At 33.1% G+C, this 102,997-nt stretch overlaps 11 protein-coding genes and 1 long non-coding RNA gene across 18 annotated transcripts in view; 9 read left to right on the top strand and 3 right to left on the bottom strand.

Annotated features, from left to right (window-relative positions):
• LOC100787725 (ras-related protein RABA3-like) overlaps window positions 1-369 on the top strand; it is a 2,196-nt gene extending 1,827 nt beyond the window's left edge. The window contains 1 exon segment of the mRNA NM_001252771.2: window positions 1-369. This exon segment is cut by the window's left edge and continues 258 nt beyond it. Within this exon segment, the coding sequence (NP_001239700.1) occupies window positions 1-199 (199 nt within the window). The 3' untranslated portion in view covers window positions 200-369.
• Window positions 370-6,721: 6,352 nt separating this feature from the next.
• LOC100776680 (AAA-ATPase At2g46620) lies at window positions 6,722-8,715 on the bottom strand. The gene has a single exon (XM_003520832.5). It carries the CDS (start codon window positions 8,417-8,419, stop codon window positions 7,031-7,033), a length of 1,389 nt encoding a protein of 462 aa, XP_003520880.1. The 5' UTR covers window positions 8,420-8,715; the 3' UTR covers window positions 6,722-7,030.
• An 8,021-nt stretch (window positions 8,716-16,736) lies between these two features.
• Window positions 16,737-18,518, top strand: LOC100788269 (uncharacterized). Its single transcript, XM_041014251.1, has 4 exons — window positions 16,737-17,109; window positions 17,199-17,462; window positions 17,715-17,874; window positions 18,143-18,518. Exons 1-4 carry the CDS (start codon window positions 16,894-16,896, stop codon window positions 18,319-18,321), a joined length of 819 nt encoding a protein of 272 aa, XP_040870185.1. The 5' UTR covers window positions 16,737-16,893; the 3' UTR covers window positions 18,322-18,518.
• Window positions 18,519-23,290: 4,772 nt separating this feature from the next.
• Window positions 23,291-24,178, top strand: LOC102664793 (arp2/3 complex-activating protein rickA). Its single transcript, XM_006577289.2, has one exon. It carries the CDS (start codon window positions 23,291-23,293, stop codon window positions 24,176-24,178), a length of 888 nt encoding a protein of 295 aa, XP_006577352.1.
• Window positions 24,179-26,166: 1,988 nt separating this feature from the next.
• LOC100788796 (cytochrome b5) lies at window positions 26,167-29,954 on the top strand. 2 transcript variants are annotated; one of them, XM_006576164.3, is made up of 4 exons: window positions 26,167-26,324; window positions 26,438-26,542; window positions 29,210-29,276; window positions 29,389-29,954. In XM_006576164.3, exons 2-4 carry the CDS (start codon window positions 26,456-26,458, stop codon window positions 29,658-29,660), a joined length of 426 nt encoding a protein of 141 aa, XP_006576227.1. In that variant the 5' UTR covers window positions 26,167-26,324; window positions 26,438-26,455; the 3' UTR covers window positions 29,661-29,954.
• A 10,107-nt stretch (window positions 29,955-40,061) lies between these two features.
• LOC100789327 (rho GTPase-activating protein 3) lies at window positions 40,062-43,758 on the top strand. Its single transcript, XM_003521772.5, has 5 exons — window positions 40,062-40,838; window positions 41,736-41,856; window positions 42,140-42,259; window positions 42,485-42,715; window positions 43,015-43,758. Exons 1-5 carry the CDS (start codon window positions 40,366-40,368, stop codon window positions 43,561-43,563), a joined length of 1,494 nt encoding a protein of 497 aa, XP_003521820.2. The 5' UTR covers window positions 40,062-40,365; the 3' UTR covers window positions 43,564-43,758.
• Window positions 43,759-44,987: 1,229 nt separating this feature from the next.
• On the top strand, window positions 44,988-53,884 carry LOC100789850 (probable protein S-acyltransferase 12). The gene is made up of 5 exons (XM_003521773.5): window positions 44,988-45,642; window positions 45,736-45,862; window positions 45,971-46,056; window positions 46,582-46,647; window positions 53,523-53,884. The coding sequence occupies exons 1-5, from the start codon at window positions 45,094-45,096 to the stop codon at window positions 53,637-53,639; spliced, it is 945 nt and encodes a 314-aa protein (XP_003521821.1). The 5' UTR covers window positions 44,988-45,093; the 3' UTR covers window positions 53,640-53,884.
• A 6,975-nt stretch (window positions 53,885-60,859) lies between these two features.
• LOC100777218 (CBL-interacting serine/threonine-protein kinase 9) lies at window positions 60,860-67,828 on the top strand. Of its 3 annotated transcripts, XM_006577290.3 has the most exons (14): window positions 60,866-61,258; window positions 63,715-63,786; window positions 63,936-64,043; window positions 64,152-64,223; window positions 64,744-64,797; window positions 64,908-65,033; window positions 65,133-65,222; window positions 65,374-65,496; window positions 65,584-65,691; window positions 65,989-66,105; window positions 66,236-66,292; window positions 66,942-67,016; window positions 67,255-67,333; window positions 67,424-67,828. In XM_006577290.3, exons 1-13 carry the CDS (start codon window positions 61,016-61,018, stop codon window positions 67,330-67,332), a joined length of 1,323 nt encoding a protein of 440 aa, XP_006577353.1. In that variant the 5' UTR covers window positions 60,866-61,015; the 3' UTR covers window position 67,333; window positions 67,424-67,828. The 3 variants fall into 3 exon arrangements, with proteins under 3 accessions (XP_014629545.1, XP_014629544.1, XP_006577353.1); XM_014774058.3 differs by lacking the exon at window positions 65,133-65,222 and having other exon boundaries at window positions 60,862-61,258; XM_014774059.3 differs by lacking the exons at window positions 66,942-67,016; window positions 67,255-67,333; window positions 67,424-67,828 and adding an exon at window positions 66,621-66,908 and having other exon boundaries at window positions 60,860-61,258.
• A 5,667-nt stretch (window positions 67,829-73,495) lies between these two features.
• On the top strand, window positions 73,496-76,103 carry LOC100790385 (3-ketoacyl-CoA synthase 1). Its single transcript, XM_003521774.5, has one exon. The coding sequence runs from the start codon at window positions 74,389-74,391 to the stop codon at window positions 75,979-75,981; it is 1,593 nt and encodes a 530-aa protein (XP_003521822.1). The 5' UTR covers window positions 73,496-74,388; the 3' UTR covers window positions 75,982-76,103.
• Window positions 76,104-78,652: 2,549 nt separating this feature from the next.
• LOC106798122 (uncharacterized) lies at window positions 78,653-80,120 on the top strand. The gene is made up of 2 exons (XR_001387630.3): window positions 78,653-79,198; window positions 79,320-80,120. It is a non-coding gene; the product is annotated as an uncharacterized lncRNA (long non-coding RNA).
• Window positions 80,121-80,422: 302 nt separating this feature from the next.
• LOC100790907 (heterogeneous nuclear ribonucleoprotein Q) lies at window positions 80,423-87,375 on the bottom strand. Of its 4 annotated transcripts, none has more exons than XM_003521775.4 (9): window positions 86,984-87,375; window positions 85,317-85,754; window positions 85,094-85,210; window positions 84,842-84,982; window positions 84,574-84,750; window positions 81,558-81,762; window positions 81,159-81,337; window positions 80,965-81,050; window positions 80,423-80,879 (listed from the first exon to the last, which is right to left on the bottom strand). In XM_003521775.4, the coding sequence occupies exons 2-9, from the start codon at window positions 85,716-85,718 to the stop codon at window positions 80,735-80,737; spliced, it is 1,452 nt and encodes a 483-aa protein (XP_003521823.1). In that variant the 5' UTR covers window positions 85,719-85,754; window positions 86,984-87,375; the 3' UTR covers window positions 80,423-80,734. The 4 variants fall into 4 exon arrangements, with proteins under 4 accessions (XP_003521823.1, XP_006577354.1, XP_040870186.1 ...); XM_006577291.3 differs by having other exon boundaries at window positions 86,836-87,266; XM_041014252.1 differs by having other exon boundaries at window positions 80,965-81,337.
• Window positions 87,376-89,578: 2,203 nt separating this feature from the next.
• On the bottom strand, window positions 89,579-98,274 carry LOC100791439 (probable L-gulonolactone oxidase 6). Its single transcript, XM_003521776.5, has 4 exons — window positions 97,466-98,274; window positions 90,880-91,135; window positions 90,597-90,698; window positions 89,579-90,497 (listed from the first exon to the last, which is right to left on the bottom strand). The coding sequence occupies exons 1-4, from the start codon at window positions 98,147-98,149 to the stop codon at window positions 89,752-89,754; spliced, it is 1,788 nt and encodes a 595-aa protein (XP_003521824.2). The 5' UTR covers window positions 98,150-98,274; the 3' UTR covers window positions 89,579-89,751.
• Window positions 98,275-102,997: the final 4,723 nt, after the last annotated feature.

Genomic DNA, 102,997 nt, shown 5'->3' on the forward strand with positions numbered 1-102,997 from the left:
TGAGAATGTGGAGAGTGCCTTTTTCAAGTTGCTGGAAGAGATCCATAGGGTTATCTCAAAGAGGTCCTTGGAATGTGGTAATGGGAAGGCCAATGCAGACAACAATCTTGCCACTCTTAAAGGGTCAAAAATAGATGTTATCTCAGGTGCTGAATTAGAAATTACTGATATGAAGAAGTTGTCTTCATGTTCTTGTTAAGATCTAAGTAAAAACAGAGCGAGAGAGGAGTGAAAAGTACATGCAGAAATTCCTTTCTGATATATGTATACATATAGGGGTAATGTGGTTGGTGAGGATCATAGATTTCATCTGTTTCTTGCATGCTCAGAATTATCCTGTTTCAATTTGATTATGACTTATTACAGCAACAGCAATGAATTTTATGTTTGTTTTTACCTCCTTTTTTGAAAAAAAAAAAAAAAAGAAGTTACGAGCTCATTTTTATTTACCTTTTGTGAGTGTCGTAAATCTACTGTGCTATCGTGTGTAATTTTCATGGATAAAAAAAAAAAACTAGAATTGGCTTGTTGAGTCCTGCTTTGTGGATTCCAAATTTGACCCAAAATATATGACTGCTAGGTTGGGCTTTGGGCTTTAGTAAACATAAGCCACACTTATATACTGCCAATACAAAAGGGACGCAATATCAAAATAACAAAACGAAGAAATGAATTAAAAAATAGTTTATACGCATAATTAGTGTAATTTTTTTAGATAAACATTTAATAAAAAAATTATCCTGATACCACATTATATTAATGAATAAGATGATGTGACAATAATAAAGTGAATGTATATTATATGTCTATGTAAAAAGAAATTACACTAAAAATGAATACAAATTAAATTCATTAAAAAAATCTATAAGTTTAGATCATTTTCTTGACCTAACCGTCTGGCATGAATGATGCACTTACGTTTTGAATATAAAATTTGTTCAAAGCATTCATTAGAAACTAGAAAGTTTCAATTATTCAAGTAATATGCGTATGCGTGGCCAGTGGTACCCATAATTTGATGACTGCCAAGCCAACCGACCTTGATGGAAATGGGACTATTCATTTCAAGTGTAAACAAATACTAGTTGTTTACTTCCGACCCAAGCCGTTCTAATTTGACTTCATTTCGTGTGCATCTTGCATATATTCTACACCCATTTCTTTTCAACTTACGCACTTTCTGAACTTGCATTTGCATTTGCATATATCCCTTTCCAAAACGATACGTCAAACTTTAATAAAAAAAAAACCTTCTTCAAATGGTTATTCAATTATGAAAGGACAAGAAAAACAACATATGAAGAAAATAAGTGACCCAATTCCTCTGGTGAAAACTTTAAAAGAGAACAAAATTTAAATCTTAAATGAAAAATTAAAATCAAAACCATAGTATAAAAACTAAAATTTAAAAACATTATTGCATCTCTAATTATTATATATGTGGGTGTAGAATTTGACAAAACAAAAGAAAAGTTGTGTGGACGTCGCCCTCAAATATTATCTCTGCTACGACTTGACTCCGAGTTAGTTTGGTGCGATTTTTATGGTTTCGTATTATTTAATGGTGAACTAAGAACTCGTTGAACAATTAACCCTCGTAGACCATACCTTAAGTATATTTTCATCCTTCAAGATTAAGCAAAAGGAGCCAAATATAAGGATGGGTTAGGTATTAGTATTGTATAAGCAATACATGGTCATAAATCAGTCGGAAACAGCTGAAACATAATAAAACACCCAAGGTTCGACCTAAAAAACAAAGGAAAGAGAAGAAACACCCAAAGTAGTTTTGACAATGGCCCGTTATTTAATCTCATTCATAATACAATTTGTCATTTCTAATTGAAAAATAGTAACTTTTCATGTTTGCATTAATTTTCTGTTCAGTTTGTGTTCCCACATTTATAGACAGCACGATGCAAGTTTGCTCAAGTGTGCCTGATATTCTACAGTGATTTTTCTCTTCATTACTCTTAAAATTATTGAAATTCATTCTCTCTTTCTTTCTATTTAGTTAATTAATATATTTGCTTTTGCTATCAAAACAGTACTTTTAATACACTTCTTATTATTAGCTAAAACTTATTATTTATAGAAGCTAAAACTTATTAGAAATCATAAAATTATATTTCTTATTTGATAATTTCAGTTTATTATTTTATAATTTTTTAATAAATTTTAACCAATAAAAAATATGTTAAGTGTAACTATAACTTTTCAAATTAAAATTATCATTACTCAAATCTAATTAGTTATCTTTTTCTATCTTTACAAGATAGAGAATTTTTTTATTAATTTGCAATATTTATTATATATTTTGATAAAAATAGTTTATACCAAAACTAATTTGAAGAAAATATTATAAAAAAAAACAAATTTTTCTAAAAGGTTCTCAACTCCTTAAATAAAATAATAAAAATAGTATATATTTTTCTTCTTATTCATGTGTGTGATTGATACTACAGTTTAAAGCCGCGACTACATCACTAGTTCACTACATATAATCTTGTATAGTTTGCAAGCAATATTGCATACTTAAATGCATAGCTACATTGTTTCCTTGAAGTTAAATGAAGGTTGAAGTCTTTGTATATATTTTTCTTCTTATTCATATGTTATAATTGCGAAGGATTCACTAATTTTGTCTAATCACATTTTTTTCTTTTAAAATACACATGTACCATAAAATAACCAAAATGAGTTTTTACAGCAATGAACAATCATCAATTTTTTTACTAATAAGAAAAACCATTGCTTTCAAAGTAAAAATATTTTTAAGTCCTCCCAACTTTATTCCAAACATTGCATTCAGTATTAATCATAATGTTGATATTTGGCTAACATTAAAATGGAAAGTATCATTGCCATTTGTAATGTAACATCAATTTTTTGTTTTTGGATTGATAAATGTTAGTGATTAATTAAAGCAACATCAATTTTTAATTGATAATAACCTTGTAGTGAGAAAAACTCAAAATATAAGGTTTAATTTGCTTATATAATTAGGCTCTTAATTATATTTTAAGATTCAATTTAGTCATTTAATTATTAAACTATTCTATTTACTCTCTCAATTATTTAAAATGAAATAATTATTTCATTTTCATTAAATTTGTTAACTATTTGATGAGAATTTTTACTTTTTACACTAGTTGTCAACACAATCAAGATAAAACATTATATTTTTTTAAATGAATTGTTTAACAAGTGAGATAAAAAGTTCAATTTAAATAAAAATTGAGAATATTTTTTACATTTTGCATTAATTATATTGACAATCAATGAAAAAAATATCAATTTTTTTCAAATAATTAACATATTTCATAGAAAATAGTATAATTGTTTCATTTTAAACAATGGAATGATCAAATTGAACCTTTTAATAATTAAGAGATTAAATTAAATTTTAAAATATAATTAAGGGATCAATTATATGATTAAGAAAAAAAATTGTCATTAATCATTTTAAAAATATATTATATTGCTTTGTTTTATTTTTTATATATTAAGAAGTCGTACTATTTAAATAATGAAGCTATATTTTAATATTTTGCACTTAATTACATTTACTTAAGTATAATTATCTTGTTTGTCCCTAAAATAAAGAACAATTACAGCTCATAACGTTACCTGTCAGGTCATGTACACGGTGGTTTGGGGAACACTGATGAGTGATAGTGATGGATGCCTCGTCTTCAATTACTGGCCAGAACCTGGTTTGATTCCGGTTGGTGTCCATTTCATTTCTCAAATCCCAAAGAGGCTATGCAGGGTTGTAAAACAACACCATTTAAATTAAATCAAGTCACATTTGAAACCAAATCACACTTAAAATATTTAAATGATGTAAAACAAATTTTTAAACTAAGTTGGTTTAATTCTGTTTATTTTAAAAACTGATTTTAATTAAGTTAATTTTGGTTTTAAAACTAGTTTGATTTCTATTAAAAAAATAAGCTATGCACACCCTCAAGGCTGATGATCTTCTAATTTACAACTCCAGCTGGCCTGATGTTGAAAATTGCTTGCTATTCATTATTGCTTTAGGAGAATGAAATAAATACCGCGGCTTAATCACCGGAGAGAGAGCAAAAATGGTTGAGCATGCCATGATCAAAATTAAAGAGCTGAAAGGCTCTTCCATTACATACTGTCATTTTGCATTATTAGATTGTAGGTCTGGTTACATTAATACGTTTAGATGGAAAAGGAAATTATTACTCCATTGATTACTACGTCCAGAGTCCAGAGGTACTGAAGAGTGAAGGCTGAAACGTGAAAATTTATTACACTTCTTTCCCTTTTTCTCTTGTGTAGGTGAGCTATAGTTCCCTTGATCTTGTGTTCGTTCACTTCGTTGGTTATTTGTTGATCTACAATTTTTGACATGTATAAACTATAATGGCGAATTCAGCTTATTTAAGTTATAGTTGCTTGGCTTATTATCTCTATTAATTTAAATTAACAAATATTTTGTGAATTATGAGACTATTTTTATATTCAAGTAAAATCTTAGAAAATAAATTAACATTATGATATATGCTTGAAATCATATAAAATACATGCATAAAAAGAATTTAAAATTAAAATACCATTCTTTGAGAGAAATTAAATTATAAGGTTTAACCACACTAAAAAATTAATAATCTAATTTAATATATGAAAAACTTATTGGTAGTAGAATATAGTCTTGTACGCGCGGACACACACGTCTCATCTCTCTTTATTCCGTCACAAAACTACAATCAGTGAGTTTGGCGGGGAATAAAGAATACGTAACCAAATCAAATAAATATAAATGGTTTGAAATTGTTAGTGGACCAATGCTTTAGAATATAAAAAGGGAAGATGGAACAAGGAATCATATGTGACACTTCATAATACGATTGCATGTCAATATGTCATAAATTAGTTGAACACTATTTAACTTCAAGTGAACTAATAGGCTCCGGAAAGAACAACTACTGAGATTTTCTGATGGTTTTTGTCATATAATTAACTATTTAAGGCGCCCCTTATGAAAACGTAAGAGCCTAGTTCACTAATTTAGTCATGTGAAATTGGTCTCGTGCATGATATTTCTTGTGATTAGTTGGCTGTTTCTGTAACTAAAGAGAATAGAGATGGACTTCAGCAGAAAAAGCAGAATAAGTACTTATAACCACGTTGGGAGAAAATAAAAATGGAGGAGTTTGATCGTTCTCTGACTGAAAACAAGTCGTTGCACCAAATTATTGGCAAACTACGTTATCTGAAGTTAAAATTAAAATTTGACTACGAGAATGTGTGTTTGTGGCATATAATTTGGTATCTAACAACATGCTTGCACCATCATATATTTATAGTACTGTAGGACTCTCCAACATGCATTTTTAACCATACTTTTTAATATTGACTAACTAAAATCTATTGAAAGTCACAATTTGTGAGTTTTAATTTTTATCTAATAAGTTTCACTTATAATTTTTATATATTTTGACAAATTTAAATTAATAATAAAAGAGTATGTTAAAAATTATGTTTTCAACACTTTTTTGTATTTATAAAGACGACAGACTAAAGTATATTTGCCTTTTAATTTATTTTCCATTTCCATAAAATATATTTAAATTTCTTGATATATTTCAAGGTTCACGTGGAGGAAATAAGCCGATTACTTTAAAAAAAATTTCACTGTCTTACATATGCAAGGAGTAAAGGTTCTGTTTACTTCATGATAATGAAACCCAGTACTTGTTATATACGTTGAAATAGACGTGCATTAAATTGACTGCTAAAGCGTGAATACTACTCCCTCGGCTTTTATATATTTATCACATTAAAAAATACTTAATCTTATTTATAAGTTATTAATTAATATATTAATAATTATTTTTCAAATTTTGTCCTTTATATTATTTTTAATACTTTATTATTAAGGAAGTTTATTTTTTGTATTATTCACCTATTCTTCTCACTTCATGTAATTAATAAAAATATGAGTATTTTTTTAAATACTGCATTTTTTTTTGTCTCTCATATTATCTTCTTTCTCATATTATTTATGTCTTTTGTAAGATGATAATTTAGATTAAATATTTAATTAATTATTAGTAAGATTAGTTGAATGTATAATTATATTAGAATATAATTAAAAATTTCTTTTATTTTCAGAAATATTTAATGATTTAACTTTTGTTTCTTAGTCATTCAGTTGAAAGTAATTGATATATAGGATCCGAAGGAGTATGTTTTTTCCTTTCAATTTGCATACCACCCTTCACTAACAACAATAGCAAAGATTAAAAAAATTATTGTGATAGTTATCAAAAAAAACAAAAAAAAGATTGTCGTGAGTTATACTTATGAAAATAGTAATCGATCGCTTTATGACCTGTTCATCACAGGCATATATGTAATATGTAATGTAAATGAAACAAGAAACCAATGCTTCCAAATTAAGTGTTTGTTTAGAAATGAATTATTCAAGAAATATAATATTTTTATCTTTCAAAGTTTTCTCGTAAAGTAAGCTAGCAAAAAGAAGTGTAATTATTTCTAACTATGTAACTAAGCCAAACACCCTTTACGGACTTGATGTTAACCCAGATAATTGGAAAAACAAGATGGATTAACACATAATTCTGATAATGAGAAAGTGAGAAAAACCATTTTTGAAAACAGAAAAACAAAACTCTATTTGGGTTGGGGGAGAAAAAACATTTCAACTGGGCTTGAAGGATTTTGATTAGAAGAAGTATATTCATGAAAGTGGACTCAGAATTCACCAAAATGGGGAAACAAACACTACAGGATAATTTTGTTTTGCGCAAATTGTTTTCATATATGGAATCTATTTCTAAAGATTTACACTTACAAACCCATGCAAATCGCTCCAAAAACGACAATTACCAACACTTTCCAATGAATAAATGCTGTGACTAATTCGGCTATGAACAAAAAAGAAGAAGAAGAAGAAGAAGCTTGCCCCCAAATTGCTTTCTTTTGAAAGGGCATATCCCCCGGAATGAAGTGCAATCGAGAACATTGCTTATTCTTTTTCCAATGGGCTTGCGGGGGGCAAGGAAGCATTGGACGACGAAGATCTTCTAGTAACCCTGAAACTGAAAAAACCGTACAGTTTCCGCAAATCCTTAACCGTATGGAAAGTCTCACCGCACACAACCCCGTCAGGTTCATCCATTTCATCGTCCTCCGTCTGCCGTCCGATCAAGCCGCACCCCCTCCCATCACCGTCCGTTTGCAAGGCGGTGATAACCGATTTAATAGCCCGACTCGGTGAGTTCCGGTTTGCTATCATCAACTCACCGATTTCAGCGGGACTCAAACTCGCCCCGTTTTGAAAAATCTCCTGCACCTGAGGAAACAACTTATGCTCCTTCACCCCAAGGTAACTACTCGCAAGCGTCTTAAACGCCGAAAAATCACAAAGCGGAAAATGAATATGCACGTCGACCCGACCCGGTCGAAGCAGGTTTGGGTCAACATGCTCCTTCGTGTTCATCGTGAACACCATAACCCTCTCTTCAGCGCAACACGAGGTTAGAAGCGCGTCCATGAAGTTCAGTATCCCCGACGCGCTTATTCTTGCCGTTTTCTCCGCGAGGAACCGGTCCAGGTCCTCGATCACCACCACCGACTTCGGCGTCGTTTGCAGGAGGAGCGATTTCAGATCCGAATCGCTGGAGATTTTGCAGAGGTCGATGTCGTAGACGTCGTAGGAGAGGAAATTGGCCATGGCGGCGACGAAGCTCGATTTTCCGGTGCCGGAGGGACCGTAGAGGAGGAAGCTCCGTTTCCAGACGCGGCCGAGGCGGTGGTAGTACTGCTTCGCTCTGAGGAACGATTCGAGATCGGATTTAACTTTGCTTTTGAGATCCGGCTCCATGGCGACGGTGTCGAACGTGGAAGGATGCGTGAACGGAACGGATCTCCAGCGTCGGAAGTCGTCGGCGATGTTCATGAAGAGAAGCAAGTCGCGCTTCCCTCGCTGGTCGATTTCGTCGGCGACGGCGTGAATGTGCTGAAGGTAAGGACGGAGGATTCTCCGCTTGTCCACCTTTCTGATCTTGAGAAGAAAGGTTCCGGTTTGGTTGAACCAGAAGAGTGTGGCTCCGAGAAAATGGTCCTCGATAGTTTGGTTTGGGCCGAGGCAGAGGACGATGTCGTTTTGCTTCTTGCCAGTGATGAGGTTGGCGAAGTCAGAGTCTTCGATGGAAGGTAGGGAATGTAAGTAGAGGGAGACCTTCCTGTATAGGTGGTTGTGCTGCGTCGTGTCGTTGAGTTCTGGGACTTTGAAGAACTGGTACACGTGGAACCAGTCTTCGATTCTTCTCCATAGCTTCTTCGCATGCCCCGTCTGGAACAGCGTCGCCCCAAACGCGATTAAAACGATGGAGGTGAAACTGAAAAGAATCATGGTGATCGGGGACCAAAACCTCAAAAGACCATGTTTGGATTCTGGGAATGGCTATTCAGAAAAATGAATTAATTGACTTTGGTGGGATAGAGAATGCCAAGGAGAGGAGAAGGGGTAAGTTACCCTCTTTTTATTGCAGCATAGCATTATCTTAAAATAAATAAACATGTTATTGATATATTCTACATTACTATTAAATATTCACAAAGTGAAATATAGTTACAGTATAAAACGTGAATGCATAAATCTAATTAATTTTTTTGTTTTAAGTAAAATAAATTTGCTTTTAAAAGTTGATGTTCACTTCAAAAGAAAAAAAAAAGGTAAGAATTGTAATTACTTATTGGAAAATTTCAGAATAAAAAAACTTATTGGAAAGTTAAGAAATTAGTTTAAACATTTTTAAATATTTATGAATAACATTAATTATTACAAAATAATTTGTTATTAATAATTATTGTATGAATATAATGTTTATAGATATAGTAATTAATAAAAAACCTTCATAAATAATATTATAATGTTTAATTTGTATGCACCAATATAAATATTATTAATTAAAATCACCACTTTCAAAATCACTAGTAGAACAATCAATAATCTTACCATAAACTACAATCTATTATTAAATGATAACCTTTTTTCTACAATATCAATGCATTTTAATTAAATTCATATTAAAAATATTTGTTAAAGGCTTTGCTGCTTTGTTGTTGATTATATGTATTTTTAATTTCTTATTAAGTAATTTAATGTATTTTTTATTAGCTTCTGTATACTTTTAAGTATTTTTAAAGAATAAATAATTCATATAATAATAGCTTAAAGTTTTTCTAATATCATGCATAATAACTTTATTGACATTTATAATAATTATATTAAAATTTAAACTAAAATAAATTCTAATTGATTAATAATATAGAAGATTTTGCATTGGTGGGTATGTATATTAAATTTTTAAAATCATTAGTAAATTTAAAATAAAAATAAATTAAAGGAAGTAGTAAGTATTTTATTAATAATAGTGAATATTTCAATTTATTAGACTGAAATAAATTAAAAAGTTAAGTAATTCAAATTAAGAAAAATTTATGAAAATAATTTATTTGATTCAATACATGTTATATTTTTTTTCTTCCCAGATATGTAGGAATCGAGCACCAATACACGTTATCTTTATTATCTTTATTCATATGGAGTATCCAAGACTAATTTTATATAACTAAATTTTATTATAAGTAAATTTTATTATAAGTAAACATTTTTAAATATATAAATTACATTATTATTATTATTAAATTTATATTGAATAATTACTGTTAACATATAGATTATATTTTATATTTATGACAAATAATTTATATTGTGATACAATACTATTTTTTTATTATTGATATTTTTTACAAAAATATAATAATTTAAATTAAAACTAAAAATATTAAAAGAGATAGGATGTTAAGAAAAATACGCTATCGTTGGAGAATGACTTTTTTTAACCTCTTATTTCCTTTGGTTTACTATTTTTAATTTTATTTTCAAATTAAATTTTAAGAAATTACTATTAATTAAAAATAATTTTATATCACAATATAAATTATTTATTATAATTTAATTTTAAAATATAATTAACTGGCATGCACAATGGAAATACATCACGCTTCCTTCTTTTTAGAGTTCGTGTCATGCATGGACTTTCATTACACGTTGGAGTTCCATTGAAAATTAATTTGGTTCAAAGTTTGAACTTAGTTGAACAATAAACTAGCACTTTCTCAAATTTCTAAGGGTATTATTGATCAGTACTTTTAAGGGATATTATTTAAAGAAATAATATTAAAAATTATGGTTTAATAATATTTTTTTAAATAAAAATTATCTTTTAATCTATTTACCATCATTCTTAAGAAACTGAGGTCCATTTGTTCGTTTGTTCATATCGTGAACTTTCCATCCCTTTGGTCTCCTTTCGGCTTTATAACAATGAAGTTTTATTTCTCCTTTAATTTGCTTGTTTTTCCCAGTGAGGACTCCATGCATATTCCATATTAATATATTTAATAGCACTCCGTCGGTGCTTATTTTTCTTAATCTATTTTTGCTTTCTCCTTTTAATTTCACTTTCTTTGCTTTTATTTGTTGCTATAAAGAATGTATCTATCTTTTTTTTTAATTAGTCAATTTTCAAAACTTTGAAAGACATTTGTTAAAATGCATGAACATGACAAGAAGGAAAATAGCTGATAGTATCGATGCATATTATTTTTATATCTTAAAGGTTAAGATTAAATTCTGAAAGGACGTTGTGTCATTTACACTGTGTTTTAAGCAGTAAAATTTACGCTTAAGTGCTGAAACCAAAACTTTGATTAGAAATAACCTCCTAAATTGTTGATTTGTTGGTATCTTTTGATATGTATAGTAGGAAATTATTGTTTAAAGGAACTATCCATTTTCTCCATAATATGCTCACCTGTCATTAATGAAATAAAATCCTTCAACTGGGCATTTGGGATTATGGCACAGCCGCTGTTAAGGATTTATTCTATTAGTGGTCTGAACTCTGAAATAGTTTTTTTTTAGCCAATTATAAATCATCATTGATTTTAGCAAAGATATAATACCTATATATATGTACCCCAAACACCATCCCAGATGAAAAAGTATGCACATTTATTTCAATTATACTTTAAATGAGATTCATTGTTAACTTAAAGCATGAGAGCATTATCGCAAATATTTCACTTAAGCATAAGAGTCTTTTCAATTTGAATTGAATCACTCATATTTCAAGTACTAATGTTAATGTCCATTCATGATTGTACTAATGTTACAAATGAAATGCATATTTAGAATTTTGTTTATATTTTTTCTTCATTAATTAAAGACTAACTTATCAATACTTTGCACGTTTAAGGATGAATTCCATGATTCACTCACTTTAAAAAGATAAAAATAATCTTTATTTTTCATTTTAATAAATTTAAAAATATATAAAGTGTAAAAAGTCATATGAAATAATAAAAAAATTTAAAAATATACGTATAACATAATAAATATATAATCAACATAAATGAAAAAAAATAGACTAAGTTTAACAGTTAAATCGAAGATGATCAAGTTAGATCTGGATAATTTAAAAAAATGATAAAGTAAAAAATCAGTACAAATCGATGGTAAAATAAAAGTTTTTTTTTCAAATTTTTTATTCTGATTTTTTAAAATAAGTACAGACTCACATATTAAATTAAATTAAATTTACGAGTGCAATTAAAGATCTAGTTTCGGGCACTTAATTATATTGGCCATGTTCCTTACTCCTTAATTATATTGATTTTTAGTCAACTAACGCCACCCAGAAAAATGCTTCCAAAGTCACTATTACAGAAATTGGAATACATCTTGTCAAAAGGGTTAATGTCCTACCTTAAAGTAGGAATTGATGGCATCTTGTCCTAATTTTGAACTCCTTTATTCCCTTGGTAAGCAGCACACGAATATCATAAATTGTAATATAAAATCCGAGAGTGCCATTTTGATTTTCGCTTTCCACACAGATAGGCAACTTTCATAGTAGGATTTGGGATTGGCATTTGATAGCATCGGTTTGGTGCAGTGAGAAGTGAAAACCGATGTAGCTCTTTCATGCATGACGAAAATTAAGGTGCTAACTTAGACTTGTTGACTCGTTTAGTTTGGTAATGCCTTTAGCTTATCCTTCCTTCCTAGTCTCATGTAGGTTGATTGAGTCACGGATTAATCGAATGCTATTAACAAAATTAACTACAATATTTTTATTCAAGGAAAAATTACACTAACTTTCTCATACATATCTTTTAAATTCAAAACCACATCCCCTATAGCTATTAAACATAAAAACACTCACTTACCACCAAAATAGTATTCTTCTTCATCTGTATATTGTTTGAATACCAACCTTTCTTCAAAGAAACTAATAATAAACATGAAGTACAAGGAAAAATAAGAGAAATACAAATATTTTAATATTAATAGATAACAAACACAATGATGATAGCTCAATATTAACGTGACCTGATAGGATCAATAAATAATTATTAAAATAAATCCTGATATCATAAAAAAATCAATATCTAATTTAATTATATAAAACCGAATAATTAGTATAAGATAAGAATTCATTAGAGAAAAAAAAGATACAATTTTTTTTTTTACTATATCCGTAATTGACATGGAATACTTAACAAAATTTGTCTCAAATCAAACTTAAGAATGTATAACAAAATTAGGCCCAGTCTTGATCATACTTTTGATTTAAACTTTGCCACGTCTCTTCCTATTCAAATTCTATGTTTATGTGACCCAACAATTTGTGGATGTAATAGCCTGGAATTTAATATTATTGGGTTTGTTTAATTTCAAAGTACTTTGCGTCTTGTTAGAAGTTGAAAGGCTTATAATGTAAGGGTATTGTTAATCAATGTTTAAAAAATTAAGAGTTTTTTTTATTAAAAATTATATGAAAATATATTTTAAAATTATAAGAAAATACAATTTTTTCATATTCTAATAAAAAAATTCCTTTCAACTCCTTTACCATTGTCTTAATTGCCTTAAAGACACTAATTAACATTTATCATAATATAATAGACTTATAAATACTCTTTTTCTTGTTGTTAATGTATCTTTAATGTAAATATTTAATTTGAGTTTTAAACTTTTTTTAATGAATCTTTTACTGTCACAGGATTTAAGAATAATAGCTAATTTTTACTATAATAGAAGAATTTAATTTAGGTTCTTAATTTATTTTTAGTCTACCGTGTTTTATCTTTTTACTCATATAATAACCTTTATTTTGATTTAAAAATTATTTTTTTAATGGTTAAACAACTTTATTTGTGGAGGAAAACATGCATAAACACACACATGACCCCAGGCACCCATTTTTTATGTTTAATAGCATTTTTAAGATGATACTGTAAAATAAAAAAAACAAAAAAAAAACAGCATTTATAAGATTGAAACCACTGACTATTTGATTGGACTCTTAGAAATTGCCGATAGGCATCGTGCCATTGCCATATGCTTTTTTGAACTGCTTCTGTCTGGCTTGTGCTTTTGTCCTAAGCAGTTCAGAAAAGCAGAAAATAAAACTTGGATTGTACCTGATCTCCTGTCCGTACCACAGTTTTGTTCACGGGGGCATGGAATCTTCAATCCTGTTTTTGTTGATACGTATGATTCAGATTCTGCAAATCATTTCAATCATGAAATCAACAGTAAACCCCATTAAATGCAAACCATTGTATCAGGAGTGGTGACAAATGTATGTGAGGGGCGGAGCCTGCAAAAACGGACTTGGCTGTTTTCAAAACCCGTACAGCCCATTGTTTGTTTTTCAAAGAGTTAATACACAATTTAGTTCTTGAGATTGTATCTGTTTTGTATATTAGTTAAATTTAAAATAGTCTGTATCTTTGCATAATTATTGTAAAATAGTTCTTTCGTTAAATTTTAAAGTAACGCTGTTAGTGAGATTAATTTTAGTGTCACGTGAACGATCCAACGTGACACTAAAGGATGACGTGGCATGGCACGTGAACGTGCCTCTTAAAAGATGCCACGTCATTTGATGATAACAAATTGATTAAATAGGTAATTTAGTCTCTGACTTTGTACCCATGTTGCATATTAGTCCCTAACTTAATGAAAAATTCAAAATAGTCCCTATCTTTTGCATAAGTGTTGCAAAATAGTTATTCCGTTAAATTTTAAAATAATGTTGTTAGTGAGGTCAATTTTAGTGCCACGTCATTTGATGATGATAGAATGAGTGTCTTCTTCAAATCTGATGGTTCTAAACCAATTGAGACATATATACGAAAAAGAACTCACACACACTTGCACAAATAAAAAGAATCAAAAATCCACAGCAACAACCTTATTTTTGTAGCCGTCAACACCAATGGACGAGGTCTGCATAACCATTCTCTTTTCCTCTTTTTTTTTCTTCAATTACCATAAATGTATCATTCCGGGTTTTTATTTTTTTTTGTTTTCTAAATAGGAAGAGAGAAAAAATCAAAGGAAACAAAGTGGAGGAGAAAATAACAGAGGAAGAAGAAAAGAAAGAAGAAGAGAAAAAATTACAAGAATCAAAAGATGATAAGGAATCCAAGGAGGAATCTGCGCCGCCAGAAATCGTGCAAGGCACAACCTTTGCAATGCATGGACACTTTAAGCACGATTTCTGGCATCTTTTAAGTTAGGGACTATTTTGCAACACTTATGCAAAAGATAGAGATTATTTTAAATTTTTCGAACTAATATGCAACAGGAATACAAAGCCAGAGACTAAATTGTCTATTTACTCATTTTGTTATCATTAAATGACGTAACATCTTTTAGGAGGCACGTCCACGTACCATGTCACATCATCCTTTAATGCGAGGTTGGATAGTCCACGTGACACTAAAATTGACTTCACTAACAGCGTTACTTTAAAATTGACTATTTTGCAACACTTATGCAAAGATAAGAATTATTTTGAATTTAACATTAAGTTAGGGACTAATATACAAAATGGATACAATTTCAAGGACTAAATTGCCTATTCACTCTTTTTTCAAATCTAAAAGTTCTTGAAATTGTTATTTCCACTCACCCTCTTTGCTAATACACTCCCCTTTGTTTGGTTTTATTAAAAATACCCCTGACAAATACACTCCCCAATCCCCATGTCACTCGTCACTATGACCTGGGCTGTGTAGCGTTCTTCTTTTCAAGGCTTCAAGGTCTAATTTTGGATTGAACGAACTTGGTTGTTGGGGGTTATTCTCAATTTCACTCTCGTTTATTTGTTGGCACTTGGAACCTACCATGACATCATCATCATCATGTTTGAGTTCGGTGCCTATTCAATTCTTTTTTTTGGAAAAAGCAAAGCAGGATAGGTTTGGAGCCTAGGTGTGAAAAAGGGTCAATTTTGTTGTTGTTGGCTTTGGTGCACGGGGCAATGGGAACTACAATTTCAAATGCATGAAGCATCATTCAATTTGGCTAGTTTCGAAGTGGTCTACGGCAATTCTCAATGCCTGCAAAAAGCTTCAAAGGGCATATTCCCTTGTTTTTGTCACCGAAGACAAGTTTGGTGCCGTGAAGGAGAAGAAATGGTGTTTATGGTTTCGCCTCCGTTAATGTGGAGGAGGCTGTGCGGGTAGCGCAAGGAAGAAGAGGCGCATGGGGATGGATTTATTCGGCGATAGATGAGTTGTGATATTGCTTCCATGACCAAATGTGGTGCAAGGCCCTAGTTGCGGTAATGCGACAACGGTGACTTGAAAGTGTAACGATAGAAGAGGAAGATGGGGAAAATAAGAGGGGAAAAAGGTAAATAAGAGGGGCAAATAAGCTAGGGATATCAAAATTTTCGGGGGTGTAAGAAGAAAAAATTGAATGCAGGAAGCAAAGGCCTAACCCGAGATACTCCCTCGCTCCATTAAATTTGGATCATAGCGTTCACAGAAAAGGAAATTAGCATGTTAATAACCTTTGCTCATATTTTCGGTATTGATTACAGAAAATATGAGGAACGATATTAACTTATGATAATTATCGCGAATAAAAAAAAATAATTAAAAGTTAACAGTAAAATATATTTATTGTAGAACAAACAATGAAAATAATTCTTTATTTTAAAAAATGATCTTTCAAAATATATTTATCGACATCGTAGAATAGGAAATATATATTAGTATTCAAAATTTAAAACCTATTACATAAGTTTTCACAATATGTAATTCATCAGGTAAATTAGCCTTTGGAATTTTCTAATATTTTTTTAACTAATTTAAAATATATTTTAAAAATTTATATGATAATGGGCATTATATCTTTTTAAGATCAATTTAGTTATTTATTTTAAGTAATAAAGTACCCATAGAATAACATTTTAATAAGTTTAAATGATCTTGATTTTGTAAAATTAAGTTGATTAAAAACGAGTAAAATTAAAGTAATTTATATTTTGGTACCTATATCTAAAAAGTTGTTTTGACATTTTTGTTTTAAGATAAAGTTATTTTGACACATAAAAGAGTAATCACCTCAATACACCACATAACATAAAAATTTTACTTCCAATCAAATAGGACTTTCAGAACTAAACTCTTGTTTACTTAATAATAATACTCGTTTGAATTGTGCATAGACACAAACAGGCTAGTTCTGTGTTTTTGCACACAACTGGTAGGAGTAACATTTTAGAAAATAACATTTTAAATAGTTGAACTTTTTTCTTTTCTTTTATAACAAAGTGGTTAGAAGAAAGTGACAACACATTCAATGCAAACCACAAAGAAAGCTCAGTGGAGGGAGAGTAACATCTTAGGCACAAGTTCCTTATCTTTTGCAGGGTAGAACCTCAACCCTGTCTGGCAGTCTTGCACTAATTAGGCTACTCTCAATTTCTTCTCCTTCACTCTCAGAGAACTCATATGGCCGCCACACTCACTCTTCTAAAGCTTCCAATCCTTCCTAACAAGCCATTACTGCCACGCCCATCAACCTCAAAACTTTTTCCACTTCCTTCCATCTATTCAAAATTAAATATCCCAAAAGATTATATTGTTTCTCCTAACAACATCGATGCTCTCAAGCCTGCCTTTCTTTCCCTCTCGGCAATCACATTTCCATTGTTATTAGAAACCAAGGCAAGCAAGCATAAATCTATTATCTAGCTCATCCCATTGTTTGATTTGATTTTGTGATGGTGATGATGGGTGTCGTGTTATTGGCACAGGATGCACTTGCTGTTGGTGGAGAGTTTGGGATATTGGAAGGAAGATCATTTGCTCTCATACACCCCATTGTGATGGGTTCTTTTTTCTTGTATACACTGTGGGCAGGGTACTTGGGGTGGCAATGGCGGCGAGTTAGGACTATCCAGAATGATATTAATGACCTCAAGAAACAAGTCAAACCTACCCCAGTCACCCCAGATGGGAAACCAGTGGAAGAAGCATCACCATCACCGGTTGAACTCCAAATACAGCAACTCACAGAGGTAGGTAGTCAAAGTGTATTGAAACAATGCATGTCTCTCTAATGAAATATATTTTTCCAATTGTGCAACTGACCCTGATTTATATCATTACATGAACAATTAGACAATGTCACTGTGTGTGTTTGTTTCATTAATTTCTGGATGCTGGATTATAATGGTAGCCAATAAAACAGTAAAATGCATGGAGCTAATCATGGAATGCTAAATTCTGAACCCGATGAAGCATCTAATTTGTTGGATACTCATATTCAGGAAAGGAAAGAGCTGATCAAAGGTTCCTATAAGGATAGACACTTCAATGCAGGATCCATACTTCTAGGATTTGGGGTGCTTGAGTCAATTGGTGGAGGAGTCAACACATGGTTTAGGACAGGAAAGCTTTTTCCCGGTCCACATTTATTTGCAGGAGCAGGTAAAGATTAAATTTGCATTTGATGAACCAAAAACAAAGAGGGTAAAGATAACACAACTCGGTTTAATTTCTACGCTCCACTGCAATGAGAAAAATTATGGTTTCTGTCATTTTTAAAATAATTATTATATAAGATAATAAATTTACTGTGATAGTTTATAATTGGATAATAGTATAAAAATCCTTTATACAATTAGTGCTTGCACTATTTATTATATGCATTGGTGGTAAAAAAGTTGGTAATTGTTGTGTAATTTTTGCCCTCCAGCTATTACCGTTTTATGGGCACTGGCAGCAGCCCTGGTACCATCAATGCAAAAAGGAAATGAAACAGCCAGAAATCTTCACATCGCGCTGAATGCAGTAAACGTTCTGCTCTTTGTGTGGCAGATTCCCACTGGAATTGACATTGTGTTTAAGGTGTTTGAGTTCACAACATGGCCTTGAATGTAAGAATCTAAAGTGTAAGTTCCCTGGTATTTTTACTTTCAATTTTGCTTTCTGGCACCATCAAATAATTTTGACATTTTCTACTCTCCTTTAGCCATATGTACCATGATTAAGTGCCAGACAAGCATTGAATAATTGCATTACACCATTCTTTAGTGTAAAAGTTGGCATATAAAGAACTTCTTACATTCGCATTCTTCTGCAATTGAATGGGTAGTGCTTGTCGTCTTGCACCTTGCTTATTCGGTTGGAAATATTTTAGAAATAGTGTTGGAAGTAATTAGCAAAAGTTGCAAATTTTCAAATTTCTGAGGTGCAGGGACCCTGACTTTAGATAGATATTTCTGATGAAATACGTCTAAGTATACGCTAAATATGGATTTATGCTGTTACAACTTCTTTCACCGATCATATATGTTGGGGGGAAACCCCTTTCACATTGAGAATGCAAATCAAAGGTATGAGACACACAAATAACACTTAAAAAAAATAGCAAAAAAAATGTATTTAATGTAGTTTGACACCTTTTTGTCTATATTTACAAAAATATCTTAATAAATATTAATTTTTTTTTCTGTAAATGTTAGATATTAATTTTGTTAGTAGGAGAGATTTGAACCCACAATCTCTCCATTTTTTGTTTCTCCCTTCAACCACCAAGTCCACTTGCATGACGAAAAGAAAACTCACCACATCCATCTTATAACTCTTATTACAAGTTTTTTCACAACTTTGAGAAGCCCTCTTTATTGCAATTTGCAAAAGTTTTTAAGAAACTTGAGAAAACCTTCTTCCCATTATACAACCCGTCTCACTTGTATGCTGATCCTTGGATGATTTTTTTCATATCAATAACATCTAGACTCTAGTTATATTATAGTGAATGATTTCTTATGAATCTTTGAATAAACATCAATTGATTGTTTCTCACAATTCCAAGAGTCACCTCCTTTAGAAATTAGAGTAAATTATCCTCACATCTTTTTTTTTTTTTCAAATTACACACAACATTATTCTTTTTTTTTCTATTTCTATACTTAAAAAGTATTATACTAACATTTTTTTTATATATTTCACTAATCTTTTAATTATTTAAAAAACATTACATTACATTATATTTCTATAGAGGAGATTGTTGTAAACGTTTAAATCAGGAGGAGTATTGTATGCAATCCAAAAAAATCTTGGAGGCTTCTTTCTTTGGAAATTATCACATCTAGACCTAGAGCCACAATCTTTCACTTTTTAATTATTATATATTAAATTTACTCACTTGAAATAATATTTAAAAATTTAAATTGATTTTCTCATCACCACGTGTGTATGAAATGTGCTGAAAATATATAATATTATTAGCATCTTACATTTTGCAACTGTGCTTTTAAATACAGATAAAATATTAAAAATATTAAAGGAAAGATTGATTTATTTAACAAGATTAAAGGTTATTTTATAAATATGTGTGTTTCTGATAGAGAGTTATTTTATAATTAGCGTGTCTGTTAAGGGGCTTTAGTTTTAACAATACCAACTAAAATATTTCTCATATTTGAAGAGGACATAAGAATTTCTTCGTGACCTTCTAATTTGAGGTACATATCAGTTTTTCTTTTATTGCATAAGTTTCTTTATTTGTACAGGAACTTTTTAATTAATCTTTTAAAGATTAGTGTATCAATATTATTAATTTTTTAATTAAGTTTTTTATTAAAAATTAAAATATCATGAATAAAAGATTAACATAGTGACACAAAATGATAAATTTGATGACCGTTTTATATTTTTGAACTTTGATAGTAAAAAAATATAAACAACTAATACAATAACATTAATATTTTTAAAGAAGTTAAGAGTTTTAATTACTTTGTTTATAGTTTGAAAGCATCTGTTTCGCGAATTATTTATGGATTATTTATTTATTTGAGAAACAAAAACTCTCAAATATATGTTAGCACCTTGTCATGTCCACGAGTGGTTTCCACTTGAACCCGACAGCTCTCTAGATCTATAAACTGAAAAGATTGTCACCCACGTTTTTGCCTTCCTATACCTATTCGGGCAACTTGAGTGACGAAGATCACATTGATGATTGTTTTTCTCGATGGGTATCAATAGCATAAGTTTGCACCCAAAAAAATCATTCGTATGTTGAATTGTTGATTTAAAACCAGCTGTTGAAAACTGATCTGTCCGTAATAAATGTGTATGTCAAATCTGAAATGGACTGATCTATCTAAATAAATGAATGTGGATGATAAATTTGGAATGGATTGATGGTAGATATTAGGTGGATTGATCACTGATCTGAAGTAGATTGTTCACTTGTCTTAGTATGCTACAAGATTAACGTCTGCGTTTTTTCTGAAATTGCCAAGATTTTGGCATGGTTGAGACTTGAGACGCTCTAGAGAATAATGGGTAGGGTACTTGGTAAAAGTTAATAATCTTATTAGAATGACAAGATACGCACCTGTTAGAATGACATTAGTGTTATATAAAGGTTGAAATTGGGTTGGCTCTATCACTCTTTTAGAATAACTTTAGTGTAAGGCTTAAGACCTCTTGTGAGTAATTATATATCCTGTTTTAAAATCACTTTATTCCTAGCATAGATGTGAGTTGTTAATCTCATGTCTAGGTTACTATTTTGTTACTAAAGTTAATTTCGGGCAACACTCGTAACTTTGAATCTCCACAATATCTGAACTTGGGAGAGTTGTTATTCTGTTGGGTCCTAGCCCAATCCGTAACAGATTCGAAGATGACCATATAAAAATGTGAGTAATTATTATTATACATTGATTTCCCTTTGAATTTATTTTTTTTCCACCTCATTTTTTAACTCTTTCATTTTTTTGGCAAAACTTATCACATTTGTTGCTTTTTTTTTTATTTCTTTGTTCTTTTTACTCTCACGTTTTAAAAATGGACCGAAGCTTACTATATTTTCTAAAAGAGCAATGATATTTAGATAATCTTAAACTAACACCCTATCAACATTTTTTTCTTTTCTCTTACATACCCTTGTCATGACCGCGATCAAAGAGAAAGAACAATGATTAATAACATCGATCGAAAAATAAGCAAGTTCAGCAAAGTTATACCTTCAGATTTTTTTTATAGGATCACTGGAGTCCATTAGGAGTATTACACACAAGAAAGTTTTTTTCAAAATTTTTAACATAGCTACATTCTTATAATTCAAACTAAAGAATCTTAATTAAGGATATAACTAGGTTGATCATAGTGTGTTGTTATAAACTCCTTGGTACATGTTTTTAATTTTTAGAGATAAAAAAACCAATGAATATTAATTAAATTAAACTAGACAATTTTTTTGTCGGCAAAAAATATATTAATAAACGGAAAAAAAACCTGGGCAGAGCACAGTGAGGGCTCTAACCCGGCAAAGGAGTATATAGACAAACCTACCAAAGCAACAAAAGAGCGAAACAAACCCATGCAAGCAGGGACATATAACAGCTACTGGGAGAATATATCCCAAGCCTTATGCCTACCCAATACAGATGGCTAACAACCCAAGAGGCCATAATATAAAACGACCTGATTTATATATGGAGAGTGGAGCTTTATGAGATTAATCGCACCACACGCTTACTTCCCTATTAATTTCTTCTTTTAAGAATCGTAAATAAAAATAATATTGACTAAATATTTGATATATCAGTATAATGATCAGGACAATCTATTAGGCAAGTTGGAAAGAGTTGAATATTGTTTTTTTAGAATAGAGTTTAATATTGTTATTTCTGTGTTTATTGGTTTCTATTTAAGATAAATAGATAATGCAGTATAATATTTGCATTGTATATTTATGAAAACATTTATTTCTTCAATTTTAAAATGACATCAAAACTATAAATACATACCAATGACATTATTGATAGATAATGTTATCCTGTTTTATTATTAACTCGGGCCTATAAAAAAATTGTTAAGAAATAAAAAAAAACTTTGAATAAATTTTAGTATCTCAAAGACTAATCTTTCACTTTCTTATTATATATTTTGGTGAACAAAAGAAGTAGGTATGCAAGCATAATATAAGAAAAAAATTCTTGGGTTCTTCTGTCCCAAATTAAGAAATTTAAACTTCCACCACTCATTGGTGATTTCCATATGTTTCACGAACATAATAGTAGTATATATTTGCTAAGTTCAACTTTAAACAAATAAAAGCCGCGTTTATATCGAGAATAATTTTCATTTCTTTAAATTTTTTCTTTTCTTCTTTTACACTAAACCACTATTTATACGTCTCATTTGTTCTTCTTTTTATCTGTATCATTCTTCCACTATCTAAATCCAAAAATGGGATGTATAATATTAATAACAACTATCCTAAAGAAAGTTTAACAACAACAAAAAAAATGATCCTAAAGAATAATAGTACGTACTAAATTGAAGGCTAAAAGCATTCTGAACGAAGGTTAATTAAAGAAGAAGAAAGAAAAAGTCATCTCCATAAACAGTGAGCAATAAAGAAACAGAATGACTTCAAATAGACGTACGAAGGATCAACGTCTGGTTTATATAAATATATATAGGTTCTTTACTTCTGGATCACTGAATAGTTTCCATGGTTGGCCCCATTGCCACGTTCGGTAAAGGAAACCGCATGAAGCATCTTGAAAAGAAAGAAAATGAGGTAAAGGAAGAAGGTATTATAGAGCATCGCTCTCTCACTGCTCCAGCAAGCAAAGTCACTAGCAAGACAGTAAAAATGAATGTCATGGTAGCCGTAACGGTTGGATACCAAGCTTACTTTGTGAGCTTGTGTCAGCTGGAAGTGCTTATTGAATCGGATGCTTTGTTTTTCTCTTTATGCTATTGATCAGAATTCACTTTTTGTTTGTTTCAACAAGTTGTTATAGTATTATTCACATTTCCGATGGCTCTATAAATAACATTATTATTATTATTTCCTTAGCTAAAACTAAAAGACATGGCTAACCCACCCCCAGTTCGTCCATGGTTTCGCTTAGCCTCAATTCGCTCTAGCCCACCCCCACCCCCACCCCCTGCACCTGCCCCTGCCCAAGAGCCACGCCTGCCAGCATTTAGAACTGCTTCAGCACCATCATCACCACAGATTCAGCCAACTCAACCAGCTCCCCAGCCTCAAGAACACCCTTCTTCTCAACATAACAGATTCTCCTCTTCTTCACTCCCTACTTCCCCAGAGAATAAAAACATTACCCGTGTTCCCTTGCCAAGTCCCTCTCACTCTCCAAACACCTCACCTCCCCCCTCTCCTCTCGCCCTCACACCTTCCCAGTCGAGGAGCGAGACCATGATACCCGACCAGCCCGAGCCCAAAACCGTGCTAGTCCAGAAAACCATCGACCCCAGGCCCAAGCCCTGGCACAATGCCCGTCACGGACAACACGACACCGTCAAAGAAAGTGAATCCAAGGAGAAGGTTGTTCACCGGAAGCTCTCGGAGTCTGAGGAGTCCGGCATGAGAGTCATAACCATTGCAGGGGAAAACAGAGGAGCGTACATGGAACTCATCCAGTCCCCGAAGAAACACGATCCAAAGTACCTTCACAAGAAGGGGAATTCCAACATCAACGTTGACGGGGTTGAATCCGAGGGTTCGAGTGCCGAGGAAGGGACTGTGAACAAGAAGGATAAGAATCAGAAAGGTACGAGTTCTTCTTCGTTTCCGATGTCTGCGTACATGAACAGCAACGTGCAGTGTGTGAACAACTCGCTGCTGTACCACGCTTCATGCTCCCACCACGACCCCGGAGTGCGCCTCTCTCTTTCCAAGAAACCATTCGGGGAAGGTTTCCATCTCAAGGAACACGCTGATTCCAAACATATATAGTACTAGTGTTGCTTCTTTTCTGTTTTCTGGCTATATATTGTTGGAGAAAATAAAAATAGGTGGAGTGGCCAACTTGGGGGCATGGAATGATTCTAATTCTTGTGCCTGTGCTCTTCACTGCCCTTGGTTGGAAAATACTATAATAAATATCTATCTATGTTTGTATGGAAAGAGATTCTGAACATACCAAGGGGTTGTGTGGTGATCCTTTGTTATTTGTTAATTCACACAGTGCTCTTTTTCAATAAATTTGTATCTCTATAATGTTGTGTTAACAACACATTTCTAAAAATTATCTCGTGTTCCACTTTATGTATTTCACTCAAATATAGCACTTTTTCCATTCTGGTCTTTCGTTCCGAGCATATTATTTCCTTACCTTTTCAACTATTTTTCAATCTCTCCTTATGGAAAACGATGCTGAAGCCTTTGAAAACAATATATAACTTGACTAAGAAAGATAGTCGAGTTAAGTCAATTAAATTGCTACCTAATTCAACCCTTTGCAAGCTGCATGCTAGTTGATAACTTTTTTTTCTTTATGCAAAAAATACTTAAGTCATATTTGAGACGACGAAAAAAGTAACACAATAACAAATAATAAGCACCCGATATAAATCTCTACAAAATTTAAGAACTTATATGGAGTAATAACAAATACTATATTGTAGCAACTATAAAACTTGCAAGTACAAATAGCAACAAAAAACTTGCAAGTAAAAAATAGACATACATTTTTTTAACGCAGGAAATCCTCAGATAAAAATCACAATCAGTCAATCAAATTCCATTACAATAAAAAAAATAGGCATATAATAGGGTCTCAAACAAGTCCACAAATTCTACTCATCAATTAGTTAAACAATTAATATTGTGTTTGGTTTAATGAGTATAAAATCATGATGAGTTTACCATAAAAATAACTATTTTATTACTTCTAAAAATTATAGTGAGTCAATCCCAAATTAAACGCACTAAAGCAACAAATATAGAAAATCAATAAAATGAAAAAAAAAGGTAGAAAATTCGTTCATATTGTGAACTAAATAATTCTTTTCATAGCCAATGGTCGGATCCTTGAATTTAAAAATAGTCTTATTTACTGTATTTAAATACAATTTTTATATATAATTAAGTATAATAATTAACTATTTCATAATTAATCTTGAAAATATTTTGTACAGTTAATTCAAATACAACTACATAAAGATAATGTAACTACCCGGTAGGCCGTAGGGGAGTAGGTATAGTAGTTATAAAGATAATAATTAAGCTGTACATATATATTTTTGTTGATTCTCATAGTCACCGATTAAATATAGACATTTTCAGTAAAAAAGAAGAAGTTAAATATAAACATTTTACTCTAGTTATATTGAAAAGATCAACTTTTTGTCATACTAATTTATCTCAATCTGAAATTAATTTTAACGTATTCCAGTCTTAAAAATTAACTTTATCTATTTTTTATCAGTAACCTTATCTATTTTAAGAATAAGTTTGTCTGCTCTAATATTTTTAATTTATTCCTTGAAAGCTTATATATTTTAACAACTATATATTTACTAAAAAAAATTTACTTAATAATAATTTTTTATATAATATAATATTGTATCCATAACGATATTGTTTATTTTAAACATGTACTATAAATTATAATTTAATTTAAATAATTCAGTCTCACTTCATATTTTATTAAATTTAAATCAAATCAAACTTAAATCTACATAAATGATAAATGATGCTAATAAGGTTTTAAATGAAGTTAAAATAAATCCTATAGCATATCCTAAAAGTACACCGAAAATCTATTACACAAAACACCTGCAGTTATATTAATTTTTTTTAAAACGTGCATATCGATGCATCCAATATATTGGTAGAAATCCATCTCGTGGAGCGCATGGGTTTTAATATAATATAGTTCAGTGGTTCAATTTATGTGAAATAAAAACAAAATGTTAGCTAACAAAGTAAAAATAAAATAAAATTAGAACGCATATTTAAATATTAACTTGCTTTTAGAAAATACTCTTATTTATATATTTTAAAAAAATGATGGAGTACGTAAAGTATGAGCAATTAATGTTCGAGCTATCTAGATCGGATCCGATGTGAAACAATAATTTGTGAGGTAGACAGACAGGTAGTGCTTTGAACAAGAAAAAAGTTGCGCTGTGTTGCCTATTGTTTTCTGTATTTAGATTTTTTCGTCAACTTTTCCGATTTTTTCCTCACTTGTTGTGAATAATCTGGCAGAGGCGGCAGCAAATAAGAATGGCTTCAAATCCCAAACCTTTGACTTTTGAGGAGGTGGCTAATCACAACAACAAAAAGGATTGCTGGATTATTATCAATGGAAAGGTCTGTTTCTTCTTGATCTCTTTGTCTTAGTTGTTCTCTTTCAGTTTCTGGGATTACCATGATGCGTGCTAAATGCTTGCACGATGGCTCGTGTAGAGGGTGTGATGGGGTGCAGAAGCCACATGTTAATCTCCAATACAGTATATTAAGCTTATCAAGTGAATTGCTTGATTTGTTGAGATTAGTGATCAAAACAAAATGTAGAACCCAAAAATTCATCTCTGCAATACAAATACAACGTTGGAACAGAATACAACCAGATTTGAATTTGGAAACCGGACCCAATAACCTCAACAAAACAATTATACCTATTATGAAGAACAGCACAATTGCAACGGAAGTTGTTAGGCCTGATGTTATCCCTTATTACCCTCCTTCAAGTTGGAGAGTGAAGATTGAGATTTAAGAACTCCCAACTTCGCCAGCGGGTCGTGAAACTGTCTAGAGCCCAAAGCCTTAGTAAATACATCATCTGGTTGCTGCTTGCTAAGAACATAATTAGTAGCAATGATGCTGGATAGAAGATGCTCATGGAAAATGGGATTCATTGATATATGAAGTGCTTATTGATTATAACAAAAGAGTGTTGTAGAAGTCTTACAAGGGACTTGCAGAGAACTCAATAAACCATGGACGTAAATGTCTCTCTAAAATCTTCTTCAATCTATGTGTATCCCTTTGCAACCAAGCATTTTTATATTTATCAATCTCCCCAATTTGCCTTATATTTTATCTTATAAACCCTCTTGCATCCCACTAATTTCTTTCCTTCAAGTAGCAGTTCCATGATACATCGTTTGGAACAATGGCACACATCACAACATTCCAATTTATTTCCATCAAATTGAAAACTGAGAGATCTACTAGTAGTACGATAATACTTGCCTTTGAATTTAATAAGCACTTTTTTATCACAAATAACCCTGATGTCTTCTTCATTTTAGTCTTTCCGTTTGAATCTTGTGTGCGACACATCTTCATTAATTTCTCCACTATTTTGTATTATTGATTCCAGATATATCAACTTAGAAACATGTGGTATGACACCTTCTTCCAATTTTATTTCCAAGTCATATTCCTCTTGTCTCTTGCTAAAATTGCAATGAATATACTATGTCTTATTCCTGCTTAAGCGAAAGGTCAAAAACCCTTTATTTCCAATGTATGTCTCCAAATTTGAAGCTTGAGGTCAATTGTTGCCCTTGATTCCTCAATCAAAACTATATCCAATTGCAAATAAATTGAGGAATAAAGAGAACATTATGCAACTTCATAATGTTGTTAAGGTTCATGCATCCCATCTCAACTACCACAAGATCTCCTGTTGGAACAGTTATATGTAGTGGCTCATCAAGATATTGGTATGTTAGAAACAAATTAAAGGGTATATATATGCAAGAGGACCATGTGTCCAAACTCCAAAGTACCTAGGTATTTTTGAACTGGTAGATCACTCATACTAAAACCCACTAGCTCTCTCTCGCATACTCTTGGGCAGTAGTCTGCACATAAATTCTAATACATGATTGATTGCTAGCTACTGGCAAGTAGACAAAGATTATTGAAAATTTTCAGAACTGCTTAATGTAGAATCACATATTGTTACATAATAATTTAAAATTTCCTTTTATTTTTTCCTGAGGTAGAATAACAAAAAGGTGATTACTAAACTGTGCAGTGTATGGTGAATGAGATCTATAACATCATGAGTACTTTAGTAATTATTATGTACTGTAAGTTGTCATGACACAGACAGTTTTCAACATGCTGGTGAAGTGATATATTCATTCTTTAAAACGTTACAAAATCTGGACGTGGAAGAATCCCATCTATGAAATCAACATCCTCTCAAGTCACAAGCCGCTCTTGATAGGTTAATAATGTCCTGTGACTCCTATCCAGTATCTTGGATACCCATGCTAATATCTACGCTACCCTCACTGTCCTCTTCTAAGCTAATATCTCCCTGACAGCTGACACCATTTTTAATGGCAACATCCTCAGTACCCTAGGTTTAACATTTTTTTGTTCAAACTATAATTGGTCTAGTAACAGTCCCCGTATCTACTAAAGGATTGAAGTTGGAATCTGAATAATCTTCATATTCATTTGAATAACTTTGAACAATGTCATCGTATCTGATGAATTATCACATTTCCTGTAATTTTTACATCATCTTTATTCCTAGAGAGAAATATGAATTCATCAATGGTTAGTCTAACAACTTTAGGGGCTGCTAATGTTATTACTTGTTAGGCATATAAGGTTGTCAAGATGTATTCAACAGGGTGCATTGGAGAAATAAATTTCTGATTGAGAACTGACTAGTCAATAAAAGAGTGGTGTTTTTTATTCTTCCTGGATAAGCACTATATCGGACCATAGGATGGATCAATTAAAAATTTATAAAGTCTATGATATTAGTAAATTCAATGCATAAAAATGTCATGTTTTGGTGCTTTTCACTGAAGAGGGATAAAAAAAAGAAACTTATCAAGTGGAATGAGATACTTATCCTTACCTTCGTTTGTAAATGTCCAATGAAAGATTCAAGTTGAATTTTAACACAGTATTCTATATTCCCTCTACAATTGGTATTAAAACTTCAACTTTTATGACTAGTATGTCCATCAAATTATCATAATTAAATGCATTCCACTGCGACAGGTGTATGATATCACGCCATTTCTGGATGAGCATCCTGGAGGAGATGAAGTTTTGGTAACGTCAACAGGTTATAAATTTCTCCTTGTTGGCTGGTTCATACTAGTAGTCTGTAAGCCTGGCCAGCGGTGGTAGGAACTGGAAAGGAGTGAACTAAGAATCTCAGCCTTGTTTTTTTACAGGGAAGGATGCCACCATTGATTTTGAAGATGTGGGCCACAGTGATTCTGCCATAGAAATGATGGAAAAATACTTCGTCGGGAAGGTTGACACTTCCACTCTTCCAGCGAAAGTTAACCATAGTCTGCCACAACCTACACAAGCAGGTGGCGCTGGCAATCAATCTTCTGGATTTGTTGTAAAGATCTTGCAATTCCTGTTGCCATTCTTGATATTGGGCCTTGCCTTTGCCCTGCAGTACTATGGCAAAAAGAAGCATGCTAGCACCTCATGAAATATGAAGTTGAGCTAGAGCCGAAGTTTCATTAGGTTTGTTAATTCATTGCCTACTTCAATGCAGTATTAAAGTGGTAATAGACTTTAGTCAATGTTGTGTGTCTGTCATTTAAACTCGTTACCCCACCCTTCACCATGCAGGCCCTTGATGCACTGTGGTGTCTTTGCTCAGTCATGCTAGCTGTTCATTTAGACAAATGAATGATTTTTTTTTTATTTAATCTCTCATGTTTGAATATTTTGAAATGGATTTTATTAAATCAATTGATTGATCCCTATGTTTTTGGGTCAATGATCTAGTGATTTTTTTCTTTCTTGAGATCATGTGGGATTTAGGACAGCAGGGTCGAAAGGAAGCCTTCTCATGAATAATCTTATTTTTTTCCTCTCCTTTTTTCAAACATCACTTCTCACTCGTCTGTTTCACTGCACTCTTCCTTTCTGGTTTTACCGTACTCCCTCACCTATGGTTTCATCGCACTCCTCTCATTTTTCTTTTTATGATTTTTTTTCTTCTCACAATCCTTATGCAAACAAGAAAAGCATAAAACACAAAGTTGATCAGCCCAGTCAATGATCAACATGTCAATATCATAGAAAAGAAAGAAAAAAAATCTAATTAGAAGTTACCACATTATGTTAACTTCATCCCCACCTTAATTTCCATAAATTCAATTTCTTCCCCTTACGCTCAAGCTCAACTTGTTACACAATGCTTCACCTGTAGTGCTCTTCATCATCACAATTCACAACACATCAATTTTTATTTATTGCAGCCATCGACAACTCCTCATGGATGGGGAAGTATAGTGAAACGTGAGGGGGAGTGCAGTGTAACTAGAGCGAGGATTGATGTTTACAAACGTTGAGAGAATAAAACTATTTAAGAAAATTTAATTGAAAAGGGCAGTGTAAATAGCAAAAGCCCTTAATGCTCTAGTAGGCGTTAGGTCTCTCAGCCTGAGCTACTGTTAGCTGCGCCGGTTCTTTATGGCCTTTAGTGGTGTTCACGGGCTGGGGTATACCCGGATCCAATTCAACCAAATTATATTGAGTTGGTTTTTTAGTGTCTGGACGACTCCGATGGGTCCAGCTATGACTCTATCCTATGCGCGGATTGCATAATAAGTTTTATTTTATAACATTTTTCTTAATTCGACCTGATCCATATTATATAATTAAATTTATTATTATATAAATTAATTATTAAATCAAAACACATTAGTTTTTAGCTCAATTTATTAAATTAAATTATCAACGATCTTTTTTTCTTTTTAAGTTATTGTTTTTTACCTTTTTCTTAATTTTATTTATGTTTTCTTATGTTAATATAATATTTTATTTTTATTTAAAATAAAATTATTTTATTAGCATTGAAATCATTAGTTCTATTAGTCAAACATTATAATAATGCGATCTCTTTTGAATGTATTTAGTCAATATATACTTACAAAGTTTTAGACAAAAACAAATTATTGTTCTAAAAATTCTAATTTTTACAAAATAAATGTTTTAAAAATATTCATATTAATCCAACTCGTTTATGATTAGTTGGGTTTATGTCAGTTATGTAAAAAAAATGTCCAATCCCTGCCTACAAATTTTTTATCGGTTGGTTAATTTTTATTTGATTTGTTTGAATTAAATTGGCTGAAAGTTTTTAAAATTAACTTAAATCAACCTAATTAAATGTGGTCAACTTGAATTTTATTTTACTTAAAATTTGAGTCAAATCAATTAATCTACACCCCTTCTTATAATAATTTATTCTTTTTTCCTTTTTTATTTTTCAAATTCTTTAATTTAAAAAATAATATCTCTTGGCACATATATAGTGGTGTGATCCCAGGTTTGACTTGATGCACGAAAAAAATAATAATTAGATTGGTTCTAATAAATTAATTAAAAAAAAAAACCGAAACTCGATCATAGACTGGTAGCGCGCACAAATAGTTGAAAGTGAAACTGAACTACTCAACGTCTCAACCCATTAGCAATATCTTTGTTTTTATCTTTTATACTAATGTAAACATATATGTGAATCTAAATTTGATATTTTATGCTTTAATTCATTTTTAGTTTTTTACATGTATCTTTTAAAAATAAAAATGCAAATGGATATAAAACCAATGACTTCATCCGACTCGAGTCAATAAATTCTATAAAAATTTATGGAATTTTTTATATAGTTTTCAAATGATTTTACTTTAAAAGAAAATTCAATTGAATGTATAATACTTTGAATACTCTATTTTTTTTAGCAAATTAGACAAATATTCCATCAAATTTTGACATATTATACACACATTTCTTCTATTTAACCATTACATAAACACCCATTATTGTGAAATTTCAATTATATTAGAGGGTGTTTGGTTTGGTTGTTTCTTGCTTTCATTTTCACTGAAAATAAAAAATGGTGATGGAAATGTGTTTGGTTGGATTTTTGAAAATATTTTCAGTAAAAATATTTTATCAAACGAACCAAAAAATAAAAATAATAAAATCTCGTTTTCAGTTGAAAACATGAACCTCATTTTGGATAGAATGAAAACGCAGTGACAATGAATGTAATTTTAAGCAAATCTAAAAATACATTTGCTTCCTTTCCTTCACACACTTCTCTCATTCGACAAAAAATAGAGCGCACAAGAAGTCAAATAAAAAATGTTTTTAGAATTCTAATCTTTTGAAAATTAAAATAGTTATCAGAAAATGAAAATAGGAAATGAAAACAGAAAATGAAAATACAAAAATACCCTTGCTAGTTACATAATCATTTAAATCATACATTTTAGGGGTTGTTCATGTTTTCGTTGGTTTTTGTTTGATTTCTATTGGGCAAATCGATTTCTTCATACTATTGTTTGATTTCTTCATGCCTTTCTGAGTTATTGATCATGGGTCCTAGGTTTCATTTGCATTTGTACTGAAGGTTTCATAGTTGGACACAAATCACAATTTATCTCATAATTAGGTGTATTTTTTTTGTTTCCTTTTTGTATCTATTTGATGCGATTTTTGGGTTGTTGGGTGTTATTTTGTGATATTGGTTGTTGTTGTTGTTGTTGTTTATCATTTATGGAGCATACGCATACAATGGCCATCAAATCCTAACACACGGAGATTGTGGTTATCAAACCTGAGAGGGAACTCAAATCAAAGCAGAACACATTTTTGGAGTTTCTAATTTGAGGGTTTTAGAACGTGTGAGGGAACAACAAAATGAAGGGTTTGAAAACTACGAAGGATAATTTCGACATTTCACAATCACACCAATAATGCTAATTAACATATTCAGCTAGGGTGTGCAAAAAAATACATTTTAAGATAGGAAATGCATGTGTAATATGTTCAACTTGAGGGATGTTTATATAATTTGCTATATTTTTTTTCGACAAATATTAATTGTTGATTTATTAATTTTTTGTTAGTGGAAGAGACTCAAACTCACCATCTTTCCCTATCTCTTTCCCTTCCAACCTATCTTGAATACTTTTTTAATGTAAAAAAAAAGTTATATAATTATCTAGCAAAATATTCTTTTATATTCAAAGAATTTGGACATATTTTTGTGTTAGCAATGCAAATAACACATTATTAAATAATAATGGAAAATTTATTTAGACCGAAAATTATCAAAATTAAATTAAGTATTTTGATAATGACCTAAATATAAATATAATCCTACAGTAATATAAATATAATAACAAATTGACCTTTTAAATAATTATTAGTATCATTTTCAAAATCCTTAAATAACAATACAATTTAGAAATCGTATGGATTTATTATGAGAAAGAAAATTTATGCATAATGACATTTTAGACCGTAGGCATTAAATTTTTTATTTATTTCTTCAAATAGAGTAAAACTATTTTATTTAATTGTAAGATATTAGCCATTAATTAATTATAAGATTCTAGCCTTCTAGGCAAAGTTGCTTTTATTTTAATTTTTTTTCAGTTTAAGAATACCTAGGAGGGCCCGATGAGAGCACAAGTGTCCTTGATCGTACGGGCGTAAAGTGACACAAGAAAGGTCAGCGTTGCATCCGATTCTAACCCACTTTTTGTATTCTCTGTTGGGTCCACAAAAGATCCGTTGATGAGGATAGTCAGGAAGATCGAACGGTGTGGAGTCCAACTGAGTGGAAAAGCCAGTGACACACTCTGTGGTATTATATATCCCTCCGTCAAGTGTTTGTGTTCGGAATGCGTTACTCTCCCGATTTGTTGTGTGTCTAAGCCATGACTAACGCTCCAAAGTCTCTGAGATATTCGTCTGTAACCCCCTGCTTCGAGAAACCAAACACACCCTCATATCTTTGGCTCTTTTGATCGAGGTTCCCTTCTATCGAGAAACGCACACACAAATTAACTAGGCTGTTTAATTTGCAGTGATGGGTGCTAGTGGGGCGGAGAAGGGTTTTCACAAGCGGGGAGTGCCCAAAGGGTGTTTGGCAATAAAAGTGGGGCAGGGAGAAGAGCAAGAAAGGTTCGTGGTGCCACTCATGTATTTCAAACACCCACTCTTCATGCAGCTTCTCAAGGACGCAGAGGAAGAGTACGGTTTCGATCACAAAGGAACCATAACCATCCCTTGCCATGTCGAGCACTTTAGGAACGTTCGTGGGATCATTGATAGGGAAAAGTCCCTCCATCTTCGCTGCTTTGGCTTCTGAGTTCTGATCGAAATACCTTCTTCACCCCAAATTATAAAATCGGGTTATTTGAAGCTATTACTGATTTCGTCTTGTAAATTCTTAGCTTTTTTTACCTTTTAATTTGCTTTTCTTAGTTGAGTGATGACGACGCAAGAATGAACGTTACATCTTCCAATTGTAGTTTCCTTGTTATAGTTTTGCTCGGAATCGTAATTGAAAAAAATATGCTTTTTCTTTTTCTTAATTTTCTAGAAGGATTTGTGCCCATTTGATGACAGTGGAAACAATTGACCGAATGTTGGGCCAAATTTTAACGGGTTCTTATTTCTTTTTGAGTGTTGAGTCGCTGAATGAATGAATTTACCATACGTAGCCGTGGCTCATTACAGTGCACACGGCACAAGCTTCTCTGTTTGTTTTTTTACATTCTTCTCTTGTTCAGTTCTTTTGAGATGGTTTATTTTCCTCTGATTTTTTTAATGGTTAATTATATAGTCTTTCAGATAAATTTAATTATATAGGTATTATATTCTTCCTAATTTATAAGTGCCTAAACTTTCTTTTACTTTGGAAGAGAGATACACAATGAACAAGCTAATGTAAGAGAACAGCGTAGTTTGGTTGGATCACCCAATGAACATCGCATGAAAAGTAATGAGAATGTGGCGAAACTGTACCATTGACATCTCAAAATGCTTTTCACGAAGATAAACCATTTGGCAATGTTTATGGAGTGGTTGATATATCTAAATGTTGATAATCCTTATATGAGAAAAAAGTGCAAGGTGAAGCAAACAAGAAATCAGCCACGCTACCCCAAACCCACCGGCGAACCTCCCCACCACTCACTCAACCTCTGCGTCTGAGCTTCATCCAAATCAGAGGCAAAAATGGCGCGCCAGATTTTAGTTCAAATGCCAAGAAGCAATCTTCTTCCTTTGGGCCTCAGCCTAGTCAGTAGCAACAGAAAAAAAAAAAGTCCAAGGGAGGCCACGCACCTCATTAATCGAGTAAACTTTTTATGAGATATAAATATAAGAAATATAAAATAAATCAATTCTTTTATAAGTTGAAAGTTGAACTTGAAGTTTCATAGATTTTTTTGGTCAAACTTTTTTAAAAATTGATGCCAATGAGTTGATTTTAATTCATAAAAAAATGTTTCATTCTTTAATTTTTTTTCCTATAAACAAAACACACACACTTATAAATATCTGATTTATCTAAAAAATATGTGTATGATTTTTGAAATAATATCAAAATATTCAAGAATTTTATAATAAAAATTATCTTTGAAATACTTATAAAATAATATAGAGTTTAATTGTCTTGCATTGATCTACTAACAATGTAAAATAATTTTATACCATGATATAATTATTAATTATCATTGATATGATTTTCAAAATAATTATTATAAAAATTAACAAACTCATATAGATTATAATTAGATAATAGTGTAAAATTATTTTACACACTCTCAATGCATAGTGTGTTATCACAATAAAATAACTATAAAAAATATTTTTAAAATATATAATATATTCATCAAATATGAAGAGGCCTTATTTTCGTCCCGTCTTTTCAATATTCATTTCCCCCCAAATATTTGATTAGGCATATTCATAATCAGAATCACAATTTGGCATATGGAAACAATTCGATTAACTAGGATAATTTTTATAATGACATTATTTTGAATCATCATAAAATAAAATTCTAAATAAAGGCGATGAAAAATCCATATTAAATACAAATTAATTAATTTTTACTTTGTAGTCTTTTTTGGCATTCATAAAGTCACGTAAGAACATGCCATCTTCAAAATATAGGTCAAGAGGAAGGACTTATAACATAAAACTGACTCAATATTTCCCAATTTAGCTTTGTTAATTAGCGCATTTGATTAATTAAATTATCGCAATCAGGGATTGGACGGAGAAAAGAACAAATATTGGAGGATTGAAGAGAGTTGTCACCAAAATTTTATTTTGTTTTGAGAAAAATTCATTTTAATGCTGCAAATTAATACAGTCTATTTGTCCACTAAGAGGCAAGTTTTTCAGCCCAAGTATAATTTAGCATTTAGCGCATTCTTGGGCCAGAGGCTACCTCTGTTTAGGATCCTTATCTATTAGTGTTCTACCCAAAACAAATAACCAGTTAAAGTTCTAAACATTCAAATTCAAGATATAAATAGAGAAGAGAGATCACAAATAGAGGTACTAAAATTTTGAGTGAAGTTAAAGAAAATATTCAATATATTTTTTTATCCGCAGGATTATCAAAGAATTTATAATAACTTAAACTACTTAATATATAAATAAATGTATTTTAACGTAATTTAAAAAAAAATGAATCGAGCTGATTTCAATTTTTTTTAATAAGTTTGATTTTATATTCAAATATTGGTTCTGAACTAAATTAGATTTAAATCATTTTTAAATTAATTATAAGAACTAGACTGCTTTCAAATTGGTTTTTGAAATATTTCAAACTGGTTGTTTTCAAATTGCTTTTTTAGACCAAGTACCAACCGGTGTTTTCCTCAACTCCCAATTTGCATTTGGCATTCGTAGGAAATAGCATCGCTCAATATTCAAATATCATGACCGGTTGAATTTGTTTTTAATGAGAAACGAAAGAAGTTAATGAAAGTAAATAAATTGTACACAAACTGAGATTTTGATTGATTAAGTCACCTTCCGTATAATTCGTTCCAATTCTGTCTGAATACATATATTTATGCAAATTAAGCTACGCGTCAAAGAGGTGCTTAAAAGGCTAGAAAGAGTACAAATATCGTTGACAATTCTGAAAATAAAAGAGAAGAGAATAAGTTATCTTCAGTTTGATATGCCGGCCAATATATACTAAAAATTACTGTTTGAGCATTCAATACCTTAGAGCTCACACTTTTTGTTCGCTAAGAAGTTTTATTCTAGTTGGTGGGTTAAGTTAAACTGTTACACACGCACACCTTCACCTAATTTGTTCACTCATCCCCCAAAGGAAACGCTCTTTGTCGAGGCTATGAACTCCGAAGCTCATTATAGAGTAGCTTAAAAGTAACTCCTAACCAAATTAAGACTAGTATAGAATGTATGCATGGAATTGGTACTGCATGTTGTCCAATGCTTCAAAGGCAACCACATGATAATGACTCAAACAATTTTAAATGATGGTGGGTGTTTTAGGTATGGTTGACACAATTAATCATGGATAAGATATATTCAATCCCCAATCATATGAAGGAATGTTCGCAGAAAACAACTTCCCCAAACTGATTTCCTCAATATGTATCTCATAATAGAAAGGAGAGCTTAATAGAAGCAGGCCCGGCTTTCAACTATATTTACGATCAAGACCCATGGCTAGGCTTTCAAGTTTCAACTGGTAAAGTAATACATTTTGAAAAAGAATAAACAATTGTATCTCATCAATTACTTTTCTTTTAAGTTTAAAACAAGGAGATCTAATATATGCCTGATTAAAAATTTAAATGTCTTTTTTAATCTATTATGATGCTCTCGATCATAGCAAGTTAGCAACTGATAAATTATGTTATACATGTTTCATTCATTAAAACATTAATAGATTTTAACTAAAAACTTGTTTCTGACATTAATAATCTTTAAATTCGTGATAAAAAATTGTATCTGAGATTAACATTTTTCACATAAGGTTAGGAACCCCCCCCCCCCCCCCCCCCCCTTCCTTTTGACGAAGGTGCTAAAAAACGATTTTAATTGTGTCGTCTATCTTCTATGAATGTGTGGCTTTGGTTAATTTATTTCTTTCCATTTGTATTTATCGTTCTTTCTTTGAAACATTTACAAATTGCAAGAGTGTATCCGGAATTAGACTTGTAAATAGTAAATACACATAAGAAGACAAAAAATCGCATGATTTGAGGTCCATTTTCAATTTTTTTTTCATTACGTCAGTGTTAAATACTTAAAAATCTAAGGGGTTATTCCTGCTTTTCCTCGCCCAACACGACCGTCACGACGCGTCGGCGTCGCATAATGTCAGTGAAAAATTAAAGACTATCAACATTTCTCATGAACATATGAATTGGATCAAGACATCTATTGTCAATAAAAATGGCTAAATTATTCAAAATATAGTATATATATTTTTGGGAATAAATTTTTAATTTCAAATTTCAATTTGACAAATTTCTCTGTTTTTCTAATTAAGGGTATATACTGGGGCGCATCCAGGATTGGAAATTTGGGGGTCAACAATGCAGCTTGTAGGTTGAAAGCCCCAGTTTTGACGTCCCCTCTTTTTTCTCCCCTCCCTAATTCATTGAGTTTTGGAGTTTGGACTCTTCAGAAAATATGTTGACGGTATTTATATTTTGTATTAATCCAACTTTTTAAAATATTTTAAATTAGAGTAGTAATAATTAAATTTTAACTCAAATATAGGTTGATTTTTTTCTAGTTTAAATTAAACTTCGAGCGCAACTAAAAACTAGATGACATCGCAATAATAATCAGTACAAGATCTAATTACATATAGTACTTTGTTTCCAAAAACAAAAAAGACACTCGTGTCAGAGATTAGAACATTGATAAAAATACTCTAATTGTAACTCTAATATTCCAAATAATTTGAAGTCCCTAACTCTTAAGAGTTGGTACGTACATAGAAGTTCCAAGCATGTTTCCCAAGACCACATAATATTGCGATTGGAAGATTATACAAATAGTTAAACTCAGTACACGTACACTTGGAGTCATTCATCTCGAGTCTCGACTTTATAGGATAAAAAAGTTGAGAGAGAAAAGAAACTGAAAACGATTTTATATGAAAAAAAAGGATTAAAACTGAAACCTATGACTCCATTTGCATTAGAAAATGGAAATAATATAAAGAAAATGGTTTTATAGCTATACCTAATTGTAAGTTGTAATATGATACAGGCTAGCAAACAATACACGTGATGCATGGGATGGGGACCAAAGAAAACCCCACGGGTAGATAACATCACGCGGAGGTGGCATAGTAATGACAGGACAGGTTGGTGTATTTGCATGATGTGTGCATGGCCATGTTCTCATGCCCCCACCATTGCATAGCCCCATCCCATGCCCCAAAAATGACACAATACATACACTTTCCACTTCACTTGTGTGAAATTTCATTTTTTTAATCTCAGCGATGAAAGTCTTGCAGCTTCGAACAAGTAAGGAACATGTACCCATGTGACTTTGGAATCATAATCCTAAACACGGGCTGTACTTTCTAGCTGTAGAGAAATCCATTCTCTGACGCTTAACAATATAATCTCTTTTTCGAAGCTCAATTATGTGACCAATTAAGTTAAGCACGGAAAAACGGCGCAATTAGTTCATCTCAATTTCGAAAGTTGCTGCTCTGTTCTGCTTTTTATTGACACCCTGTTTCAAGGTTTAGTATCTTTCGTGATGTGGGGATGAAAGATACCTTTTTTCCGCCATAAATCTAAACTAAATGTTTGAAAAATTTAAGATGAACAAGTAAAATCTTATTTAAAGAATTTTGATGCCAAGGAGGAGATGCTAAAATGTCAAAACTGCATTAACTACCGTCAAATCTTCCATTTCACTCTCTCACGTCGTCTAGATCATTTGTTCACTTTCACTCTCATGGCGTTTTTCTCACTAACCCGCCTTTTTTTTTCCTTGCGTTACTCTCAACCAAGTACCACCAACATAATAGCTCCAAAAAAAAGAAAGAAAAAAAGGACCACCAACATAATACTAACAAACAAAAAGAAAAGCAACTTGTCTCCATCCACCTTACCAGCATACCTTCCCAATCCGATCGTTGATTCATCCCTCCTTCCTTGTTTCCTCTCTCCTTTTCACCACTTAACCAAACCCAACTCATTTCTTCTGAAATAGTCTTTAAAAGTATTCCCTTTTAGTTATAGTTTTACCGCCCCCATTTTAATACTCTTTCTTTCTCTCTCTCTCACAGTCTCACATACACATTCGAATCCTTTTAACACCGCCCCATTATTGCTTGCTCGTTAATTACGGCAATGACTCGGCTATTTCGATCCAAGTCTTGCGGACTGGTCGAGTTCAACGCTGCTCCACCCAGTCCACTTTTCCATGATGTGAAAAGCGAGGATGAATACAATGAAGAAGAGGAAGAAGAAGAAGAAGAAGAAGAAGAAGAAGAAGAAGAATTGGACAGTGATGATGATGATGAGGATGCAGACGAAGATGATGATGTTTCGAGCAACCATGTTTCAACGCCGTTCATGAATCCAGGGTCAAAAGGGCATGGCTGCCAATCGAACCAGTTTGCGATATTGGATATTTTGGTGGCTGCGTTGAAGAAGTCGTTGGTAACTTGCAGTGTGGAAAGAGAGGATGTTTCTTCGTTGGATATTAGCTGGCCAACAGAGGTGCGCCATGTCTCGCATGTTACCTTCGATAGGTTCAATGGCTTTCTCGGTTTGCCCTCTGAGCTCGAGCCCGAGGTTTCCAAGAGGGTTCCCAGTGCCAGGTGAACTCTCTGTTCTTCTTAACCATTCTTTTTTAGTAGTTCATTACACCGTAACAGAACATGAAATTGGCTAGTTGAAGTTACGCTGAAGACTCTATTTTGTTGAGGTTTTTTCGGTTCAGATCAGCGGGTGTTGATTCACAATTGGCTTAGGATTAGATGCGTTTGTTTTTCCAGTGCATGACTAAATTTGTAAATTTATGAATTGTAATTCTTTTATGAGTTTAAATCACTTCATCTTCTACAGAAATTACATGAGAACTTTGATAAAAGTAAAGTACATAATTAGTACTTACAGAGAAATTTATCCATACGTAACCTTTGTAATGAACTAGGCTACATAATGTCCTCAATCAGGACCACATCTTTGTGTGTTCGTTGATGGAGAAATGTTTGTAATTTTTGCATCCAACGGGGTGTTCTGAAACGGAGAAGATATTGGGTTTTGTGTTGAAGTTCCAAATTCTAGCTAGGAAACTTTGGTTTCTAAAGTTGAGATGCCCTGATATTTTATGAGCCTTCCCAGCATGAAGATTTTGGCTTTGTCCCTTGGTTGACGTCTGTTCGAAGTTTTATTGTTGAATGCATTTTCAATTGAAACAAGTTGCTTGATATCTGCGAATTAAAGGTTTGATGACTTAGAGATGGGGAGGAATTAAACAGTCGGGTATGGATTTATTGTTGTAAACTCAATACAGCTTAGAAAGGTTCTTTGATTGGTCTTGTGGTTGTTGGTTGTAATCTCTTCAATGCCTCTTCTCTGCTCAGTGGAGGCAAGAAAATGAAAAAACTATGCTGGGAGTTGATTGCTTTACCTTTCACTTTCATTTATGTACTACCCTCTTCCTCTCTTTTCCTTTTAAATCCATATTTGAATGAGTTCATATGTTCATGCAGTGCAAAGGTATTTGGAGTTTCTGCAAAGTCAATGCAGTGCTCTTATGATGAAAGGGGGAACAGTGTCCCAACGATTCTGCTGATGATGCAAAAGCGATTGTATTCAGAGGGAGGCCTTAAAGTATGTTCTGTTTGTGTAGAATAAATTTTAAAAGCATTTAATTGGTTTTACTTTTCCGTAATTTCTCTTTCGCCACAGAATACCGGTATGCTGGCCGAATTATCATGTTTGGTGTAGCTATAAATGTTTAATAATTCATCAAATAAACTGATCATTAATAAAATTTTGTGGCCTAACTCGACTGTGGGATAAATACCCTTTTTTTTTTTGGGTACTGGGATAAATACCCTTTAGTTCCACATAAATTTTGAGGCCTAATGTCATGGTTTTGCTATGCCTGAAGGCGGAAGGAATATTCCGAATTAATGCTGATAACAGCCAAGAAGAATTTGTGCGTGATCAGCTAAACAGAGGTCTGGTACCACTTGGAATTGACGTTCATTGTTTATCTGGTTTAATAAAGGTATATACTAAATTCTTAATTCTTAATTTATTTTTTTCTATTATGCTTGACTTAACATATATTAGGGTTAATTGGAATCTACTTTTATTTTTGCTTAACAGTTATTATGCTTCAATTAATACGGGATTTGTTATTGTTCTTTCAATATTTGGAAAGGAAGCTCAGCCATGGATTTGGTCTTCTGCCCATTTTTATTATTATTTTAATTTAATTAATGTATTGCAGGCTTGGTTTAGAGAGCTTCCAACGGGGGTACTTGATTCCCTCACCCCCGAACAGGTGATGCATTGCAACACAGAAGAGGATTGCACCAATCTTATGAAGTTGCTTCCTTCAACTGAAGCTGCATTGCTTGACTGGGCAATCAATTTGATGGCAGACGTTGTTGAACATGAACAGTTCAACAAAATGAATGCTCGCAATATTGCCATGGTTTTTGCGCCCAACATGACACAGGTTAGCCAACATTATAAGCAAATAAAGATGTATTCTTCTGTTGTTTATTGTTGGTTTCTCTCAAACAGTTTAATTAGGCTCATTATTTAGTTGAACTTCCTTATGTTTTAATAATTATTTTTAAGGGTTATTAAGTTATTATAAATATACACTCACTTTCTCTTCCATTTCATTTTTACTTGTATCACATTTATAACTTTTTCTTCCTACCAGTGAGGCCCGTATAACTGTTTGTATGCACATGTTACTTATGCTAGTGGATGTGGATATTTAAATGTTTGTTTCATTGTGCTTTGCAGATGGCGGACCCTTTGACTGCATTGATTCATGCAGTGCAAGTGATGAACTTTCTCAAGACATTGATTCTGAAGACCCTTCGAGAAAGAGATAAATCAATTGCCAAGGCAAGACAGCTTTCATCACTCTTAGATTCTCCCTCATGCAAAGGTGATTCCCATCCTATGGAAGTTAATAACAAGGAGGAATCTTGTGATGAAGAAACTTGTACCCCAAAGCCACCTATGAAAAGCAAGTTCTCAAGGACTTCTACCTTGGGAAGAATAGAATGGTGTATTGAAGAGAAACTTTGGAGATCTGAGGAAAAGGGAAATGGAGTTGTTGGGGAATTTGAATCTGTTTTGGGTAGTAGCTCACCTTCTAGATATGAGAATGGTCCATTAGAGAATAGGTATAGAGGTATATATGACAGTGAACATTGGGTGAAATTGAGAAATGGAGTGCGCAGGCTTTGCAGACACCCTGTATTTCAATTGAGCAAGCCAACTAAGAAGCGTGCAAGTCTTGGTGTTGTAAATACTAGGGAAGGAGGTGGAGAGGCTTTGGCCTAAAACAACAACTACTCCATGCATGCTTTAGTTTTATGGCTTGTATGATTGAAATGTATAGATGCTTGCTTGAGATTGTATGAAGCATAGCTTTAGTTGTAATTGATGCTTGGTCTCTTAGTAGAATACAAGTTCTGAGAGGTTTCAAGGAGTTTATAGTTCCAATGACTAGTCCTATAAAAGATTTTGTTGGATCAAGTATTTAGTATTTTACCACTATAAATAAAGTAGATACACACTCTGACCCTACATTTACCGGACTTGATCCTCTCCGGCCTGAAATCCATTAATCACGTGTCTCTTTTCTCTCCCGTAAAACAGTGTGACTATAAGAGTGTTTTTCCTACATTTGTAACGTGCTACATATCCTTGAGAGGCATCACAAAACACATGTTAGTATTAGGTTGTAAGCCACATTTGCTTAGCGTCTAAAAGGACATAAAGAATAAAGTACAAGGGTGGTTGATAGTCTTGGGTGAAACTAAGGAATAAAATACTACATTTTCCCATATTTTGATTTCTCTTTTTCTTTTTTGAAACAGCTAAAGAATAAATGTTATTAATTATGGTGACCTACATTACATATAAACTATATCTCCCAACCACATTCTGCTAAATATTTACAAGAGCATATCTCCCATGAGTCCCCTCTGTCACCAGCTAGTCACATTATCCAACAATAAAACCCAGAATAGGGACAAGCCATAGTCCAGAGGCTTGGCCCTCCTTACCCGAATAAAAACCAGTTCCCAGGAATACCAGTTCCTAATCAGGTATTACATCAACAAAACACAAAGACAGTAAATAATAGAATACCCAGTATCAGATACATTTGCCCAAAATGCAAACACTCTTATTGATATCAATGCAACGAAGCAAATTTGTTGAAAACCAGCACGCAATTGAGGCCTCGACCCTAACAAAACAATTTCCTCTAATTTCATCTCTTCCTCGTATCATTTCATTATGTTGTGGCAACAGCACTTTCAGTCCCAGACCCTATCAACAAGTTTTCGTATACTGATCTAAAAAAAAAAATGAGACAGTTAGATGTATCATAACTTATGAAAGCTACAAGAAAGCATGCCAATGACTACTGAACAAAATAAAAAAATATCTAAAGAAAGCTCATCTAAGTTTTGTCAATAATATTTTTCAGAATATTTTTTTTTGTCGATAATAGTAATACTACTTAATAAAAAGATTTAATAATATTTTATGTATGGTTTAGTTTGATTTAATTTTTTTTGTAATATTATTTTGTTTATCATTTTGATCTCTTCTAATCAAATACTGTAATTATAAATGTAATTGCATAAAATTGTATAAATTAAATATTATATTATATTGCATAAAATCAAAGTCTATATAATTAGAATATATATTTGTTATAATTAACTTAATAATATTTGGCAGTATTTTAACAGGAAAAGAATTAAGGCGTGATTGTGATATGAGGAAGTTGATAAATTTATAGAAAAGAGAAGAGTAGGTATTAGTATTTTGGTGGTTCCATGGATCTCTGAGACGGTGATGAGAGGAGAGAAGGAGGGCGTCGTGGCTTGGGATATTTGGAAGCGCTTATTCCCGGCACGAAGAAGCAGGTCGGGTTGGCTCCCAAACATAAGAATGGGAAACAACATAAACCTGTTTAAGCTCTGCTCTGGCCTCAGAGTCCTTGGCTACTTGATGATCCTCTTGTTCGGTGCTATTGTTGCCCTAACTTACTACGCCGTCGTTTTCATCACATGGGGCCCTCTCCTCTTCTTCAGCTCCCCTCTCCGCATCCCCTCCTTCTTCATCCTCCTCCTCTTCCACACCCTCCTCCTCCTCTTAACTTGGTCCTACCTCATGGTCCTTCTCAACGATCCCGGCCCCGTTCCTCTCAATTGGATCCATCTTGGCTCCGATTCGGATCCAACATCCTCCCCCTCTTATTGTTCTCGTTGCCAGAATGGGAAGCCTCCTCGTTGCCACCACTGCTCTATTTGCCAAAGGTGCGTTCTCAAGATGGACCATCATTGCATCTGGGTCGTCAATTGTGTTGGGGCACGTAACTACAAGTACTTTCTCCTCTTCTTGGTACTACTTATTCCATTTCTCCTCATACCTACCTTCCTCCCTTCCTACTTCTACCTATTATTCATTTCTTTTCCTTAATTCTCATTTTCTTAGCTCTATACATTCCTCGAGACTGTCCTGGATTGCCTAGCTCTGGTTCCTAGTTTTATCAGGTTCTTTGCTGGATCCAACAATCATTCTTTGTCTCCTGGGGGCTTTGCAGTCATCTTTTTGGCTTCTAGTATGTTTATGTATTCTGCTTCTACTATATTAAGCGGCTACTATACCTATCTTTTATTGCATTCTCATAACTGTTAATGCTTCTTACAGATTGTGTGCCTTGATGCAGTTCTTAATTTAGCCTTCGCCCTCAGTCTTCTTTGTTTCGTTGTCATGCATGCATCTCTTCTGTTAAGCAACACAACTTCAGTTGAGGTAATCCTATACATTCTTATTTTTCTCCTTTTACCGTATATGGTAATACTGTTGTTGTTAACTTGTGCCTCTTCCCATAGGAATTATGCCAGCCTATTACTAGAATAGCAACCCGGGCATTCACATGTTAGAAGAAGCCTAACTAAAATGCACTCCAAATGAGATCTTATTTGTGAGAAAAATTACAAAAGCACCTTTGAGTGGGAAAAAAATTCATGACAATTTGACATGTGGAAATGCTCTGAAAGTTTTATTTTATCTATAGCCATCGGAACTGTGAGATTCATTGGGTCATCATTAATTCTGATAAGATGGTTATGTACTTGGGGGATATTTTTGTTTCAATGAGTTATTGATTCAACTATCTATTCTTCATTGTCTCATTGACCTTCAACTAGATGAAAACCTGATACACTAACTACCAAACAAATTTCAAAATAACTCTGCATTGTTTATTGTTTAATCTTCATGCAGCACCATGCCCTTCTTTTATCTAAAATATTATTTGGAAAAATGATGTTTTAGGTTCATGAAAAGAAAAAAGGAGTTAGGTGGATGTACGACCTGGGCTGGAAGAGGAATTTTGAGCAGGTAATATCTGATATCAAGTAGCAAATGATTACAAAATGATAGTAAAGCAGCAAAACAAAAATGTTTTTATGCTCAGAAACTTGGGAAGTAAATATTACATGTATAATTTATGAGTTAATAATTAAAAAAGAATAAGAGAGGAAGAAAGGGTGTGTGTGAGAGAGAATGTACAATTATAGTATGTTTTTTCCATACACCTTTCAGTCCTCCTCTCCCCTTCTAACAAAAAAACAATTTTACATCTCTATGGCATAATAGGATGGGTCCTTTCCTTCCCCAACCCAATTGCCATTTTCTGCAATTCTCTCAATGGAGTGGTAAAAGCAACGTAGATAATCGTTGGAAAGCTCTATGGATAGCTTTATCCATGACTATTTGGAAGCATAGAAATGCCTTGGTGTTTAATAACCATGATTTCTGCACTGAAAAAGTCATGGATGAAGCTTTATTTCTCACTTGGTCTTGGATCAAATGCATGGAGAAAGATTTCCACACACATTTTAATCAATGGTCTTCTTGCTTAAAGGAGGAAATGTCGTAGGGGTTTTTTGCTGTTTGGGTAACCACCTATTGTGGTTAATTTTCTGTAGTTGGGGATGGCAGTTTTCTGCCTTGTATATTTTGTTATATTTCAGTACACCTAGTACTGACCCCTATTAATAATATCAGATTTTTGCTGTGCAAAAAAAAAAACATCTCTATGGCATAAGAAACTTCTTACCCTTGGAGAGTTGTCTAACTTTTGCTTTAAAAGATAAGAAATAGACAAGAAGTGGAGCAAAAATTGACAATGAAGATCCTTCCTGGTTTAGGAGTAGGAAAATTCCTACTCTATGATGGTGTAAGGAAGGACTTTTCAAAACCCATCTCACCCGCCTCTCCCCCCAAAGAGACCAAAGCTTAGTTTTAATGTTGTGGTGTTTTAATGAAATTTAGCATAAAGTTTTCTGCTGAGGAATTGCTTCTCATATTCTTGTAATTAAACCAACAGATTATAACTTCTATTGATGGCCAAAATATATTCTGAAATAATGTTGATGGTTTTATTGTAATTTAACTTGAAATGAAGTCTTCTACTGTGGAATAACTATGTAATAATTTTTATCAAAATCAAATAAGAATAAGACTTAATTGCACTTTTGGTGCCCTGTTAGGCCTCTTATAAGTAAATATTATAAGAGGAGAGCCAAGACTTAAGATTTATTAATAGGACTGAATTGTTTCAGTTGTTGTTTATGGTAGTTATTTCAAGCAGTTGTTATTTTAATTAGGTGTGTGTTTTTAGGACCATACGTAACTGAAGGCAGTTATTGCAGAATAAATTCTGTGTGTGTTTTTAGGACCATACGTAACTGCCTTAAGCAGTTATTGCAGAATCTGGAGTAATAGCAGGGGGGGTTAGGCAGTTTTTGAGTGGGTTTTCAGGAAGGGAGAGACCAGGCTCTCGAACATCTTGGGGGAAACCTATGTATTAACTAGTCTACTCAGTTTCCTGTGTAATTTGTAATTTCTGTTCTGTTTCTTTGAATAAAATTCAGTCCTTATTCCCTTACCAGTTGGTATCTATCAACTGGTATCAGAGCAACAAGTTCCTGGAGACAAATTCATGGTGTCAACACGCAGCATGGAGGCTAGAATGGAGGCATTGGAGAGGGGGTTTGAAGGCTTGCTGGCGATGCGTGAAACAATAGAGAAGAGCGCTGAACAGTTAAGGGAAGTGCAAGCCGCAGTGCAAGAAATTCGTGCAAGACAGGAAGAAGAGAGCAGCGAACACAGCCACACAATTCCTCAAGGTGAAACACACGGAAGTCACAATGGAGGACGACACAAAGTGGATAGATGGAGGAAGTTAGAGATACCTGTTTTTGATGGAGAGGATGTGTATGGCTGGACAACCAAAGTAGAGAGGTATTTTGATTTGAAGGGGATGTCTGGAGAGGAAAAGTTGTAGGCGGTTATGGTAGCAATGGAAGGGAAAGCGCTGACTTGGTATCAATGGTGGGAGTTTTCTGCGCACCATCCAAATTGGGAGGATTTTCGGACAGCGGTTATTAGGTGTTTCCAACCCACCATGGTTGACAGTCCTTTTGAATTGTTGCTGAGTCTCAAACAAACAGGCTCAATGGAAGAATACAGAGAGAAGTTTGAACTCTATGCTGGTTCGTTAAAGAGTGCAGAACCAGCGTACTTGAGAGGGATTTTTTTGAATGGACTAAAGGAAATAATTAGGGCAGAGTTAAAGCTCCATCCAACAGAAAGTTTGTCTGATTTAATGGATTGGGCACAGTGAGTGGATGAGAAAAACTAGTTGTCCATCAAGGGGGGAAATCCAACAAGTGCGATGAGCAGGCCAATGAGGACGTACAGCAGCAACCGCACAATGACGTGGGAACCGGGAGCGAAGCAACAATCCAACGTGTCCGGGACTGGAAGTTCTACCGGAGAGGGAAGTGTAGTGAAGGTTTCCAATACCTTCAGAGGAAGAAACTTTAGAAAGTTAACAGACGCGGAGTTACAAGAGAGGTCTAGGAAGGGATTCTGTTTTCGGTGTGATGAAAAGTTTGGTCCAGGCCATGTGTGTGCCAACAAATAGTTACAAGTTTTAGTGTTGACCAAAGAGGATGACGAAGTGGGTACAGCGGGGGATACTAATGCAATTGAGGAAGAGGGGGAGCCAAAAGACCTCCAGTTATCTATGTGTAGTATTGCTGGCCTTTCATCAAAGAAAACAATTAAGTTGTGGGGTAAGATTGGGAAGGAACAAGTCATGGTACTTATTGATTGTGGAGCCTCTCATAATTTTATTTCAGCCACGTTTGTGAAACAACAGGAATTAGATATGAATGCAACCTCCATCTATACTGTGGAGGTGGGTGATGGGAGAAAGCTAGATTGTGAAGGGATATGTTCCGAATTGACATTGGAGATGCAGGGTCTAAAAATTCAACAAGATTTCTATGTCTTTGATCTTGGAGGAGTGGATGTGGTGTTGGGAATGGAATGGTTGGCTAGTTTGGGAGAAGTAAGAGCAAATTTTCGTGAATTAACTCTTAAAATTCCAGTTGTGAACTGATACCACACATTGAAGGGAGACTCGGCTTTAACTAGGGTTGTAGACTCTTTAAAATCTATCCTAAAGACTCTAAGTGATCAAGATCAAGGATTCCTGGTGAAGTACTGTCACTTGCAAGGGGAAGGTAGAGAGTCAGCAATTTATCCTGCTTGGACAGAATCAATTTTGGAAGAGTATGAATCAGTCTTTCAAGAGCCGAAAGGATTACCACCCCCTAGGAGGCAAGATCATGCGATTCGGTTGAAGGAAGGGTCTAATATTCCCAACATCAGACCGTATAGGTACCCACATTACCAGAAAAATGAAATTGAAAGGTTAGTAGATGATATGCTTAGCTCTGGTATAATCAGAACTAGTGTTAGTCCTTATTCTAGTCCTATAATCTTGGTGAAGAAAAAAGATGGCGGATGGCGTTTTTGTGTAGATTATCGGGCTCTTAACAAGATTACTATACCAGATAAGTTTCCTATTCCTATTATAGATGAACTGCTTGATGAATTGGGAGGAGCAGTGGTTTTTCCAAAGTTGGATTTACGATCCGGTTACCATCAGATCAGGATGCGTGAGGAGGACATTCATAAAACGGCTTTCCGGACTCATGAAGGGGATTATGAGTTTGTTGTCATACCATTTGGACTCACCAATGCACCTTCCACCTTCCAATCTCTTACGAACGAGGTGCTAAAGCCATATTTGAGGAAATTTGTACTTGTTTTATTTGACGATATTCTGGTTTACAGCAAAGGTGAGGATGACCATAAGGAGCATTTACGGGCTGTTTTGACATTGTTGAAGGAGAACCAGTTGTTTGCTAATAAGAAAAAATGTACTTTTAGCCAAACTCAATTGGAATATTTGGGTCATATCATTTCTGTAGAAGGCGTGACAGCAGACCCCCGAAAAATTGATGCTATGTTGGACTGGCCTATACCCAAGGATGTTAAGGCTCTGAGGGGATTTTTGGGGTTGACGGGTTACTATAGAAGGTTTGTTAAGGACTATGGTAAGATAGCCCGACCTTTGATTCAATTGTTGAAGAAAGATAAGTTTTAGTGGAATGAGGAAGCACAAGCTGCCTTGGAAAACTTAAAGCAATTGGTGGCTGAATTGCCTATTCTGATAGTCCCTGATTTTTCCAAAACGTTTACTATAGAAACTGATGCATCCAACAAAGGGCTAGGAGCAATTCTAATGCAGGAGGGCAGACCTGTGGCTTTTCTCAGCCAAACTTTATCTGATAGGACACAAACTAAGTCAGTATATGAGAGGGAATTAATGGCAATTGTGATGGCTGTCCAAAAATGGAGGCACTACTTGTTGGGAAGGCACTTCATAATTTTAACTGATCAGCAGAGCCTCAAATTCCTCACTGAACAGCGAGTAATGGGCGAGGAATATTTCAGGTGGACCTCTAAACTCATGAGTTTGGATTTTGAGATACAATATAGACCAAGAAAGGAAAACGGGGTGGCTGATGCTCTCTCTAGAAAGATGACATTTTCAGCTTTGTCTTCAATCCACTTTGAGCAAATAAAAGATTGGGAAACTGAAATTCACCACGATCCTAAGCTCCAAGGAATCATTCATGATCTGATACAAGATATTAATTCCCATCCGGGCTATAAATTTCAGAACCAGAAACTGTTTTATAAAGGACGGTTAGTGCTTCCCAAAGGCTCTTCTCGAATTCCATTGTTGTTACAAGAATTTCACAATTCGGCTGTGGGGGGACATTCGGGTTTCTTTAGAACCTATAAACGAATTTCAGAAGTTGTTTATTGGGAGGGAATGCGAAAAGACATCCAGCAACATGTAGCTACATGTGAGGTATGCCAAATGAATAAATATCAAGCTCTTTCTCCAGCAGGACTTCTTCAACCATTGCCTATACCAACTCAAGTGTGGGCTAATATATCCATGGACTTCATTGAAGGGCTACCCAAGGCTCACGGAAAAAATGTCATCTTAGTAGTGGTTGATAGATTGACTAAATACGCTCATTTCCTTGCACTTAGCCATCCCTTTACTGCAAAAGAGGTTGTTGAAGTTTTTATCAAAGAGATAGTTAAATTGCACGGGTTTCCTTCTTCGATTGTATCGGGTCGTGACAAAATTTTTCTCAGCCACTTTTGGTCAGAATTGTTCAAATTGGCCGGCACTAGACTCAAATTTAGCTCTGCTTACCATTCCCAAACAGATGGTCAAACCGAGGTGGTCAATCGTTGCTTGGAGACTTATCTGCGGTGCCTCACAGGGACTAAACCTCAACAATGGCCTAAGCGGTTAAGTTGGGCTGAGTTTTGGTTTAACACCAACTACAACAACTCTCTGAAATTGACTCCTTTCAAAGTCTTGTATGGTTGTGACCCACCCCATCTTTTGAAAGGAGCCATTATTCCATCAACTGCGGAAGAGGTAAACGTGATGACTAATGACAGGGACCAAATGTTACATGATCTCAAAGGAAATTTGGCCAAGGCGCAGAATCAAATGAAGTATGCTGACCGATCTAGGCGTTCAATACCATTAAATGTTGGCGATTGGGTGTATCTCAAGTTACAGCCATATAGGCAACGATCATTGGCTAGGAAGACAAATGAGAAGCTTAGTCCACGTTTTTATGGTCCTTACCAAATTACAAAACAGATTGGGGCAGTTGCTTTTGAGTTAGCCCTTCCACCGGAGAGTAAAATCCACCCGGTATTCCATGTTTCTTTACTCAAGAAGGCTTTCTCCCCTTCAGCGAATCCTCAACCTTTACCACCTATGTTATCGGAGGAGTTGGAGTTGCAGGTAACACCGGCTGCTGTAAAAGCCGTGCGTAACACTGCTGCAGAGATTGTTGAGGTGTTTATTCAATGGACTGACCTCCCAGACTTTGAAGCCACTTGGGAACCAGTCGACACCATCGTGCACCAATTTCCTTCTTTTCACCTTGAGGACAAGATGACTCTTTTGGGGGGGAGTATTGTTAGGCCTCTTATAAGTAAATATTATAAGAGGAGAGCCGAGACTTAAGATTTATTAATAGGATTGAATTGTTTCAGTTGTTGTTTGTGATAGTTATTTCAAGCAGTTGTTATTTTAATTAGGTGTGTGTGTTTTTAGGACCATACGTAACTGCCTTAAGCAGTTATTGCAGAATAAATTCTGGAGTAACAGCAGGGGGGGAGTTAGGCAGTTTTTGAGTGGATTTTCAGGAAGGGAGAGACCAGACTCTCGAACATCTTGGGGGAAACCTATGTATTAACTAGTCTACTCAGTTTCCTGTGTAATTTGTAATTTCTGTTCTGTTCCTTTGAATAAAATTCAGTCTTTATTCCCTTATCAGTTGGTATCTATCTTGCCCCTACTACTTTCTCAATTTTGTGAATTTCATCCCTCTAGTTTTTCTGCAAATTTGATCCCATTATTTTAATTGTCTAATTTTGGTTCATCTATCAACTTAGCATCCAACATAATTTACACGCCATGTGTTAGTGCAATAGAGTGTCACATCAACATGGATATGCTAACATGGGAATCCATTAGAGTGTCATGTCTGTATTTCTAATAAGTAATAAATATTAAGTTAATGAATAGACCAAAATTACACAAGTAAAATAGCGGAGGATCAAATTTACAATAAATAATTGAGACAATTCTCGAAATTGAGAAAGTAGGAGAACCAAAAGTACTATTAAGCTTAAAAAGAATCATGTAATAGTAGTTTTGTGATCTCTGATTGAACTAATAACTTGTGAATAGCATATTCACTCTTATCTGATTTTTTGTTATTATCTATTTTACCCTATTTTTCAAGGTTTTTGGCACTAAGAAGGCCCTATGGTTGTTTCCATTGTTTTCAAAAGAGGATTTAGACAACATACCTGCACTAAGGGGCATTGAGTTCCCTACACGTTCGGATGTTGATGTATGAAAGCTGGGTAGCTTATAGGTTTGAACATTTTTTTCATTAAATGATGTCATTTATGCTTACTTCATGACAGTGCAGCGTAGGGCATGAAAGTAATACTCTACTTGATTGCTGATGTTTTAAATTATAGAATTGTCCAGTAGATGTATATATGTAATGTTCGATTCAGATTGTTTTGATTATTCTTATAATCTAAGAACCTGTGATCTTAAGGGGACTAAATGTAGATTTGCTTTCGAAGAACAAAATTCATTCCAAGTGTTTGACCTGTCGATTATTGCACTGTTCCGGGGAAATGCGGTTTACATGGTTTGTATGTGAACTTGATTGATTGAAGTGGAACTTGCATTTTTATCTGATTTCTTTTGTTGTACTCGTTGACATTCGTTGTAAAAGTAATTTAAGAGTTCATCCTAATATTATACTTGTGATGGTATTGCGAAGTCCAGATGCTACTGCTACTGTTTGAAAAAAGGTGGTGGGAAAAATAAACGGGGCTTCAAGGAGTCAAGAAACTAAACTAGTGCAGGCCCTTGATCAAGATTGGAAGCATCCATTTCTGATTTCTTTCCTTAAAATAAAGCATCCATTCTTAAGATAACACAAGATAATCGAATTCCGAGAAACCAAATCACACGCATTTCATTAAACACCTTCCGAGCATCATTCAAACATCTCAATTATCCGTGCATGTTCAACAAGATGTTCCAATGACATGATCAGTGCTAAGCCCGGATCTAACTACTCTTCCATATACTTTCCTGCCCGTAACCAAGTCAACAACGGCAATAACAACCTTGAGAACAGAAGGGTAAAAGAAGATGCAGTTTTGGGTAAACTAGGAGAGAACTCATTTGTTTGGGCGAAGGATTCGAGAAGATTGGTAAAGGCAAGTAAGTGGGTTGTTGTGGAGGCAAGTGACAACCAGGTGGCCGTGGAGTTGGGCTAAGTGAACCCAACCCATTTGAATAATGTGAAGCTTCTGTTTATACTGAAAATATTATACTTTTTTTTTAAATGGAAAATATTATACTTAGCGTCTTATTTGGTTGCAGAGAAATTGAAGGAAGGGGGATTTCGGGGGAGAAAAAATATTTAGAGAAAGGAGAGAGGGGAAGGGAACATCTTTGATGTTACGAAATAAATTTTTGGTGGTTTAACAACGCTGAGATTTTCTAGCAATTTGACACTACTTCTTCCTATTTTCTGGAGGTGTTAGAGCATCCAACACTAATGGAGTTAAGAGACAATTGACAACATGAAGAAAAAAAAATGCAAGTATATGTACTAAATGAATTGTAAACTAAAATTTATATGCAAAGAAGTGTAACCCTTACTCATGCTAGCATACGTTGGGTACACAATTCCACAATAATTTTAGGAAGGAGTTAGTAAATAATCTTTAGGTTCCTAGACATTAAATGTTTTTATTTTATTTTATTTAATACTTATACTCTAGGTAATTGAGAAAGTTTCTAGTAAACTTGCTAAAATATAACATTGCTCTTGAATAAAATATAAGGCGCAAGGCAAATTGCAGTTGGTGGCGACAGAAGTAAACAGAAAATACAGTAATTGCTACAATCACTGTTTTGTTGTTTAAGGAAAAATGATTGTTGTTCACTCACGTTGTAATTTCAAATCAATCACAAAATTATATATTCCCTTTTTCGAAGAAAAAAAAGGCTTCCAACTCTATTACCATGCACAGATTATGAATGTCCACACTAACTAATAAATGTTCGTCTATTGTTTTTTTTTTTTTGATAAAAAATGTTGGTTTAGTTAGCAACATCAAGTTCATATCATATAAGAACATGAGTTCAAATTTCCTTATTAGTGTGATGACTTTTTTCATTACTAATGTGCAAACACTACTAGCTTTGGTTCATAAAAAATTGAATGTAAAATTGTCCACTTTACTATGCCTTACTGTCTGGTACTTCTTGTTAGATGAAATTGGAAACTCAATGCATGGTGGAGATGACCACGGACTAAGTGGAATGTCTTCCAAAAAAAAAAAACAGACTAAGTGGAATAAAATTTTAGGTCATTTGCAGAATTCAATTAATTATGAAACATGCTAATTTTGGTTGGTGTCCTGTGTTCGAATAAATCGCTAAATGAATTGTTTGGACTCACCTTCTGTAGTTGACCCTCTAAACACCAGGTGTTAAGCATAGGGCGACAGAGAAAATTCTAAACACCACGTCTTTTGTGGATAGAAAACGACTGTTCAACGAACTCTTTTATGGAATGAATGACTTGAGAAGAAATACTCTGTTAAGAGAGATAAAATTCCACATAATTTCTATGGCTCGAGATGAACAAATTCTCAACTATTTAATAACTTAAGTCTACAGAAAAAAAAAAAAAAACTTAAAAGGATTTTTCCAAAATTTGTATTGAAATAGGCCTTTTGAATGAATTGCGGTGGCTCTTAGTTACTTGGAAGTCATAGATATTTGGTTTTTCAAATGGTTGTATTATTGGAAATCGACGTCATCTCTTGGAAAACTAATACTAGAGGATCAAGGGACGGTGTTGGAAAAATGCTTTTTCTTGAAAGCTACGGTTAGCTTACATGACTGACCCCATATGTGGCCTAGTCAATTCCAATTGGATTGTAGAATCTGGGGAAGGGAACATCTGTGACTAGCCTACTCCTGCACACTGCTTTCCCATGCAGCTTCCAAATCACATAAATGACCTTATTTTAATCACAATAATATAATACTGGAAAATTTTGTCCCAGATATCTACTACCCCGGTCATGTTCTGAGATATCTGATACTTCTAGTTTAGTTGTAAACCCGAAATGGAATAAAGTAAACAAATTCTGGAAAATGATTGTGCTGTCCTTCAATTAATCCATAAAAGATTACTGAAACTCATTTTGATGAATATGTGAAGAGAGCTTTCAAGTGTGGAGCATCCAGCAAGTATCATTTTGAACTGTTGTATGTATACAAACTCCTCTTAAACATGGAAGAAACCAGATTGTGCTTCCAATATTGCACAAGTGAAAAGAAGAAAACATGGAGTTAAATTACACTCCTCTTAAAATGCAGGAGAAAGAAACCAGAGAAGTAGTTTAAAACAAACAAGCATATTCTATTGTATAGATGGCAAAGTAAGAGGATGATCCTGTATCTTAAAAGCTTGGTCTTGGTCGATTCTGGTTCTGGGAACACAGAGGTCAGGAATGATTACGGAGAGGCAGATAAAGAGAGGGGTAAGGAAGAGAAGGAAGCCAAAAGGTACCATCCAGAGTTGGGTATTTGATGGATGGTATTTGTGTAGCCAGAATCCAAGCATGGAACCTCCTGCTATGCTTATCAACAAGGACGAGAATAAAATAAACAAACATGAAGATGACTTTGTTGCTATCCACCTACTACTTTTCTTGTTGTAGCCTCCCTCTCCCTCAGTCTCATTTGATACCATCCTGAAACAGAAGAGAAATGAATTAGCAAAAGGTCATTTTTGATTTGGTAATGAAAGGGGAAGTTGCCTTGCCTTGTGTGGAATAGGATTAAGTAGGCTGGTTGGTGAGAAGAGGAGACAAGGGCGGCAAATAACAACACGAATGCAGGGATGCTATGAGTGCAAGCGGCCCACGATGTCAAACTGCTATGTTAGTTTGTTCGTTCTTAATTAAGTTATGAGAGTTTAAAACGCATAAAATAAAATGGGGTTTCAACGTATCTGGGGATTGATTAAAGCTGTTAATAGTATTTATTTACTTAGGTGGGGGAATTGGTTCCGTCTCACTCTGAGATAGAGATGCTTTTCACCGGGGCAGATTGATGTCAACAATTCCAATAAATAATTCATTTATTTCTAAAATATTACTAGTATTTTTTTTCTCTTCTTCTTTAGAGTAATCAACTTATATTGATAGATTTTATCAATGTTAAAGGACTAATTTAAAGAATTTCTTAATACTTGATGTTATATTATATAATTTCACTAATTTTATTAGTTTAAGCACAATTTCAAAGATCAAATTGATAATTTACTCTCACCAATTTTATTAGAAATCACTATAAAATTTATCATTTTTGTGTACAAAGTGGTGGTTGCTTTTAAGATTTACCCTTAAATTAGTATTATTTTTTAAGGTTTAATTAAATTTTTCATACCTAAAAAATATGTCATTTTTAGATTAGTATCTAACATTTTCTTCCAATCAAGTACTTGAAAGAATTTTCCGTTTCATTCTACTGACGTTAATTTTTTTCTGTTAAGTAATGACGTGGAAGATAGAGTGTCATGTCATCGCGCCTTGTCATTGACACCTCAATGCCACATCATCACCTTCTTTCCATTTTCCTTCTTCCCCTTCTTCGACAGAAACCACCACCACCATCATCCATCGCCACCACCACGCCATCCAACTCCTTCTCCCCTTAGGGTAGGTATCTTCTATTTTGGAACCAGAGCTTGATTTGTTTGGGCTCAATGTTGGAGAGAATAGGGCACTTGCGAATGAGTTGCTGGCGGCGAATGGAGCTAGATTTGGGGCAATCGTGATAGAACCTTTCTAGGGCTTCAACCTGCTTAGGCATGTAACGGACATACTTCTCGTTATTCATAGTGATTCCATTTTCGTTTCTGTTTTTGCTACCATCCTTGTAGGACATTATTTCCACATCCAAAATCAAACATTGAAAAGAACAAACTACCAAGTACCTTCTTCTACTTCTAGTTTCGCTTTCTAGTTCATGTAATAAATCTCATGCAACGATCTACTCCACCAGATCACCGATCTTCGTCCATGGGGTTGCACGAGTTGGAATAGACTTTGCTTGATATGTGAAGCATAGTTTAAGACATGGATGGATGGATGGATGTGTGAAGTGAAATTTGCAAAAGAGAATCTTTGGCACTATGAAAGTGTGAATTGTTTTTTTCTTTTCTAGAAAGACGAAGACAATGGAGAGTAGAAATAGGGAAAGTGGAAACCTTACTAGCTTAGGAGTGGTGCACTATTTTTAGCCTTTCTTTCTTTTGCTCAATATTTCATTGTTGCTTGATTCCTCACTCTATGCCCAAATTCGACACTGTTATTTTTTTTGGCTTCCTCACTTGGTTGAATGCTGCGGTGGTGGCACGGCGTTGTCAACTGTGATGGCACGGTGGTGGTGGTTTCTATTGGAGAAGGGGAAGAAGGGAAGGAGAAGAAGGGGAAGAAGGTGATCATGTGATGCTGACGTGTCAATGATAAGACACGATAATGTGACACTTTGTGTGTCACATCATCACTTAACAGAAGGGGACTAATCACAAGTAGTAAAACGAAACATAATTTTTTTTCAGATACTTGGTTTAAAGAAAATGAATGTTAAGTAATAATATGAAAATGACCTATTTTTTAGGTATGAAAAACTTTATTAAACTTTTTTTCAAAATCTACCCCCATTAAGATATTTTTTTAAAAAATTACTACCTTTTTGGTTAAAAAGTGCAATCCAGCCATTTTTGGATCAAAGTTGAAGCACAGCCTTGTCATGTGAAACAGTCCGCGCTGTATAGCCCAAAGGCTAAATCTGAATTAGGTCCATAATTCTTTACAGTGCTAATCAACGCGCAGGCCTTCTTATTCCAATTTGACCCATAATTGTGCTTTCCAATTTTTGTAAACTTTGGCCTTTTTTTTCTGAATTGTAAACTTTCGCCTTATCCTAAACAGTTTTTATTTTTAGATGTGATTACTGATTATCAACACGAAATAAATAAAATAAAATAGTTTTTTTAAGAAAAATTGTATATTTGTATTATATTGAAGACACAATATACTTACTTTTATTGGATATAAAGATTAACTCGCTAAGAAATTAACAATCATAAAGTTTGTTAAAAACTATGATGTTTAATTTTCTTGAATAAGAGTGTTTCCATTTACCTGTGTTATTATATACATTATTTTTTTAAAATCTTTCTCGACCATCTCAATTTATGCTTTTTTTTTTTTATCTTCATTCATATATTTAAATTTCACAATTGTTTATCTCTTTCAATTTATCATATTTATCCTTATTTTAAATTTGATTTTAAAAATTTTGAAATAAATTATCCATGATAAAAAATAACCTTATTTTACAATATAATTTGTTTATTTTAAATATAAAATATAATTTATAAGTTAAAAATATTTATTTATTACAAATTTTAATTATAGTATATTCATATATTAAAATATATTTATTTATTACAAACTTGTTACAGAAAAATATTTAGGCTTATATTCTAAATGTATAATAAATTTTTTTGAGACATCAGAATTACATAATCATAAAATTGTTTGGACTAAAAATAAGATTAAGTCTAAATTCTTACCATATAAAGTATTATTGTGGGACACTCTTATCTTTTTATCCTCCTCTCGAACTCAATTATAGTCCGCTCAATAATTCTAACCACGGAAATATTATTTCGGAGTTTGACAACAAAATATGTGCATTATTGACGAAAGAGGGCGAATGTGTACACTACACACGGCAATCTATAATTTATCCCAAACCTAATCATGATAATTTTTTTAATAAAAACTAAAATTGTTAAATTTGATTTATGGATAATTTATTTCCAAATTTAATGACGAAAAACAATCAATAAAAGAAGTTATAAATAAATAAATAAAAGAATAATATTTTATATTTTCTTTATGGTAATTTATATTTAATAGACTACAGCGAATCGTCAATTTAGTCTTCAAAATGCAATAGTTGGCCAATTTGGTCTCTCAGATTAATAAAATAGTGAAAAAAATTCTAAAATTATAATTTATAAATTAATTTAGTTTTCAAAATTGTAATAATCAATCAAATTGGTCTTTGAATTTAAAAAAGAAGTTGACAAAATGACCATTGAAAACGTAAATCATTAATTAGAGTAGTTAAGGAAAAATGATCATGTACCTATTTTGTAAAAAAATTATACAATCGCTCAATTACAATTTATGTATAATAAATTTATTAATTTTTAAAATAGTTATTCTAAAATAATTTAAATAATAATTTGTCAAATTAGATCAGAATATCAATATATACACATTAAACTGTTTAGTTAACACATTTAGCCTAATATCATTGAAAGGAAAATTGATGGATAATTCAATTTCAAATGGCAAGTGAGACAAAAGAAAAAAAATGTAGATGAATTTGTGTGTATTTTGTTTTGGGCATTTGGAAAGCAATGAAGAAGGACACGAAATTAAAGTGAGAGAGAGTTTGTGGGACCTATATACTGCAGGCAGCATCAATCTTCTCACCTTTTTTTCCATACATATCTGGGTTCCTTCCTCCTAATAATGATTAATTAATTTCAAGTATAAGTAAGTAACTAAACAAAAGGGATAAGAGCAAGGTCCAAAAATGAGCAGCATGAAGGTAGCGAAAGGGCGTATCCTGGTTGGTAAATACGAGTTGGGAAAAACAATTGGAGAGGGAAGCTTTGCCAAGGTGAAGTTCGCCAGGAACGTCCAGAACGGTAACTATGTCGCCATCAAAATCCTCGACCGTAAACATGTCCTCCGCCTCAACATGATGGAACAGCTCATGAAAGAAATATCAACCATGAAGTTAATCAATCACCCCAACGTTGTTAGAATACTTGAGGTACCAAACCATGTGCCTTCCTCACTAAACTTTTGCTTAATTACACCTAGTCATAACTTTTTTATTATTGGATTAAGTGAAGTCTCATATTGAATAGAAATGTAAAAAATAAATACGATATGAATGAAGAGAAAACTTTAAATTTTAAGATTTTGAATTAAAATATGATGTCAAATTTATTTATAATTTATTAATGAATCTTCTTTAAAATAAGTTTAATTATCAAGATTAATGGAAATAATTCTATTGATTGAAAAATATATATATGTTATTATAAATCTTTTGTTATTTATTTTTTATTTCTACAAGTAAAATAAATACTTCACCTATCTTAAACTTTTACCAAATTTTTAATTAGGCCCTTGAATATATATATATATATATAAATAGTTCAGGTATTTAATTAAAAAATTATAAAACTCTGCATGTCAGTATTTTCATCCCCAGATTCTAAATTGGTTGAAGAAGCTAAGAATACCAAGTTTTGAAGTAGTGAGAATACTGATTTGAAAAGGTAAGAATAGTAGTATGTAAATGCTGATATTTTTTAATTTGGTCTATGAATTATTTGTCATTTTTAAATAAATTCCTGAAGTTTTTTTTTTTTGTCAATTAGATACTTAAACTTATATTTATGTTTTAATTGGATCTATGTTGGGTAGCTGATGAACACTTGAACCTAATTAAAAAATACAAATCTCGGACCCAATTGAAGGAAAGATAAAAGTTTAAGAATCTAATTGAGAATTTAGTAAAATTTTATGGGCATGGAGAATAATTAAACCTTTTAAAACATAATTTTATGATGAATAATGATTTATGGATACTGAAACAACTTTTACTTATTTGATAATCAAATTAATTTTAAAAATGTTGGCATGTGAAGTAAGTTACTTTCGAGTGATGTCAATATGTGGATATCACAATATAGTTATAAGAAATGTTATTAATTGATTTTTTTATTTATAAAAATTTAAGACAATATTAGATAATTTACTGAGTTAAATCTCCTTTGCGCAACTATTTTTTTATTACGCTGTTATTTAATAAATTTTATATAGACGTTGCTAAAAAGGGAATGGGCTCATATTTTTCTTATGGTAAGACCAATCAAATTTACCTAAACAAAATGTGGTGAAAAAATAAGACCATTAAAGTTGGTTTAGTGGTGAACATTTGGGATAGTTTATACAGGATCTTGATTCAAACCTTATTGCTACCCTTATACACAAAAAATAAAATAAAATTGTGTAAACATATAGATTACTTGTATAATAATTATATACTATATTACTATAATGTTGAACTAGTTAATATTTAGTTACCATGCATTTAATAAGCTTAATTTTTTTTTTCAGTTTTCAGTGGGTTCAATGAGAGGAAAATAAAAAGGGGGAGAAGATTTATTTTAGTTTTGGCTTGTTTAATGAGTTAAAAAATTGGAGGAAGGAAGGGAAAATGAAGGAACTAAAAATCTCTTCCTTTTTTATTTGAATCCTTCCTCATATTGGGAAAATTTGAAGAGAAAAATAATTAATTTATAATTTTTAGATGGTAGAAACTAATTATCCCATGATGAAAAATGTTGAATGCACATTCTACTTTTGAGATTTATGAGTGAAAAGAAAAGAAAGATAAAGAAGGAGAAAAAGAAGTAATTAATGTGCAATATAATGTGATGAGAAATAAAGATTAAAAAATAAAGTAAAAATAAAATAGAAAAGAAAGTAAAATACTACAACATAACTCTTCTAAGATATTGTTTGACTTGTATTTCTTTCATTATTATTTATAAGGGTAGAACAGTATATAATTATTATTATTTTTTTGTCATCCCCTATCCATATCCAAACCAAACAAGTCTCCTTTATTAACACCAATTCAGTCTTCCGTTAAACCAAACACAGGGTCAAATCAGCATATGGATTTGGACAATATGATACGAAAACTGTTAGATCCATATAAATCAAGAACACATACATATACCTCATAAACATCACAGAGATAACAAAAGGGGAAAAGTGAAAGTTAGGTTGATGTAATAGAAAAGAAGAAATAACAAGAAAATTTGAGTTATAAAAAAATATTGTAGAAAGTATGTATAAGAATAGAAGATTGAGGTGATTTTTTTTATTTATTCCTTTCTATGACAGAGTGACACACGATAGTATGTCTGTGAAGTATCCGTCTTCTCTTCTCCTAATCCTAAAGATATATATCATAGGATCCTGCTTCTCTAAAGTATACTCGGTTTAGCGAGTAAGTTAAGTATATCTAGATTTTGTTACCATGGGTATAATAAATGCATGCCTAAGTGAAGTCATCATTATATTAAAATAAGCCTAGATTATATATCAGCGACAAATTATGGATATAATGTAACTAATGATTTATTATTCTTTGAATCCGTTGCATTCACTATATTCAGTCAATATATGTCCTCTATTAAAGGATAGGTGTTGGCAAGCAAAACAAAGATTTACATTGTTCTGGAGTTTGTTGATGGGGGAGAACTATTTGACAAAATTGTAAGTCTGATTTACCTTTTTATTACACACATAAAATATATTCCTCTTACACTACATATTAGTCTTTTTATTTAGTTTTATCAATATTCTACACAGACAATCTTGCATCTGAGTACATACAATTCTTGGATTGCTTCTTTGATTTATAGGCTGCAAATGGAAGACTTAAAGAAGATGAAGCAAGAAATTATTTCCAACAGCTTATTAATGCTGTTGATTACTGCCATAGTAGAGGCGTGTATCACAGAGATTTGAAGGTCTTTCAACTTCCTTAATCTTTTCTCCCCAGCACCATAACTTTTAAATTTGATTGATAGGCTAATCAGGTTTCATTATTTTATAGTCATCTTCAATGTATTTTGCAGCCTGAGAATCTTCTAGACTCAAATGGTGTCCTTAAAGTTTCAGATTTTGGTTTGAGTACATACTCACAGAAAGTAAGATGATTCCAGCCATGCTGGATTGTTACAGGTTTCATGTTATTTGATTTTTGATTTAGACACTGTGCAGTTGCCTAAGGTTAAAATTTAGCTGATATAAAAAAAAAATTCTTTAATCATTATGGCATCTCACTAAAATTATTCGGGAGTATCAGACAACCCATAAATGATAGTTTGTTTCTCTTTGAATATACATACATCTCATGATTCGTTTTAGATCATATTTGCTTGCAGCTAATTAACTTAACATAGTGTTACAAGGTTAATTAATTAACTTAACATAGTGTTACAAGGTTAATTTCATAGTCATCTAGACTTGATTTTGGATAGTATCTTAGATGGTATTTCATTTTTAAGTTTTCAAGTTTTGATATTAAGACAACTATTTTTGTTACAAAGCTCTTTGTTGCTATGGAAATGTCTGATCTTACTTTTTCACTTGAGTTATCTACTCTAGGGGCGATTCATTTGCATATAACTTTGGGAATCACATTTTTCAAATTCTTACATAATGCAGGAGGATGAACTGCTCCACACTGCATGTGGAACCCCAAATTATGTTGCTCCTGAGGTACCTACTTTAGGTCCTAGCCTTGACATGGTGAATGACATTGTAAACTACATTAGTCTTTAGTCCCTCAAACTTGCAATAAATGGTGCTTTGTGTGCCATTTGAATCAGGTGCTTAATGATAGAGGTTATGTTGGTTCTACATCTGATATTTGGTCTTGTGGAGTCATTCTCTTTGTACTTATGGCTGGGTACTTGCCTTTTGATGAACCAACTCATATGGCTCTGTACAAAAAAGTGAGTTATTTTAGATTATCATTACCCATGAAAACAAAAAGTTGCGTTTTTCATCAATTTTTATGGAAGTGAAAATCTGTAAATACAATTATATTTCAGATTGGCAGGGCAGAATTCTCTTGTCCATCATGGTTTTCGCCACAGGCAAAGAAATTGCTAAAACACATTCTTGACCCAAACCCTCTAACGGTGTGTTTTGAATGTTTGCTTGAATTGTTGACCATTTCTACTTGCTAATTCCTATTGGGCCTTACTATTGTATTTTTCGAATTCTGTTTGTTGCTATTTGTTATACTTTTAATCCGGTGATTTACACTTCAAGATCTTTTTTTTTTTGCAGAGGATAAAAATTCCTGAGCTCTTAGAAGATGAATGGTTCAAAAAAGGATACAAGCCAACATCCTTCACTGAGGAAGAGGATCTAAATGTAGATGATGTAGTCGTTGCTTTCAATGAGTCTAATGTACTGATTTTTAGGCAATATTTGTATTCAACTTCTTTCATCAGTTGCAGGAAATTCTGTTGTTTATTCATTCACTTTGATTTATAGGAAAATCTAGTGACAGAGAGAAAAGAGAAACCCGTCTCCATGAATGCTTTTGAGCTCATTTGTAGGTCACAAAGTTTCAATCTTGACAGTTTGTTTGAGAAGCAAACGGTATGTGAAAATGATCCTGTGCTTTGACCAGGTTAACGTTTTCATGCACTTCTTAGTTTTTTTTTTTTTTTTAAATGTTTTTGGTTATATCGCAAGTCGTCAACTCCCGTGGATATTGACTTACCACCTGCAATAATTTGTGGACTATAATATTTGGATCAATAATTTTTAATCAGATTCAAATTTAAGCTAGTAATTTGTTCATTTTGTCAAGTGGACAATAAAATGTTGATATTTATATTTATTACTTCTGGTTGATGCCTGGTGTCTCTGTTTTATGTCAACTCAATACTGTAGGGTCAAGTAAAGCAAGAAACAAGTTTTACTTCACAGTGCCCTGCAAATGAAATTATGTTTAAAATCGAGGAAGCAGCCAAGCCACTGGGCTTTAATGTATACAAGCGAAATTATAAGGTAACAATGTATCTCTTCAATTTTACTATGCATTGCACATTGGTATGTATTGTTTATTTCCTGTTGTGACCTACTTTGTACTGCTGTAGAGGGTAGAGTATTGTAACTTACAAAGATTTAAATACTGCAGATGAAGTTGCAAGGTGACAAGAGTGGGAGGAAGGGTCACCTTTCAGTGGCTACTGAGGTACTGAGATATTTGCTTAGGATAATAGGCTTTTTTTTTTTCATGGTCACATGATAATTTTTCTATCCCTTTTTTCTTGTCTCTAATTAAATAATGGCACCTCAATACAAAAATTGATTCTCTCTCTTAAAGTGGCAATAGCTTATTTCATTTTGATGAGTTGTCAACATTCAATTAAGGAAATAGGAAATGGGACCAGCAAATGGGATAAAATATCTGAATCCACAGTCACAAGACCACAAATTGGTTGTGAATAATTCCAATTTTATTTACCTAAGGCATCTAATTTCAGAGATATTGGTCATTTAAGGTTTGACATACTTGACAGGACTCGAATCTAGCTTACAAGTGAATGGAATTTATATGACAAACAGGAGATTTGAATGCTTGACACTTTTTGCAACAATTATTTGATCAACTTGATGGATTCAATTAATGCATTGTCTCGAGGCAAGGACTTTTGCCTAACCATAGGATCTTGACTCTATAATATCTAAATAAAACGTAGAACATAAATTTCATGCATATGTATGTAAATTGGAATCTTTTATTGAAAATTGACATTGTCAAAAGAAGACATGATGGAATAGAATTTTGTTGGTGTCTTTCCAATGGGACCTTGCCTGGAATTGATTGTCTTTGGCTTCAGGTTTTTGAAGTGGCGCCATCCGTGCATATGGTGGAGCTGCGAAAGACAGGGGGTGATACATTAGAGTTTCATAAGGCATGTGAAAATTCCTTGTCTTTGCTTTTGATCCAGAAATACAAGAGTCATATCAGGAAATCTGCAACCCAGATTTAATTCATTTGGGATTCTTACTACTGCTCGACTTAGATCTTTTGCAAAGCCTTTTTCCTATCACTTTTCTCTGGTTGAACCCTTAAGTTCTACTTTTTCTGTTTGTTTTCTCTTAACAAATAAAAACTTCTTGAATGCTACCCTATCTTTGGTTTATATGCAGTTCTACAAAATATTCTCATCAGGGTTGCAAGACATAGTGTGGCATGATACTGAAGGAAAAAAAAATATGAAGAATTAAGGTATCGCCTATTCCTATATTTCCCCTTACCTATATGCCACATGTATCCTATGAAAGAGAACGTTTTGATCATGTACCATTTTGTCCACAGCAACCTCTAGGGAAAGCAATCATCATATTCATAGGGTTACGCCTTCAATGATTCGTTTGATTAATTCATAAATCGGGTTATTGTTCTGTTTCTACTTCTAGTGCCATTCCCTTATTGTGGTTCGTGGAGTTCCCATGCTTTGCTAAATCTGGAACTTTGGATGTGTCTGGTTGGATGTTCGATATGAAAGAGAGAAAAATAGATCCCTTATTGGTGCTTTATCTTTGACGCTGTATTCTTAATTTTTTTTTTACTACCGTATTCAGTATAGACGTAGTAAATATATATAAATGGGGGGAAAATAGTATAAGTGAGTAGGCATTGGAGTGTGGTATAATACTTGTACTCTTCAAATATTTCATTCCCTTATGTGTTCATTACTTCTATCTATACTTATTTTTTGCATGCTTGTGGCTTGATCACCCATTTGTATGTAAAGTTAGGATTTTTAGTATTGGGATGTATTTTAAAACCTTAGAACTTGATAGAGCAGACTAGAAAACTATATGTCTAGGGACAGAGTGTAGTGATTTAGTTTATATTATGTTGTAATCTTAATGCAACTCGTTTAAACTAAGTTTGTTGAGGGATCAAAGACGAAGTTTAAATAGAGTTAGACCCATTCACTCGAGGGATCTTTATTTGGGTAGTTGTTTTCAGCATAAGAAAATTTGTCCTTATAAAATAAGTTTTCATTAAAAGTGACATTCTTACTTTTGATAACTTACTTGTTTTAGTCATCCCAAAACCTGTAGCCATACATGTCAGATCCGTAATCAATAAAATAACACTTCCTCGCCTTCGGATCCAATTTATCTCTACTATTAAAGCTTATCAGTATATATGAAACACCCCCAAAAATTCTCAAATGTGAAAGTTTTACCTTCTTTCCTGACCATACTTCTTTGGGAAGCTGATAATTCAAAGGAACTGATGGTCCTCTATTGATGAGATATGTTGTTGTGTTTATTGCTTCTGCCCAGAATGTTTTAGGCAAGCCAGATTGGATCCACAAACACCCCGCTCTCTTGTTCAAGGTTCTATTCATCCTTTCTACAACACCATTTTGCTCAGGTGTTCCTAGTATTGTCTTAATAATTCTGATTCCATGTTCTGAACAAAAGTCCTTAAAATCCTGACTATCATACTCTCTGTCATTGTCAGATTTTAGACTTTTAACCTTTAGACCTGTTTGATTTTCAACTTCTGTTTTCCACTTTTAAACACAGAAAACACATCAGATTTATTTTTAAGAAAATAAAACCATACCTTTCTGGTAGAATCGTCGATAAAGGTGACATAATAGCGTGAGTTTCCAACAAATTTCACTGGGGTTAGCCCCCAAACATCTGTGTGCACCAATTCTAGCTTTTCAACATTAGGAGTCTTCCTTGCCCATGAAGAGCTAACCTTTTTTTGCTTTCCAAAGATACAATGTTCATAAACAACAACATCAACATGCTTCAGGCTTGATAGCTTACCCTTTGTCGCCATAAGCTTCATTCCTTTTTCACTTATGTGTCCAAGTCTTTGATGTCATAGGGTTGAATTATTGATAGCCTCAGTAACTGTTACCATATCCTCATCTGCAATCATGTAAAGAGATCATCGCTTCTTTCCACAAGCCACAACGAGATTGCCTTTTGTTACCTTCCAAACTCCATCTCCAAAAGTAGTGTAAAGCCCCTCATCATCCAACTGCCCTATAGATATTAAATTTCCCTTTAAGGCAGGAATATGTCTAACATTGTGCAATGTCCATAGGGATCCATTGGAGGTCTTGATATCAATATCACCTCTTCTGACAATGTCAAGAGATTTTCCATCTGCAAGGTAAACTTTCCCAAACCTTCTAGAAATATAGTTAGACAATAAATCTTTAGAGGGAGTGGTGTGGAATGACGCACCTAAGTCCATAACCCATGAATCAACATGACTATCCAAACTGCAAACTAATGCATCATCAAATTCATCAATTGCTGCATTTGCATTCATCATCATCGCACTTCTTATTTTTGTGAGTCTTATTCTTCTTTGGTGCCTTGCATTGATTGGTAAAATGACCTCTCTTGTCACAATTCCAGTAGATAATGTCACTTCAAAATTTTGTCTGACCTTTTCCTCTTGACTTTGATCTACCTCGACTATTCTGACCCTTCTGGGTAGTCCTTCCTTTGCCTTCAGTATTCAATGCTGAATTGGAAACATGACTAGAAGATTCTCCTGAATCTCTCTTGCGAACATCTTCACTTAAGATCAAGTCACAGATGTCACTAAGCTTTAATGTGTTCTCCCTTGTAAAACTACTAATTGCAATAAAAGTTACAACCCGATTATCCTGTAGTGATGATAATAGAATCAATGCCTTCACCTCATCCTTAAATTTAATCTACACTGACTCCAATTGGGCAAGAGTAATATTAAATTCATTAATATGATCAGTTATAGAGTTACCTTCTCCCATCTTGAGGATGAACAACCGATGCATCAAGTATACTTTGTTGGCTACAGACGGCTTCTCGTACATATCTGATAATGTCTTCATTAAGCCTACAGTAGTCTTCTCATTTACAATGTTGAATGCGATGTTCTTGGCTCATATCAATCTTATCACGCCATGAGCCTGTCGATCTAGCAAGTTCCATTCTTCTTGCCTCATGTCGTCTGGCTTATCCCCTGACAAGGGTTGATACAACTGATACAACTTCTTCTGATATATATAATCCTCTATCTGCATCTTCCAAAGGCTAAAATCTCTGCCATCGAACTTCTCGATCTTCACCTTCCCCTCTTCTAATGTCATTGCTCTCACTGTCTCCTTTAAGAAGACTCCCACTAATTCCTCTAAACTAAGGAAATCCCGTGGAGTAACCAAAAGCTCTTGATGTCACATGTTAGTATAGAGTAATAAGAAAACTTTCTTATTACTTGCACAATTTAAAGCTTACAAGGTGTCTTTATATATAACACTAATGAGACACAAATTTTTATAAACCAAGCAATGTGGGACAAAGGAACTAAAACCATAAAACTCTAACAAAAACATCACTAACAAAAGTGACATTTAAAGTTGTTGGAAAACTTTTTGCAACAAATAACATGCAACGGCATTTTTTTTCGTTGGCATAAATACTTTTCACGACTTTTTTTGAAATTTCCCAATGAGAAATGTCTTTGTAAAAAAATTTAATCTTGTAGTGATAAAAATAATTTGAAAAATAAATTGAGATTTGAAGAATTAAATTCTTCATGTAAATATTTTAATATAAAAAGAAATCTTAATGAAAAAAATCAAAATTGAAATACTTAATAGTTTAATTTCCTTGAAAAATAAGTTTTAAATAAAAATGAAACTACGTGTTACAAAAAAGAGCCGTATAATAAGATATCTCTTTTCATTCGAAAATAAAAGACTGAAATTTATGATATAGAAATTGTTTTTCCTTACTTTCCAGAGGTTTTAAGAATATGAATTTTTCTTTAGAATTAATAAGTTTGATAAAAATGTTGTATTTGTTTTTTAATTTAAAAAACATCACTATATTTTTGTTTTCTAACAATACTCGTATAATGAATTGTAAAAACAAAAAAAAATATAATTTCTAAAAAAACTTTTAATAATAAGAAGCAAAGTGCAAAAAAGATAACATTTTAATATTGAAACATGTAAAATCATTTTTATTTCAAAACAAATGACTTAAGTTTTCTCATTTCCCGTTTACTTAATTAGAGTGCAACTCTTTCATGTAAGCTGAGCTAGAGATTAAGTTTGCACGTGAGTTAATTGGTTAAAACCAGGCGTGGACCCACCCCGTGATTATCATTGTCATCCCCATTATTTTCAAATACATTGATTGAATTAGTTTCTAGTTGGAGAAGCATGATTCAATATGAAGTGTATGTCACATTGTGATTTGTGAGTGCATAGACATACCAGAATGGGACCCAAAAGTTTTAATCTCACTTGCTAACTGAGTACATAAATCCAGTGCCGTATGCTTATATGGCTCTGTGACTGTTCTCATTTGTAATGGGGGACCATTATCAAGTTGCAGAATTCAAAGGGTCCTACTCGTCGTGGAATCAAGCCACAGCACCTCCAACTCCAAGGATAAGTTCTTTTCGTCCCTTTGGTTTACACTCGCCGGACTCAATTCCTTGTGATATTTTCATGGCCATTCATTAATTCCATATCTCTCGAAGACAAATGGATTAGAATCTCTTTTATGATCAAACCTAATACAAATACACTTTATTTCAGAGTTTGATGTAAGGCTATAATACAGGAATTAAACAATATACTTAAAAAGGATCGAAAACAATACTTCATAGTTCATCAAGTAAGGTGTGAGTTGAAATTTTTTTAAAAGAGAGAAAAAAATAGGGCCCCGAAACCTCTGTTCGGCGAGATCCTGTACAATGCAATCACAAACAGCAGTAGATGGCCGTGAAACGTCCCTTCCACCTTAGAAGAATAGTGATCAAGTACGTCTCATTAAGCAGTCGTTAAAAATGTTTGATTAGCTGATAACTTGCCTGGAAATAGAATTCACCGTTATGAAACTTTTTACCTTAAACATGGAGATTTGAGCAAGTCAAGACTTCACCCATCTCTCACATGCTAAATCCTACTATAGCATTTTATTTGTAGCCCTGAAATTAAGTTAAAGTTTACTACATAGTTCATAAAGTGTGAGTTGATAATTGGAAAAGAAGAAGATTGGACTAATGTGTTGTAATAGATTCAAGATTTATTACATCTGTACTTGTAATTTACCTTAAGGGATGCGTGATCCCGTGATGTCCTGCATGATAATGATAGTATATTGTTATGTAACCTTTGTCCTTAAAATACAAAGAATTGACCAAGACACAACAAGGCAGTTCATTTTTATCCCTTTTATTCTTGTATATTGCAATCTCTCATTTGCTAAATACCATTTCAACATTTGATTTATCGCTTAGCATATTTTAAACTGATTGTATGCAAGTTGTGGATGGTCTTGCAAATTCCAGAAATTGCAAACACAGAATTTGGCTCTATAATGGTTGCATGCAGAGAAGAGCTTCGTCATCTTCAATTCAAAACGTTAAGTGCGTTTTATTGGTGATTATGGATGAACCAATAAGGTTTGGTCCTTAATTAGACATTTAAACAAGGGGGGAAAAAGACACCGCTTTTTAAACTCCGTTGACCACCGGCAAAGTATCTCCTTTGTGGTCAACCAAATTCAAAACGTATTAAAACAGTTGAACAAGGTCGGTGAGCTACATGCGCCATACTTATATGGCTGTAACATGTAACCCACGTGTTGTTTGGGGTGATCTTGAGAAGGATAAGGATTTGCATGAAAACATTATTAAAGTATAAAGACTCCAAGGGATCGGCAATATCCAATGAGTACTGCACTAAATGATCGGTACCCGTAATATTGGGGCCAATTCTATTATGACTTGGGTAAAATTAAACTTTATTCCTACACTACTGTATCACAAAATTTTGCAGTTATGGGCTGATTATGTTATTTCACAATTTGTTGGCCTAAACCACTGATCTCCACCAACTCAGGTAGACATGGCTCAGTTCAATCCAATTGCATTTGCATATACAACTTTTTGCTAAAAAAAAGTCAAACAGTTTCTGAATCTCACCGTCCAACACCAACAGTTGAATAATTTAGATCAGCTACTTACATTTCCTATTACTGTTCCCCTACTATCTCTAGCCTGACGTTGTTTATTGTTTTAGGATGCATTATTTTAGAGGAAAAACGCGAAAAAAGAAAGAAATTGTATAGGCAGTGAACACTTCCATAACGAACATGCATACCCCTTAATTTGTAGCCGTATGAAAAGACAATGCGCTTAATTGAAAAACAGAGAATTTTTTTTTTATTTTTTTCATTTTTTAAATGGTGTTGAGCTTTTGACAAGTTAGCACAATACCATTAATTGTTCCTTGACAACCAGCCACCAACGACCACCAGCCTTCCATCAATAATTTTTCCCAAATTTCCCATCTCCCTTTTTCATCTCGCTGGCTGCTACCGTATATGCCCCCAAAATAGAGACCAATTTCTTCTTTTCTTTTCTTTTCTTTTTCTTGTTTTGGTGGTTTACATTTGCGTGCCCGTAGCCCAGTTTTTGTATCAAGTGCATACGTTACACATTAACAAGTAATAAAAAATGAAAATGGGCAAAACAAAGAAACAACGTGATGACACTCCTGCTAATGCTTATTAAGAGAAAATACCTCACAAAGTCAAATTCTTCTATCCACTTCGATTGTCATTAAAAATATATTTTTTTGTTCTTGTAAATATCAAAAGGTTCAATTTCTTTTTACGAAATTTCAAATATATTTTTCATTTTTACAAAATATAAACATGTGATATTTTAATTTAGAGTTGGATTCAAGAATTTCAATCCTATGTGTTACGTGACAAAATGAACTAAAATATCACTTATTTATATTTTATGAGAATGAAAATATAATTTAAAATTTTGTAAGAACCAATCCTAAACATTTTGATATTTATAGGAAAAAAATAATATTTTAGTGAAATATTTATCAACAAAATCACCTGCCTAGGGTATATTGGTTTTAAAAAAGAGTTTGGTTAAGTAGTTGAGCAATATTATCTAATCCTTTCCGAAACTAGGACCTCCCCCGGGCAAGATTAATTAACGTGAAGTGACTAGAGTCAATATCTTTCTTGCGGTGAAGGAAAGGCCAAAGTAGCATTAGCAATAGCATGTTTGTTGCTCCCATTTGAGTTTCAAGTTTGAGCATTTGCTTTTGTTTTTTTCCTAGAGCGCAGTTATGGTTCAGCTTCCTCCAAACGCGAGCCCCCTCAAGTGACTGCTTTATAAGCCAACCTCTTTCACAAACAAACATCACAATCTCTAGAGTTCTACACACAAGCACGTTCTAGAGAGAGATAGGAAATTATTAAATTAAGCAAATGGGTCGCAATAGCATAGACATGGACAGGGAGAGATTAACGGCTGAGATGGACTTCAAGGACTCATCCTCCGCCGTGATCAGAATCCGGCGCCGGCTGCCGGATTTCCTTCAGTCGGTGAAACTGAAATACGTGAAGTTGGGATTGGGATACGGTTACTCATACTCATGCAAAGCAGCCAGCATTGTGATGCTAGCCATCACCCTCCCTCTCGTGTTCTCTCTAACCGGTGGTATCAAGCTCTCCAAACTCTGCTCCCACAACCACCAGCTCGACGCCGAGACCGTGGCGGCGGCTTCGGCGGCGCTACTCTCCCTGGCCGCCCTGTACCGGTGGAAGCGGTCCCCGGCGGTGTACCTGGTGGACTTCGCGTGCTACAAGCCGGAGAAAGAACGCAAAATATCGGTGGAGGGGTTTCTGAAGATGACCGAAGAGAGTGGGGGGTTCGAGGAAGAGTCTCTCCAATTCCAGAGGAAGATTTCCACAAGGGCGGGTTTGGGCGACGAGACCTACCTTCCCAGAGGAATAACTTCTCGGCCGCCCAAGCTCTGCATGAGCGAAGCGCGTCTGGAGGCAGAGGCAGTCATGTTCGGCGCCCTGGACGCTCTTTTGGCCAAAACGGGGGTTGATCCGAAGGACATTGACATTCTGGTGGTGAATTGCAGCCTGTTCAACCCAACACCATCTCTATCTGCAATGATTGTGAACCACTACAGGCTGAGAAGCAACATAAAGAGCTACAACCTCGGCGGCATGGGATGCAGCGCGGGACTCATATCGGTTGACTTAGCCAAAGACCTTCTCAAAGCAAACCCGAACTCCTACGCGGTGGTGGTGAGCACGGAGAACATAACCCTCAATTGGTACATGGGCAACGACCGATCCATGCTACTCTGCAACTGCATTTTCCGAATGGGAGGGGCCGCCGTGCTCCTCTCAAACAAGTCATCAGACATGGCACGCTCCAAGTACCAGCTCCTCCACACAGTCAGAACCCACAAGGGGGCAGATGACAAGAACTACAACTGCGTATACCAAAAGGAGGACCAGAGCGGGAAAATAGGGGTGTGTTTGGCGAGGGAGTTGATGGCAGTGGCAGGGGAGGCGTTGAAAACAAACATAACGACCTTGGGGCCGTTGGTTCTGCCATATTCGGAGCAGGTGATGTTCTTGGTGTCGCTGGTGAGGAGGAAGGTGCTGAAGATGTCGGGGGTGAAGCCATACATTCCGGATTTCAAGCTGGCCTTGGAGCATTTTTGCATACACGCCGGGGGGAGAGCGGTGCTGGACGAGCTGCAGAAGAATCTTGAGCTGAGCGAGTGGCACATGGAGCCCTCCAGGATGACCCTGCACAGATTCGGTAACACTTCCAGCAGCTCCCTCTGGTACGAGCTGGCCTACACGGAGGCCAAGGGTCGGGTCTCCAAGGGGGATCGGGTCTGGCAGATCGCCTTCGGGTCGGGTTTCAAGTGTAACAGCGCCGTCTGGAAGGCCGTTAGGGACATGCCATTCTTAAAGGACTGGCGTGGCAACCCCTGGGATGACTCCATCAATAACTATCCCGTTCATCTTCCCTCCGCATCTTCTAATTAACTCTATTACCCCCCGATTTTACTACTCTCTTCTTCATTAGCTGCTTCATTTTCTTGCATGGAATTCCAAACTTGTTCACCATGTCTATCAATACTAAAGGAAACCATGTTCTCCTTCGTTTATTTTCTCAAACTAACATTAATGCATCATCAAATGTTATTTTTTGTTAGAAATATTATTTAAAAGAATTCATGTGGGTGTTTACCGGTTTGAATTAATCCTTACTCTGGTCCAATTTAAATATATGTTAGATTTTTTTTATGTGTTTGGATTAAATTCCATCCAATTCAATTAAGATCTGATATATGAATTGGATAATAAGTTATAATTTCTTAACTCAATCAAACACATATCATATAATTAAATTTATTATTATATGAAAAATACATTAATAATTCACATAATTTATTAAATTATATTATTTATTATTTTTTTTCTTTTTTAAGTTGTTATTTTTATCCTTATCTTAATTTTGTTTATATTTCTTCATGCTAGTATAATACTTAATTTCTATCTAAAATAAAAATATTTTATTAATATTGAAATCATTAAGTTTAATAGTCAAATATTATCATAATTTATATCTTTTGAGTGCATTCAGTCATATATATTTATAAAGTTTTAGACAAAAATAAATTATTGTTATAAAAATTAATTAATTTTTAAAAAATAAAAATAATTTATATATATGCATACCTAATTAATCCGATTCCATCTAACCTATTTATGATCAATTGGTTTAGGTTGAGTATGAAAAAAAATTCAACCCGACATCTCTCTCTTTTTCATTCCCTTCAGCCTTTTTCAATTATCAAGTGAACCTTATATATTCACATCCTTAGTGGTATGTATTCCCTTGGGGTCAAAGTTCACGTTTGTGTGGCCTTGGGGCCTCCTCTCATTATTATTATTAATAAAGTATTGCTTCCACGTAACAGTAGTTTAAAAAATAGGTCCTCACAAAAAAAAAATAGTATAAATAGAAGAACATAATTAGGATTCAAATTCTAATAAATCTTTGAATATAAAATAAATAAATCATATTAAAAGAAAAAAAACATACAGCTTATGTGCACTCAAGTTCTCTGATGAATATTTGTTGTTATTATTTTTTAGGAATCCAACTGACTACAATTAGTTAAAAAAAAAAACTCAATTTTATTGCATGGAATCGGAAACTTGTTCATCATGCTATGAATGTCAAAGTAATATAGTACATAATACATAATCGATCGTGCTCCATGTAACAATAATTTGAGGATTGATCTGCATGCCCTCTGGTTGATAACTATAAAATTATGCTACAGTAAAGAACATTTTTTCGGTGGAAGTTTTATACACGCGTTAGATGAACAATTATGAATGAACACTTTTTATTTTCACACGTAAGATGATTTTTTTTTCCACGCGTTAGATGAACAATTATGAATGAACACTTTTTATTTTCACACGTAAGATGATTTTTTTTTTCCACTGGTAAGATTCAAACTAAAAATCTTATACAGAAACGAGAATTAATGATATATTTCACACAAAAATTGATCCCATGATTCCATAATAATCCATCTTGATTATTATGAAATCGACATTACTAACATCAACCTGGTAGGTATATATCAATACTTTAATTGCATGCAATAAATAGCTTAAAATATGGCAAAACATAGCATGAGTATTACATATCAATCATTTAATAGCATATAATAAATAATAAGTTATTATATAAAGTAAGAGTATTGGCCCCATAAGCTTATGACTAAATGGATGGTGTATTTTTGTGTTGAAGAGGCAGGTATATATCAATACTTTAATTGCATGCAATAAATAGCTTAAAATATGGCAAAACATAGCATGAGTTTTATTTTATGTTCACTGTATTTTAAATATTAAATAAGATGCAATCAACATATTATTGTCAGTTTAATGAAACTGGATTTGAATTTTTAAAGTAAAGTTTTGAGTTTGAATTTTGTAAATAAAAAATAATTAATGAAAAAATTAGTGTAATATGATTATAGGGTGAATTTATATTATACCTCTATGAAGAAAAAAAAAATTAGAATCTCTCAATTTGTTTGGTATCAAACTAAAATTTTGATTTATATAAAGGAAAATGTTAATATTTTCCCTAATTAAATGCATTAGCATCCAACACTAAAAATTTTGGATCATATAATTATTGGTTATTTTGTTTTCTAAAATTTAATTTAAAGATATTATGATATTTTATCATTTAATTTAAAGAATAAAAATAAAATCTTTTTTTCTCTCTCCTATCTTTTTTCCACAATTCTCTCCTATATATATATATGGGAAATATTTTATTTTTTAAAAGTTAAATGATAAAGTATGATAATATTCTTGAATTAAATTTTGAAAAACAAAAAATTTAATGATTTTTTAGTCCAAAATTTTGTGTTAAATTCTAATGCAAATCAATTAGAATAAATATTAACATTCCTTATATAAATTTTCAATATAAAACATTTTTATACAAATATTAAATAAAAATTCACCTAATTGCCACAACATTATATTCGTTAGTATGATGCTACATAAAGGTAAGTTATCATTGAATCTCTAAAAATAATTATTACTTTGAAGATGCATGTATATTAAAGTGATGGAACTAATTATTTGTTTTTATGTTTTTTAGATCGTTGTTTGTTTTTTTATTCTTATTTATTTTTATGTGTTATGAACTAAAGACAAATAGACAATTGTCATATTGTAGACCACAAATGCCAAGAAAGTAATTGAGAATTCTTTCATGCCCAAATAAATAGTAGATGATAAATTGATAATAGACATGGACACCCTCATTTCCATAATTTCGCATGTTATTCGCCATAGTTTGGGTGGATGAGATATTGTAAATGTCAAAAAGTCCACTCGACGAAAGCAACATTAAAATAAAATCTGTGGAATGCTTGTAAATTACACAATAATAAATTTGAAAACTGAAAAAATAAATTTAAAAAGGAAGAAGCATAGAAGGGAAGAGAGAGAAAAAGATGTGGTCGACGCCATTTAACAAGACTCTTGTAGTTGTTCCCTCCGCCAATGCTAAGCAACAAGGTGGGAAATTGGGTGACACCCTTTTGCCCAAATCGACTCCAATTCCAAAACCAGCACAAGAAGAAGGCGAGATGAGTGGGTCAGATTTGTTAAACTTTTTCCGCAAGATATTCATATTAGCACATGGGGGAATAAAAAGGTGACTTCCTTTTCAAATCTTATGCACAGATTATTCTCGTTATATAGTCAACCGGGATTGCTTATTAGGTTTCCACAAGAATTTTATTATTGCAATGACAGATTGCATTACTGTGTTGCAGGTTGCAGTGGGTAACAGATTTGAATATGTTGGTATCCTATTTGAATCCAAATAGTAATCTACATTACCATGGTTGAATTTTAAAATAGCTCAATAAGTTTGCACGATACTGCAGTTGGAATGCTTACTCATTTTGCCGACAAAATGCTTAATTCCGTAGCACAAAATAATGTATGCCCATTTCATCATTGCAAGCTAATTCTCGTAAGTTAACCACCCCATTACCACAATCGGCCTTCGTAGAATGAGCTTCTCTCCCTCATCAACAAAGTGGAAGCTGGGTTGATAACTATGAAAGTATTTTTCAAAATCAATCCAAGGAACCGGTTGTACCCTGCCAAGTAAAACGCAACTGCATACTAGTGATTTGAAGCATTTATTAAGTTTGCAAGCAACCATGCATTCGTTAATGGATGGGATGAGATAATAACATAAATGAACAACAGAAGTAAAACAGTTTTCATTCTGAGCAATTTTTTTTTTTATAAGAACAACCATGTAAGCAGGGCACAGAAACTTCGTTTGGAAAGTGAAAGGTTGCAATTTGGACGCGTTAGTTGCTGCATAACCTAGCTTATCTATCGAGTTACCATCTTGAATGTTTTACGAATTTCGACTTTTCTGTGATTGAAGTGTGCTGCTGCTGCTTTTTTTTTTCCTCCCTGTAATGAATTGTACTGAGGGGAACAATGATTGACATTTTGTCACCCCACAGAATCGCCACCGTTCTCAAGTGTTGTCGGCAGCTTTACAAGGGACGAAAATATAAATAAGAAATTACTTTAATTTCGGCCGTGATCAATCACAATCGCGAAAACAAACCACCCTCCTAGTACTTGAGTGATATATTTTTCTTGCATTTTGTTTACAATAAATTAGATGTGTTGCTACACTAATTTATTCATTCATTTTTATAATTTTATTTAATTTGACCGAATGCATTTTATGTATGGCAACCACTTGGGTTTCTGGCATAAAAAAAGTAGCATTACTTAGCATAGCTAAATTGCTACTCTATTAAAGCTCACAAAACTACCACTAACAGTAGCGCCATTTAGAGCACGAAAAATAAGCAACAAAACCGGTAAAGTTGCCGAACCCAAATTAACACAATTTTCTACTGGTTGTCAATAAAAAAATTCCAAGAAGCATTACAAGCAGAAAATATGGCAATTACTCTGCTGTGACTCATCTAACAGCAGTAGACACCAACATTAAACAGTTCAATAGAATATCACTGGTCCTAATCCTAACTTTATATTTTTCTTTTCCCCCCTTTTATGGGATAGGGATTGTGAAGAGGGATTTTCTGTCAAATGTTATAGCAAATGAATTACACGTCCCTTGTTCCCAAAGTCCACTCACCACCAAAAGACAGTTTGGGGGCATAAGCCACATCGCATTAGCCTTCTATCCCTAATAAGGTCGATACCTTCTACTACGATTGCCTTCATCATTGCCACTAGCTCCTCCTCCTCCTCGCCCTGGCTGCCCACTTGGACCATTGCTCCGATCATTTCTGCGGGGTCGGGCAGGTGGCACTTGTACACCGGGTTGTTGACTGCAACATATCAACAATATGAAGATTAAGGCATTATATCAAATATAAGGAAATGAAACTATATACATCAGGTGTACCAACTTACAGAACATAGCCAATTCGACCATCTGGTAACATCATTGGAACCATTTGCATTCCTGCTGGCATTGGACCCCTGCCATATATCATTGGCTGTTCAAACATACATAAAAACCCACAAGATCCAAACAAATTAGGACAAAAAATAAAACAAGAAACAAATACATCAACCATAAATATATGTTGTAACTCAGTAAATACCTGTTGATAACCAGCAGCAACACCATATCCAGCCCCTAAAGAGCCATAAGGATTTCCAGAAAAGTTACCATATGCAGGATGTGGAACATGGTTCGGATGAAGTCCAGGATTGTAGGCATAACCTCCATCAGGTTTTTTATCAGCTTGAGGCTTGGCAAGAACAACTTCAAGCATTTGGCCTGCCATTCAAATCCATTAAACATATTTAAGGGAAAATACAGAATATATTCAAAGAACATCTTTTACTGATAAGAGCTAACACCAGTGACACTTTTTAAAGAATTTTATGTATAGATAAGTTGGATTCACCCTATTGTTATCTTTTGCAAAGAAATCAATTTAATAAAAAAAGGAAAACAGAGACAAATTTTAGTTCATAATTTAGTATAAAACAAGTACCATCAATTTCATATTTCTCTGTATCTTTTACAGCTTTCAATGCACTTGACCTCTCCGCATAATGAATAAAACCAAAATCGCGTTTCCCTCCAGCTTTGCCAGGTGGCATGACCACTTTTGTTACTTCTCCATGACGGCGGAATAGTTCCTTCAATTGTTCAGTGGTAACATTCTCTGGTATGTTTTTGACGTATAGAGCTTTAACCTGAAAATGCCAAAAACAAAAATAGTTTGAAAGCAAAACTTAAATTAACTAACTAGTTCCTTATAGGTCCATACCCCCTAAAATATGCATGATAAAAATACCACATCAACATTTATGATAATGCTTTCAACAATCAACATTAATCCCAACAAAACCAGCATTGAGTAAAAGTCTCAACAATACTAATTTCACCAATACAATGGTCCAAAAACTACAGAATAAAGACATTAGGATGTATCTGAGTTCTGCCCATTTCCATGCCAAGTAAAGATTAAGAAACATGGCAAGAACCAGAAAAAAATTGAGATAGAAGGGATGTGAGACGACACCAAAAGTGGTTGAATGGGTAAAGGCTATGTTTACGCAATACAATGATGAGCTTACATGTACCACAAGGCTAGCTTCCTAATTGCTAGTACTTGACTAACAACCAATCTCCCACCAACAACCAAATTAACTAATTACACACGTGGTAATAGCTCCTAGCAAGTTGAACAATAGGCATTCCCACCTAGGGATGAATAAAATAACTAAAATAATCAACAACTAAAGTAATCACATTGAATAACAAGGAACAAAATCAGAAAATAAAAGAGAATGAGAATCAGCAATGACCAAGGTGTGTAACTCTTAGAAGTCTTCAACCGGTCCATAGGCACACTTGATCTTCGTCTAATGGTACCAAGGCACTTATTAAAGCAAACCAGGACTCTTTGGGACACCAATTAACATCACAATTAACAATCCTAGATGTGGGAATAATAATGTTTATGCCAAACAGAGGCTTAACAACCAAAGGCAGAAGCTGGAGTTCAATGTTTAACAACACAAGGTAGTAGCAAAACAATACTGAAAATAAAAAGATATGCCAGATGATTTTGACAGTAGCAAATGGAAGCATATCCAATAGGAATCACTGAAGGATTGAGTAAAAGAAAAGATGATCTCTAATGATTGAATGAAATTGGCAGAAACAAGGATAGAAAAATTCTCCTCCAAGTGTTTCCCTTTACAAAGGGCTGCCCCTTTCTTGCACCTGAGCACTTACTCAATTCTCCCCAAATACAAGTTCCTGAATAGTTCCCCTATCCTTACTAACTCCAAATATTTAACTAATTCTCTCCAGCAAACCTATTGTTGCAACTATATAAACTAACTACCTTGTTTTCCATTTATTCTTCCAAGTTCCAAGCAACTGCTCTTATGCCTTTAACAATATCACATGAAAGCATGAAGTGAATAGAAGAGAAGAAAGAAAAGTGAATAAAATTAATTCCTAATAGGGTGGAAATTAGAAATACCATGAGGGAGAAAAATTCATGGCAAAGAAAAAATCTGACTGTGAAACAGAATATTTCAGAGAAAGGAAAGGAGCAAATTCATGAATTGGGAGTGGAGGGGGGATTTTCCCTAAAAAAGGAAGAATGTGTGAGAAAACCAGCAAACCAATAGAGAAATTTAGCAGTAGAGAAAGGAAAATGAGGAGAAATAAAGGAAAATTTTGGATTAAGTTTCTGAGAAAATAGAGGAAAGAATAAAAGGAGATGATGCAATGGAAAAGAGCTCAAGGTGTGTACGAATTCAGTTAACATGTAGAGAAATACAGCAAGAGAAAAATAGTATGACTTAAGAGAGAAAAGCTTACACAGAAAAGGTCTCAAAAAGTCAAAATGGCTTGCTTCCTAACCTTATTCCTCATGCGGTAAAAATGCTTTTCATCAACCATCATAAATGGCAAAAGATCAACTGGAACATTATCCAAAAGTACCAAGTGCAACCGAATGAAGCACTAAATTCCATACTGCTTCCATAAATCTTGAGTTACTTTGATAACATCCTTGTAAGGTTTCTAAGGAATATTGATCAAACATCTGTCTATTATCGTCTAATGAAAGGAATCAGACTTGAAACACTGCAACCTTCATTGATGTGCTAGAATCTCGTTTTATCTCAAACAGCAAACCTCAGGCAGTAATGTCTTGGGAAACTCTATGTTTCTTTTGGAAGGGGGTTAAAGTGCAGCCTAAGAGTGATTTTATATCAGGATATGAAAGTTCCCACAGGGACGTAGTGCCACTTGAGCTAAAACTCTTGGGCATGACTTGGATTATTTATTCATATACTTTATGCAAGATTGAGAAGATCAGAATTGAAACATAACAGAAAGGAGTGACTACAGATTCTTAACATTTTTATACTAAGTTTGAGCAACTAAAGACTAAGTCCACCTAGTAAACAAGAAACACCGATGAGGCTTGGCTTAATTGATATGATCAAATTGAGTTGACAAGATCATATACTTAAATCCTGTATATGGTCCTTGGTTGATAGGCCATCTGTAAGTACCACAGTACTACTATTAGTCCTCATTGAGACTTATAAATTGTGATATGCCTGACCTAGAAATGAAGCAAACTCATCTCCCCATCAACCTTATTCTTACCCAAAAATAATTGATAAATAACAGCCAGTTTCTTTCCATCATTCTTTTTAAAGGAGAAATGACACAACTTGCTCAAACTGACAGTTTGAAAATGTAGCTCAGAAAATCACAATAAATTTGTCTAACAAGTAACAACAAATGGATTTTCCTTATGAGCTGAGATCCATATCAAAGCATAGAGAAACTTGTAATTACCCATTGGCTTGGGCTCTGCAAGGTGAGAAGGAAAAGGAGAAAAAAAGGAAAGATAACCAGAAAATGGAAGCATGGATTATCACCTATATATGTCCAATCAAACAATTGATAAAATGGTAAGAAAAAGAATTAGAAACTGTTCCTCTGCATTCCATTTTAATTTAGGAAATTACCTGTGAAGAAGCAGAATGGTCAGGTGAGTTCTTTGGATCTGCCCATGTGACAGTTGGGGTGTTGCCATCCAGCTTAAAGCTAGAACTTGCCATCTTTTGCCGCGAATAATCAGCACATGCATTATTGTAATACAAAACAAACGCAAACCCACGATTCCTACTAGGATTTTGAGGATCCTGATATAAACAAAATGGAGTGGGAATAAAAAGGTGCGCCTGACAACAGCTTAATGTAAATTAGTAGCATAGTTAGTTCAAGACTGCATACCTTTATGAGCTCAATGGTTTCAACTCCGGGACCAACACCTTCAACAACTTTCCTAAAATCATCTTCAGTCCAAGTTTTTGGAACATTACCAATGAATAATCTGTGTTTGGTTTCAGAAAGTGAACACCTCAAAGTTTTCCCCTGAAATCATCAAAAATGTTAAAACTAATCACCAAAATAAGATTCTTGATTGAAATTTGTCATGAAAAGCGAATATGGTGAATAAGACCTTTTAGGAAGCACTGTAAATACCTTAAATTCCTTGCTATGTATCTCCTCAATAGCCTTTTGTGCTACCTCTTTTGTTTTAAAAGCCACAAAGGCATAACCCTTGTGTTCTCCAGTGTCCCTGTCTTTCATTAGTCGCACCTGAAAATTAAAATGAATATTTTTTTTAACAATAATCCCAATTTTCCCCACCTGCAGAAAAGGACAGGTTTATAATATCATTAGAGCAATTCATCAAGGCTTTGACCTCAAGAATATCACCCATAGGCTCGCACAATTCCCTTAAATCATCTTCACATACATCCCGAGGAAGTCCACCAATAAAGACTTCAGAACCATGAGGTGGAAGGGCAAGAAGTTCATCATGCTTCTCTTTCTCATCTTCATCAATGAAAGACAATTTTTGCTCATCATCCCCAAATTCAGTAGCAATGTCACTTTTTTCTGCTTCAGGCAATTGGTCTTTCCCACCAGCCTCAGCTGCTGAGTCCTCATATTCATGTTCTTCAACACTACCTTCAGCATTTTCATCTTCACCTCCATCCACTCCATCATCATCTATTTGTTCTTCAACATCATCATCCATCTCTTCCATATAATTTTCCTCGTCAAGGTCCACACGCTCATCAATTTCTGCACCTTCTGACATGATCGGTTCAGGCTTTTGTCATGAACAGCTGAATACCTGCAGGTTCACACGTTAATCATAAAACCTGTACAGAATAGTAGGGTTTTCAGGACACCAGGTTTTAAGGTAATTGCTTTTTCAGAGGAGGAAAAAATCTTTATAGGGCTATTAAAGTGGATGCATAGAAATGGCATACTGCCTGCCAGTGCCACAAAGGCAACCCAGCCACATCACTAAATGGCCCCTATTTGACCAGTAGGTGACTGAATTGGGACCCTAAGGGCTATGTTTGAGAGTAGAATTTGGGAGGGAAGGGAAGGCATTTAAGGAGGGGACTTTTTAAAATGGGGGAAAGGGTTTGGAGATTTTTTAAAACCCTCCAAAACCCTAGTTCACCCAATTTGTAGAAAAATTAATTAAATTACTCATTTATCCCGGCTAACTTTTGTAAATTCCAAATTCACATTCATGCTCTCTCTGATTCATATGCAAGAAATAGAAACCCTAGCTCTCCCTCATCCCGGTTTATCTTCTAAGTACCAGGAACATGCTACTCGTCCCTCTCCACAGATGATTCAGATAAACCAGCAGAGGCAAAAGCAGCACCGGCATCAGCGAGTGTCTCCAGCAGAGGGAAATGGTAGAGCTTGTTCTTGGGGATCTGGATGACATATGTTGCCACTGGCAGCAAGGTCTTCGAAGCAACGGTGGTTTCCTGAGATGGGAAAATGAGGGAGGGTGGTGCCCTCTCCTTCCTCTTCCTCGCCCCTAGAATTCCCCGCCCTCCCCCCCCCCCCCCCCAAAACACAACTGGCAAGCACATCCAAACAAATTGGGGAAAAATTTAGACCTAATTTTTCATTCTGTTGTTCACGTATTCAAGTTCTAGTTCTAGACAACGAAATGGGGGCAATAGGCATTCACATCCAAAGCTGTATGCAGACAAAATTAAGTTTGTCCAATGCGGAAGAGAGGAATGCCAACAAATCGAATCAGGTATTAAAATTAAACTAGAAAAAAAATAGACATGCGAATCAGGCAGAGAGAAAAACCCTCGAAGGTAGATTAGGTTAGAGTTAAACCCTGTGATTGTGATGTGAGTGGCAGAATGAAAATAGAGCAGAGAAATGTGACATACCAAAGAGAAAGGGTGTATTGTTGGTAGATGGAAGCGGAAATTGGCGTTATGGGAATGGTTAGAATTGGATCGAAACAAGAAGTGGGGCGAAGAAAAAGAGGCATATTTATCGATGGAAAACATAAAGGAGTGATTTTGCATAGCGTACCAGTACTATTATATGAGGGGTTTTCGGATTTGCTTCTGAGTGGGTTCGGTGGTTCTGTTCTGAGATGCTTCTTCTGCTTCGTTCTTCCCACACTGAGAGAGAGACTCAGATGTGTGTTTATCCGGCGAATCCTCCTTTTCCAGATGCCCCTTAAAAGAGACAATGCTAAGAAACGATCAATCTCACTTGACGAAGTTGTACCCGCATGCTCCACCAACTATTTATCTCCACGTCTCCCGAAATTGTCCTGCCTTGACAATCATCTACTGTACCATTAGGGAATTCAGCAAATAAAAAACATATGTACCACTAGGGTTGGCTTATGTAGAGGCGGCGAGTTCGTTGACCATGGATTTTAAGCTTAAAAGCAACGTTTTTAAAATTTGATTGATTATTCAATTGATTAAGGTATTGATTTCAAGTTTAACATAGTTAAATTGTAGCGAAACAATATTAATATATAATAATAATGTTAATAATTAAATAATATAGAAATAATATCAAATAAATATAATAATATCATAATTTTATATTATTAAAAACTAAAATAAAACAAGATTTTATAGATTCTTATTATTCAAAGTGCACACATAAGAACAAACTAAATATATCATAATATTTAAGTTCAACTTTTAATAAATACAATCATGTGTATTAACAATAACAAGTTTACGTCTAGAATAGAAAATAATATGACCAATTAATATAACAAACAAATTGTAGGAAATCAAGATATGAAAAAATATAAATGATTATATCATGTTTTATAGAAAATATATTAATAATATTTGATAAAATAATTTATACTTTCTATATTCTTTTTATAAGACTTGGTTGACTTATTTATTATTATTAAGAAAATTGGTTAGTTTAAGGAATTAACATTAAATTTATTTATGATTATAATATTTTTAAATTTATCCTTAAATAAATAGAGAGAAAATAATAATAGTGGAATTTTAATTTTTAAAACTAAATTATTTTATTCTTCAAGTTCTAGTCTCATAAGAGAGTGAGAAAAAGATAATTCTTAACATTTATTATTTGTGAACTATAATTATTAAGAGTATTTTGGTAAAAAATAATTAAGGTAAGGAATAATTAGAAAAGAATCGGTCAAATTTTTTTCAAAATGATGTGTTATAAAGAAAAACAACAAAAGGAGTACTTATTTAAATATGTTTTTATTTATTTAAAAAATGGTTAGATTAGACTTTAAAAAGATGTCAATCATCAATTTAAAATGATTTTCTGCACCCATTTTAGATCGGCTCCTGTCAGTTATGAAATGGTATGATATTTCAGAGCTAATGAAACAATCACATGGGCGATTCCGGATGAAACTATGCTTAAAATTTTCAAATTTTAGAAAGAAAAAAAATTCTATAAAAGATGAAATCTTCTATAAAAAAAGATAAAATCTTAATAAAAATCCAGCAACAAAATAAAATAAAATTTGAAAATTAAAAAAAAAATGATAAAGATAGAAAACACATTCCAGACTTGTGGCATGTTAGTTTTCCTTCTCGTGCTCTCCCCCCTCCTTCAATGGTTTTATATCTTCTCCCTTTATTTGTTAGACACAGGCACCCACCATTAAATCCCTTTCATGCTCTCTCGTTACAATTTTTTTTTTCTGGTTGCTAGAATATGTTTTTTACAAAGTAAGATTTTATTTTTTTAACCTGCCAAAATAGGAATTTTGTTTGTTATTTTCTTATTGAAATTTGAATTTTTGCTGACTTGGCTATGCTGTACAATTTGTTGTAAAATATTGTTGTATTTAACTTCATACTTTACCTATAAGTAAGTCTCGTGATTTAAGTGATATTTGGTTTCATCCTTTTACAAATCTCAATCTCATAAAAAATGATTAATTAGATTGTTCAATATTTTTTTTTGGTTTTTATTAAAACCAAAAATGATAGAAGTAAGTAAAAATTTAAGAAGGTAAATTAACATGATCAAGTCTTTTTTTATGCAAGGCTTAAAAATATTTTTGTCCTTACTAAATATATGATTTTTATGTTTTTTTAAATAAATTTTTATTTTACATTGAGTTTCTAATAAAATAATAATTTATTTTTTATTTTTGACATTTTTTTAGTCTATATGATAAATTAAATTTTTTTATATATATTCTCTGATAAAAAAATCATTTGTTATTAATTCAGATACATGCACACAACAAAAATTTATTATAAATTAAACTTAAAAATTAAATATTTATTAAAAATAAAAAAGTTTTAGTACTGAAATCTAATTAATAAAACATTAAACTTCATGCACATACATATATGAAGTTAGTGCCTTTATAGCATAACTTCAAGGGTTTTGAATGGGTTCTACTTTTGAGAATGTGTGTTGTGTGTTAGACAAAATGGGATTTGAATGGGTTCTACTTTTGGATCCAATAAGTAGAATAATGCTATTTTAGAAGCTGAAAATTAATCATACATCTATCTTTTCACGTGGATTACTAATTCACTGGTTACACAGTGATCTCGAAATAAATAAATCTGATTTGATTGAGTGTTGTATAGTCTTTTTCTTTCAGAAACCTCACGATACATTTGATTGACTAATAATCCATAAATTATAATAATAATAATAATAATAATAAACCAAAATAAATTACATGATGATGAAAAATTAAATGACATTACACAACAAACAAGTACACTTTTATTTCTAAAGGAAAAATAAGATTCTTTTATTTCTAAAGAAGCAAAAAGTACTATAAAAAAAGTACAATCATCCCTGGTCTTTCATAGTTCGTCCTTGACATCATCTGCTTCTTTGGATTTCTTAACATCACGAGTACAAACCCTTGCTTCCGTATAAATTCTCCCTGGTCTGCAAAAGTATCCCTTCTTTGGTGCACAGTGACTATCTTGTGAGCAAATACACATTCCTTCCAACGCACACCCATCCTTGAATGTTGTCACCCCTTCTTTAAGTCCAAGCATTTGGTCTGTCCACAGGCTAGAGAAAAGACCTTGTGGATCATACTCCTCTTTAACCTTCAAAAATTTGTCTGCATTGTGATACTTCTTGATTGCTCCTAAAAATGCTAAGTTTCTATTTTTACCCCAGTGGGGTAACCCCCCATATTTGAACAATCCAATTTGTTCTATCTCTTCAAGTATGTCTTGGAAAAGCCTAGGAGCCAATGGGTCTTTACTGCGATAGTATGTGATGTCAAAATCCACAGCATCCTCTGATTTTCCGAGGTAAGCACTGGAAGCCGTAACATAGCGCATGAGAATTCCGTTTGCTGTTTCTAAGCCACACAGTGACTTTGGCTCCAACTCAACAAGCTTTTGCACATCCTCAATGAAGTTCTTTACAACAGACAATGGAATGCTGAATGCTGTTTGGTGAAAGAATTCCCCTTTGATTCTGGAGTCCCATGGACATGCTGTGAACAATCCATCATTTCGACTATCCAAACATGTCCCTGATGCCTGCATCCGGTTGCTAAATCCAACAATAGGGTACCCAAGAAAGATACCTATATTATTTGTTTAACGAAATTAATTAATATTTTTATATTGAAATTGGAAATATTCAAACTCAGAATTTCGTATGAATGCGTTAAGAGAAAGAGTACCGTTGTCAGTCAATCCATAACCAATGCCTGACAGTGTTGCTGTTATCAACTTTGCACCAACGCACTTCCCGTTAGCATCGCGTGTTGCTTCTTGAAGCTCCTCTGTTATAAGGAAGAAAATGTCAAAGTCGATCGATCATGAATTCAAATCCAACTTTGATGTAACATTTTCAATGTCAATAACTATATATAAATTAAATCTTCTTATAACATCTTTTTTATATAGTATATATTAAATACATCATGACTGTATGTATGTATCTTGGTAGAAAGATGCACAAACCTGTAGCTCTGACAACAGTTAATGCAGCGGAGAGTGTCGGGCGGAATGGAAAGAAATCGTATAAGCCATTTCCAGATGTATTAACGGAGACACGATCATCAATTCTATACACGGCCTTCTGCTGACTTGGGTACCATGTTACATCAGCAAACTCATGCTTTCTTCCAAAACTAGCCAATTCATCTCCTAAATCAGAATCATCTTTGATCAAATACGTAAGAGATCGCTTGAAGAGAGGCTCTAAATTCAGGGTAACCTGTACAAAAGTTATAACCAAACGTATCACTTACACTAACAACTCTCGGTGACTGAGTGTGGACTAACTCAACAAGTTAATATTAAGACTTGATATTTTAAAAGAAAAATGTTTGGTATACATCCTATATATGTTATCCTACATCTATAAATAAAGAGAAAGAAAAAAAATAATAAGATTTATCAGATAATAGAAAGAGAAATTAAAAAATGTTTAAAATGAAGAGTGGTTAATGTATTATTATTTATTTGAAAAATATAAAACTGATTAATAGTTGAGTTTTATTTTTTTATCATTAAATTTTTAAATTAAAAAATATGTAAATATTTTTTAATTCAACAATATAATCTTAACGGAAGTATTCAATGGTAACTATATATCAAGCTTGTATCTTTTTCGGATTGTTAGTTAGTTTCAAGTGCAGCTGTATATATTCTTATCTTATTGTTGACATGGTATCAGTTTGTTAAAGAACATTCTTTGCATTGATCGGAGATCTCTTTCATGGCTTTTACTCTCGAGACTTCTGACTCTTCTGTTACGGTCACCTCCTCCACAACCAATCCTCTTCCTCAAGACATCTCTAATGCCTATTATGTTCACCCTAACGAGAATCCCTCTGCGAAACTCATTACTGCTCTTCTTGATGGTTAGGCTCAAGCGATGACGTTGGTATTGAAGATGAAGAACAAAATTGGCTTCGTGGACTGCACGATTTCAAAACCTCATGAGCAACATCCAAACTACAGTTCTTGGAAACGATGTAACAACCTGATTCGCTCATGGATCAATCATCCGATTTCTCCTGACATCGCAACCAGCATTCTTTGGCCGAATCAAGCCTCTGAGGTGTGGAATGCTTTGCGTACCCATTTTTCCCAAGGTGATTGCGTTTGGATTCTACAATTGAACAACGATCTCTATTCCACTAAACAAGGTGATCTTTCTGTTACGAGCTATTTCACCAAATTGAGAATTTTGTGGGATAAGTTGTGTAATTTTTGTCCAATCCCTACCTGTGATGCGACTCTTGTTGGTTCTTCCAAAGCGGTTCAGCTTTTCAAGAAGTATCGTGATTGTGATACTGTTTTATGCTTTCTTCACGGATTGAATGAGCCATTTGCTTTTGCAAAATCTCAGACATTGATGCTCGATCCTCTTCCTAGTTTGGATCAGGTTTTCTCAATGATTCTTCAGCAAGAACGTCAATTGCATGTTGGTGTTCTGCCTACTCCCACTCTTCTCACTGCTCAGGCTCCACCAAATGCATCACAAGGTCGTGGCAAGGCTCCTTTCAAGTTCAATTTTGTCAAACAAGGTCATGCTCGTTTATGCACTCACTGCAATCGGACTAATCACATCATTGACACATGCTTTCTAAAGCATGGATTTCCTCCTGGATGGAAATCAAAGAAATATGTGCATGATGTTGCAATTGCTAATCTTCAACCTGAGGATGATTCAGACCCTGGTGGCATTCTTTCTAGCCTAACCAAGGATCAAATTCAGAGTTTGCTTGCCTTGTTGCCATCTGCTACGCCTACTGCCGATGCTACCAGCTCTTCAAATGTGGTTGGCTCTTCCAACCTTGTTAGCTCTAATCACATTTCTACTCAGCCTGATACAGATAATGTTTCGTGGATCCTAGATACGGGTGCTACTGATAATTTTGCTTGTTTTTTGAATCTTTTTGCATCTTATAGAGCCATTAAACCAATTCTTGTTGCATTACCTAATGGCAAGTTTCCATCTGCTTTGTTTAGAGGCATTGTTGTGCTGACTAATTCTTTAATTCTTTATGATGTTCTCTTTATTGAACATTTTTCAGTCAACATTATTTCTATTACCAAACTCACTAAAAGTCTTGATTGTCAAACTATTTTCGCTCACAAGCTTTGTTTTTTGCAGCAGATTTATGGCCAGAAGATGATTGGCACTGCTAGTACAATCTGGTTATTCTAATTCTAATTTTGTTCCTAAAATTCATTTTACTAGTACCTACACATACAGTCTTTCTTTTTCCAATGTATGGCTCTATAGATTAGGTCATCCTTCATCTTGGCGCTATGATAATATTTAGAAGCTGAATTGTAATATCCCATCTATTATTAATAAAACTTGTCACAATTGTCATTTCTCTAAACAGAGGCACTTACCTTTTTTATCTAGTACTACTATCACTAATTGTGTTTTTGATCTAGTGCATGTTGATATTTGGGGCTCCTACTCGGTTCCTTCCATACAAGGCCATAAATATTTCTTGACTATTGTAGATGAACACTCAAAATTCACTTGGTTGAAACTCATGAAAACTAAGTCTGAAACTAGGCAGCACCTTGTTAATTTTGTCTTTCATTCAAACACAATTTAACAAAACAATCAAAATTATTAGAAGTGATAATGGTGTTGAGTTTTCCATGTCTTCATTTTATGATTCAAAGGGAATTTTGCATCAAAAATTGTGTGTTGAGACTCCTCAACAAAATGGAGTCATTGTGAGAAAGCACCAACACATTCTTAACATTGCAAGGTCTTTGATGTTTCCATCTCATCTCCCTCTTTCTTTTTGGTCTTTTTCAGTTGCACATGCTGTCCATATTCTAAACATGTTGTCATACAAAATTTTAAAATCTAAATCACCTCATTTTCTTCTTTATAATACCAATCCTAATTTTCAATCCCTAAGAGTGTTTGGGTCTCTTTGTTTTGCATCCATCATTCCATCTCATAGAACCAAATTCCAATCTAGAGCTCAAAAATGCATTTACCTTGGTCACTCATTTGGCACCAAAGGTTATCTCTTACATAATTTGCAAGCAAGAGAACTTTTAATCTCAAGACATGTTTTCTATGAGACCATTTTTCCATTTCATACTACCTCCCCTCCTCCTTCTCCTACTGACAGTATGTTTACACTTCCTCTCCCTGTTTTTCATACTGGTTCGGACTTGTCCTCTTTACCAACCAATCCTACAGAATCAAATAATTCTACACCTAATTCTGCCCCAGTTCTTTCAGAAACAATTTCTGCAGACTCGGGTTCAATTCCTGTCTCTACCTCATAAACAATTTCTGTTTCTAATTCCATTGTTCCTGCTTTTTCTCCTATTGATTCAGGTCCTACTAGAATATCTACCAGAATTAAAAATCCACCCATTTATTTGAAGGATTATCAATGTAATCTTTTACATACTCTTAGTACTGCACATTCATCTTCAGGTACACCCTTTCCCCTTTCTCAATTTACTTCCTTTCATCATTTATCATCACCACATGCAGCATATTTACTCTCCTTGTCCACCATTTCTGAACCTCATACATATGCACAAGTTGTGAAATATCCTAGTTGGCAAGAAGGAATGGATAAAGAAATTGAAGCTTTACAAAACAATAACACATGGATCCTCACTGAATTACCTCTTGATAAGAAACTTGTTGGTTGCAAATGGATTTATAAGATTAAAAGGAAATCTGATGGTAGCAATGAAAGATTTAAGGCTAGGTTGGTTGCCAAAGGGTACACTCAATTAGAGGGTGTGGATTATAATGAAACTTTTTCACTTGTTGTAAAGCTTACTTCTGTTTGGCTAGTGCTTGCCTTAGCTGCTACAAAACATTGGCATTTACATCAATTAGATGTTAATAATGTGTTTTTACATGGTGATTTGATAGAAGATGTTTACATGAAAGTTCCTCCTGGGTTTACCACTGCTAATTATGAACTAGTTTGCAAGTTCCAAAAATCTTTATATGGATTAAAACAAGCAAATAGGCAATGGAATGCTAAGCTTACTGCTGCCCTCATTTCTTTGGGTCTCCATCAATCTTCTTCTGATTATTCTCTGTTTGTGAAGAATCAGAATTCTCATATTAGCATTCTCCTAGTTTATGTTGATGATGTGGTTTTGACTGGTAACCATCTTGAAGAAATTAATTATGTAAAGAGTTTTTTGGACCAACAGTTTAGGATCAAGGATCTAGGAGAACTTAAATTTTTTCTTGGCTTAGAGGTGGCTCGATCCAAGTCTGGAATTGTTCTATCTCAGCGCAAATATGCCTTGGAGTTAATAACCGATGTTGGCTTGTTAGGCTGCAAGCCTATTTTGGTTCCCATGTACCTAATTCCAAACTTTATGCTACAGTTGGTGTTCTCTTATCCGATCCATCAAGTTATCGAAGACTTATTGGCAGGCTAATATATTTGACTAAAACCAGACCCGATTTATGCTTTGCTGTGCAAAAATTGAGTCAATGTTTGTCCAATTTGACACAGTCACATATGGATGCAGCTCGACGCATTCTGAAATTCATCAAAGGATGTCCAGGGAAAGGTTTTTTTTTTTTTTTCTCTTCAGCTAGTGACTTCAAGCTTCGAGATTCTAGTGATTTAGATCGGGCAGCTTGCCCAGAAACAAGGAAATCTATCACTGATTTTTCCATCTTCTTTGGTTCCTCTATTGTGTCTTGGAAATCAAAGAAGCAACCTACCATTTCTAGATCATCATCAGAGGCAGAGTATTGGCCCTTGACAATCACTGCCTGTGAACTCCAATGGTTAAGCTATTTGCTCATTGATATGCATCAAGAAACTTCTTTGTCGATTATTCTATATTGTGACAACCAATCAACCATCAAAATAGCTCGAAATCCAATGTTTCATGAGCCAGCTTAAGGGGGCTGTTAATATATTTCATTCGCTATCATTTATTGTAAATATGTTTGGTACAACTGTTAGTTAGTTTCAAGTACAGCTGTTAGCATAGTTGTCAAGTTGTCAAATGACTTGTATATATTCTTATTCTATTGTTGAATTCAATTGAGGAATTCATTTTACCAATTCATTCTGTTAACATTTATTTGTGCTGCATTAGTTCAAGAAAAGAAAAAAATGTCTGCTTTTAACTACTCTTATCCGTCAAGATAAAAAAGTATTGCAACATAATTAGACGATTTTCTTTAGGTAATTAGACAGTTTTTTATTTAACAAAGGTTTTTACTTGGTATATACATGTAAATAAAATACATTTTTACATTTTTATTTAATTATAAATAATCATAAAATATTATAAAAAAATTATTGTTAGTTGGTTGTTTTTTAAATTTGTTGACCAATTCAAGTTTTGACAAAAAAAAAATGCTGACTAATTCAAGTTGAAGTTACATATATAATCAATCTTAAGCTACCTACTAACCGGTATTGGCATTTTTAATTTAATAAACTCCCCCAGATAATGCCATTTGGAAGGGAAGTTTTATGACATAAAATTACTGTTTTTTTAACAAATGACATAAAATTACTCTTCCAATCTCAAAATGTATATTTTATTGGAACGTTGAAATGCCTTACTTTTCTTTTTATTTTTTTTAACCGTGTTCCTGTGTGTATATATAAAACTAAAGTAATCAGGAATGAGATTAAATCATTAAAATGTGAAAATATATATATATATATATATATATATATATATATATATATAATTTTTAATTATTTATATATAAATACGTCTATAGAATAAGGTTTTTCTATGATAAGAAAAAGGCTCTAAAGTATATGTACATCAGGCATATTTAATGAGTGTGAGAAAAAAAAAAGTCAGTTTTAATTATATAGCCATATATAAATAGTTAAAATTTTATATTTAAAATTAATTTTGATTATTTATTTTAGTTGTATAACTAAATTTCAGTCCTTTTATATTTATTTATGTTCTATATGTGTGTGATTAGTAAAATATTTTCACTCTTCTGATAAAAGTATTGCTACATATGCACAATTTAGATTATTTTTTTTTAAAAGGTAGTTTTACTTGGTTTAATTACATGTAGCAATATTTAGAAAATTTCAAAAGTATCCAACTAATTAATTGCATGTAATTAAATTAATTGGATACTTCTGAAATTTGTTGACCAAGTCAAGTTACATAGTCTGTTAAGCTATCTAATAAAGGATATATTGCCATTGTTAAATTAATAAGGTCTCAGATCGAGATATTGCAGAAATCCACTCTTTAATTTATCTGTCTCTCAAAATGAATGTATATTTTATTTGAATGTTATTATGCCTTATTGTTATTTTTAATTATCTAAAGTGTATAATTAAAACCGATAGCTCAAGCATCTGGTGTTTCCGGGATCCGTTAAAATTTAGTATTGTATAATTGTATTGCATAGAAAGGATGAGCAGTAAAGTAATTAGATCTATTAAAAAATGATTACATTGATTTAAAAGAGTTTGAGCTGGTTGAGTATAAAATTACTTAATTTACCTGGTACGGTTGAAATCAGAAATGAGAAAGGTGAAAACAAAGTTGTTGTGGATAATTTAATTACCTGGGAAATAACTCCAAGAACCCCGAGAGAAACTCGCGCTGCATTGAGATGTTGTTGGTGAGATTCGTCAAGGTTACGAACCTTAGCATATCCATCTTCAGGTCCAGCTGGAGTAACAATGCGTATCTGGAGCACATACTCGTGAACCGCGCTTCCTTTGCCCCACAAAGTGCTTCCATGAGCACCTGTACCCATGAGTCCACCAATGGTTAAACCCCACCAATATGGTGTGTATGGCAAGGCCAATCCAGCCTCTGCAGACTTGCTGATTATCTCTCTCAGTGACACGCCACTCTGCACCGTCATCGTCCTTGCCTCCTTGTCAATCTTCAATACCTTGTTTAGATTCTTAGTGCTTATTAGCAACCCTTTTTCGCCATCAGGGCAAACCAGCTTGGGAATGCTGTGGGAGAAGCGTGTGGCGGCTTTCACTTTTCTTTTGTTCTTCGAAGCTGAGGCCACCGCGGATATGAGCTCCTCCTCTGTGTTTGGGTAAATAACCTCAGCGGCGTGGCAAATGCTTCGGTCAGGAAAGACGCCATAGGTGTTGGTGATGGTGCAGTCTGTGTTCTTTGAAGAGCACTGAATTGGATCCTCTGGAGGAGTTGCAATCACTCCTCCACAGATCATAAATACGAACAAGATAAGAAAACTGTTTTTAGTTGATGAAATTGGCATAGTCATAGCTACTTAAAACTGTACGTTTATCTTCTTACCCTTACCCTGCATTATGCTGTTTATATAGTGGGAGGGATGCGACCGTCCCATAATAATAATAATAATTGAATGCATGGTGCATGATCCAATGATGGGCTAAGATCAACATTAATTATCTCCATTTTATAATCATCAAGAATACACACACATTTGTATTTTTATTTTTTGTTTTTCTTTTTTAAAAATTGTTTTCATTTTTAAAATATTAAAATTTTAAAAACATGTTTAATTTAACTTCTTATTTTCAAGATATAAAAACAGTGAAAATACATTTTTTTAAAAAAAAGAAAACTTATTTTTTTTAAATTCCTTACAATTGTATTTTTATTTTACATGTTCCTAATTTCAACTGAAGATTGTATTGTTTTTAGATTTTGAATTCGTTTGGTAAAATATTTTTAATAAAAATGAAAATAAAATTTCAACCAAACAAATCTCAATTATCATTTTCCATTTTCAACCACCAAACCAAGAATCTTCGGATCTCATATTATTTTATTAACAAAATATTAGACTTAGTCAATTAGTCAAGTAATCGAGGTTTAGACGTGTGATTAGTTTATGATAAATAGTTAAATACAGTCGCAACTTACATATTGATAATCTTATTAATTAAATTTTATATTATAAATTTAAGGTTCCATTTTTCAATGAGATCACGTGCGTCTCTAGCTATTATTCTTTTTTTTTTCTTTGTAACCCATGATCGATCTACCATTATTTGGTGCTTATTTTTGAAAATAATTTTAAAAAAATTAAATTGTTAATTATTTCTAAAATGTCCTATTTCAGAAATAATTAACAATTTAAATTTTATTTAGAATTTAAATATTCTTTTATGTTAAATTATTCTTTATGTTATGATTTTAAAAATTTAAATATCCAGTACAATTAATTTTATTTTTTTTCGTTTTAAATCTTAAGTATTATAGTATTTTGAAATTTATTCTCTTCAATTTTTTAGATTTATTTTTTTTTCTCATAGTTTTAAATTACTTATATTTATATTTAAATTTTAAAAAAATATTAAAAAATATTAATTTATTAATTTTTGTTAAAAATATCTATCAAATCCACGGTCTCTGCCCCCTTCCTTTACACTCACCCTTTTCCAACAACTATATTCTCCAAATTGAAATTTTTTTACTTAACGAAAATAATAGTGATGTATCAGTCAATATATACGGACACCAATACTGTACGTAGGTTATGATCGAATTTTTCGGGATTCCTCGGGCAACTTCATTGCAGCTTAATTTCTCAGCAAAATTTTGGGTGATTGCTCTACTATATATATATATATATATATATGTGCAGAACTTTGGGCGCTTTAAATATCTGTCCTTCAAATTAAATTGTTTGCTAAGACTATACTATAAAAAGGATAGATGGTTTAAAATCTTTAATGGCCGTATTGTTTTGGTACATCGAAAAACTTTTACATTGGATAAAAATTAAAGTTAAAGATAATGATTTCTATAGGTCCACAAGAAATTTTTAAAGGTAAAATTAAAATAATAATATTTAGACACTCTTAAATATATCAAACACTCCATTAACACTCTTAATTTTTTTTTATCTCTTTTTTATTACATTATTTACCTTATATTATCTATCTTATTTATATTTTTCTCCCACTCTTCTATTATCTCTTTAAGTGTCTATTACCATTGCGTGTTATTTTTTGATCTATAAAATTATAAGATTATAAGACCCACGTGAAGTCAAAACGGACAATTCAAATACTGGTGACCTTAAGTCCATAACAATAAATCATGTAACGTGCCAAAAACTAGTGGCCATTTTGGTTTTCTTAATAATGATACTCCCAATTGCCACCCCTTGTCTTAGGCTCTTAGCATTATATACGACAAGCCAATAGAAGCATTATTGGTCGTGAGTGGGATGTTAGGTGGCATCACGTGCACATAAATGGATTTTTTGTGGCTCTTAGACGGAATGGTAATGGATGGTTAGAGTCATACATAAATAAATATACTTAATTATTTGATTAGTATATTTTTAACCTAGACATTTTAAAATAATTGTTTGACTTTATATGTATAATATTGAAAATTGAAACTTTACAAAAATCTTTCTGACTCAATTATACTTACTAGGCATGATATGGGATTTAACACGTGGATTTGGTAATTCACCCTTCAACCTCAAGTTATCAATTAGGAAGACAACTCATAGTGGTACACTTCTGCAATGCTTAGGATTCTTTATTATAATGTAAATTACGCTATTAAATTAATTTACTTCTTTTTAAGATCACAAAGTTAATTCATTTCATTGAAGATAACATTTGAATACAATATGAAATATAATTGAAAATTTTGAAGCTAGCTTTCAACCGTATCACCTTAGTCATGGTATGAGCAACATACTGAATTTGACAAAAATGTTAAAACTTCTAAACATTTTCTTAGAATGCCATAATAAATTAAATTAATCTACTTGCTCTTCTTTATAAGTTCCCCGTATATATGAAATATATGCCAACTTGCCGAGGTCTCATAATGACAAGTAAGCAAATTTTCTATTTTGAACAGTTGAAGGTTGATGGCGTGCATGTATTCAGTTCATACAAGTAAGACATTAATATATTATATTCTATTTAAAGTTTCTCTCTATAATATCACGTGCTTAGGTTAGCCACCTCATATTTATTAATAGTATTTATTTATTTATTTCATAATAATTATGTTTGACAAAAATAATTTAAAAATTAATTAAAATTTGAAAATTTAGTTGAAAGTTGACAATCTAACTAATTAGTAATATAATTATTAAACTAATTTATTAAATTATAAATATTTGATAAAATTATGTTTTAAAATAATTGATAAACATGAAATAATACAAAAATAGCTAGACATATCTATACAATATTTTTATATAATTTTTAATTTTATTTTATATATAAAAAATATTTTGGAGTAATTAGAATTTGTTTATAATTAATTTTAAATTCTTATAATTTGTATTTAAATTTTATTATTTTAATTGTATTTTTTTAGTCTAATTGTTATTTTTCACATCATGCATATTTTTAGTCAAACAGCAGTGCGTGCATAGTTGGTGATGATTTTGAAGACGTCACAGCACTCTCCCGCATTATGATGAGCAACAACTTCAGCTTCTTCTTCGACACTTCTATAGCTTGATTGTGGTCCCACCACATGGAGCTATAGTGCTAATAATAATTAGAAGAAGAGGACGGAGAAAGAATAACTATCAAGCACATTTTTAATCGTTTTTAGCCGCTAATGTTTATAATTATTAATAACATGTATTTTCATTAATAATTATAATTTTTTAAAACATAAAGAACAAAATTGAAACAAATAAGTCATTTGATCATTGGGTTTTGGTTTAGTTTTTTATTTTTACCCTCAGTCACGTTGCCTAACCCTTTTCACCCCTTGACGCTGCTTTCCTTAATAGTGCTCTCTCTCTCGTTCGAACCCTGCTGCCGTTAGTTGTTCACCAATCGCTACTCGCCATTGCCTTGGTCATTCTATGAGTTCTCTTTCTCTCTCTCTCTTGTTATGTCACTCTTTCTCTCATTGTCTGTGTGAGATAATGGGAAACAAATTGGTATTTCCACAGTTAATAGTAAGGAACTGGAAATGGGGAAAAATGTGTTATGATCGAGTATCATATCCAAATTGTAGCATATACTTTATTTATTAGAACAAAGTAATTAGTTGGAGAAGTTCCAATTGAAAATAGTTACGTGGAGTTCTAACAAATTCTGAAACTAGAAATGTTCATAAGATTAATTGTGTCTTATTTCATTTGATACAATTTGAATATTGAAGCAGAAACTCAAGACTAGGTAAAATCATAATGTGAAAAACATTAGTTGTAATTATTTGTAGGAAACTAGCAAGTGGAAACACTTTACCTTCTTTGTTGCATGTCCCTCGTATTCGCAATAAAGCAGCTGATAAGCTTGCTATTTTGGCATTTTCATTTCATGAGACATATTGGAGGAGGAAGTTCCCCATCAAATTGATTGTCCCTCTAATTGAACGTGATGTACATTGATTTGCTTCTTTGAATAAAATTAGATATTTCAATCTTAAAAAAATAAAAGAATGAATTACATGTTTGTGTCATTATTTCTATTTTATATAGTTTTAACATATTTTTTTGTGGTAGAATTTTTTAATTTTATACTTTTTTATCAGATTTAATTATTTTTTAATAAGCTCTTTATATGATTTTTAAGTTAATCATTATAAAATTTAACAAATTTACTATAGATAATAATGTGTGATTAAATGATTATGTAAAATTATTTTTCACTAAGTGTATATTTCTTTTTCTCATATTGTAGTATTAAAAATCATGTTTTGATAGTTATGTTTATTTCTTATCTCATAAAATAAAGTTTTTTTTTTATTTTCATGTGCTAATTTGCATTATATGTGTAAAAAAATGTAATTAATTTGAATATTTGTATCCATAATTTAATTATTTTAATTTCAATTTTTTACTGAAAATTATTTTAACTTAATTTATGTTATTAATTAATGATTGTTAGTAACAAATAAAAAAATAGAAAATTTGTCATTATTGACTTCCTATTTTTCAATCCTGGGTCCATCGAGAAGTAACTGAAAAGTAACATATACGAAAGTTAATATAGCTAATAGAACACTCAAACCAACTAAGCTAATAGACATATTATGTTATAAATAAATAGTGTCGCTATATATAATAAACACAAAAATTATATAATGAGCTTTTTAATATATAAAATATATTTTTTAAATATGTTTAAAATTTAGTAATCTTGTA

Source organism: Glycine max, chromosome 3 (assembly GCF_000004515.6).
Source record: "Glycine max cultivar Williams 82 chromosome 3, Glycine_max_v4.0, whole genome shotgun sequence".
In the NCBI taxonomy this organism is placed as follows: Eukaryota; Viridiplantae; Streptophyta; class Magnoliopsida; order Fabales; family Fabaceae; genus Glycine; species Glycine max.

Coding starts and splice junctions, on each gene's coding strand:
- LOC100776680 (XM_003520832.5), bottom strand. CDS start 8,419: ATGATTCTTTTCAGTTTCACCTCCATCGTTTTAATCGCGTTTGGGGCG.
- LOC100788269 (XM_041014251.1), top strand. CDS start 16,894: ATGGCCGCCACACTCACTCTTCTAAAGCTTCCAATCCTTCCTAACAAG. Junction 17,463..17,714: donor AAATACAGCAACTCACAGAG/GTAGGTAGTCAA, acceptor ACTCATATTCAG/GAAAGGAAAGAGCTGATCAA. Junction 17,875..18,142: donor ACATTTATTTGCAGGAGCAG/GTAAAGATTAAA, acceptor TTTGCCCTCCAG/CTATTACCGTTTTATGGGCA.
- LOC102664793 (XM_006577289.2), top strand. CDS start 23,291: ATGGCTAACCCACCCCCAGTTCGTCCATGGTTTCGCTTAGCCTCAATT.
- LOC100788796 (XM_006576164.3), top strand. CDS start 26,456: ATGGCTTCAAATCCCAAACCTTTGACTTTTGAGGAGGTGGCTAATCAC. Junction 26,543..29,209: donor GGATTATTATCAATGGAAAG/GTCTGTTTCTTC, acceptor CCACTGCGACAG/GTGTATGATATCACGCCATT. Junction 29,277..29,388: donor AGTTTTGGTAACGTCAACAG/GTTATAAATTTC, acceptor GTTTTTTTACAG/GGAAGGATGCCACCATTGAT.
- LOC100789327 (XM_003521772.5), top strand. CDS start 40,366: ATGACTCGGCTATTTCGATCCAAGTCTTGCGGACTGGTCGAGTTCAAC. Junction 41,857..42,139: donor ATTCAGAGGGAGGCCTTAAA/GTATGTTCTGTT, acceptor CTATGCCTGAAG/GCGGAAGGAATATTCCGAAT. Junction 42,260..42,484: donor GTTTATCTGGTTTAATAAAG/GTATATACTAAA, acceptor AATGTATTGCAG/GCTTGGTTTAGAGAGCTTCC.
- LOC100789850 (XM_003521773.5), top strand. CDS start 45,094: ATGAGAGGAGAGAAGGAGGGCGTCGTGGCTTGGGATATTTGGAAGCGC. Junction 45,643..45,735: donor AGTACTTTCTCCTCTTCTTG/GTACTACTTATT, acceptor TCATTTTCTTAG/CTCTATACATTCCTCGAGAC. Junction 45,863..45,970: donor AGTCATCTTTTTGGCTTCTA/GTATGTTTATGT, acceptor GCCTTGATGCAG/TTCTTAATTTAGCCTTCGCC.
- LOC100777218 (XM_006577290.3), top strand. CDS start 61,016: ATGAGCAGCATGAAGGTAGCGAAAGGGCGTATCCTGGTTGGTAAATAC. Junction 64,044..64,151: donor TGTATCACAGAGATTTGAAG/GTCTTTCAACTT, acceptor TGTATTTTGCAG/CCTGAGAATCTTCTAGACTC. Junction 65,034..65,132: donor ATATGGCTCTGTACAAAAAA/GTGAGTTATTTT, acceptor ATTATATTTCAG/ATTGGCAGGGCAGAATTCTC.
- LOC100790385 (XM_003521774.5), top strand. CDS start 74,389: ATGGGTCGCAATAGCATAGACATGGACAGGGAGAGATTAACGGCTGAG.
- LOC100790907 (XM_041014252.1), bottom strand. CDS start 85,718: ATGTCAGAAGGTGCAGAAATTGATGAGCGTGTGGACCTTGACGAGGAA. Junction 84,983..85,093: donor TACATAGCAAGGAATTTAAG/GTATTTACAGTG, acceptor TGATGATTTCAG/GGGAAAACTTTGAGGTGTTC. Junction 84,751..84,841: donor AAACCATTGAGCTCATAAAG/GTATGCAGTCTT, acceptor TGTTTATATCAG/GATCCTCAAAATCCTAGTAG.
- LOC100791439 (XM_003521776.5), bottom strand. CDS start 98,149: ATGACTATGCCAATTTCATCAACTAAAAACAGTTTTCTTATCTTGTTC. Junction 91,136..97,465: donor TTCTTGGAGTTATTTCCCAG/GTAATTAAATTA, acceptor ACTTTTGTACAG/GTTACCCTGAATTTAGAGCC. Junction 90,699..90,879: donor AACTGTTGTCAGAGCTACAG/GTTTGTGCATCT, acceptor TCCTTATAACAG/AGGAGCTTCAAGAAGCAACA.